The sequence below is a fragment of the Nesoenas mayeri genome (assembly GCF_963082525.1).
Source record: "Nesoenas mayeri genome assembly, chromosome: 3".
Taxonomy (NCBI): domain Eukaryota; kingdom Metazoa; phylum Chordata; class Aves; order Columbiformes; family Columbidae; genus Nesoenas; species Nesoenas mayeri.
The window spans coordinates 57,845,908-57,990,086 of NC_137544.1; the positions used below are offsets into that span (position 1 = coordinate 57,845,908).

The 144,179-nt window shown below is 39.4% G+C and overlaps 2 protein-coding genes across 4 annotated transcripts; one reads left to right on the forward strand and one right to left on the reverse strand.

The window, feature by feature from the left end:
* The first annotated feature begins 16,820 nt into the window (after positions 1-16,820).
* AKAP7 (A-kinase anchoring protein 7) lies at positions 16,821-106,576 on the forward strand. 3 transcript variants are annotated; one of them, XR_013922030.1, is made up of 9 exons: positions 16,821-17,083; positions 20,068-20,217; positions 21,267-21,412; positions 25,648-25,784; positions 30,961-31,121; positions 43,527-43,639; positions 54,867-55,011; positions 104,299-105,017; positions 105,261-105,364. XR_013922030.1 is itself a non-coding variant. In XM_080342977.1 (9 exons), the coding sequence occupies exons 1-9, from the start codon at positions 16,900-16,902 to the stop codon at positions 105,271-105,273; spliced, it is 1,248 nt and encodes a 415-aa protein (XP_080199103.1). In that variant the 5' UTR covers positions 16,821-16,899; the 3' UTR covers positions 105,274-105,403. The 3 variants fall into 3 exon arrangements, 2 of the variants coding, with proteins under 2 accessions (XP_080199103.1, XP_080199104.1); XM_080342977.1 differs by having other exon boundaries at positions 104,299-104,497; positions 105,261-105,403; XM_080342978.1 differs by lacking the exon at positions 104,299-105,017 and having other exon boundaries at positions 105,261-106,576.
* MSH5 (mutS homolog 5) lies at positions 48,089-50,524 on the reverse strand (the record flags this gene model as incomplete). Its single annotated transcript, XM_080342976.1, has 1 exon — positions 48,089-50,524. One exon carries the CDS (start codon positions 50,522-50,524, stop codon positions 48,089-48,091), a length of 2,436 nt encoding a protein of 811 aa, XP_080199102.1.
* Positions 106,577-144,179: the final 37,603 nt, after the last annotated feature.

The following is a 144,179-nucleotide window of genomic DNA, read 5'->3' on the forward strand; positions in this document are numbered from 1 at the left end:
GCTCCTGCAGGCTTCAGTCAGCCTCTTTTTGTAAGGTCTACTGGTAGTCTTCTGGCAAGCACAGCTCTGTTAAAAAGTGGTCCTAACTAATTCAAAAGGAGAAGAAATTTACAGGACACACCGAGTTCCTTTAATCTCACCATTCGCTGGCTCCCTTCCCTACCCATCACCATCACATTGTCTCTTTTCCTCCACCTCTTTGTGGTGAGCCGGAGGGCAAGTCACTGTAGGCGAGATCAGGAGAACAGGGAGAGTCCTTTGGCAGGGTCCGCGATCTTCATCTGGTCCTACTGTGCAAGCACTCAGCATACAGGGCACTGGTGGCCCCTCTCCTCCCCCTGCCACTCCATCAGTCTGCAGTCTCACTGTGCACAGCTGCCATGGGAAGCCACTGTCATATATGCAGAAAATATACCCACAGGCCCTGTAGAAGGACAGCAGCACTGAACTGTTTGCTTGTGTTCTGTAAGAAAGGCTGGAGCCAAGCAGTGGGGTGCGAAGAGCAAGACAGACAGGAGTAATGGGGTGCTGTGGAAGGACAGGGACGTGACTGCATGGAGAGAAAGGGTAACCAAATGCCTTCCTAAGAGTCTGGTAGCAGCACATGGAGACACATACAAACAGATCTGCATAGCTCACAAACTCTTACATTACAAATCCTCTTAAGTTCTCCTTCTTTGAGAGGAGAAAATACTATAGCTGGAGTTGCAGGAGAAAGTCATGTCTGTCCACTTCCTCAGGGCCCAGGCAGGGCACCCCACATGAAACACTTTTCACTTCAAAACTTTCACTTCACTCAGCATCACCTGTCCCATCTGCAGACTATTCCCTCTCTTCCTTTCCCTGTCTGACTTACTGCAGGACCCTATATTCAATCTCTGCTCTCTGTTAAAGCTTTAGCTTTAGGGAGAAGGCATTGGGGAGATTCTGATGCTGGTGAGAAGGTGCATTGTGATAATGAACTACTGGCTACTGTCTTCAGCTCTAACACTCATTTCACTATGGACAAGTTGTTGCTATCCTTATATAATAGATTCTCTCCACTAGTTACTCTGGTGGCTTGCCATTTTTTATGAACAGACTTCAAATAGAACAAAAAATGTCTTTCTTCTCTTCTAATGTGGATAAAATTATGTTTCCTCTTTGGTGCATTTTATTTTTTTTTACTGGGATCATAACTACTGAGAAGGCAGGAAAGTTAAGTCAGATGAGTTTTGTGGTCTGTGAATCTCTGGACTACTTCCATCAGAGTGTCTAGAGATGTTACCTGTTTCTCTCTTCTCCCCTTCCTGCTCCATCAGGGTTTTGGTTGGTTGGTTGGTTGGTTTGGTTTTGTTTTTTGTTTTTTACAGTCCACAACTGTCATGGGGAGCTGGCCTCACAAATAAAAAAGTATATCCAGGACCACCTGCATACAGTAATGACAGCACTGAACTGTATTCTCTACTTTGAAAAAGGTAAAGGTTCCGTACAGGGATGCATCTGTGGAAGGAAAACCAGTAACACCTTTTGAAGTTATTATCCTTATGGAAGCGTTTTTTATGTTGACTTGAAGCAATCTTGGAGAGGTTTCTGTAACTTGCATCTCTGTTGAATTTTGTACTAGGCGCAACATTTCCCAGCATTTCTGAGGAAATTTCTAGGCAAACTGAACTCTAAATTGGTTATATGTATGACACTGGCATACTCTAAGAAATCACATACATCTTTGGAGAAGTAGCAGCAATGCTCTTCACGCAACACGCACAAAACCTCTTATGATTTAAATGTGAACAGACTATGTATCTTTGCCATGTTAGCTCAATAATCCAAACTTCCCTCGGGCAAGTTGCCTGTGTGTCTAAATGGCACACATCTGTTCTTTTCCACCACTTGTTTACATGTTCTTCCTCTCCATGTGCCTCCACCATCCTCATTTTAAAGATATTCCTTAATGCTTTGTTTATTTCTCACATACATTTCATAACTGCATGCTGTAACAGTAGTATGTATTGAGTGCTGGGTTTATACAGTTTATGACCCAGTGTTTGTTTTTCAGTATGTTAGTATGTATTAAGAATAAGTCTGTGAAGTCATTCAAGGTTAAAATCAGGCTTTCTGGCTTCAGGCTGACTGGGCAGCATTGCAAAATACCACATTACAGGGGAATGTAACGAATGTATCTGCAATGATACCTACTATATACAAAGGACTTAGCACAGGAGGAAAAAAGTCTAATTAAAATTAGCAATTTAGTAGTGGCATTCAAAATAGTAATATATTTTTAATAGCATAATCAGAGGAAAAATGCACCTTGAATTAAGAAGATTTTTTAAATGATGACTTTATCTTTAGTTTTCCATTCTCAGGGGCTAAACAGCCTGATTTTGAGAATTGCTGAGCAAATATTTGTTCAGTAGTGCTGAAAAAATAATGCTGAATAGGTGGATTCTGTGAAGTCCACCATCTTTGCAACATTAATACAATGCTGTACAAATATTAGGACAAAGAAGATGCTCATTTTACCCTAAGGATGGAGTAAAACATTGCTGCTGTTTGAAAATTATTGCTAGAGCAGCTCAGTTCTGAGAAGTGGATTACAAACCTTTCTGCTTAACATTACTTTGTGTTTTCTCTGTACTATTTAAAGTGTTCCACAACTAATAAGCCAGATAAACTGAAGTGGGTTGTTTGTTCCTCTGCTGAAATGACAATCGGTGCTACCAAAACAAAGCTCTCGGCACAAGACTTGTTTACATGTTTTGTCTGCTTGCTTATCTTATTCTAGTGCTGATTAGTGCTGCCTCAGTGTCTTTTTCCAGAGTCTCTGATTGCCAGCCTGGAGTGGAGCCTGCAGTGTGGGTTTTTGTAAAAGGCTTAACAATAAAAGTAAAATTCACAGAGAAATATTGAGCACATCTGACATTTCATTCCTATAAAATGCACCCACAGATTAAAAATGCATAGTTCAGAAAGGAAACCAAGTATTTTCACGGTACAAACAGAAACCAAAAAAGTATTCCTGTGTATAAATGGATATTGCTGTAGGAAAAAAAAAGGTTTCTGATGATTAATCTGTTGGAATTACAAAATCTTAAAATTGGCAGAAGGTTGGTGTGGAATTAAAATTCAAAGCCTAAGGAACTCATTGAGATAATTATTCTGCTTCTTAGGCTTCTTTTTTTGTTTTCTCTTTGTAAAGTAACTTAGCAATGCACATCTCTCTCCTATTTGTGACAGCTATGAAGAAACAAAAATATATTTTTAGATGTGTATAAATACTATTGCATAATGTCATGTTGATCTCTGATCATTGCAAAAGCAATTATTTCCTTTGGACAAAACTGTCTGCTCATTAGCACTGAATGGTATTTATCAGTCTTTTTTCCTGTTTAGATAATTTGTTCAGTGTTGATATGTTTAAAAACATTCAATTGGTTGGAATAGTATCTGTGGCTTCCCATCAAAAGAGTGATGGCAGTAGCTGTGGGTCTAAATCTCAAAGCACCACTCTGTAGACTTCCTAAGTGATTAGCACAGAGTATTATCGCCCTCCACCATCTGGCTATCTAATATGGAAACGATATTAAAGGAATCAGAAGACCTATACAGGCTTCTACACTTTGAATATAACGTGCTTCACAGCAAAAATGTGGAAGCTGTGTTTAAAACAAGAAGAGATATGCTTAAACATAAAATTGTTATTTTTATTAGCAGAGAAGGTATACGTCTGCTCTCCCTCATTTTAATTCCTTGCAAGTGTATAAAGCCATACATATGTATACCGAGATAATACAGCTTAGCACATATACGCGGGCTGCATGTTTAGCATGCTAGGAGTGAAATCAGTTTAAATTAAGGATCTCATTCTGGTTTTGATGTCACTACAATTAGTTGATGTGTTGGATGGATTCTGAGACTTTGATTCATTTATGCTTTAAAGGTTTTGAAGTTAAATGCTTTGGATAAGGCGGAATTAAAGAATCATCAGAAATTTCTGTGCTAAAGCCTCACAATCCAATACATAAAAACTCTTGTAATTCAGTGTACTGTATATCTTTGTGTATAAAAATATCCCTTTATAAGGAAGAACAAAAGATACGCTTCTCCACTCCAGGAACATTACATGGAATAAAGAGCCTCTGAAAACCTCCAAAGCACAGAATGCAAGCTTGTGCTGCCAGACAAAAGTGAAAGCCTATCCTGTTTTCTCTCTCCCTGATGTAGTTGCTGTGTCAGATGAGGGCATCAGGGCAGATTTAAAAGTCAGAAGGAAGAAAAGAGAAGCAGTGTAGAGAGAAGTGTGGTGAATCCAGCCCTGCAAACACCTAGGTTTTCCCTGCACAAGCCTAGCTTTAGGCATTTCAATTTGTTTGTTTTGCAGAAGTGCAGATAAAGGTGGTAATTAAAAATGGGCTGTCAGATTGCACTCATTCATAGGTGTTCTGCTCCGGGGTATTGGGAGCCCTGTATCCGGTATAGAGGGAAGCAGAAAAAAGGGAGGTCTTTCCTCCTGTTCCCTTCAAGCTGTTTAGGAAGTTATTTCTTTACTTCTTTTTTTAATGGTTTTATTTTTACCTCATAATGAAAATCAGTTTCTTTGCATTGTCAGAGAATCCAGAGCTAGTGGGCTTTCAGCTGCACTTGCTAGAAAAGTTCAGTAGCCATTAATGAGGAAACAAAAATGTTTCACTGAGCAGCACAACCAAGAGTTTGGTTTGGTAAAGATTGGAGTCTTTTGGTCCAGAAACCTCCTTCCCCACTGCAGCTATCTCAGGTCCTCCTCTGTCTTCTGTGGTACCTGCCCTGGACAGAAGAGAATGTGAACTGCAGCGAGCCTGGAAAAAGGACAGTAGCAGAGCTGAGCTCAACTTTCCCTCTGATGAAGAATTAATTTCCTTTCTTTTCTGGACAACTGTGGGGTTTTTTTACAAAGCTTGTAAGATGCTAATTGTCTTTAGGATCACTATCCTCTTGCACATATGGCTGAAATTGGTCACTGACTTCAAAAGCTAAAAGGCAATGGCTGACAGCACAGTCACATGCACCTTAGGAAAGGAGGTTATCAATTTGCTTACAATGTGGCTTTTTATATTTTATGTTCTCAGCACTTTTGACCTCAGAACAGCCACAGTTCTCTGACCATTGGTAGTGTTGTCCAGGATGGCCAAGGATAAGTGAAAAACTAACAACCAATATCTCCATACCCAAATTTTCCACCTCTCTTTCATCTCCACCTATAATGAAATGAACACAAGATCTCTTCCCATTTGTACAAGCTGCTTTACACAGGGAGGCTGCAGATCCATGTAACGCTGCTTTTGGCAGCAAAGCCATCTCAAGTCAAGTCAAGTTGATGAGCTTTGTTCTATGGCTCCTGATCTGATCAAATCTGCATCGTGCTTTGCACCCGCATCGGTTGTGTGAACAGAGCCGTCTGTGGACCCTAGGGTAAGGCGGCTCACTAAAATCACTAGTACTAAAAATAACCCCAAATTAAATTTTTTTAAGACATTGTTAATCGATTTCTTTCCAACATTCTCATTCTTATCTCTTCCACTTTAGTGATGCTGGGGCAAATGTTTACAGCTGCAGTGGAAAAAAGAGCTAGGAGATGAGGCTTAAACTGGTTCTGCTACCAAAGGGGAATTGATTTTGAGTTACCCATAAAGTGTGAAATTCTGTCCTGACTGAAGATACTAGAAAGTTTGTCTTTTACTGCAGAGTGGATAGAATTTCATCTTGTGCAGCCACAGTGCAAGGGCAAGAATCCAGACCCTACCGACATCAGGAGTAAAATATCCCATGAATTCAACATCTTGGCACTGAATAAATCCAATAGTTGTGACTCTGCTAGGGTAGCAGTAAAACCTGAGAAACACTATCTGTGGGTAGAATCTCCTCTGCCATTACAAATTCCAAGCATAACTACGGAAAAAGAATTATTAAAGGACCAAAAGATAAAATTAAGATTGCTCCAGATTTAACTGTCGTGATCTTTTCAGAAATTAGGATACAAAAACCTTTTAATTCTATTATACTTACATTTACATTCATAGTTTAGGCAAATATTTTATGCAAGTATTTAAAATTTTCTGGTGCATTGTTGTTTTGTTTTTCCTTTTAATCAGTATCAATTAATACAGATTGTAACCCATTTTCTGTAAAATTTGCATTAACAGTGCAGACAGATATATGACCACCAGAAATGTAAACAGTTTGTCAGTATTAAAAACACAATTTTCAGATATGTAAGAAAAAAAACAGGTATTGGTAGGATATACAAGGAGAGAGAAAAAGAATTGTCAGCCTCTGCGCACAGTGTTCAGCCAGTTCATAGTGACCTTCCATGTGCTGGTTCATAATGTACAGGATCTGCTCATGAAGTCCTAATTCTGGCAAAAATTCCTTTTTCCTGAGTAAGGAGAGCAGAGCAGCCCTCACAGTGAACACTCAATTAACAAGTTTTTACATAAAACTGCACAAAACAGTTTTTGAGAAGGAAAAATACATTAAATACATTTTCCAAACAACTTATTTAGACATTTTGTCTTCTGGTTTATACTCAGATATTTCAACAAAGTCAAGGAACTGTAATAAGGTAACTCAGTTAAATGTATTTGTGCTCAACTTTTACTCACCATTGGGCACATACAGTCTGTGGCTGAAAGCACAAACACAACAGCAACAGTCTATTTTTGGCAGAAAGAGCCCTGATATTCCAAATGTTACCATCTCCTTTCTGTGTGTTAGTAGTCTTGTAGTAACTGTTTAGCAAGGAGCAGGAGCATTCACCCGCTCTTTGCCAGCAAGAGGAGAATCACACACACAAAAAATCTGTGTCCAGCACAATCACAGTAAGCATATACCCCTTTTCCCTGCAAAGGACTAACTAACGATTCCAGCGTCCTCATTGTAGAGAGGCAATATACACATTTCCTTCTTTATGGTGGAAATCGGGGCAAGACTATAAAAATGCCACTTCAAAAAAGCAGATTTTAATAAAATATAAAGAACTTTATCATTCCTTAGGTAATTCCTTCTGGCACAGATTTTATTACAGCTTTACATCCTGGATTTCCACCAACGTAGATGTCATCTTACGTAATTAAACTGGATCATTTTCAACAGTATAGTATACAATGAGTCACTTGGAAATCAACTGTAGGAAATATACTTGGAGGAAACTAAACTTTTCCATTAATAATACTTTAGAAGATTCAGGAATAGGTATTTGAAGGAAGATGTGTCTATTCTGACATACGATATACTGGAATTCTTATGGGTTCTTTTTGAAGTGATGTGCTAGTAATTGAAAATGAGATTTTAAAATAGAGGTTTACAAAGGGATATCAGCTCTTTTGTCAAGGCTTGAACTGGTTGTACCTATCACACAAGTAGTTTTCTTGTCCAGTTTTCATTAGACAGATTTTTTTGTCGCTGCGTTGTTTTCTTTTTTAATTTTGAAGTGGACAAGCTCCATCTGTGACAGATAGACCAGGATATATACAAGGGAGCCATAAGACAAGCGTTAAACAGCTTAGAAGATTGTCTTAATGCATTACTAGCCCAGCAGTTGGAAGGATTATTGCTGTTGTTGTTGTTTTGGATTTTTTCCTGGCAATATCATAGCAAATAACAGATTAAAGGAGAACAATCAAGTAGTTTTGCTGGTGCTAAAAGCGAAGTTTTTCCAAACAGAAGAGGGAGCATAGGAAGAAAAATTAATTCTACATCTTCACAGTACTAATGTAATGATGTGCACAGATATTTGAGCTGCTTCTGAATGAGTTAACATGGCACTGGAAGCAGAACAAATTCATTAGTGTGGTATTTTCTTTGGGCTGTTTACCCGGCTGAGAGGCACAATGTATCCATGCAGATGTACAGGCACGGTAACACAGCCATGCGGCGTCCAGCACCCACGACCGGTTGTTAAGATCTGGTCTGTGTTTCTCTTGAGCTATGCGGGCACAACTGACAGCTCCTGTTTAGAAATTACGTTATAATCCTTTCAGAGAAGGTCATCCACCTTCTCGGTATTAAAAGATAATTAGGACAAGCATCAACCATAAGGAATGAAAATCACGAAACCAAAGTTGTTTGCTAAAATACAAAAGATGTGGAGAAATTTAAAGATAGGTGACATTGTCAAAGCTGACATTCTAGAAAAATTACATTTCCAGAGACTAGGGGAACTAAATTGTATTTGTCAAGACCAAAAAAAGGATGTTTCAGCACTTAAGATGTAAGGTGAAGATCTGGACAAGGATTTCAGTAGTAAATATTATAAGGTACACAGACAAGACTCTATCTTAGATAAAAAAATTAACTTCTGCTTAACACATCTTACGACAGATTGAGAGAAAAGCTTTGAGAGGTTTGAGACAAACATAATTCTTCGGTGATGGGTACTGACTGGCAGGAACCTGAGGCTCCTGATGCCTGAAGGAATGCAAAGAAGGAGGATGAACTGTTTTTAATGATGTTGCACGTGGGCTGAAAGCCAGACATCCACAGGCAGACTGGCAGTCAAGGACAGGCTGAGATCTTAATTTTAAAAGAAGGAAACACATATGAAGGAGAGAAAGACCTGGGAGTGATTTTGATAAAGGTGGCAACTTGTGCTTTAGGTGAGAGAGTAAGAAGTGAAGGGTATACAGAAAAGGGTGAAGGAGTAAGACAAATCCTCCAAAGGCAATGCTGAAAAATGGGAGAATCATGAGCTAATGTTGTCATAAAAAGGCAAGTGTGGCAAGATTTCAGTGTGAGAAATCCGACCATATGATTTGAAAGATGTCAACTGGCCACTAAGAATAATGATGGAGTCTTGTTTCTGGGACTTGGGTCATTTGAGACTCGGGTGAAAACAGTTTCAGCTGTAAGGCAGAAAATGGACTGTAGAACATGCAATTTTACAATAATTTAGATGGCAAATGTAAACAGCAAATTGACTGAGCCTGGAGCTGAATGGGTAAGACATGTAACATCTAGAAAAGCAAGCACATATGGACTTCTTATCCAAGGGACAATGATCCCTGAGGTTGCCAGTTCTCATGGGAAGTTAGTGAGCTGATTCTAATCACTCTCACTTGCTCTGAAATCTCCCTAATTATCATTCTAATAACATGGATGTTACAAGTCAACTGTCATTAGTGGTACTTCCCATGAGTCTCTGGGGTCCTCCAAATGCAGTACATAATTGGCAACATCTGCTGTAGATCCATAGGTAGATGTGACAGAAGTGCAACTCAACATTTCCTTTGGCACTCAGTTTGCTTTTTTCCTTGTCCTTCTGCTACTTCTGCTCCTCTTCAATTAAGGAAACAGGTCCTGGACATATTACACCATTGCAGGAAAACATGACTTCTTTCACTGAATGCCCCTCAAGTGAGGGGCCTGTTGCTTTCCTAACTGTCCCAAAAGCATAAAGCAACCTTTTCCTGGGTATGACTTCACCCTTTTTTAAAGTCTCCATGCAGCTGACCTGTTTCAGCCAGCTCCACTGTGAGGAAGGCTGTTCTTGAGGTTATAGATACCATTGTGCCAACACACAGCAGAAAGACAACTACATGTCCCACAGTACTATTTGTCTGCTATTTTCGACTTGCCTATTTTTTGCAATGTTGATGCTTATCTGTTTTGCTTGAAAAAATGATGATGAAGTTTTTAGGACCCAGCACAAATTAGAATGAAAGAGAACAGTCACATCACAGTGCTGTTACACGGGAAGTTGTCACACCATTTGGTCAAAACTGAATGCAAGCATATCTGATACTGAAATATTTTGATCTGAGTGTGAATTATGTCTCAAAAAAATCCATTGATTTTCTGGCTGCTCACCAAAAATAGAGTTCTTGACAGACTGTATTTTATTGTATGCCTGAGCTCCTTACTTTCAGTGTTTCAAAATGTGTAAGCCACCTTTCGTGACTTTTAAGTTGCAGATTGATGTTCTTACATAGATGTAAGTCTGGCAAATTCTACTCTTAAAATGAAAATCACCCAGAAACTGATTAAAAATAAGACTTATTTCTTTCCTACACAGGTACAATTCTTGTGGTCAGACCAACTAGCTGTTTTGATCAGACAAAATGAACTACAGTTCTGCTGGAGCCCTGGGGAGAGGCTTTGCCCTAGCTTCTTCTCACTTTATACTAACTGTATAAAACAGCTGTTAGTTCAGTTTCACGGGTACATGGTAATGGGCACATGCCATGCTGGCTTATGGGGACAGACTGGATGCCTTACAAACTGACCCAAATCTGGTTCTTTCAGTACAGGTATTGAAAACACTGTTCGAACCTGGACTGAAAGTCAGATTTAGCCGTGGAAATGTAAATGGTTTCCTCCCTTTCAGTTACTGCAGCATATTTAGTGCTACTGTATGAGTGAATGTGAATGGATAGTTACTCAGCAAAAGCCTGCAGGATTGAATAAGAGGTCGACTATTAAAGACACAGCAATGTGTTAAGATGGAAAATTAAAATCTGTCTCTTTCCTCATTAGCCAGAATGTGTTCAGGTGTTTTTGTCTAGTTGTATTTCTTTCCTTTTTTGTGCTTTATCGTAATACTAGAACGTGGACACATGTTAAATCTTTCATTTAATGTAAGTTAAAATAATGCTTGTAAATAAGGGAGCTTTATATTGGTTTGTCCTTGTGACTTGATACATTAAAATCTTCAGCCTCAAGAAGAGGATCAGGAAAACTCCACTGTCAGCAAAGACATGGCAAATACCCTCAGAACATCACATACAGGCTGATCCAATAACTAAGAGATTTCAGTCACAGAAACTGGATGCCAGATCACATTGTTCCAGGTGTGAGTGGCAGCTAAAACAACATTAGAACTGAGATCTCTCATTTCTGTTTAGGTCAAGGACCCTTCAAACAATAAGTTACTGTTTCCCTGTATAGCTGGTAGGAAAGGTATTTTGAACATCATCTTTGTATTTGATACTCCTGGTTAAATACAAACAGGCATTTTAAGAGACTGCTGATGTGAAAGCAGGGGGTGAAATTTTTTGTGCAGTTAGGCTCAGCTACACCGGGGATAAATCAATTTCAAAATTCATGAGAAACATAAAACAACATGGCTTAATTATTTCTTCCTAGGTAGGCTCTAACTTGGCAGAGTCCCATAACCTACACTGCGTGAAGTTTTCTGAGCACTTGAGCTTTGCAGCATTTGCCATAGCCATTGTCAGGTTCTTCCGACTGCATGAGGGTTAGTATAACATTTGAGAAAGGCTGTTTTGACACAAGTGTTTCCAGTTAGAGAGTAGATGTTGAATTTAATTGTCTGGGCTCCAAGAGGCTTTGCCAGAGCCTGACATATTGGGACGGAACACAAAGATTTTTGCCTAATTCTAAAGGAGGCAATAACAAAATTCAGGCCTTGATCCATTTCACCTAACCTGAGCCTTCTAAATGACATGCCTAAGCATGACACGAGCCAACTTGTCCTGGACATCTCTCTTGTCCATGGTGAGGGAAGAACAAATCTCTAGAACAAATCTTATGTGAATCACAGTTTCCCTCTGAAGAAGCCTCTGTCTTTATGGACTGGTGAAGAGTCCTAGGGTGGGTGTATTCACATCTTAGGCTAAAGGAGAAACTGGATGAAGTTCTGGTAGTGCTTGTGAACTAATGTCTCAGTTGCTCTTAGGAAGAAAGGCAGGCATACATCAGAAATCTGCACAGAGGTGAGAGTGATTATCTGAATTTCAGGAAGGACTGTACTACATTCTGGCAATAAGATTAGATTTGTTTCTTTCTAATTGGACTTTGTGCTCTGCAAACGTGCATGAAAGATACTGCACCTATTCCACAAGCATCCTAACTTTAGTAATAGAAAAACTCCATAGATAAAAGAGGAAAAAAGATACAAGGTCACACACAAAGCCTGCAGAGCAGTGACAAACACATAGCATGTTTTGCAATACCTGGAGCCTGGGAAGGCAGGAAGCCAGAGTGGAAAAAGAAGCTTGTGGCTGAAGGAAGAGATAGATAGAAGGACAAGAGGGGAGAGGAGCATAAGCAACACAACAGATAGACAGCTGAGAATCAAGATTTTTCAGTTTAGACAGTAAATATGTATTTCCCCCACCCACATCTGGAATAATATGAATTTTGGATTCAGAACTGCATTCTTTATTTGCCTAAGACTCCCAGTAAAGTGTCTTTTGCTCAAGGAATGCAGGATCTAGTGTCTCAGCTGTATGACTTCTGCATGTAGTTGGCAATATTCACAGCATTCAAAATCAAACTGGTTTTTAATTGCAGGCAGTGTTGTCTACTTAAACAAAACACTTCTCCTCTACTTCTCCCTTGCACATACTTTTTTAAAAATCTCTGTTTCTTTTTAAAAATCTCTTTTTCAGTTGGAAAATAGGAACAGCTCCAGGGAGCTGGAGATTCTGGATCAAACTGAACTTGACCTCTGGAGTTAAAAAGTCCAGTGGGTTCCGTAAATTTCCTAAAAGAGAAAAATGCTTTTACTTCAGTGTACAGCCTCTCATGCTGCAGGTCTCTGAAGGTTCCCTATCAAACTGAATGGTGTCTTTACTTTGCAGACTGCTGTCCTTAATCATCTCCTGAATATGCAACCTTTTGCTCAAATACAAATTATATCTATCAAGAATAAGAGAAACAAGATTGCAGTAATCAAAATAATATTTTTTTTCTATTTTTTAGGTTTGTTGTATGTGTATAAATATTTAGTAAAAAGAAAGTTATCTATTCACATTACAAAATATGAAGTACTAGAAGCATTCCATAAAATTATTTGCATTCTAGTTACCTTATATTTTGGAAAGTGAAGCTATGTGTATCACATTGTTTGATGGAATTTGTGCTTCTGAGACAAAGGTAGGGAAATTAATAGCTTATTTTAACCTTATGGTGGAGCAACATAGGGAAGACTGGGTTTGTTTACTATAGAAAATAAAGTACCTCTGCTGCAGAACGAGGATTTACCTAGATGACTTCTAGTGGATTTTCTGAGCTGACAAGTGAAAGAAAAATTAAGTTAGGAAAAGATATTATACCATGCTGTTTCAAGTATTTCAGAGGAAATACTAAAACTAGCCAATGAGATACCATTTGCAGGGCAAATGGGCAAAGGAACTAGCTTTAATAATTCATTTTTTCAGGGAGCAAGGCCTGTAGGAGTTCAAGCTAGAGATCACACTCTAATAAAAACAACCAGTAAAGAATCCAAGTTAGTAAAAAATGTCATGGACTGTTATTACAGATGTGCATCCAGCGACTTTGCCAAAACTCATCTGTCCTATATGCAAGATTTTATATTTGTATTTGTTGAACTTCATGTAGCAAGCATCTGTTGTTCTGCTTCTCCAGCCTGTTGAGGTCCCCCTAAATGCCAGCTTGTGTGCAGGAGTGTGGGATGGGTCCCCAACAGTGCTGCTTGCTCAGGCACAGAGGGACAGTCTCTGCCATCATGCTGCCCTGCATCTGCTTTCCCATTGTCTACCGCTACCTCTGCCGGCACATCTCTTCTAGCTCTTCCAGCTCTTTTCCAGCTTAGGTCTGACGGGACTGCTTCTCCATCCTTCAGTAACCTACTTTAAAGTCCTCCCATCCTTCAGTAACCTACTTTAAAGTCCTCCTTATGAGGCTGGGAAGCCTGTTGGCAAGGACATTCATGCCCCACTTTTGTTAGATGAATCCTCTCTCTACCCAATAGTCACCATTAGTCAAAGAATGCTATCAGCATAGAAGCCTGGAAATGCCTGAAACAATATCCTGACATTAATAGCATTTGAGTGTCTATGCTGATCTTTAGCCAGTGTCCCTCATAACAGGTCACTATCCAGAGGGTACCAAGTGAAGAATTGCTGCTCTCAGTACCCTGTTAATTTTTCAGCTGATTCCTACTGTTCTGTTCCCTCCTCTTGCAATGTAAATGAACAGCCTGTAATTAACAGATCATGAAAATATTCATTTACTTTAATACTTTCCACATTAATCTTCATATTCATGTTAGATGTTAATCAAATGTAGTTTCTATTCATTAATACAATGGATAGCATCTTAATGTACTTCTTCCTTTTAAACCAAATATAGTAGAAACTCTAGCCTATTTGCTTTTTGATATTTGCATTAAATTACTTTATCCCAGGCACTCCTCTTCTCTCATTTTCCATTATCTCTAGTTCTGCAACTCACACTTCTCTTTGTTTCTATAGCAAATCTCTTACTACTACCAGATCATGGTCTATTCTTCTTCACTTGTCAGAAAACAAGTTCCTGTACCAGCAGTATCAGTAATGAAGCCTTGTTTCGTACCAGTTATGTCCTCCCTTCTCATCACAATAACCCAGGCTTCCCCTATAATCTCCATGCCTTCCCATTACAATACATTCAACTCACTCCCATATCCTACACAATATCCCAATGACCCCTTTCAATACTCAGGCCTGTAACACTTCCTATTCCTGCCCCTTTATTTCCTAGCCTCCCACAAGTGAGTCATGTCCCAAATACTTATAGCTCCCCCGTATCTCTTGCTTGACTAAGATAAGACATATGCATTGATAATATGTACCCTGACCTATCATGTAATGAGCTGACCAGTACTCATGGCCAACCACAGCTTCATGGAAAAACATAAGCACAGCATTGTTTCTTCTTTCCCTCATTTGGGAGCTAAATGAGACTCTTTTTTCTCCCAAACCACTAATTTCCAGGGAAGGTGTGGGAATATCCTACCTCTGAATCCTCTTAGTCTAAACTGAATTTGGTTGAAGTCAGACAGTGGATTAAGAGACAGTGAGGTGGGTGGGAGGTGAACAGGTGTGGGCAGTGAGGGTGTGTAAGCAAATACATTTCTAGAGCTGCCTGTGCTTTCTCTTTCTGCTAGCGTCACTCAGCTGTCATTACGTGATATTTTTTTCCTGAAAGGAACAACTGTACAGCTGAGAAGTTAATCAGAAACTCCCTTTAATAAAGGCAAGGCCACAGAAAATTGATAAAGTGTTGGCTTTCGCTCAAAACTCAGCAGTAGTGCAAAACAGTTTCTGCCAGGCACCAGGTCAGTGACTTCTATGAAACTTGTTTAGTATTGGGCAGGCAGAAAAATCACAACTTGTTACTTCAGCTTTCTAGTCCTCAACTGAACATTTCCCTCTGACACCACTTTTATGACTTGCAGGGACAATTAATGGCAACTGTTACCAGCTCCACCTAAGGTGCTTTTAATTTCTCACTTCCCATCATCCTGGAAATAGTATATTCGGGGACATCACAAACCCAAAGAATACATCTATGTATTAGTGCTAAGCTAGTAGGTATTGGTTAGATACAACTTTAGCTCCACTAAAACGGCATTGTGTTTTCAGTTGTTAAGAGGACTATGAAATGACAATTTATCTGATTTCATTGGACTCCCCTGTCCACTGTACAAATAGAAATGTTCTTTCTAGTGTTTGCTTGATGATGATTTCTGCAAAATACCTAATGAATTGATTTGGTGCAGTTTTGGATCCAAAGCTGTGTTTTAAATTAATATTTTTGAAAAGACGATACCAAAATATCTTCTCTGAGTACTTTATCTATAACTCTATGGAATCCAATTTTATGGAAGTATCTTGCTTGCCAATGCTAACAGGCTAGGAAGAGATGACCAATCATGTATTTAGTCTCCAAATGACAGCTGATATTTAGATGAAATGCGTATAGTAATAAAAACTGCCAGCAGCCTCACCTGAAAGCTTCTCTTGGATCTTTTGGACTTCTGTGTCAGCTCCAGCCTTTGGCCTCTGCAGGACTATGCTGATCAAGTGAAAATACTGTCTGAACACAAGGCAAACACAGCATGAAATGTGTTAAAACAGTGATAAAATATTTCCAAACAGACTTTATTTCCCTGAAAGGGAAGACACAGAGGAGCCACATAGAGAAAGTGGCCTCACTTTCACTCATCTTCAAGATTCTAATGTCCAGCAACCTTACAGCTTCCTCCCTATCACGACCATCCTATGTTATTTGGTTTTGCTACTCCTACTCTCTCTAAAAATGGAAGTAGGAGTATTTATATGCATATAAACAATCAGCTCCCTCAGATCTAGTCTATACACGCAGACCAGCCTCCAAAGCACCAGGCGACAGTTGGCTCAGCTTCTCCCTCAGAGTCCAGTGACAGATTTGGCTTCCAGGAAGCACCAAACCTTATTTAAGCAGGAAAAGAGCATCTCCCATGCCTTGCCTCAGAGGAGCAGCCTCTTCCGTACACCCCAGGCGCCGATTCCCAACAAGAGACTGTGTGGCCGCAGCAGAGGCCTCAAGCCGCAGTCAGAGGGGCTTGGGTCTGCATTACAGGGCACAAGGGCTGCATAAAGGAAGGAGTTTAGGGTCAGGCCATCCAGTCTCTCCCAGACTGCGGCTAAACGGAGGGAATAATTGCTCCGAGTTGCATACAGTTCTCCTGGCAGTTCTCCTAAGCTACAGCTGGTTATTTGGGGGATACACCCATAGTCACAGCCTTTCCGTGGGACAAGCGCTCGGGCGGCCACATTTCGGTAAAACGCTGAGTGAAAGCCACGCGTGCAGGTGCGGATCTCACGTTTCAGGGCACACTAGGTGGGCGCCTTCGCTGCGCCTTGCACATTTCGGCCAAAACCCCTCAAGCCCGGCCGCAAGCGAGCGGTCAGTGACGATGTGGAGGCGCAGCACTCCGGGTCGCGGTCTCCCCGCCCGCCCGCCTGCCTCCCGCCATGCCCCGCGCGGGCCGCTGGGCGCGGAGCACGCTGGGAGCTGTAGTCCCGCGGGCACACGGCCCCGCTCCCCCTCCGCCCCGCGCTCTCGCCGCCGTGTGCCCGGGGGGCACGGCGGCGGCGCTGGACGGTCCCCTCTCCGCGGTCTCCCGGCGGGCAGCCCTGCTCGCCCTCACCGGGCATGCAGCAGCTGCTCCGGCGGCTTCTCCCCGCGCTTTGCTCGGCGCGGTCGGCGGCGGCCCGCACCCTCCCCGCCCGGCGGGTTGTGCCCGCGCTGCCGCGCCTCATGGCGCTGCGGCCGGCGGCGGGAGCAGCCGGGAGTGTCGGGGAGCCCTCCCGCGCACCCGGCGCGACCCTGGAGCACGGTGAGGAGGCGGCGGGGCGGTGTTGCGCGGGAGGGGTGCGGGCAGGCGCTTCCGAGGCCCCGCAGCGTCCTGTGCGCGGACCGGGCGCCCCCCGCTGCCGAGGGGCAGCGCCCCGGTCGCGCTGTGCGGGGGCGCCGCTCCCCGGGGGCCGTTAAACGGTCAGGGCGCGCAGAGCGGCTGCAAACGCTCTGGCTTGTGAACACGTATTCGGCTGTTAAATGGAAAGAGATTTCACAGCAGGGCTTGGGGAGATCGGAGGGGGAAAGGATCCGACTTAATTGTGGGCTGTTGCTAAAAAGACTTGTAGTTTTATTTACCCTGCCTGCCTTGCTCTGTCCCCAAACTTCTTGTCTGTGTAAGCATCCGGCCTGACTGAATAATAAATTTACTACATATATATATGTATATATTTTACCAAAAATTCTGCTTTGTGTTTGTTTTGGTTTGGTTTTTTTTTGTTTCGTTTTTCAATAAGATTTTTTATTTTTCTGGCTATGTAAACAGGGGTGTCAGCACCAGTATTGTGCCAAAATGCCTGGAGCGTAAGACCATCATCTATTTCTACAGTAGTTTTCAGTAGAATTGTCTCCAAAGGCTTCCTTTGTCATTAAACATGTGAACACAAACATACTAAACATATCACGGAATCACAGAATGAATATAAACATATAAACAGGGAACACCTAATCTTACTGTGATCTCTGATGTGTAGGTGTCAAATAATACAAGATTATGTGAAACTAGAAGTATGAGAGAAGAAGACTGGGAAGATAATGTAATCAAATATGTTTTCTTGCTCCTTGTTTTTGTATTCTCTCATTTATGAGCTAGGTGTATCATGATGTTTTTTTCTCCTGGAACAGATGACTCAAATACTGGTGAATATCAGCAGCCACTTAATTACAGATATGGGAATAATGTAGATACCTGTTCGTATATGAAATTTGGGCTAATTTAATTAAGCATGCAATTAAGAAAAAACATGTTATCCTATAACAGCTTGTTGGTCAGGGAGTTCCTGTGGAAGCTGGTTTTGTTATATGTGTCTCAAACTATTAACATTCTGTCAAGAATTTTGAAAAATCTTGTTTTCAGGTTGTTTCAGTGGCTGGAACACAATTCTTGAGTTTTGTTGCTGATTTCTTTAATAAATATTTCACAAAAGGTGAGAGATGAACTTTTTTTTTGCTTGAGGCACAACCTGTAGAATTTAGGAGGAGTGCCTGTTCAGTGTGAGAAGGGACATTGGTAATGAATAGTTGTGCCTTTGCCTATGTCCATCTGCCATTGAGAGCAGACAGAATTTTTCGAAGTGGCATAAGTATGTTGCTTTTTGAGTGGACAGAGCAAAGGAAAAGCGTAATCTGCAATATAGATGCCTGAGATTTATATGAGTCCTTGTTCTGCAGCTGATGCTCCCTTAACAAATCCCTTTTGCTCCCAGCTGATTATGATTCTGCATTTCTGAATATTCTTGATAGCTTTTCTGCCCCAGACTGACCTACTTGTTTGTCAGTTTCATGGATTTCTGTCTTGGCCTGCGCTTGGAGATCTCTTTGAAAGAAGAATTGTTTTCTGTATGCTTGTGGATTACCAGCAACAGTCTATTTTGTGTGAGCTTTGATGTAAATGTTAATAATTTGAATATTGTTTTAACATTTGTTTGTTGTGCATAGTTAGTGTCTACAGGGAGAACAAGCAACAAAACTAAATACTTTGTTTCTTTTTAATAGCCTCGGGGATAAAGTTAGGTGTCAGACCACAACCACAGGGTGATTTATGCCTCCCTACTTTAGACTGGAGTGAATTAGCATTTAATAAGGTTGTTCTTTTACTTATCTTCCCTAACATAAAGCGATATATTTAAAAAATGTTCCACAGGGTAATAATAACCCAAATGGGCTCTGTAATATTGATTTTATACATGTAGTGTAGCTTTGCATGCCGCAGGAACATAATATGCACTTTTGCTGCCAAATTTTCCCCTTGGGCCAGTTTTGGACTATCTGCACTGGTCACAAGAGGAGCTTTGAAAGTGCGTTGTCTGTAGTAATGAGCTGTCCTGGGATAAACTGTAATTCTGACATAAGGCTTCTTCCACTACAGTAATCCCATTGTGGAGTTGTCCCAAAAAGAATATTGCTAGATGCCTGGTTATGTGCTCATATTTTTTTGCTGCTAGAGAAGATTTTCCTTTTTCATTTTTTAAGGTATAACTTCATGTGCCAATATTAGAGTTTACTGATACAGAAACATGAAGCAGACATAAGGCAATGACTCATGCTTAGTTAGTACTCTTGGGGAGAAAGACATTTTAAAAAACTTAGTGGAGATTATTCTGTCATTGTGGTATTACTCTGAGATGGAATTTCCATGTATATCTTTATACATGCGAGTTTTATATTGATCCTTTCTTTAACTTAAATTTTAAAAGTCAGCTTTTAGACTGGAAAGTTCAGACCATTGCTGTCTGTAACATGCTCTACTGTGTGGGAGATGCAGGAATAATCTTCTCAGTCAGCTGAGAGCTCTTTGTATCATGTGAAATGGTAGGATTCCCTTCCTGTTCCTTCATGCCTCATTTTCAGTGTGTTTACATTGGAATTCCTTTGCCAATGCTTGTCTGCACTGAATTTCATATGCCATTACTGTTATCTAAAGTGAACTTTATGTGATGTCTTTTTTGTTATACTCGGCTATAAGTATTCTCTTTTTTGCACATAATTGCATTTACTTAGAACCGAACAAGACCATAAGTTATTAAATATAGAAGGCTGAACTCCCTTTTTTGCTATTCCGCATAAAGCACTGAAGTATTTTTGCTGATATTTTGACAAAGAGCAGCATTCTTAAGAGAGTTATATGTCAATATTTATTTGCTCATAATTAGTGAAATGTATACTTGTGTATTGCTTGTGTATAATGTGTCTTAGCTGTTTATATCAAAAACTGAGGCTCAGCGTATTATTTTAAATATGTTACAGATGGGCTGGAAAATGTACAGCAAAATAAAATCTTTGAAGAGAATAAGAAAAAGACACAAGAGAAAGAAGAGCCATGTCCTGCAGATTCAGTAGACTCTCTGATGGCAGAAATGCCATTTGTCGACACAGATATTGAAGATGAATTTGTTAGTAAGTACATTAAATAGAAGTAGCCTGGAAGCATAGGCACATCACACAGTTCTTGGTCCTGCCTGTTTGCATGTACAAGTGAGTTGTGCACATGGAACAGCATTTCCCCATGAACAGGATCCAGTCCAGAGCTTCTCTTAATCGTATTCAATCTTGCAAGTACTTGAGCATGTTAAAAATGTACTGTTTTGTGATCCATTGCAGCAATGAGTCACAGAATAAAGACTACCCATATGTCAATTCACATTACTGTATATGAGCTTCTCGAGTGATGGCTTTTATGAGCTGTCTTCCAATATGTGTATTCCCAGCATGGGGCTAGCGGTGCACCTCTAACTGGACAGTGGATGTCTGCAGCCCAGGTCAGCTTACAGGTGTGTGTCAGGCTATGTGGTGGGAGAGCGTGTGCTAAAGGCTTGAGGAAATAAGCCGGGAGAAAAATAATTTATGGTGCAAAGGAAGAATTGAGGATACACGCTTTCTTTCACTGTTGCAAGGTATTTTTGGGAAAGGAGGAGGTAGAGAGTAGATCTGTCTTTGATGAAATTTTCTTCTAGGCTGGGTTTGGTCCTTGAACTATCAGTTGTCTAGTCCTAGTCTAATATGACCTTTTCCTTTAATAGTCATATGTATTATTGTATTTCAAAATGCAGCATGCCTGGAATTATTGAAACTTAATGCTGACCCTTTTCCTCTAAAGTCACATCCATGTTCAAGTGCAGACAATTTGCAGGCCTGTTAAACTGCAGTGTGAGTTGGCTAAATGACACACAGCAGTTTGGAACCTGTTTGTCTTTGTTAGCAGTTTATAAGCCTTACTTAGAGGTGTTTGCTTTTAGTTCAGGCATGGTGCTCCACTCGTATGACTGCATTAGTTCAGGGTGGAGTAGGATCCCAATCAGACAGTTCAGAGCATGAGCAGATTGGATGACTGGGGAGACATGCTCCAGTCAGTTGACTGAAGTCCAGCTCCTGGTTGCATGATATGAAGTGTATCTTTGTTTTGATTTGTCTATATGCTGAAAGTTGTTTTCTTTTTTTTTCTTCAGTGCATGCAACTTCTGAAATAAATATAAAAAAGAAAAGAAAGAGGACTACTGGAAAGGAAATTGAAGAAGGCAGTGAGACAAAGAAGAAGAAGAAAAGACAGTATCAGCCGAATTATTTCATTTCTCTTCCAATCACTAATCCAGAGGTAACATTCCTTTTGTACTAATTTAGTATAAACAGAATTACTTCAATATCTGCATGTGTTTGTAAGAAGCACAGTGTTTTATTTTGACAAAAAAATCAGGTATTTTTAAAGGAAAATTAGCAGCCTGTTCAAAGAGTAGCTTTATTTCCTGTAACGTTTTTGTGAGTAAAAGTGCTTATCTGGAAAAGACTAGAGGAAAACTTTTTCTCTTTTTATCCAGTTTTTTAGTCTTATGGATTTCACCCTGTTTTGACTGGAGCTGGCTTAAATTTCCCCTTTCTACTGTTCCGATATTGCTTGTTTTGTCATTCACTTACACAGGTGTCAAACTCATTTTCACTGGAGTCCACATCAGCCTCGCAGTTGCCTTCAAAGGGCCGAATGTAATTTTAGGACTGTATGAATGTAGGAGTAGTTACATACAGTCCTGAAATTAAATTTGGCCCTTTGAAGACAACCGCAAGGCTGATGTGGCCCCTGCTGAAAATGAGTTTGACACCCCGGATGTAGAATAAAGGAGACATTCCTATTTAATTTAATAAGAAAATCCCTAGCAATATTTTTAGCTCTCCTTATAGAAAGGAATTTAAATTTGGATCCTTTTCCTGTTTTAGCTTGGCAGCTTGCAGTTCAACATTTTCCAGTAAAATTGATCATCTTATTTAAATTTCAAACAATGTATCGTTTTAGTGAGATGTTGTTCAAATGGATTAGAGAAGTGCAGAGAGCTCTTTAAGAAAATGTATTTTCTTGTAGTTACCATGTGCTATCTTGTTTAGACAATGAATGAGGATTATTTCTTACATGCTGTGGGATGTCTCTTATATAGCTTTGAAAGCAGGTGCATTATGTTTAAAAAGTTAAACCAATTTGCAACCATTTCCAAATTTAGATTTATTTTTTAATACAAGGTTCTACCTCAGGTGAAATTTAACTTGTCCTGCATCTGTATTATCTGTTCTCTGAGAAAGTCAAAGATTTAGAGAATCCAAAATGAAAATAAACCAAAGTAGGTTTGAAAATTACAGTGCAGTCTTTGATATTTTTGAACATACTATATGAAGAAGAGATTGTAAAGGTTGGATAGGCTGACACAAATATTGTGGGAGATCTTTTGTGTCATCTTACTCTGAAATATCTTTTTTCCTGTCTATTCTGTGATTTAACAAGTGAAAGAATAATGTTTGGGTTATATAATCAGATAATCGAGACTTTCTGCTCATGGTTGTTATTGTGTTGAATGGCTGGTTGAATGGAAAAGTCTTAACTATGCATGCTTTTTCTATATGTCATGTATTTAGTCTTTTATTATTTCCAGAGGTAAAGGAACAACTATATTAAATCTCGGAGCATTTGGGAATTCCAGGATTTTGCTGGAAAGTTTTGTTTATACTTGCCTTAGATATGGAGTTGTTCTGATAGTAGAAAATAGATGTTGGAATTTTTACAGGCAACATTAGCCAAAATTTAGACTTAAGACACTTGGTTTCTTGATAACCAGAAGGAATCTGGTAATTAGTGGTAGTATGTCAGTACTGAGAGAACTTTCTTTTTTTAAGGATCTGATTTTATTCCAGTGGAGTGTTTTGGGCATTTATGCCGAGAACCATTTTGTAATAAGGAATATTTCTGGAACATTTAATGAACTGTTCATCTTGGAAATTAAACAGTTTCCTTGTTTTCATTTAAATTATATTTTGAATCTTCAGAAATAAAATGTGGTGTTCCCTTAATCTTGAATTTATATTAAACTTTGCATTATTACTTTTGCAAAAATAGTTAAATGGATGACTATCATTGTATTCCTTTCTGGTAATTTTTTTTTTAATGTTTCATCTGATATGTTATCACTTGGTAGGTTAGTCTTTCAGGGCCCTCTAGTCTTTATGATATTATAATTATAATTACTTTGGTAAATCTTTAAAGCTTATAGTCTTTATATTCACTTACTAGTATTATCCTTGCAATAAGCAAAACCAAGTTATTTTATTACTCTTCAGAATAACATGTTCAAAGTAATGGGAGAGGGGACCTCAAAATCAGCGTTTGAGGCCTTATTTTGGAACACTTTTAAAAATAATCTGAGGGGGAATTGTTGAGTATGATCTGCCTTCAGATATTTGTTTTAGTTAAGAAATCTCAAGTTAAATGACATGATAGCAGTCGTAATATAACATACAACTTTGTAAGGTAATGTAAATACCAGGTTAAATAGCAATTTAAGATTTTTATTTATGCAGTGGGTCATAACTAGTTATACTGAGATGTAGGAAGAGTCCTGGTTCACTTAATTAAAATTCAGCACACTCAACCATTAATTGCACCTGAGATTTATTGACGAAAACAGAACAAATCTGAAGTTATATTACGCGTTGTGATGGCACAGCTGTGCTACAGCTCTTGCTTTATGTTTTGATCATAAAGTTTCGGGAAAACATATTAGAGATAAAATCCTGAAATTCACAAAAATGTACCTGAAAACTTTTCTTCTTCTCTTGAAGAATGTAGAGTGTAGTGTAGAATGTTGTAACTTAGCAAGAGAGAGAGAACATGGTTAGTCTTCCTTTTTTTTTCTTTGCCAGCTTTCAGGTGCGAATTAAATTTAGAAGCAATAGTTGAAAATGGAATAAAATTGTAATTCATATGATAGGTGATCTCATTTTTGAGGTTGTTTTGGGTTTTTTTTGTTGTTTGTTGGTTTGTTTTTGTTTTTGGTGTTTTTTTTTTTTTTAACAGGGATAACTGCATTTATTTTAGTTTATAAACTTAAATAATTATGCAGTCAATACATTGTAATTACCAGAGATTGCATTTACCACTTTTTTGCTTAAATGTGGGTTAAATTTCTCCTACATCTGAGACAATAAAAGTGTTATTTATCCAATATAAAGTCAGTTCTGACATATGAAGGAAGTTGGTCTTATTACAACATGATTAATGATCAAAATGTTGGTGCAATTTTCTTCATATGTCTTACACTACCTAAGACAGTTATGGTTTTGTAGATGCCACATCGCCTTTTACTGGCAAATGGCTTTTACCTTCCTTTCTCCTCTTCATCCTCCCTGGAGTTGGTTCGTTTCAGTTACAACTTGGTTTTATTTAGATGGCATTAATAGATATCTGTGGCACATTGGATAAAACTCTTGCATGGCAAAATTCATCTTAAGAAATTCAGTCAGAAAACTACTGACCACTCCCATTAGACTGTGTTTTTTTTCAGGAAATGTGTGTGTTCCTTATGATTAACAGAGGTATCAAAATATATCAAAGCTTCTTTTTTAACCTAAGATCTGTTTGTGCTTATGTTATGAAAGTCAATATGTATAATATATTTGTGAAACATTCACCATTGGGTTTTGAATTAAAAAAAACTCAACAGTTTTCTACAAACTTTTATACATGCTTCTTTTAGACTCACACACCAAATCTGATTCATCTGTAATGCCTTTGCTTAACATGCTTTAAGAAATAATACGTTTTGTAAGATGGTCAAGGTTATTGGATTTATTTTCCACCTACATATTCAAGAACTGTTGCCCTTTATTTCTTAAATCACTACAATAGAGCTATCATTATGGCAAGCACAGTAAATATTTTGTATACAATTTATAAAGCATAAATAACCACACAAATAACTCTCAATGAAGAAAATGTAATTCAAGTAATTTTAAGGACTCATGAAGTTAGAACTGTATAGATGTTGTATGGAAATTTGTTAAAATATATTTGAAGAGAGTATATAATTTATATCTATCGATTGGACAGTACGGTCAGAACTGTAAAGTGGATATCTCTACAAATAATTTACTGAATATTCCTGTTTTGTACATGCCCAGCCCTGCAAAAATCTCTTTATTTTTCCAGACACTTGTCTGCACATAGCAGCATACAAGTGAGCAGAGTCCTTCAAGAAACCTTTTATTTGAGTTACTGGTAGTGTAAAACTGGATGATCTTAGTCTGTTCTAGAAATTTATCATACTTACGGAAGCAAACTCCTATCAAGATATGATGGGGAGTGTCCAGTGATTTATTAATTACTCCATTCATACCCACTTTGGGTTTACTCGGGTCAGTTAGCACAGCTTTGTCAGAGGATCAAACTTTCTTCTGCTAGAATGGTTTTTACATAAACGTTTGATTTCAGTTTGTGTGCTTTCTTGTTCACTTGCATGATGGGACACGGTAATTGTAATAGCTGACTGTTGTTTCTGTGTCTGTCTTTCTTCCCAGATTACTGGCAGTATTCAGGCTCTCCAAGATGCAATAATACAAAAGGATCAAAGGCTTTCCAAAGCAATGGTTCGCTCTGGCTCGTTGCATGTCACCATGTTAGTGATGCATTTATCGAATGAAGAAGACGTTAGTATGTAGGTATTTGATATTAAATTAAGTATACACAAGTATTTTTGCTGGAGTAGCTCATAAAAAGACTAGGAGGGTTGACTGATGCTTATTTTTTGTGATACACAGCCCTGAATTGCCAGGGTTACTGAACATGTAATTCATATTGTTGTTAAAATGCTAACCTTAATATTAGCCATTTTCATAACTTATGGTATGTCATGAGCTCTGAACAAAAGATACTTTTTTCCTTTGCATTTTTCTTACTGTGTGCTGAACTTGCATAAACAAATCTCATGTTTGCTAATGTAATTATTTTAAAACACTGTTTTCATATAGAGGACACTGAACAGATTAACAGGGGAACTTTCAAGATTTCATAGGTTAGCAAATGTTATAAGCCAAATCAGTAATTGTCACTGAAAGACTTTAATGAAATAAACCATAGCTCCAAGCTAATGTCTCATGCAGGTACAGGATTTTTTGATGTCCCTAAATGAATTTATTATACTCAAAATTCAAATACACTAAAAGAGAGGTGGCTATTAGGCCTTACAAATGTATATTTTTTATGTTGCTTCAGTGATATAGCTGATCTCCTTGATCGTAGAAAAGTTGTGGAAAGACATGTATTATACAGTGATGTCATGTGTTAGATGCAACTAGTTGCCTTATAAAAATGCAGTTCTTTGGTGTTTTTTACTGTTTGTTGCATGTTGTACTGCTGTCTGACAAGTGTACTTTAACATGCAAGTCCAATGGTAAATATGAAGATGTTCAGACTTTTAAGTCTATCTATACAGCTGTAATTTATCGATGTTCAGATTAATAATTTTTGTGTCTAGTTGTAATTTTGACTTGCAATGAAAGCATGCATTGTATTTTATAGTCCCGCATTACACAGACTTGACAGTTTTTATTTAGGTCTGGTGCACAATAGCCTGCATATGTGATGTCTCTATATTCGCATATTATAATTGCAGAATTGAGATTGCAAACACTTTGGTAACTGCAACAGAGTATTATCTAAAATGCTGATAAATAGCCTACTGGCATTATATGAATATCTGGGAACCTTCTATCCCTTATGTGTCCATTTTGTATTTCTAATGAATTAAAATTCATCAGATGGTTATAATTCTATGAAATAGAAGCGTCATGGTTTCGTCCCCCCCAGATGAGTTCTCTCATTGGTTTTCTCTGCAGTGTTAGCAGCCTTGTGGTCCATGTACTGAATTATCTAGATCAAATAATGAATAAGTGCAGTGAGACATTGGTTTGGGTATGGTAATACAGTTACAAAGTAATGTGTCTAATAAGTGTGTGTTAAGTTATTTTTTTCCCCCAGAAGCTTTGGTTGCTAAAGTGCAGATTGATCATAAGAAAGGGAAAATCCAAGGTAGAATTTAGGAACCGTTAGGTAGCCAAGGGCATACTTCTAATAAGGAGAAGTATTTTGGCTAAAAACATTTAACACCCCTAAAAATAATGAGATACCAGTATATCTAAATCAATTTCCTTGCTTTATTGTCACACTTCTTTCCCTGAATGCTATATCCTTGAGGCCTCTACGCTGTTGCCTCTCCTGTGAGGGTGCAAATTTGCCTGCATCCTTGTCTCCAATGATCTGATCTAAAGGGAGAGAAGCATAGCCAGGAGCAGAGAATAGAAGGGAAGGCAAAGGATAGTAGATCTGCTGGACTCCCTCTCTTCTCCATGTGCATTTTGTCTCCTGGAGTAGAGGCATACTATCTTCCTCCTGCCCTAGTTGATGAGCAAACTGTGCCAACACACGTCAGTTGGTGAAAACAACCACCAACTGTTCACTCAAGATTTTTTTTAAAAGGCTTTGAAGTTTAAACTTTTTTAAAAATGAAATTAATATTTTGAGACTCCTAAACTGTGTATCAAATACTCTCAAATTCATTCTCTTCTGCTACTCCTTGAGCTCCTTCTCAGCAATCTGACTGCCACTCAAGCACTGACGGAGTTCTTCTCTGCCTCTCCCAGCAGAACTCCCCAGTCCAGGCACCCAGGAGCTGGCCGCTAGTCAGCAGCAGCTTCCCCAGTGATTCACTCCTTCTCTGGCCAGATGCCTCCTACAGGTATCTAGCTCAGCTATCCTCAGGTATTCTAGATTGCATTTTCTATTTTATGGGATTTTTTTTTCATAACTGATGTTTTCGGTTTAATCTTTTGGGAGCACCTGGAGATTGAAAAGTTGAGATTTCTTTGCTTCACCAAGTTTCAATACCAGGTTAATGGAAGGAAACCAAGATCCAAGCTGGCAAAAGAACCTGTGTGTAATATAGGGTGAGAACAATCCCTCAAACAAAGTTCAGCTAGTCAACTGAGTGTCTCAGTGTTCACGGATCCTTAGGTTTGGATCCATTAAGTTACTTAGATATCTACAGTTTTTCTACTGTGTTTGCACAATAGTGCCTCTGTCTATACAGAAATGAAATGTGTTGAATGCTATTTGAAGTCAAAATGCGTGATAAGAATGTGCTAAACATAACATTCAATTCAGCACAAAGCCCTTTGTATGGTGTTTTAGTACATACAGCATTCACCCTGGAAATGGAAGATCTGTATTTGAGACTTCTCTAAGGGAATCCAGAGCTGTAGTTCCCATGCAAGTTTCCTAACTCATTGACTGTGGTCTAGCCTTCATGAATGCACTTTACACATCTTTTTCTAGGACTGTGTGAAATCAAGAATATTCGATTCTAAAAACCATAAAGAAATTAAGCAAGAAAGAGTCATGACAGTGCTTCCTTCTGGCAGAGGAGCTCTAGTCCATGCTAACTATGCATAGTCATGGGATCAGGTACTAGAAATCAGGATGCCTGCCTTTGCAGTAAACGCCTTCATTACCAGACTACAATGTCAAGGTCTTCTTGCTTGTTATCTGTCAAAGACTGTGAATCTTACCTTTTCATTACAAATACGAGAGCTGGAAGGAATCAGTTTGGCTTTTTTTTGCAAGGTTGCTTTTTCTAACAAGTAATCAAAATTTAAAAATCAGAAATTTCTAAAAAGAAAATATATCAATTTTAAGTGCTATTATATTTACATTACAACAGTATAGAAAAAAGGAGGCACTGCTTCTATAATCCTAGTTTGTATTCACTTAGAATATGCTGCTTAATTTTATTTTTTTTTTCCTTTTTCCACTTTGGAGCAAAACGCTTGTAAAGTTTTTGTTACCCCTGTGGGTTAGTTCCACTGAGTGTGACTACTATCTGGCATTGTAAATACTTTTTGGTATGGAATCATAAGAAAATACTACTGTTCTGTGTTTTGCTATTGACTTCAGTGGAAATGTTTGTCCTTATGCCTTATTCTTACAAAGCAATTGTTAGACATTATAAAGTGATTGATAGAATACAAAAATACAAAATATGCTAAAGTGAGATGACAACTGTTTCTAAATATTTTAGTGTTTTCAAGATTATATGTAAAAAAAAAAAGTAGAACTAAGTCTTCAGTGACTCAGTGCTAAACTGAAAACACACTGCTCTGTGTGAATTGACCTTTCATAGACTTCTTCAGGTAGAGTTGAGCTGGTAAGCGAGTTCTGCAGCACACCCTACAGCATGGAAATGGGAGTCTGTTCAGCTGGCGAACAGAGCTTTCCATGACTTGCTGTGTACCAGTTCTCAGATGCAAAAAATTCAGAGATGGGTTTTAGGTATGTGCATGATTCACTACTTGAAAGCCCACTGCAGTCTTTCACACAGTGTATTTGAAATATCTGTGCTTGATTTGGAACCATTTTCAGGTTCATGTCAGTAAATAAACTTACACATGATTACTTTCGAAGTAATCTGACAGGTATGATCAGTACTAGATGGTGGTTTTGAAAGGTCTTGAAGTATATCGCATAGGGAAGACACAGGAATAGACTTGCCCAATGGTGATAAAATGGTAGGTAAGTGGCAGAGACTATGCTCAAATGAAAATATCTTTGCCAAGGAACAAGTAATGGCATTTTTTTTAAAGTGGTTATATAGGAGCTAAAGTACTTGTAGGCTGTAGATTAAAGCTCTATTAAAAAAACACAGGAGGACTACATCCATCAAGGATATTTTGTCATATAATCAACAGTAACGTCTCTTAAGCTGGCCTAGGTTTCAATTAAATGTAGAGTTCTCATCAAGAGTCCATCTTGTTAAACACAATGGAAGCCTGGGTAGAGTTGTTTGTAATTGTACAGGCTTAAATAATATAATGTAGCCCACTTTAGAAATGATGTTGGCTTTTATCCAGCTAGGACACAAAAGCCAAAATAAACTCTTGAGCGTTTTTAAACAGTTACTGCCATCTAGTGTTTATAAAGTCAAAATCAGTTCAGTGAAAGTTTAAATTCCGTTTTCGTTGAATAGAATTAAAAACTGTGAGCATGTGAGAGATCTTCTAGAAGATACTAAGAAGGTTTATATACTTCTTGTTTAGCGCGTGAATCACTTCAAGTGCATGTCAAAACACATATTTAATGTAATTGTACATACACTTAATGTGGCTAATTAAAATTATTATTAAAAAGTTACCAGGCTTGTTCCTGTTTCTTAAGTTACATGTAGATCAGGTGTGTGTGCTACATATCTCTTAAAGAAAGTAAACATCAATTTAGGTAGTACTTCTAACAGTTCTCAATGAGCTTAATAGTAATTTCCATATAATTTCATCATTATATATATATATATATATATATATATAATGACACTAACCTCTGTTTATAACATTAAGTAACACACTGTAGTAACTTTGAATGAAGCAGAATCCCAGAGTTTTCGGTTGAGCTATCAGGAGATGAAAAAAGTTAATTAATTTAAGAATGGAAAGCCAGATTCTTCTGAGGAAGGATATTACTTAAATGGGATGCGCAGAGTAATAGAGACATTATCATCTTAATACCTGGTCACCTTGAGGACTGAGGTAAACTCTTTTGAGGAATTACACCTGCTGCTAGGTTTGCCTTATTATGTTTTACAGAAGGATATATGAACCAGTGTACATTTATAAAATGGTAGTAATAACACTGACTGCATTCATAGGAAGTTGTGTAAAAGTACCTGAGTAGATAATAAATTGATCCTAGTAACACTTTGTGAGATTTTTTGATACTGATTACATTACTATTAATCATTATATTAATATATTTGACTTTCACATAGATATGTTCTTTCCTCTTGACAGAGCGGTTGGTGCTCTTTCAGACAGCAAGGGTTTTGTAGAAGATCTCCTGAAAGGAAAAACTGTGGATTTGTCTTTTCAAGGAATTGATCACTTCAGAAATGAAGTTGGATTTGTGAAGCTGGCAAAAAATGATCATACAGCTATACTTACGGAAATAGCAGGTACAACTTGTCAATCTAGTTTTAAGTGCTTTCAATAGTTTTGACTACCTAGATGAGAATGGAGCACAAACGTAAGTTGGTGGTAATTTAGTCAACGTTACTTTACCTTTACAACTGTAAAGACTACATAACAAATTTCCCAGCATAGTTCAAAACTATAGTCCAAAACTATTATTCTATTACAGGTGGTACTATTCTCTGATATCTTTTTATTTAGTATATGTAACTGCAGGTTTGTAGATGGATCTAAAGACCCCATTCTGCCTTGTTTTGGTCCAAGTGCTGTCTGCTGTTTCTCAGCTGATACTTGCACCCCTTTCAATTTGTATATTCACACTGACTTAAAGAACTGTATCTTTGATGCATCTTACCTGACTTTCAAAGTTACATAGTTCTCTCCTTTGTGTTCATGCTCAGTAGAGCACTGAGAGACAGTGACGTTCTTTCCTATTGCACGGTCTGGGGAGTATTTAAGTTTCATGTTTCCTCTATGTTATATATACCAGTCTTAGATCTCAGTGAATTAACTTGTACCTTACCACTCCCACTTGTATAAGTGCATATATACACACACGCATATATATGTCTAGGTATAGATATGTACTTCATACATACGCTTCCATATATGTATAAAGTAAAACCTGGAGTTTCTTTGCACCCCTGGAGGATAAGGAGAATTCAAGAGAATGACATAACTCATCTGCCAGAATAACGGAGTTGGATTCTATGCTGCTTTAACCTGAAATACTTTTTGGAGCAGTTGTGGAACCAGTCTGTGGCTTGTTTGATGTTAATTGCCTTCTTTTAGCAATTAGGAAGTTACTGAAAGATGTGGCAGCTACATACTCCTCTGCATGTGCATCCACATGTTCACTTCAAAAGCAAAACTCTCAGTTCTGTCTTAACAGTGGAGCTAAGGCCACTGCCTTTGCCAGTCAGATAAAATGCATCCGAAGACATAGTTCAAGTCAGTAGGAATATATAAAAGGCGTATAAACATCTACTGGAAAACAGCAGGTAGAGTGGAGTTTTTTAATCTATGAGTCTATACTTAAACTATGTTGTTTACAGATCTTAAATAAAAATTCTCAGAGAACAGTACTGTCTGTAATTCCTTTGTGTCCTTTAAAACTATCCCGGCAATTCCAACTATGCCTTGGAAAGTCTCTTTTTAGAAAGAGTTTTTCAGTATTGATGAATTATCTTTTGTGCTCTGAGGAATGTGAGGTCACACCATTTTTTTTTATAGTGCAATAACCAGTATAGGACATTTTGCAGAGTAGCAAAGAGTGCTGCTGTCACGCTACCTCTTTGCAGTCCAGTACAGAGAAAAAAATGGAGAAAGTCTTTAGTAATACAGTGGTTTCTCTAGTAATTAATTAGATTGATTTCTGAAGCACATTTAGAAAATGTTTAGTATTTTTTAACTTACATTTTAAAGAAAACTTGAATGGAAGAGTGTGAGCTTTCCAGCTTACCACATTGCTTATGCCGTTATTGGGCAATACTTTACTATTTTAAGCAGCACTCAATAGAGCAGTATTTCTAATATTCAGTATGATAGAAATTGAACAGTTTTTACATTTCCAGAGGCGCTTGAGTTGTTAAATAATCAAATAATTATTTCAAAGGTTGAATCTACCAAGTATTCTTCAGCCCTTTGGATGATATGCTTCCTCATCCTTGTCTTTGAGTTTGTCTTTAGACTTCTTTTAAACATGACAGAATATTGTGTATGTATGCTGTTTTACAAACAGTGAGATAATTCATGAACTGTATTCCCTTTCTGTACCTCTTGTGAAAGGAGGTTAATGGCTCCTGTTAGTGACAATAACTTTTGATTTTGAGAAGATTATAGTTAAGAACTCCAACATAATCAAAATTGCTAGACTTGGAGAGCCAAGTATCTTTAACTACAGGAAAGGAAAGTTTCTTATCAGTGATTCTCTGTGCATCTTAGACTCGTGAACTGGATTTTGATCAGAATTAGACAAGTAAAGCTGAGATGACCTTTGTTTTTCAGTTCAACCGTCCTTCCTAGTGGACAAACTGATAGTACAGTCACATTTAGCAAACAAGAAAACCTATGTTTTTCTTGGAAAGCATAACTACTGATACTCACTGTGGAATATTCTTTGCTTATATTAGAACCACAGCTGTATATTTTTATTTTCACTTAACTACTGCTGTTTAGTAAAAATGTTTCTTATTTCAGGGCTTACTTTTGCCAACCCAAGACATCATTTATTCGCCTTAGGCCTGTTGTTCAGTCTCTACACTTTTACAGTGATTTTTGTTTCATCTGGATTTAGTTCTGAAACAGGGTAGGGAACTGAACATTACCAGAAGAAAATGGTAAAATGATTGAAAATGTTCAGTGGGTATGACTTCAGAATATGCCATCATAACATTGCTTAGTAACTGTCAAAACATAGTGTCTGAATTGCTGCTGATTTCAGAGTATTTTTTGTGCCTTCTTGGAATTGCTAATATTATTTCATAACAGGTAACCTGTAATTCATTAAAACATATTTGGTTCTTCTATTGATGTTTGTGCTAGAGAAAAATATTTTAGGTCTGTAATTATGCAACACTGAATATTACACAAGTGTGTTTCAAATGTTAGCTTAGTTACATATTAGATGAGTGGAAAAAACATGTGAGTAGGAAGAAAATCAATATAGCAAACAGTTTCTATGTATGTCTTCACTAGATTAAATTGCAAAGAAATTAATATAAGTAACCTGATAAAAATAGATAATTTGTTATTACACAGATGTCCTTCAGGGCAGTGCAATTTGGAATACCAAATAATCTAAAACAAAAGAATGCATGTGAACTCTTCAGAACGGACGAAGTAAACGAGAGAGTCATTAGGATTTTCTCTTCTCCCTCAAGCATATCACATGTATAATTCCTTTAATGTAAGAGTACACGTACAGAGTTAATTGCAACACAGTTTAGTTTGCATGCAGTTTTTACAAAACATTAGCAGACAGTCCTCTAAGGGCCAAACCTCCTACTGAAGGTGTTGCATTTTGTGGAAAAGACCATGTAGTACTTTCTGGGTTGTATTTCACACAATAAATATACTTTCTAATGTAAAGAACCGTATTAGCAGAAATGTGACATTTATTTTCTGTAAAACATCTTGTATATTAATTCAAAATAGTCTGTAAGTCAAATGCCTGGTACTCCTGCTCTGTGAATAGTAAATATCCTGAATACACAATTTTAGAGATAACTGAAAGAGAAAATATTGGAAACTCTTTTCTGCTGGGCTGCTGTTGTCAGGATCCGTGTGAAGATTCCTAACAGCTTTTTATATATACTGCAGTGAGGTTATATATGTTTGACAGAAGTTAATTGTCACTAGTTTATTCTGGCTCCTAGTACAGTTTGCCTGCGATATAACTTGTATGCAATTTAAAAACTGAAGCTGGTAGAAAGAAAAAAGATATCTACAGTATTGCCTCCAGGATGTTAATCGTTTTGTTGTTGTGCATGGAACAGTAAAGAGCTCACTTCTGTAGCTGTTTGATTTTTTGCAAGACCCAAGTTTAGCTTATTACAGGAATTACTGGTTTGCTACTTCAAGATTATGCTTGGTTCTGCTATGCTCTAAGGTGAATTTTGACTTCATGTGTTATTTTGTGTTCTACATGAATTTTGAAGGAGAAATACACAAGCAATAGAAAATATATGAAGTTAAACCAGCTTCTTGTAAGAGCCTATTTAGTTCCAAAAATTACATCAAAATTTGTTTGATACTAGTAACGTCTGAATGTGGTACAGCATTATAGTAATAGTGGTACAGCACAGTAAGTGTGTGTCTACTAATACCAATGTAAATATAAATTTGCCAGAGATGAGTTCAGGAAAAGCAGAGCTAAGATGGGTCTTCTGTTTGTTGGATTTCCTTGTTATTTCCCAACAATCCATTAAGAGACATTAGTAGCCTATAATTATCTACCAGGAATAGTGCTAAACTGTTATTACAGAAGTTTGAGGAGTAATTTAATCACTGTTTGTCCAAGTCTTTTTAGAAATCCTGAGCTAAAAGTGACTTAGACACTTAGAGTGATTTTTAAAAACCTCTTTCTTGTGCTTTGCTACACTACAGAATTTTTGAAGTACTAAGTGAATTTGGAAAAGGTAGTAAATTGTTTGGGTTCAATTTTCGTTTTGATAATCATATTGTAAATGCTGTTTGAAGTTGATAAGAGTGAATAAGTGAATCCTGTTATTTCCCACAGGATTTGCAGTTTTTGGTTTTATGGATGAACGGTGCACATTATGGTCTGACCATGGGGGGGAGCTTGTATTTCATGAATGAAAAAGCTACTCTTCTGTTTATGCAGATAATTATTTCATGTGCTTCTGGTCCTTTGTTTTCCTGAAGTGTTGATTTGTTGGGCTAAATATTTTAATACAGGTAGGAGTGCACTAGACAGACATGTAGTACACCTAAGCAGTTGTTTCCTTTAGTTTTATATAAATGGCATTTAGTCCAATCTCACTAAACTGATTTTCCTAACACTCTGTACTACACACAGAGAGAAATGGAAAGTGAGTCATACTGCCCATCTTCTTCTCTAGGTACATTACAGCTTTACTCGAGCATCATCTGGTACTGCCACCATAGCAAAGCAGTCTGGCCCCTCTTGTTGTGCTGAGTATTTGTGCAGCCACATGGTGACTTCTACTGTTGTGAAATTAAGTTTTTACCTTTGACAGCTAATTTTTAACCTACACAGTTTGCCAGTGCAGTTTACTGTAGAGCTATAGGACTGTCTGCACAGAAAACAGGAGCAGTAGCAGGCACAGGGCTGGAGCGGAACAGTCTGTTTTGGCAAGGATGGTGGTTTATGAGCTTCTTTAAAGATTATGAAACCACACATTTAACATCTATTTTAGGATGAGTTACATTGCCCTGACTTCAGAGAGCCTAGGGAAATAGTTTAATTCAGTTAATTTAGTTCCCTTTAGTTCCAGATGGCTGAAGCTAAGATAAATGAATTTTGCCTCGTGTCAGTTATTCTCAAGTCAATTCACATGATGGAAAAATTGAGAACTCAAAACTCTTGTAACATTAAAACAACTGACTTGTAAAAAGTGAACAAAAAGCCACTAGTCCAAATCCGTAACAGTTGCATTGAAAATGTTCTCCTGTGACATGTTAGATTTTCTTCTAGTCCATGCGCCATTAGTTATAGTTCCTACTAATGCTCCGAAGTTGACAGTGGCAATATTCTGCTGTCTCAAGAATATAATTATCTATGTCAGCAAATACATATATGCTGTATTGTTTGATGAATATAACCAGCAGAAAAAAACTCGAACAATTCTTTTGTTGGTTTCATTACAAGAGCCCAGACACCAACCTGCTGATGGCACTTAATGACGTGGACTGATTCCAATAGACATGAGCACTGTTCATGCCTTTTGATATTACAAAGTTTTCTGCATGCAACCTTTTCTAATTCAGCTCTGTGCTAACAGTTTTCTTTGTTTTAGGCCCCTTGACTATACAAATTCTGACAATAGGGACAGACATTTTAGTGAAAATGAACAGTCACTAGTATAGCCTAGTATAACACCAGTTAGTTTAGAGTTTGTGCTTTCAACAGGTAATACTTACAGTTTGCTCTAGAGCTCAACATTTTGTTAGTTGCATGTGAATATCCAATGCCATGCTATCGTGAAATCTTGTAGCTCACTTTTTTGTGTGTCACATGCCAAGTAGAAGCGACTGAAGCAGATACACAAGAGCAGTAGGCTGAGACAGGGGCCTGGGCCTGGCTTTGGAGTGCTGTATTGCCATGCTCCTCCTGCCCTTTGACTCTATTGCTCTTCATGCAGGATCTGAAATTTTTGGTGAACTGTGTGGAGAGAGTCAGAAAGAGTCTTTTCCATTTACTAAGAAAAATGCGATTTGACTGTATAATGGCATTTTAAGCAAGGTACAGAGAGGGCAGATACAAGGGGAAGAGTAATGGTTTAACAGAAAGGAAGCTGAGGTAGCAGGAGTAAGTAGAAGATCTGTTTTTAAGGCAAGGAGAAAGTAAATCTTTTGGGAGGATTAGGGCATTTACAGACCAGGTAATCTCTAATTTACTGTTGTGTAGTCAGGTAGAACTGGAAGCAAAGTTTTAAATTGTTGCAAGGAATTTATTCAATTAGCAGGGAGCTTGAAACATCTTCAGTTTGTCATGGCATTTTATCTCTGCACCTCGATGTTTATTGTGGTTTTTATTCTCACTGTAGTTTTACGTGAACTATATAAAACAAATTAACCATGTGCATGCCTGGCTCTGAATCTGCCATTTAATTTCTTCTTAATTGTTTATTATGAGAAGTTTTTGTTAACATCCATCTGTACAGAACATATTTGACGATGTGGTTAATGGCAACTGAGCACTGCTGTATTATTTAATGAAACTGGGCATGCTGATCATGATGTTGCTTGCCTCTGATCCTCTAAAACACACATTAATAACCTCCACATTTGTTCCTTAGCCCTAAAAATGCAAAGTTTGCTTCTTTGAAAGCAAAGACAGCAAATGCTTTTAGATTTTCATTTACATTCTTCTTCATATTTTGCTTCCAAACACTGAATAACAATAACTGATAAAGATCTCATTAAAATTAAGCATTAAGGTATGCTTTTTTTGTGGTTTGAAAGAAGGTATTCTCACCCACTTCTTTCTGAGATCGTAACAAACTTTTAGTAAATATTTGCATAGATTAAAACCAGTAAAAGAAGCAAGTTTCATCAAGAAGTCCTACCTAAGTTTCAGTCTAGTGCTTTGAGCCTTCACATTATCATTGTTTGTCTTATAAGGCTTACGTTATACATTAGCATCTGTGGACAAAGTGGAGATTGGTTTGTCCAGCTGCTTCTTGGATCCTACTTCATGAACGAGCCCATCTTTTTTCTATACACGTGTATCATGATGGAGAGAAACATAACAACCCACACATACTGCTGGTACATGTTTGAAATAACAATATAGCTCACTGGTATATGATGGTGGCGTGGTACAGTGGCAATTCCCCATAGAAAAGCCTAAGTAATATATAACCAGGTAGCAGTGGAAGAGCCATTGGGAAAATCACAATGTTAAGCTGACTATTAGCAGGGAAATGCTAGTACTGATGGGAAGAAAAAGATAGCCTCTTATGGAGAGATGAAAAGCAAGGCCTTTTCTTACATCCTGGAGATAAAAATCACCAGCACAGTGGTAGTGACTGAGCCTGATTTAGCCACCTTTTTATTTTTTCAACAGAGGTTGGGGATTGCTGAGGTGTTCAGGAGTCAGTGGTTTTTGTCAGGCAGCAGCCAGGGACGCTCCTCAGGCTGATACTGTCCTTCGTAATGGTCCGAACAGTAGGGTGGTAGAGAATTTGGTGCTTGATGCAGCCTTTGATTATATATTCCAAGCATAATGTGATATGTTAAATATTTTTTTTTAATTTGTGGTACTCACCTCTGGTGACGTGTAGTTGAGGTCATGATAAATATTAGCATCTGAAACAGATGGCTTTGAGTTCTTCATTGGCTTGGAAATTAGGCCTTGTAAGGCTTTACAAGTGCATTATTTTCAGTGCTGTTTGGAAAGGAAGGATGACCAGAAGACCATCTTTGTAAACCCCAAACTTGTGCTGATAGCCAACAGAATACTCGTACAAAAACCCTAACAACTTAAAAATTTAACATGAGTTAATGTGATAGTTATAATTGTAAGCTAACTGTGCATAGCTTTTCTTCAGCTCCAATTGTGAAGTAAAAGAAAATTTCAATTAAGAGACAGAACATTGTTTATAAATTCTGAAGCTTTTAATTAAGGGAACATGGTTTAGAGAAAAGCAGAAATTCATAGACTGGAAGAAAATGTACATCTGTAACAGTCATATCTAATGAAATCACAAAAAAAGATGGTGACTATTTGTACGAGGGAGTAAGGCTTAATGTGCAATTTCTCTGCTAATCATTCTGTATTGATCTAGTTGTTGAATTTTTGAGCCTTTCCAGTATATAGCAGTTCTGAGTAAGTTTCATATATCACATTTCAAGTCTAATTATGGGGAATCAGTTGTCTAATGGATTCAGCCACATCCAATATAAGAGAGGCCAATGTTATTCAGTAATTTTGACATTGCAAAAATAAGGTACAAAATGGTATTGCAGAGTACTTAAAATTGCATGAAAGATGGTCTGAAAGCTGTCCAAAAATTTGTTCCAGGAAGTAATGGCACTTGTAAAAATAGCCTTAACTTTTTTAGGGTATTGCTTTGAAGCTGCAAAGATTGGTCAACCTGAAACTGGCCAACATTTTTCAGCCACAAAAATGATCAGAGGATTGGAACAGCTCTCCTATGAGGAAAGGTGGAGAGAGCTGGGGTTGTTCAGCCTGGAGAAGAGAAGGCTCTGGGGAGACTTTGTTGCTGCCTTTCAATACTTAAAAGGGGCCTATAAGAAAGATGGAGACAGACATTGTAGCAGGACCTTTTGCAACAGGACAAGGGGTGGTAATGGTTTTAAACTATTAGAGGGGATATTCAGGATAGAATGACCAGAGAGGTGGTTGATGCCCCATCCCTGGAGACATTCAAGGCCAGGCTGGACAGGGCTCTGAGCAACCTGATCTAGTTGAAGATGTCCCTGCTCATTGCATGGGGGTTGGACTAGATGAGCTTTGAAGGTCCCTTCCAACCAAAACCATTCTATGATTCTAATGAGGGAAAACACAGATCTTGTTTGATTTTTCAGTCTAGCTATTAATGTTAATGTCTGGGGGAAAGATGGCAGATCCTCACCCATGGAGATTGTCTGTCATACCATCCTTGTCACTGGCCTCTAATTCCTTTCAGTTCAGGCAATCCCCATCATAACCTTTTAACCTTTGTATATTTGCTTAACCTTCAAATCCACTTTCATGCTGTCCCATAAGCCTGGAACTTTGTCTTGCCCACGGCATCCATGCTTCCATCCCAATTTCTTTTAAAATCTTTCTTGTGGGCACTTCTTTGAAGAGCTGCATGGATATTAATAGCATTACATTATCTTTTAATCTTCCTGTACTCTCAGGAAAACATTTCCCTTTGTTTATTTTTCCCCTCCATCTACTCAGATTTTGTTCTATTTTCATTATCTTTGAAGAAGGAAACATTGTGCCAATTATGTTTGTAACTCACCTTAACCAGTAAAATGTCACACTTAGTCCCTAAGTGTCAAATACTGCAAAACTGGGGCTATGTGTAGTACTAGCAAGTGTGGCCAATCTCTTGAGCCTGTGATATTTAATAATAGTCTATGCCATGACAAAGCTGTGTGAGAAGTCTGATCACCATGAGAACATGTGTGGACACACACACATACACATGAAAATCTATTGAATATAAAACTTTCATCACTCACTGAAGTTATGTTTTCTTTCCTCTGACCCATTTTTTTCATTATGTTTTTTCTGGATTAGAGTTACCAGGTATGAAAAAAGATGAATTTGGAAAGATAAATAGAAGCAGATATTGAACAAAGCTCTTTAGCACCAAATGAAGACACACAGGCCACACGGTTGCTGTTTAGCAGCCTAAAGTGTGTGGGACAGTGAGACACGCACATTTATAGTGCCACATGATCAGTCTACCGTGTTGAAAACACTGGGTTTAAAATCCTGTGATCAGATGCACCTTGGCAAACCGCTGGTCTGACACTAAGCTCTTACTGGAGATAGGGGGTGTGAGCACTGACGCAGGCACATTACAAGAAGAGCCAGAGGCCAAGTATTTAATTGGAAACAGCAAATTTATTTTAGTTACCTTGCTACCAGGGGTCTCCAAAGCAGCACCTAAGCATCCAGGCAGAGGTGACACAAGTAGGGATGCAGGCGCTGCAGAATTCAACCCTGGTAGAAGATCACTGGGCCTGCTGTGTTTGCCTGTATTTCAAGGCTCCAAGCAAGCACAGCCTTCTGCTCTTTCTCACAACAAAGCAGGAATCTCAGCCATAATGATAAGGTGTTTTAGAATTTCTCACAGGCCTATGTTATTTAACACAGAGGTTCTACTTGTCAAGCACACAAAGTCAGTCAAACAATTAGTGCGATGTATGTGTTTTCACTATACCCCAGCTGCAAGTCACTTGAGCATGTTTACATTTCTCCTCTTTGCCATTCTTCAAGAATTCCCATACAGGGGGACACCCTTTGAGGCACACATCTTCACCAGTACAGACCTTAATTGCAGAGTGGGAGACAAGGCACTGCTTGGCATAAGACATGTAGCCAGAAAGAATTTGAGCTTTTAGGGGAGAAAAAAGACTACAATCCACAAGACTGAGTCACAGTATCACAAGACAGCGTAAACCTGGTTTTGATAAGACTAATTTTTTTTGCTGGAACATCAAAAAGTCAAGGAGTCCCCAAACGATGCAGTTCAGAGAACCAAACAAAGGAACCAGAAAATGGCTTTGTTACAGATAATTTCAGTTTTAAATAAATGTAACATTTTATTACCTTACTAACATCAGAAAATAAGCAAGCCATTGGATGCATGGAAATACATGCACACTATGACTAAATGACTTAATTCGAACTTCCATATCTCAGTTTGAAGAAGTAGCAAACATCTATTTGTTGTCTTCTGTTTTGATATGTTAATCTGTTGTTCAGCAGCATTCGTGTGAAAAGCTGCACAACAGCTTACTGGAGATTCAGTGCAAATTTAGAAATGTTTCTTGCAGATACAATTTAAAATAATATAAGTAGGTAAGCTGTACTTGTGTACAGATACATAACCATAGATATATAGTAGACCTATAGATCTAGATATATAGATGTATAGATTTAGATACATAGGTAAGCATCTGCCATAGTAATATGACCCCTATTACCATTGTGTAAATGCCTCACAGGTTTTAATCCAGTTGTCCTTTCAGCATCTGCTGAGTTAGAATAATTAGCTGGGCTAATTCTTTTTCGTAAAATGCATCAGCATCATATAAGTGGGGAGTGAAAGCTGAAAGAGAATTTCAAGTGGGCCTATTTAAGAGATGACATTTGGGTCTTTGATTTCCTTGGCTTCTTTAAAAATCCCAGCTTTAGTTGCATAGACTGTGGAGCCTAAGGTTATAAATAATAGGCAGCAGAGAAAGAGAAGTGAATTTTGCTCACTAGGGCCAATATGGATAGTCTGAGCTTCTTCTAGAACTTGTCTGTTGACAAAATAACACATAAACTTATAAAATCTCTTCATAAGTGTGATTTCAGAGTAGCTCACTTAAGGTGTTCCTTAGTGTAATGCATTTTTTTCCAGGTGGGAGAATATACCACTGGATCTTTCTGGTACAGCTGAACTATCAAGCCAAAAAATATTAAAAATAAATGCAAATACATGGTTGTTGTTTGGATTGATTAAATTAATGCAATAGGACTGATTTATTTTTTTTTCCCCTATTTTGATTTTGGTTCAAGGGTAGTATGGTCAGTTAGACCTACACCTAGTGAAAAATTGCAAGTTGTATTTGCAAAGAAAAAGAAAAGATTTTGCAGTTTGCCTGTTTTTCAGTAATAGAAATATTCTACTTATTGGTATTATTGCCACAGTTTTTGTCAATTTTATCTAAATGGATTTTTTCAAAATTACAACAGAGATTTTTTATTTAAAGTATTTCAGCTGAAAGAAATATGGAACATAATTCAAAAGTTATACTGAAATTTATTTCCAATAAATGAAACATTACATTGGGCAGTTGAGTTGGGAAATACTAAACTAGGTCAGTGTAGTAGAGTTGCTTTGGCCTGGGTTGTAGACAGATAAAAGTGTACATTAACAACAGGAAACTGAAATGCAACAGTGAAGCTTGAAAAAAACAAACCAAAATCACCAGCATTCCTGATGTTTTCTCTAATTCTGCCATGTAAATCTAGTGCCAGAATTTACAGCTTTCAATTTCAGATTTCCTTTGGTCTGGGTGGGAGATTACCCAAATATGGATAATAGAACTCATTGCAGAATAGTGTTTTTGAAGAGACACAATTCTGTTATATACTCAGAGTTTTCCTGAAGTTTCCAGAACTCTTCCAGTGAGAGTAACTCCTGAACAGTTTTAATGTCAAGTTCCTATTTTGACAGCAAGAGCAGACAGCATGGACAGCTTTCTAATTGCTGGTATTTTAGTAAAGCAAATTTTGTGACCCATATTAACTGCAAATATAAGACTATTTTCACACTATTTTCACTATGTACCTTTGAAGTTACCTAGAAATCTCCCTGCTTTTTGGCATTCATCATCTCGTCTTTTCCATGTGGAGTTGCTGTGACTCATATTACAGTAGAAAGCTCATTTTTAAGCGTTCTATCATGTAATATCTTCGTACCTCTACATTGTTTCTCACCCCTTAGATACGATGAAGAAGATATTTCAAGAAAAGGGCATTTTGACAGGGGAAGAAAGAGCATTTAAACCACATTTGACCTTCATGAAGTTGTCAAAATCAACACAGCTACGTAAGCAGGTGAGCTCACATTTCACATAGCTCAGCAGCAACCTAGGAAGTTTAATTTGGAGATCAAAAAAGGAGTTGCTTCTGCTGTAGCATCATACTTTCTACTTTGTAAGTAGCTGAAGAGGTAAGACTTGAAAAGACTGATTTTTTAAAGAAATAATTAGTACATATACCATATAAACAGGAGACCTGTACTGTACTTTAAGTTACGATCCTTGATATTCTCAGTACAGTAATATCATGGTCTATTTTCTTTCGTGGAACTAGAAAAGACCACAGGATGAAAGTACTTGTCCAAAATCACAGAATTATTATTAGGATGTAGATTATATGCATGTAGTTTGTTTGGATAGTTTTGTTTTGTTACTGTATAGAAGAAAATAAGCAAGTAAACAGTGTTTATGTTTGGATTATGCATGATTATGCAGACTGTCAGTTCCCTCTATTGAATCTGCTTTGGTGAATTTCGGAGTAGTGATGAAACACATCTTCTGTATTCTCCCATGCTGTTGTGATAAACATACAGAAGCAATACTAGTATATCTAGCTTTTTATTTCATACTAATTTAGCAGTAATATTGTATTATTTAACATAAGGTGTACCTCCATAAATTTCTTTTGCTAACTTTGCATAGAATGTTTTATGTGATCCTTTAACATTGACCAGCAAAATAATTTTCAGAAGAAAAAAATATTTTAAATAAGAATTAAAGTACTTAATGTAAATATTTTAAGTTGATTTTTTCCTTAATAGTAGGCATTAAAGAAAAATACATTAAAAATTAATTAGAAATAACTCTAAAAACTGCCAAAAGTGTACATTTTAATTAAGTAGTATTGTGAAACCAGTTGGAAGAAGGCAGTGAGATCTGAGATACATCAAGAAACTTCAAGGGCACATATACATGCTCTGAAACAGAAACAAGGACTTGTCTGCAGGTTGTAGGTGGTATATTACAGCTGTTAAATTTGTAAGCTCACATAAGCTTTTGCTTGTATTAACAGTTGTTTTTTTAAACACTAATTTTAAAAATCCATAGCTGTTCTAGCATATCAACTGTTCAGTAATTTAACTATTTGTTTAAAACATCCAAGACAATCAGGGTGAGGTTTTGGCATTCAGGTTTTTGGTTGGTTTTTGGCTGTTTGTTTTGTTTACATTAATCTACCTTGCACGAACTGCTGCTAGCCAGGATGCATTACTTTCTGTGTTCTGATATTCACTGCTGCTGACAGAACCAGGTCAGTGTCATTCCAAATCATCTTCCTTAGTCCTCCATAATGCTGGATAATGCATGTGGTATTGTAAAGATACACTGTATAGAAAGAGATTATGTATTAAAAATCTGTAAATTATTTTAACAGGAATTTTTCTCTGTCAATCCACTGTCGGGCATAAGCATTGTTCTTTACTATAACTTTTTGTTTCATTATGTCCATGCATTTAGGGAGATAGCTTCATGCATTTACTGAAAACAATACATAGAAATATGAAACATAAAAGGAATAACTTTTGTAATACATTTTAATATAATGTTTAATCGCATTTTCAGATCGTACAGCAGTATGAGAAACAAGAAATAGGGAGTGGATGAAGATTACATGAGAATGCATTTAGAAAAGCAATACAACTGAAGTTGTCAAGTACAGTTCACAGCTAAAGCTTTATAACTATATTAATTTTTTTTAGGTCTCAGTTTTCTTATTTGAAGCAATATGCTGCTAAGCTGCTCCCCTCATAATGTTATGATGTCCCCACCAAAATTATCTTTTTGGGGAAAAAAACCAATATGCTGCTAAGCTGCTCCCCTCATAATGTCATGATGTCCCCACCAAAATTATCTTTTTGGGGAAAAAAAACCAATCTGTTTTTCAAACATTAATATAGCTACAGGCATCTTTGAAATGTGTATATTCTGAAAAGATTTTAACTTTCCTGAGTTGTTGCTGATATTTACATAGCAATGAGTTTGAGAATGCAAAATCAGTAAAGATCTCAAGAAATTAGCTTCCCACTTCAAAGGCACAGCATTAAGCTAAAAATAGCAAATGCAAAAAACTTGGAAACGGACATTAATAAAGGATAAAAATGTGAGATAAAATGGGTCATAAAAGAGCTATCTGAATTACTATACCCCCTTCGGCTTCTCAGGTTAAAGAACTTACTTACTCAGAAGTGGGAGTAACTCCTTCTTCATGCTTATTTGGATAATTCTGAGATCAAATGTGCAACTGAAAACTTCCCCAAATATGGAGGTACAGTGTGCCTCTCAGTGTCCTTGCGGAAGGAGGTAAAGGGATATAAGTTACTTGCACATGTTTAACTATTTCCACAATTGATTGTTGGCATGATAAGAATCTTGGGTTACTATCGTTATCTTCTATACAAAGAACCGAATGAAATAATGAAAGAAGCAACTGGCGTTTTGCACTTGAAGGTAACGTTTCTATTCCTGCTTCCCTCATGAGCCTCCTATGTTGCCACAGGTCAGTCACAATCCCCTTGTTTTTCATTCATCCAGACTGCTGATTATTTCAGGGCATGTTGTGAAGCACACTTAATAAATGCTGCGTGACATTTGGAGATCCTTCGATACCTAGTGCTGCCAGAACTGCAAATGCTGGGAAGTGGATTTCATGAGCAGAAGATGACTGACAGCTAAATTGCTCTGATTGCATCTGCTTAATTAGTAAGGGGCATATCCTTAGCCTAGACAGTGGTTGACAAGAAAAAAAGCCCAAAATATAGTTTATTAATATTTAATATATGACATTTTCTGTACAGTATATCTTTAGAATGCTCTATGTATAATTAGTAAAAGAGAATGTATCAATGAGAATAATCCATTTGTACTTTCAACACTTCCAAATGTTGTACAAGGCCTGATTCACTGTTGCTGGTCAACTTCAATGGTAACATCATCAAGATGCTGGATATTATTTTGCAGACAGTATTATTATGACTGCACTGGAAATAGCAGTAAAAATGCACGATTCAGTAATTCATTCTTGTATTTTTAATGTAAATTATGTTAAAACTTTTGACACTGTCCTAGTGTCATATAGAGATAACATAAGGTATTTATTTTGTAATAGTAATTCCTTCATCATAAAGGAGAAAATTCCACACTGAATCAAACCCAAAGCAGTGTCTCCAAATTCAGATCTTTTTGATGTGCACTCACATTGGTCTTTTTGATATCTTCAGCTAGACCTATCAGATAAGATACTTAAAGTGATAATTACTTTTTTCTCATGTAAATTTTCTCTCATTTTATATCACATTAATATTTTCGGCTTCTTGAAATCAAATATAGCTGAAGAGAGATCTAGTGTATCTGCTGATGTCTCTTTTTAGCCATACTGTAAGCAGTTACAGCAAGTTTTCACAGTCAGACAATAAGCTATCATCTGTCTTCTATGTTACTTAGATAAGGAATCTCAAGCACTTACCTTGTTGGAGAGGTTATTTATTACTTCTACCGTACTTGCATATCATGTCTTCTGTTTCTTTAATTTGTTAATGAATTTTTGTTGCATATGCATACATCAAATACCGTGTTCAGTGAAGATACTGTGTGACATGAGAAGTGAACGGGAATCCTCCCCTTCTGGTATTGCTCCTTTTAAGTTTTACTCAATACTCGAAAATAGAATATAAAATGTGAATTTCTGTCTTACATCCCTAGTATAGTTATATGTTTCCTAGATTTGTAATTTTATTTATACCCATATGGCATTGATACATAGTTGTACCATATAGAACCTTATGAGAAGAGAGTGATTCTCAGTAGAACCAAGGCATTTCCTCTCTTGATCAGTCCCCACTGATTCTGACCTCCAGCATTCTTTGTATAATAATTCCTGGGATCTCTGGCATTTTGGACAGAAATGCTGGTAGAAGACAAGCTGCAGAGCTCATTAAATCCCTCTGTATTTCAATTTATCGCCCTCTACATCAGCAGTTTGTATTGTGACAACTGTTACTTGTTGATTTGGGAGTCTGAGGCACATACTTACTTGGAATCTTTGATGCTGACCCTAAAATGGCTGAAACAATGACTTTGGCACAACATGAAACAATAAACACTTTGTTTTCACAGTCTTATGAAACCAGCAGAAATGTTTTGTGATTTTTCTACAGAATTTTTTTAATCTGAAGATCTAACAACAGGGGTAGAAAATGCGCAAACAGGGTGACCCAACAGCTGGAAGAGGTTCTTGAATTCTCTTATTTCAGTCTTACTGCTTTCATATCATACACCATATTGCAGAGATATGTAACTAAAGTATTTGTTTTAAACAAGAAGAGGAGGAAAGGACATACACTATAGACAGTTTGTTAAAAGCTAAATGTAGTGTGAGATGCTAGTCATAATGATCAGTTTTTAAATTACCGAAGTGTCCTACTGAACATGGTAGATGCGAGGTAATCTATGCCTTTATACATACCCCTTGTTACAGGACTGAGGCCGCCAAAGGCAGCACCTCTTTACGCATGAACTCTTCTAAGTCCACATGGGGATCATCAAGGTCCAGGCGAAGAAACTTTTCCACAACAGACCTGGATTTTTCCATCCGATCTCCTTTTGAAGGATGATCAATACGTTTGATAGCCTTTCCACTGCGAAGCAATTCTGACACTTCCACTCCTCTTTCAACAATTTTGGCTGGCATTCCTGCTAATGCAGCGATGTTGGCAGCATGACTAACAGTGGACATGCCCTGCTTGATCTGATAGAAAAATATCAACTCGTCTCCATCTTGGTGGGTCTCCATGGTCAGGTACTCCAGTAGAGGTGTTTCAGGCAGGAGTCCTAGCTGCATTAAACTGTGAAAATTAGTGGAGACAAAGACCTGTGGACACTGGGTTCCTTGACTGATCCAATACCTCAAGACAGCAGCCAGAAGGGACAGGCCATCCAGCGTGTTCGTTCCTTTACCAAACTCATCAATAAGTACCAAGGACCTCTCTGTGGCATTGTTTACTGCCTTGGCAACCTGGTTAAGATCAATCATGAAAGTAGAGAGCCCTACAGAAACAGATTCCCTACTGTGGATTCTTGTGTAAATCCCATCAATTACTCCAATCTCAGCCTCTGCTGCAGGGACATAACTGCCGATTAGAGCCATGAATACAATAAGACCTACTTGCTTTAAGTAGATGCTCTTTCCAGATGAGTTGGGCCCTGTGATGATCTTTATCCGTCTGGTAGCTTCACCACTGTTCACAGGATTGGCCACAAAAGTCTTTGCACATAGTTCCATGAGCGGATGTCTTCCATCCTTGATGTGGAAGCCATGGTGGTGAGTAAAGCGTGGCCGGCAGTAGGCATTCTCCCGGGCCATCACTGCCAAAGCCAGCAGCACATCTAGGTGTGCAGTATACTCAATCACACTGTTAAGCACTTCAGACTTCTCCAAGATCTTGGCCTGCAGCTGGTGCATAATAAGTGTTTCCTGGTCTCTGATCTCACAGTGCAAGTCGCCCAGCAGGCTGTCTAGCTCCTTAGTCCTAGCACTTCTGTAGTGCAGTTTATCCTCTGATAAGAACATGAAGTCCAAGCCTTCAATTTCAAAGTCACTCTTGTCCACCATAGTTGGTAGCCGTGGAATGGAGAGAAGGAACCCGATTAAAGGAATGTAGATCACACAACAGGAGGGAATGTGGTTGTCTAAGGTCTCCAGTTCTTTTCGTGCAACTTCTGTAAGGAAGTCTGACAGTCCCATCAGTTTTCGTTTCTTCTCATCAATGGTGGGATCCACATTGGGTCTAACAGTGAAGCGGTTCTCTGAGATGCTGCCTTCAAAGTCTACCACTTTGCTGATTAGAGTAGCAATGTAGTGCAGATCATCAGTGAAGACACGTGAAATAGTCTGAAAGAGTTCAATAGTGCTGGGCAGAGAACGACATGTGTCTCTAAGGCACACTGCACTGTACGCTGTCTTATAGAGTGCTTGCCAGTCACTAACTTTTGTGTTGGAAAGAGTCATTCTCTTCAGAATAAGAGGCACATTTTTAATATTCTTGAGGCAACCTTGAAGAGTGAGGACTGTTTCATGGTTCTGAGCCAGCAGGAAGAAGTGGATAACATCTAGCCTTTTGTTCAGCTCTGTCAGGTTTCGAGTAGGTCTTGTGAGCCAGAGCCTCAGCAGTTTTTCTCCCCATTTGCACCTGCAACGGTTTAAAATTCCATATAAACTGAATCCTTCTTTTAATCCACTGGACAGCTTGTACACAGAAGGATGGATATCACTTTTAAATATCTGCAGGACACAGTAAGTGTCTTGGTCCATACTCACAATATCTGTCAGCACAAACTTTTTAAATGCCAAAATAGGAACAGCAATAGTGCTTTCTTCAAGCTCAACTCCAACCCTTCTCCGGTCTAGGAACTTAAGGAGTCCCCCTAGGGCTCGTATCATGAGTGGGCTCTCAAAAGGGATGACTGAGGACAAGTAGAGAATTTTCTCTGTTGCAGTCATATGAGATGGGATAAATGGAAATTGCCTAGATAGGATACGTTGCTTGCTGACTTCTAGGCCAAAATCTATGTTAGGAAACAGAACAATTTCTGGTTTTCTGGTATTGTTGTCACCAGCAGTAGCTGTTAGGTTGGCCAAGAATTTGGCAATATTCTGGTCCTGTTTTGCACTGGTCACTATGCATTGAGGATTAATATCCCCAATCGCTCTATGCAGTAGCTTGAGGTCTTCGTTATCAGGTGTGTCAGGCATGAAGTAAACTGAGCAATCTTCTGTATCATAGTAAGTAATTGCAAGCTGCCCTGCATACCACAAAACAGACATGTGTGTCTCAGAGCCCCCTTGGTCCTCTTGTTCGGGCCCAAGCGGTGGTGGCAAGGCACAGCCCATGACTGATGTGGCACTCATTCTGTTGGAGAAAGATATTTTTATTCATCAAAAAAGTTCTGAGAAGTACCTGTAATTTATAACAGCAGGCTAACACTCATTCTTCCAACCCTGGGAAACTAAGATGCCACCAGGAGTTCAAGACAGACGTTACATGTTTAAGTGAAAAGATGGAGCCGGTAACTACAGCCGCCATCTTGTTTCCACACAAGGTATAACTGAGCTAACTACCAGCAATGTTGGAATAGTTTTACAGTTTTCCTTTGTATCCTTTATTTAAGTAAGCATATAGGTATGCCCAAATATCCGTCAGTACAGTAATGTACATACATATGTACATACACATGTACATACATGTACAAAATCACCCTCATGCAGAGGTGTGGGACACCCACGTACACTGACCACAGATCCTCACAACAATGCAGCCCCATAAACTGCTCATCGTTTCAGGGTCCTACCCCAGTATGTATGCAGCACCGTCACACAGTACCGATTTCTATACCAGTACATAACACACTGCTGCAGGGATCAACCCTACCAAACAGTTTCATCTACAGAGTCCACAGTCGCTGTCAGCTACCCACTTCCAACCCTCTCCCATTCTTCCCCCTTACTCACTCTCCTCACCACAGACGGGCAGCTCGTCCTGGCTGCCGCGTCTTCTTGCAGCCCCAAAATTGTATTTTGTCCCACTTTCCCCTCCGCCGCCAGGTGCTCCTTGCTCCCTGCGCTCAGGCCCCACCCCGCCGCCGGATCCTGTCAGGAGGGCGCTGCACTGTGGCGCCGCGGCCGCCATCCCGGCCCCGCCGCGCCGCCCTTCACCAGCCCCCCGGTGCCCCCGCAGCCGGGGCTCCCCGCCGCCCTCTCCCCGCAGCAAGTGCCTGCAGCTGTGCGGGGAATGGAACTTCAACCTTACTGACGCCTTCCCGGCGAAATGGGAGCTATCCTCTTCTCGGAGCTCAAGCTTCTCCCCCCGGCCCCTGTTCCGTGCCGAGCGGCGGCTTGCTACCTCCTTCCCCGGCTTCCTCGGAGAGCCGCGCCGAGAGGGAGGAGCCCCCCGAGCAGCCCAGCTCTCGGGCCGGCAAGGGATGCCAAGCATCTGCTCCCATGTGGCATCTTCATGACCTGCCCCTGCACTGCCTTTTGGTGCTCCAGCAGGACTCACAGCTCACCTCTTTCGCATATTGCGGCTTCTGCAGTTCACTTAATGAGCTACTTCGAGCAGCTGTAAATGAATCTTCATGTGCAGCCCTCGCCTTCAGAGAGCTGGACGTGTGATGATGGGAGCTGGGTGTTTTGGCTGTGGGGTCTGGCACATGGAAGCTGAAGCTGCTTGGGCAGGGTGTTGGGGCAGATGCTGCCTGCTGACAGCAGCCATGGGGACTCCAGCCACCTGGAGAGTTTAACTGCAGGCTGGGAGTGGCAGGCTGCACTTTCCCACCTGCATACAGAGGAGGCACAGAGACTTAACTGATGTGACAGGGCTCCCAAATGCTCCCTGCATGGTGCCCTGCCAGTCTTGCAAAAGCTGCACTTGCAGTGCCTCTCCAGGCCTACATTATACAGCCATGTCCCATTCATTCATAAGAATGATTCCTCAAGAGGCAGGTGTCTTCCTCTTTCCAAGCGCCAAACACTTCAAAATGGCCTCTGAAGAACTCTTGTTTCTCACTCTCTCCCAATTATATAATATCTTTATAATCAGCATCTGTAACTGTCCCATGTGGAAATAACTCCTCTCTTTCATCTCTACCGTTCCAGAACCTTTCAATTAAGAAATGAACCGTGACCTTCCCATGCACCTGTATTGTTTCATCTTTTCACATTTCAATACAAACAGCGCTCCAGGGATTGCTCCAAGTTACTAAAAATATCAGTTTTCCCATGGCTTCTTTTCCAAATATCTTTTAGTAGCACATCACAAGCATAACTCAAATCCTGAGCATTCAACATTTGATTCACACCTTACTGATCTGTTTTTGACAAGCAACATCCCAGCCTTTTGTAAATGCTATTTCTTTATTGGAGCATGAAGTGGTGATTTTGATATTTTCCTCGTTTTGTTCCATGAGTACTCAAGGCTTCACATTTTGACAAGTGTTCTCCTGGTTGAAAAGGACTTTTAAAATACTGATTGATGTCTAAATATATTTCAAAGAACTGTCAGCCAAAAAGCAAAGAATGATGTTTTAATTTCAAAATAACCTTAGTACATAAGGACTAATCGAGCTCTGGAATATCAAATTTTAAATAATGACAGTGAAACTGGAACAAATGAAGTCTCCCAAGGAGGTCACATACCTGAAATGAAAAGTGTCCACCACTAGATGTCATCGTTTCAGAGATTAAGGAAATGGAAAGACATTTCTGGCCTTCACTAAATTAGGCTTTAGAGAACCAAATGTGCAGGTACTTACTCAAGCAAAGTGCTTTTGAAATCAATAATTTTGTCCTTAAGTAAAAGCTCAGTAGACATACCAACACTGAGCTCATCTTGCATATGAGTAACTGTAAATGAAGCATCACAGGAAAAGCATGAGCATGGTGCTCAGATGAACGTATACAGTGTAAGCGTGTGAGGAAGGAAGCAGCCCCTGGCCCCTTTAGGGTGTCTGGTGAGGGATCTTTTCAGTGCAGAAGGGGATAATAAAAAAAGGAGGAAGTCCGAAACAACACTTAGAGAGACACAAACCTGACCAACATATGATAAGGGAGGCAGTAGCAAGAGGCTGATAAGGGCATGTGGAGTGTGGGGATGTTTATTTCAGTATGATTATCTGCTTGAGGACCTTGTCAAATGAGATGGTAAGGGAAAGGTGGAAGCCATAAACAAAATATACAGAGACACAAGCCTGTCAAATATAGCAGACAAAAACCAAGAAACAAACCTCATCAGTCACACTAATTGATGGGCTGTCAAGAAACCTCAGGCAAACTGGGACTTTGCAGCTGTTGGGGATGTAAAGCTGAGAGTCCAGGGTGTTGGGGCGGGGAAGACTGCGCAAATGGATGGGAGATGTGCAGTGGAAGGGGATGGGGAGGAACAGGGGAGGAGTGGACAGAATGGGGTGCAAAAGATGCCAGTTGTGTGTAAAACGGGGCTGGTGGGTGTACTTGTCTGACTGAGCTGGTGTACTGGGTGCTGGCTGTTGGGGGCAAATGTCTGGATCTTTCCCAAACTGTGTGTATATGAGGGCTGCAGGTGTTTACTACCAAAGCTCAAGCTGGACCAGTCAGCAATTGGGATGCCCATGGGGTGGTTGGGAGGGCCTGGGAGCTGGGCTGGGGTGCCAGCCAGACAGAGGGGCCATGACAGTGCTTGGAGAGTGCACAAATGTGTGTGTGTCTGTAAACCTGGAGAGGATGATGTGCACACCTGCAGCAGTCACCTTCTGTCTCTGCCAGGGACTGGTCTGCACTTGTGTCTCGTGTGAGCCCTGCATGCAGGTGCTGTTGAAGGCAGCAGCTTAGCTTGTCTGTGGCAGCCTGTCTAGCCACCATGTCCATGTCCTCTGAGCATGTGTGTGTGTCTCTGGGACGTGAAAGTAGCAGGTACATCCATCAGAGACCCTGGGTCCCCGGGCCACTGGGCTGGGCTGGAGCTGCTGGAGGCAGCGGTCACTGCTAACGTCCCTTAGCATATAGTAATGATTTTTAAAAAGCAAAGAGCATTATTTTGAGTTAGATTGAAGGAGAAAATATTAGATTTCTACAGAGATCATCTATTTTTATTGAAAATATAATGGAGTGAGAAATTCTAAACTCTTACAATAACTACTGAAATGAGGTTTTCTGAAAACAGCCTAGTAGGATATTTATGTTTCACTTCATATATGCAAAACAACATAATGATAATGATATTATAAATTACTATAAGTTTTTAGATTTGCTGAGGTAAAAAGCCTAGTGCTAGTTAAATAGAACAACATTTTACTGTTTGGTGATTCTAAAGGCCCAGAAAACTGCCCTTGACAAACATTTGAGATTCTTCCTTGTAGTAGCATGCCCAGTGATGACAGCAAGAATAATTTCCAGTTACATGTTCCATTAAGACTGTGGCGCACCATTGGAAGTTAAAGCAGTTGGAGCATTGTGTATGTCGATTTGTGTGCTACAGGACTGAAGAGGGAGGGATAGAAAGGAGGTGTCATGACACTTTTATTTCCTTGTTTAAGTTCTGCAGCAGATAGTGCTTGACTAAAACAGAATGGGCACATTATTGTTTTGTATTCTTTTTGCATCTTGAAGTAGTTTTCCATTCTAAGTATACCTGTGGTTAAAATTAAAGCTGTAGGAATTAAATATGAAAATTAGGTCTCCTAGTAGAATGCCTAATTGAATTTTATGTTGCTATTTAAAGGTGAAAAAAATTGACTCAAGCCTGTATGAAGATTTTAAAAGCCATTATTTTGGAGATGAAATCCTGCACCGCCTAGATCTTTGCTCCATGTTGAAAAAAAAGCAGCCAAATGGTTACTACTACTGTGAGTCCTCTATTGTTTTTGGTAAGTCTGTCTTAATTTTTCTGTTATTAATATATCAGTTTTGTTTGCAAATTATGTGCCTGAGAAGCCATTTTTTTCTGGAGTGTATGTTACATGATTCTGATAGCAACATCCATGGAGTCTGATGGAAGGCTGTCCTTCAATCCTGGCTCTCCAGGAACATCGTGCAGTGCTACAGTTCATGTTCAACTGTCCGTCTCCAGAACCCAGTTCCATTTCTCATTCTAAAATGAGTGTTTAAATCAGTGAGATTTTTCACTCTCCAGAGCTGCTCATCTCTCCGATGGCTCTTAAAAGAGCCTGTGTGACTAAGTTAGATTCGACGCAGTGAGTATAGATGAGTAAAGCTAAGCGAAATGTCTCTGGTTTGGCAGAGATGTGACCTTACTTGGACTGTACTCATACAGAGAGAATTTCAGTGGTACAACAGATTTCATAATATCTGTTCAGAATACCATCAAGACTTTAGACATTGCATGGACACCTTGCTTAGATCATTGCAATGCTAGAAATCACAGCTTCACATCCCTATGATTAATATTCTAGGCTTGTCTTCTCATTTCTGCCACAAGTCGTGTATGGCTGGAGCTTCAGGTGGTACACATGGATGGTCTATAGACTAAGAGACTATAGGATAATGGCTTGTACAATAAACCTCTCTGTGATGAGTAGTTCCCAGTAACTGATTGTGGATTTGGGGCTGCTATTGGTCATATTAAGAACATGAGTTAAAACACTGTAAGTGGAATAACTAGAGAATGTTGAGGTTTTTTTCTTAACTGCAGTCACCCCTTTTAATGCAGGAATGTACTGTGTGATGTGTTGGGAATATCTTTAAAAATACCATTCCTGCACCTGCAGATCTTTAAGAAATCAGATGGCATGGGAAGGTGGTCACGTAGCAATACATCAAAACACAAAGTTTTTTATAGTGATTGATTTTTCCACCTGTCCTAATTAGACTGATTCTTTATATATGTCATGTTAGAGGTGATTCTCAAAAGCCAGGTTTATAGCAGGGAACAGGTCATGGTCTTTGGAGGTCAGTCTATATTTTTTCGTCTTTGTACTGGTACAGCTTGCGTTTTATTGTTTGGGGATTATTTTTTTTTTCTGCAGTCATGTCAAAGGTTGAATGTGGTGGTATTGGAAGACGTGCGGCACTGAAATTCATACTAGAAGTTCATGTGTTGACTTAACTTTGTATTTTTTCTTTAGAAATAGAAATTTAGAAATAGAGCAAAATTCTATAGGGCATGTTGTTAATGAGCAGTAGCTCCTTCTCAACAAGAATATGGATGACAGTCTTAATAAATTTTAATAAAGTGAAGTCTTAACTTTCACCTACTTAAGGAAAAGAGAACATCTGTTCTTGTATGGATCCTCCAGTAATAGGAAAGAAACATGAAAAACCTTTTACAAGGAGCCTCAACAACAAAAGGCTGACTTAAAGACTACGATAAATTTGCTCTCATGTTCTCATATACCTTACAATATTTTCTGGATTTCTGGTAATAAGCAGAAATGTAAAAAAGAAAAGGCAAAAAAGTGACCGGAATACATTCCAGCAAGCAAATTTTTCTGCGGCTCTAATGTTTTCCACTCCAAAGCATTCTAGTCTTCGTAATGAAAATATTCGTGACTGAGGAATGATCATATCCTCGGAAAGAAAGAACAAAACATGCAACATCAGGGAAATCTTCCAAGACTGTTGCCATCCCAACTAGCTGAATAGAAACATCTTCACTGGAATCTTTCCTTGTGTGGACAGTTTTAAAAGAAATCTCCATCTTCATCCTTAAGTAATAAGGAATCTCAAAAAGAACGAAACTTATGTTTGATATAAAGATACATTCTTAGGGACTAAGAAATCTTGAAAAGATAAAAACTTCTGTTTCTTATGAAGATACATTGCTATGTACTAAGAAATCTCAAGAAGACAAAGACTTTATGGAGGTACCGTGTTCATCCCAAATTTCTGCAAAACCTTTAAAGCTATGATGAACATAAAACAAAAGGAAAACTTCTGATCCAGACACCTCTTATAGGTGAGCTAATTTTGATGGAAAGATCCAACTTTCAAAGGCTTATAATTGACAGGAATACGTGTGAATAATGCATTACACTCGTTATTTCCTAAGCACATAGTGTTTTTTTCTTAATAATGAAAACTATACTTGGTTAACAGGCAGGTTATACCTCATTATACTTGGTACTTCATCTGCAGTTTTTCGAATGCTTTTCAAGATCTGGATTGTTTTATTCTTAATGCTATAAAACCAGCATTATGTTGGAGACGAAGGGTGTTCATGGACAGTTATTACTGCTCCTAAATTCCTCTTGTTTGGACTAGTTTTACATGTATGCCACTATTAAGATTTAGTGCTGGCTCCAGAATTCTGTGTAGGGCCTTGGTGACTGCTTGGTTTTTACCTTGTCGGAACTTGTTTCCCTGTGTGACAGCATTACTGTTGGAAGTGCTCAGTGGTCTTGAGCACTCTTTTGAGGACTTATGATTAAATACTTATACAATACTTTAAACATGTCGGGCACTTTGAAAATGCTGATTGCTGTTGATGTTATTGTTTGCACTTAGGGCCGTCTTTATTTAGCTTAGGTAGACTGTTAGAGAATAAATCAAAAGCAGTGCAGGGGAAAAAAAGTGTAGGATGTCTGTTTAAACTAGTGGCAACCCTATTGCAAAATACAGACCAGTCAAAATTAAAGTGACTTATATTTATACATATCTATCTGTCCATCTAAATCTATTATCATATTTATTACCTCGTGTTATGCATGTCTCGTAGTTATATCTGTGTATATATCTGTATATCTAGTTTCTTCTGTACATGTTTGTACATTCAAATATTATTTATGTGCATACAAATGCTTAGAGAAAGAGAAATTTTAAGATAATTTAACGTGTAAAATTTTTCATTTGCTTGAAATTGAGGCTCCACTATTCACAAATATACTTCAGAATATTTTGGAATATGTATCTGATTAAGGATTTTAGTAAATAACTTGTTACAAGTAAAAGCTGTTTAGTAGTATATTTAGTATATATTGACAGTGTTTTTTCCCAAACATTTGTTTAATCTCTCTTCTTGAACTTGTCTTATTACTGACATCGCAGAATGCTAAAATGAGGCAGTCAGTCTTTCAGCTGTCTTTGGAATATGAGTCCCATTAAATGGTTTATAACAGCAGTCAATCAACTGCTGTTCAAAGAAAGAATCAGATGCTTGTTTGGCTTCAACTCAATCCTGCTATGACAATGCGTAAAGACTTCATGGCAAGTGTCATTTTCACAATCTGAACAGAATTCTCCTCTGAATTATTTTTACATGAGTACTACATCTGGCTTTCTCTAGCCATAGTATTTGATTTGATGTTCTTCACTGATACCACATTAAGAAAATGTAATATTGTTATCTCCACTTTTCTCAGTCCTTTATGAACATAGATGCATCTTGCCCAAATACATGCATTTCATTTTTTTTGTTTGGTACCTGTTAATATGTATTTATCTAAAGCCAAGAGGTGAAGGAAAATAGCTATATTGGAACAGTATTTAAATTACTTAATTTTTTTTATTTAAGAGAAGACAAAATTGTATTTTAATGAATTTTGAAAAACATATTTTAATATGTTTTAAAATGTGATTTCAATAGGATTTTTAGTAACTATAGGTAGCTAGGACTTTAAAATAAAGGAGGGAGTTAATGCAGTTCTCTTAATACATGAGAAATAGTGAAAACTGAAAATTGCCTAATGCAGACAAAACACTGTATCCAGCTCTAGTTCCTTCTGTGTACTCAAGCAGTTATCTTCTTTCTCTGAAGTGCACAGAAAATAGAAAACCGGTATTTACTTTTTGTTACCTAGAGTTTGGGTCAATCATGAGTGTTATGCATAATAATAAGATGAAAAAGTCTAGAAAGGGCTCAGAACTAATGCTAGAAACAGAAATCCATACACAACACAGGATTGCATGCTACTATGGCTGACAGGTTCAACAACACGTCAGCTTCACAGCTGTGCATTTTAAAAGCACGTTTGAAAATATGGGAAGCATAAAAGCACGATAAGAATAAAGGCCGAGTGCCCAGCAGGGAAACTGGCTGGGACACTGTGTTACAGAGCAGCATCCACTATGTTCAGCAGGGCCTGCAGACATCTGCACCAGAAGATTTCTCTGCATCTTCATGCCAGGCCCACAGGTTGTGTTCTCAGGAGTTAAAGTTTGACATGACAGTGATGATAATTTTGAAGCTTTACCCTCAAAGCAGAGTTCAGTTTATTCTTTAAAACAGACAAACCATCTAGCTAACAAAGTGTCCTCCTTCAGACCACCTGCCTCACGACAGCTGCTGTATGCCACCTCAAATCCCACAGAAGACCAGGGAATGCTGGAATGAGTTGAGCTTCTCAAGATATAGCCCTTCACCCGAACAACTGATCAGTTCCTCATCTCATGGTGAAAATGTTCAGTAGACCCTCTGGCCATCACGGAAGCATTATGTAAATCTTCTTATGTTAAATATGTCTTTAGCATTAAGTATTTCAAACATTTTCAGTATCCATTCATTAAGATTTTTGTAGACTTGTTTCAAACAATATGTTTTCTAATATAAAATGAGATTATATTCACATTATGAACAGAACACCTTACAAATAAAATTTATTCTTGCAGATTGCTGCTGTTAGGCTAGTTGAATCTTTTAAGTAACTTTTTAGTTACTTAAACTTTAATAGTCTTGATTTAGGATTTAGTGGGGCAGTTTATGCTTCTGTGTACACATACGCAGGTACGTCGCAAGAAGAGCCAGAGGCCATGAATGCATTGGAGAGAGCAAATTTTATTTTAGTTACCTATGTATTGGGTGATCTCCAAAGCAGCACATAAGCTCCCAGGCACAGGTGACAGAGGCGGGGACACAGGCGCTGGTCAGTTCAGCGCTGCTGGAAGATCACTGGGCCTGCTGAGCTCACCTGTATTTCAAGGCTTCAGGCAGGCGCAGCCTCCCACTCTTTCTCACAACAAAGCAGGAATCTCGGACATAGTGATAAAGTGGCTAAAGTTTCTCACAGGCCTATGTTATCTAACACAGAGGTTCTACTCATCAAGCACACAAGGTCAGTCAAACAATTAGTGTGATGTATGTGCTTTTTCTACAGACAGGTGCAAGTCACTTGAGCATATTTACATTTAACTAATCTCCTCACCAAATCTTCCGCTATATCCCCATACAGCTTCCACATTACATTTGACAATGTCAGCCAGGCAGTTGCTCAAAACCCATGTCTCAAACAAAGAACAAGATGCTTTTAGTGGTACCTTGTGTAAGAGCTCTCCAGACTGAAGATAGGTTTGTCAGCAATAGGTTTTGGGGATACCCATCAAGGAGAAGGAATCAGAAGAAAGAAGAATAGAAGAAAAGACTCGTCTGTACCTAAACCAGAAAATAAATATTATAATGTCACTTTATGAACTCAAAATGATGCTGAGAAGAAATAGAAGACTGAAAATAGAAGAACTGGAAACCACTTGGTAGTCAGATAGATGGTCAGATCCCTTGGTTTGCTGATTTTAAAAAATGCACTTATAGTGTCAAGCAAAAAATATAGTAATATTTCACGTTCATCATTAAGGAAGAAGAGGATTCATATGTAGTCTGCAGTATGAAGTTTGCCCAGTTTGTCTGAAATCTTTTTAAAGTAGCACAGGCTTAAATGAAAAGAAAGACTGCCCTTTGGCTCCTTTAGATACTCTTCTGCTTCTGTTGCATGCAGATGGTTTGACCCAAACGTGATTCATTTTATTCATACAGCAATTAAATATTTTCTCACAGTGGAAACAGCAATGATAACCAAATAAATGCCCTTTTGATTGTCCAGATCCTACATCTTCCAAAATAACTTTTATCACGTGTTCGTTTCTTTTCTTTTCCTTCTTACTCACGTGACAGTGAATCACTTCTTCTAAAATAATAATAATTCTTTGATTTTATCCGTTATCTGTCATTTGCCCTTCTTTCTTCTTTTTCTGTAATTTCAAAACACTCCTAAGTCTGTTTCTTTCGGTCCTTAATGCTTCTCTCCTTGCTAGTCTGTTTGCAGGCTAGCTTCTACCTTCTCCACTCTATTACGTTGTGAGTAATCACTCTTGAGTTTCTCATGTATCTATGGCACTCTTCCTAAATTCTAATTAATAATATGGCAGGCATACTGCTTTTGGATAAAAATGTCTTGGGCATCTTCCCACGGGCTATTTCTTCACATTGGAAATTAGTAATTAATTCACTGTTTGTGATGAGTTTGTCCACAGCTGCTGCAATTTTGTGCATGCAGTGTGCTAAATGACTCTTTGCCTACATAAAAAGCAACAGGTATTGTGTGCTAATCAGTAAAGTCTTTCTCTAAAGCACTGTTTCTTAGCAGGGTAATGTGGTGGAATATTGACTTAGAAAAACGATTCTTTCAAACATGGCAGAGAAACACACACATTTTAGTCACAAACATAGAAGCCGGACTCTTTATGGACAGGGAATAGAAAGTGGCAATCCAGTGTTTTTGTACCCGCGTCAAATATTTCCCATTCACTACTGAGAACAGTGGTGGTCCCCTAGTGATTCCTTTTCGCTGGTCTTACATTAAAATTTGATGGATATTCTCTAGTGACATATCTCATCTTGTATTGCTGTGTTGGGCAGTTTCTTTTGTATTTGGTAATTTTCTGCTACTGAAACATTGACCATTAGTATAGCATTTTTCATGAGGAGAGAGCATTTTTGTATTAATTTTGTAATACCAGTTATATCTTAGAAGCTATATTGAGAAATTCTATGTGTGGACAAGGAGGAGAACAAGCTGATTGAGAGGGAAATAACCAATGTAAATATGTTTTGAAAGTGGAAATTTTAGTTTCAGAATGGTATTTCATTGCTTTGAGGACAAATTCCAATGTCCCTGACTTTGAGCTTTAATGTTGGCAAACGTGTAACAAACTTTTCATTAGAAAGTGATAGGGAGTTTTGAAGACAGGAACATGGTGTTTAGTATTCAATCATGCGTCTCCTAATACTGAAAGTAAGTAAAACCTCATCATCATCTTCCTTGATTCTGTGATTCATGATTCTGTGATTATGTGGTATTTGCTTTATTGTACGGGATCATTTTTTGCAATTTTCTTTAAAAAATATCATAATGTAATTCTGTTCTAAAGGCTATTGTCCTTTTATTTTTCCACAAAACGGTATTTGAAGTAGTAATGCTGTTATGCTGTTCATGTCAGAGCTGTTATCAGTAGTTGAAAATAAGTGAAAATAATATTTTCCACCAATGACTTTCAAAAACATGTTTACACAATAGGATAAAACCAATAAATCTGACGGGAAAACACAAAAGCACAATTGATATCAGTAAGAATGTGATTCGTGACTGAAAATGTAGTTGAGTATGTAAAAAAGGCAGAATTCATTTTTCACAACATAACATAGTGCATTATGAAATACAATATAATAATGTCCAGCACCTTTTTTGTATCTTAAGTATTTGTGCTTTAAAGACGTTTTTCCTCAAGCAGACTCTGGCATCCAAACAACTAACTTATTCCTAAATTTAATATATTAAAAATACATTGAAAATATGTAAAACATTAATTTCAACATATGTTCCTTGCAAAAAGTAATCAGACCACCTAGATGAGGAGTAAATTGAATATGTAATAGTGTTTCACTGAACAGATCAGTAAAAGATAGTTACATTTTATTCTTAAAATTCTCCTAGCTAGGAGATTGCTTTCTTTGATATGTGTTTATTGTATAGTCTTAATATCAAACAGAAGGTATGTTTGATGTACCATAATTGAACTAAGCTCTTCTGCAGTTCCCATGAGGAGTGTTTTTCAGTAGTTCAAAGGACATCGAGTGAAAGGAAAACCAATTTCCCATTGTTCAAATGCCAACTGTTTTCCAATTGTTGATGGTTAGTGCAGACCCAAAGAGCTTATCCCTTGTGCTGCCTGGTTACACACAGAGAGTCTACTGAACTGCCAGCTAATCTCTGGGAGGTGTTCTGAAGTAAGACATGGTTGCTGGTCAAGTAGAGATCAATACTGCAGGAGAAATACAAACACAGACATAAAAATTGAGTTGTTGAGGAAAAGGGCTTTGTTTTGCTTAATACTGCAACTTAGATTTCTCTTTCAGAACAGTACTTGGCAATGAATAGAAACAGGTGATAATTTCATTTCCAGTAGTTCTCTACATAAAATGTTTTTTGCTATTTGTAAAAGTAGTTTCTTTTCAGTGGAAATCATTTCAAGATAAAATGTGGCAGATTTTAAGGAAGTATTGTTAATGTGGCACATCGTGTCATTTCTTCTTTCCTAGAAAGCAGCAATGTGCTGTTCTTATAGAAGCAGTAGAATGTAAAAACAAGATGACATCAACCACAAGCTAAACCACATCATTATTGTCTTAATAGTTGCCTGCCAAAATCCTTGAAGTTTTAATTTGTTCTTAAACACATCAGAAAGGGTCATCACAATACCTGCTGGATACATAATTTGCGATCTTCTGTTTTTCAAATGAAGGTCGAACATTTAAGATCTGAAGTAAGATTTGATGTCAGGAGGGAAATCTTAAGCACCTTTCTGTTTACAGGACACTTCCACAGGTCTGTTGGCTATGAATGGTTGGAGGCTGTCACTCATGAAGTACAGAGAACTTTCTGGGAAGATGCAGCATGCAATTCATAAACATGTTGCTTTATTGCATAGATTAAGAGTTTCTTAGTGAATTATGTCTGAGTCTGCCTGTGGGCCCTTATCTATCAGCCATCCAGATGTGGACAGTCACGCATTGGGCTTCATCCCCCTGCCCCACAGCTTGAAAATTTACCAGAGGACGTGGGTTAGAGTAGAACTGTTGTAGGAAGAATGGTGCCAGACGTTGCCATTTGCAGCCGATAATGGCTGAGCAATGCATAAGAAATAACTTTTTGATGCTGCCTTTTGTGCCGTGTGAACATTCCTCTGCTGTTCCATTGCAAAATTAAATGTGTTAACCACCATATCATAAACTATCTGATATTACTTAAATGGTTTAAGGTACCCCACTTGCTTGTGCTGAGGAACAGACCAGGAGGGCTTGGGATCAGGTGGAGATGATAATGCTTAATGAAGTTGGTCGTCCTGCTTCTGAAGTGTTGGCACAGTGCTGAGCTTGACTTCTTGAGTTGGCACCACAGACTCTGTTCACCTGGAGTTGGGTCAGCTACGCGTACGGGAAGAGTAAGCTCTTCTTGTCCTCTCTAGACTGTGTAGTTTTGAATTTGGGTAAATAGCTCAATTTCTGAAGTGCTGAGATGCTACAGCTGACTGTTTGGCATATACTTTTTAAAACCTCTGCTGTAACTTCGTGTTTTGCAAAGAGCAGATTTGTCTTAAAGAACTCTGAGTAACCATCCAGAGCCTACAGATTACAGCAGAAAGTAATTGCTGACTGAAGACTGTTTAAAAAACCTTTTACCTTTGAAATCACTTATTTAGGGAAACAGTGAAAATGCCACAATTGCATTTTAATACCTAGGCACTGTTGCTTAAGGTGTTTTGAATCAGAAACCCTATATACTGAACTTCATTGCTTTAATCAAGAGAACAAACAAAAGGCTTTCTTACACATAAAACTGTTCCTAATTAAATACACTTGGAAAGTAGGTCAAGCTGAACAGGAACAAAGCACTCTTATTCCAAAATAGGAGCATTCACATATGGAATTATTCAGAAACAGCTCTTAGTACTTTAAATTCTCAGCCAGTGTTAATCTGCCTTATCTTTCAAATGCAGGCAAGCCCTATAGCTTTCCTTCTCCATTCCTATCTATTGTATTGCAAGCAAAAAACACATTCAATGTTAAAAATTTACATCACATGATTAGGATGTTATATAGCCTTTGGCAGAAAAAGAGACTTGTTAGTTTGTCGTTAATATTAGAAATGTTATTTTCACATAAAAGCAAGTAAAAGCTATTGCTTTTATTAGCTATTGCTATTATTAGCTATTGCTTTTATTAGCTATTTTAATAGCTATTGCTATTATTTTACATGGCAAATATACCTGCTTATGGATGTACTCTTTTAGAAGCATATGTTGAATTCTTTGTGATCTTCATTATTGGTGTATTCCATTTTCTATACATGGTAATTTTCTTTCCTGACATATTATACAAGATACAGAGATGCTAATCTCCACATATCTCAATTACCTTCCAAAATCTGGGTTAGCTGTTACCTCAGTCGTTTATATCTTCCAGTTGTCTTGCAGTTATGTAGTTGTCTGGCTGTCTAGTCAGAACTTCTCATATATGCTTTTTCGTTTCAGAAATATACAGAACATCTGGTTTATTTTTCTTCAGAATTCATTGAGCTGGATTGATTTGAATGTACTTAGTAGTTATTCATATTCTTAGGGATAGCTTGGCTTAATTTTGAAGAGCACAAAACACATGAAGGCATACTGTTTCTCCAAATGGAGTTTAAAATATTATACTACAATTCTTTCTATATAGGCATAACAAATACATACTTCAAAGTAAACCTAAATCCATAATTTGAAATACAAATGTGTAAATCCTAATACCTTAGCTATTTTTAACTATTGTAAATAACTTCCTGATAAACAATCATCTGAATTTGACTGCTTCTCTGTATCATGGGGCTTTTTTTTTTCTTATATTACCAATTTTCATCATGATGCTGTAATTATCCAGGTTGCTTATGAAGAATAAGAGCTAAAAGGTTTCAAAAATTGATTTCCTTCTGATTATCTGCCCTTTCAATTTTAAACTCCCAATCACATTCAGTCTTTTTCTTCACTTCTTTCTCAGTTTGGGACTTTAGTGGTACAGGGCCAGTGGTGGTGAGGCTCGCACAATGAAATTCTACGGAAAATAGTATTATTTTGGGAGAATACTTCTCTGTAGTAGGGTAGATTTAAAGGTAACAATTATTCAGTAGAGTGCAATAGTCAAGTACAAAATATTTTTGAATATTTAAATACTTCTGAGTTTCTACTTAGCACCACTCTTGTCTAGACTCGAGTTGAGTTACAATGCTCAAATGCATGGAATTAGGTGCATATATTTAATAAGTATGTATTTTGTAATGGTAGCTATTCTGACTATTGCTTTTATATTTGAACATTGTTGTCTTTCTTGGTTTGTTTGATTGAACTGAGTGCTGCATGGAACAAGCCAGTGGGAAACACCCAACAAAGAACGGCGTCAGCACTTTTCTGTCTTCCTTTGGTTTTGACTTGGGATACAAAGCCCAATATCCTCTCTTGATGATACATGGGTAATTAAATCAGATTTCACTTTATTTTCAAGAGGAAATACATATTGCACAGATTGGGACTCTGAGCTTTTTTCTTTGCCCCACTTGGGGGAGTTCAAGGCCCTGAAGGCTGGAGAAGCGACCACCTGCAGCCTAGCATGATGAACCTGTGTCCTTCCAGGAGCTGCTTCAGCGTGGATAAGAATTCAGATCCCAGAGGGCCAAAGAATGAGTGCCCCCCATATCCCCCATCCCAAATCAGATTCTGTGATCCTGTGATTGTTTCTTGGAGTGTCTAGTCTTACAAAGGTCACAGGCACGATGTTAAAATGCCCACTGGACTCATAATCTTGTGGCCGATTAAGGAAAAGGAGTGTCCGGTTTCTGGATCCTAAGCAGATGGAGCCCAGGCCATTCAAACTGAGGCTGTTCTGAACGTGGATCCTTCTGCTGCTGAGCAATAGTAAAATATGTCAGTTTTAGTGAGTTTTTGAATGCCGACCCATCTCTCCTGTCTAAGTGTCTGTTTGGTTCTAGTCTTTTTTTGTTATTCATTAGAGACAAATCATCAGTTGATATACAGATGTGTATGTGTCTGTGTGTCTGCCTGTTTGTGTATATGCACATATATGTACATAGCATAACTCCTGGTATTTACTGTTAGGTGATGCAAAACATTCCCTTTAAGCAGCTCTTTTCTTGCTAGAAATCTTTTAATCAATTTAGCCACAGAAGTGGGTGGTGTTCACGTGGTGGAGGTTAAGAAAAATCACACCAGAAAACCATTGAATAAATGTGATTTTGGAAAGCCTTTGACAATGGGACTTGTGTGGTACCTTGACATATATTAAAGCCACTTCCTCCCAGTTGCACACTAGATTCCCTGTGATAGGCTTTGGGCTTTGAACTGAATGCAGCCCTGATGTTCATTTTCTCATGTATTGTTAGTACATGATTCATTGAAATTTTCCTTTTATTTGGAAACAGTTCAGAGAATCTCATACACTGACATGTTTATGAATGTCCATTTAAGGGGGCATCTTTCTTGATTGTTGCATGTTGTTACTGTCTTTCATATGTGAGCTTATTTTTCAAGCTATGCTATCTTTGCATTCTTACATAAAAACTTAATTAGCACTTAAATAAAAACTTCAGTTTAACATTGTAATGAAAGTACATAGATAAATCCCCTTTTATCTGTAAGTATAAAACAACAATTTAAAAACCAAAGCAGATGCTGAAGGTGTAATCAGTGATTTCTCCTGTCTCCAAAACATATTTATCATTGCTAAGGATGAAAACAAATGTCTTTTTTCCCTTCTCTAGGAGGGAAACACAGTTGTAGTTTGTACAGTACACAGAAATTTTGTGGAAGTAAATAGAATCCAAAGCAAACAAAGGAAACCATTTTACTTTTAAAGCCTGATTATACACGAGTACGTTTTGTAAAGAAACATTTTTGAATACATTGAGGAAGGAGAAATGATTTTTTATTTCACTTAGTAGATATTGTATCCTCGTTCTGACAGCAAATGCAGAATCACATTCCTTTTTTTTTTTTTGACCTTTATAAATATCACTGTGTCCTTAGAATAAAGAAATATGCAGGAATGCCCACTCACTTACTTATGTTGTAGCTGGTTAATATAGGCATCTCAGTCATAGCTCCTAATTCTTGAATTCCTTTATAAAATTAAAAATATTTTATCTCAAAATGATATCAATTTTGTACAAATAGGTGTTCACATATGAAACTAAAATTTCAGAACACACTTTCCTCATAGTTATAAACCTTAAAAACTGATATTGAAGGACAATAAGCAAGTTTCTACATGAAGATCTTCTAGGTGTCATGCTAGCTGGCTTTTTTTGAGAACTCGGCAGTAAATCACTCCTAGCTGTCAGCACACTTTTGACTCCATATATTTCTAGGAGGACTTTCAGATTATGCACTTTTGGTATTACCAACTTTATCTTAAGTAGATATAATTTCTACATCTTTTGATAGAAAATCCTAATGCACAAGCTTTGCTTCACTTGTTCTTAGTTTACTTTTTACTTCTTCAAGCTATATATAACATTCAGATTAATTATTGTCAATACTCTTATAGATAATCACTTACAAAATAACTTACTGAGTTATTTGAAAATGCGTGTATTTTAGTTTTAAATCTGTAAGTACATTCTGTTGATGTTTGGGTCTATTAGGTAAGTAGTATAATTAAGTTTACATTATTTTAATGAACTCTAATATTTTACCTCATCTTTATTGGAGACTGATGGAAAACTGGCAAAAACATTCATTTAAATCAATTTTAAAATTAGGAAACTGTAGCAAAAGAATGGCTGAGTTCCAGCATAAGTTTCCATTAACTTTGGGTCAAGACATGACTTTTGCTTTACTTAGATTTTTCTGAGAAAAATGTATGAAGGGAATAACAAGAATATGTGTATGACTAACCAAAAGGAGGTTAGTTCACAGTCATCTCAGAAAGCAAAAGCTGGCTGGCATTCCCAGTTCTCCTTTCCTTTCCATTTAGAATGAGTTTTCTGCTTTGGTCTCAAGAAAACCTTGGAGCAGAATACCATAAGAAATGAGTCAGTGTTACTGCCTGTCCTGATCTTTTAGCAGAGACTATCTGGCGCTTCTCTTCTTGATGATGGATCTGACAGATTCTCACACAGGCAGCGTGGCGGTTTAATGCCTATTAGTTAAAATTAAACCAACAGTTATCCAACTTTCAGTCCTTTGGCAGTGCATTTATGATGTGTTGGTAGACCATATGCTAAGGGGTCACCTGCAAGTGATAAATGCAGATTATTCGGTACACTTGCTGCAAGATACATTAATAATGAATGTATTTTTGTGCTGTTTGTGAGAAAGAATATTCCAAATTCCATGCTGTTTCCCCATTCCTTTTCGTAGTGTAAATTAAAACAGCAATTTAAAAAAAATTGTAAAAGGAAAGGATTGTTAAAATTCCAGTCAATAAGTGATTACTAGACTAAATGTTTACAATATTCTAGAATATGTGGGTGTATTCAAATCTAGAGAGTCCTTTTTTGGAAAGCTTTGAGGTGAAATGTGTTATTTGAAAGGAAGGGGAGTCAAGGGTTAAGCCTTTTCTTTCGGAATATTTTATTTTCTTTATAATCTGAACAAACAGATTGTTTAAGGTGTGTACCTTGGTTAGCTATACACTTTACTAAAGCAAATCACAGCGCACTGGCGGATTTCAGTGAACCATATTAAGGTGCAGCACTCTCGCAAGTGCTATCAGCTGGCAACATCAAAAACTTATTAATTGTGGGGGTTTTTAATTTAAGTTTTACCTGGATTCCTTTGCTGACTTTATTCTACTTTCATTTTTTTCCTCTCATGAATCATGAAAAGCTTTTGATGCAATCTTAAAAACATAGCTGTAATGCACAGTAACTAGCATTGGTCCCTTCATTTCTGTTCTCTAATGCTAAGTATTTATTTGCAAAACAAAAATACCACATTTTCACTGGCATACTACAATAATATGGCAAAAGACTGAAAAAATGACATAAAACGCTGCGGTTTTGTTCTCACCAGAAAGTCCGAAGAAACAACCTATTACTACTGATTTCAAGAACTTGAAAGAGCATAGGACATCTGTCTATTCAACATCTATTTTTTCTTCAGGCTGTAAAAATACATATTAAAGGAGCCTTTTGCTGTTGTACTGTCAAGTACCTCTTGAGTAATTAAGATTTTTACAGAAAGGACTACCTTAAATCTCAACTCTGCCCTGAGTTGCAGTCTTACCAGCAGCTGTAACAAGCAGGAGAAAAGGAACTTTGTAACATTCGCAGAAAGTTAACAAATCTGGGCTCTGGAGCTCCAAATGGAGGAGATTGGGGAAAAGTTGCAACAGGAGGAGTGTTGCAACAGGATTGGAAAGGGGACTGTAATCAGAGGGCCTCCCTGTGCAACCTTATGCCAGCTGGATTTTGGGTGCATTCAGTGAGCCTATTTATATACATGTTCCAAATCCCAGAAGAATTCTAGTGTAGAATGATAATGAAGAGCAATAAATCAGCAACAAAATACTGACTGGGGGCAGCAGCATTAGCAGATCTGACTCATAGAGCTGCGATACAGCGCCAGTGCATTTCACCAACTTTCTTGACAAACTTTGAAGGGAAAGAATATCAGTAGTCACCATTTAAAGTTTTTTTATTATTATTTTTTAAGTTTATTCAATTTGCTAGTGGAAAATTCCTTTCGATTTTTTTTTTTAAGAAGAATTGTTCTTCTAGGTTGTGCACAACATTCAATGTTCCAGAAAGTAAGTTTTAGCATAATGTATTTGGTAATATATATATACATACATTGCAAAAAAAAAATCTCACTGTGCCATGTTTTTATTCCATTTTATTTTAAATGTAAAAAAATGTCATGTTTGAATAGAGAACAAGGGAAGGAAGTACAAGAACAGAACCCTAACTTCTTTTTCTTGGTAGCCACATTTTCTTGTTCATCAAAGCAAGCATTTAAAAATTCTAAATGTAATCAGGGCAGTAAAGAAAATATTCAAAACAAAATTTGGCCAAAAAATGGAAGTAGTCTTAAAAAAAGGTAAACAGTGTAGTGATAATTTGCTGGAAATTAAGGTTTATCAATTTAGAAGTCAGAACAGTCATTAGAGCCTTGCCACTGATTTTCTTACTCTTGTTTAATTTCTGTATGTCAGAAAAAAAAATTCTCGTTATTTTACTATAATTAAAGTTGAGACTAGGGGAAAGTTTTTATGTTCTCCTTAAGACTTTTTCGGAATCCGTGCAGTCAGGTTGACTCTCAGTAAACCATCACTGGACAATGGTTGCTGTCTCTAGCTACTTGCTGGTTGTTAGAATCATTGAGATACTGACAGGCTATGAACAGGACTCTTTTCAAGCCTCATTATCCTCAAATGTCCAATTAAACTTAGAAATTTTAGGAGAAAAAAGTACATAAGTACCAACATTTTTGCCCTGACTTAAATCACACTGGTTTTTCCCATGTGGCATTCAATATTTTTTACTAAGCTAAGAGATTAAATTTCTTGCTGTGATTTTGGAGGGTTTTTTCCTCACAATAGCTAGCATATCCTTCAGTTTCTGGTTACCCTCCACCCCTTTTTTTACATTTGTTAATCTTTATTTTCCACAATAGTAGGAACACTTTAAATAAAAGATTTCCTATTTTAAAAGTTATCCTGCCACTTCTTAGTTATTATTTAATGATACAGCATTATCAAGATCCAGACGTAATTGTCTCAGCACCCTAGTGCAGCCAGTAGGAATATTGAATTAAATGAAAGCTTGGTAGGCCTCAGAGGCTCAGGCCTGTAAGGTGAGCCTTGGGATGACCCTAAAGTGTGAGGGGGACCTTGCCCCAGCTTTTCACGCTGTCATTGTCCTGGGGCTTATCTACAAAGGTGACATTTGTGTTAAGGGGGACGTTTGTGTGCTGGCATCCTCTACAAAGTCCATCTTGTACACCTGCTCTCAGGCAAAGTCACTGCAGGAATAGATGGGATACCTGGGGACATACACACCACAGACAGACATGTCCACTCTGCAAAGTGGGGTGCCATGAGTGCTCACAGGGCTTGAATGTATGTGGAGCTTTTGCCCAGAGGTGCTCTGTGGCTTATTCTAAATGTGTCTCTGAATGCATTCCCGAGGGTAAACAATCTGGGCAGTTGGCAGATTTGGTCTTGAACCTTGCCCTAAGGTTGCACTTAAAATAGAAGGCAGGCGTATCTGTGGCTGGTGTCCCAGCCTTTGCGTTCAGCAAATGGAACTCACAGAGACAGTGATTTACAGTGCATAGGAGCAGGATTCTCTCTCTAGAAGGCAGTGTTGTAAAACACATATTAGTGGTGAGACTTTCCTGGAAGTATTTTAATGTGGTTTAAAAAATTTAGCTAAAATAGGAACTTCTATTTTAGAATGCACATGCCAACTCAGCATCATTTTTTTCTTTACAGTACATGTTTCTAGGAATATTCTTAAGTCATTGAAGAAAAAGAAAATAAAATACTTTAAGATTAATTTAAGCTTTTTCTCCAAAAAAAAGGGAAGAGTTTTCAGAAGGATGCAATGGAGAATTTGATAGAATTACACATTGCATTAAAAACCAAGTATCAGAAAAAAATTGGAGCATAGTCTGCACTGTCAAACACAGTAGGAAAATGTTCGCATTTTGGGAAGTCCAAGAGATGATTCATTTATCCCTGTTTTTTCTTCTAGATGGAGATTGTAATTCTGAATTGGTAGGTGCTCCCAAACCAACACTTACAGTGACACACTGTTGTTCTGCACTCTGTGTGTGTGTATATGTGGTTTTATACAAAGGCTTGGGAAAAGCTTAGGTTCTGTGCAGAAGTATTTGAAGTCGAAATGCAGATCAGCTTTTCTTCCTCACCCACATTTTACATAATTTTCACCACAAGCATCATCGAGTAAAAAACCTCACCAGGTTCCTTGTGGATCAGCTAAGCAGTATTCAGGAGCACTAAGAAAGCTGAAATTGCCTCTGTGTCTTTATCTGCGCTGAAGAGAGGCACTTTCCAAGATTCAAAACTGTATTTTCTGCTTGGTGGATGCCAATAGTTCTGTCTGCTGGTTTTGCACTAGTTTGTCTTGGCTAGTCTGGGCATCCATCTTTAATAAAGGATGACACCTTGCCATCCCTTACCTGGAAAAATTCCACTCTTCAGATTCAGTCGCGGGGTACCCTCCAGCTTCCCTGCCTCCCAACAAAGTACTTACCAGTGTCTCTTGGAGTTTGTTCATTTTTAATAATACTTTGGCTGTTTAGGCCTCATATGGCTAGACTTAGTATAATTATATATCCAGTCATACTTATGATCCTGAAATAGCTGAAAACTTTGCTGCTGTGCTATAACTTCTGTCGAAATGTACTTTGTGTATCTCAACAAAATTTCAAGAGATGTCCAAACAGAACAAACTACAGGCCTTGAGCTAGCAAAGCACTGAAAATGTGGTCAGAAACGCCTTTTTCACAGAATATATGCCCAAATACTTAAGATGGACCATATCCAGCTGGGGAGGTTTCAGTTGACTTCATGATCACCACCTTCATCTTGCAAGTTAGAGCACATACACTGATCTGGCAGTGTTACAAGTCCAGGGCCCTCCTTGAATCCTGTTTCTTCTCTGTGTCCACATTTGTGCTTATGTGTTTTGTTAGTTTTGGCTAAAAGATGGCTTGTAGATGGATGAAAGAGGTCTGTCACTGTTTGTGATTATTCCAGAATTGCTTAATAGACTATTGTCAGCCTGACATCCATGGATTGCCAGGACTGCTTAGAAAGCCATCAGGGAGAACTATGGTTATTGCATGTTTTAACAGAAGGATGTTTGGGTTTAAGTACAAGAGGACTTTGTGCTTTACTGCTTTACTGCTTTGTAAAACAAGCTTGTCAAAACATGACACCACCAGGACTTTTGTATTAATTTAGGTACTACGTAGATGTGTTGTATCTATACAGAGGGAGATTATGCCTAAGTAAAACTCAAAATTTTATCATAGAATACCAGGTTGGAAGGGACCACAAGGATCATCTGGTCCAACCTTTCTTTGCAAAAGTACAGTCTAGACAAGACGGCCCAGCACTCTGTCCAGCTGAATCTTAAAAGTGTCCAGTGCTGGAGAACCTACCACTTCCCTGGGGAGATTATTCCAGTGGCTGGTTGTTCACGTTGTGAAAAATTTCCCTCTGTGATCGATCAGAATCTCCTAGGAATAACTTGCACCCATCGCCCCTTATCTTTTCCATGTGATTCCTTGTAAAAAGGGAGTCTTCATCTTCTTTGTAGCCATCCTTTAAATACTGGAACATGGTGATAAGGTCTCTGATGTATTACTTGAACATTTCTGATTTTTTTTTAACTTTTCCTCAAGGAAAATATTTGTTTTCTTGCCTAAAATGTTGCCTGTGTTCTTATTTTGATCCTGAGCAGAATGGAAGATATGCTCACTCTTAGAAATAATCTCTCTATGCTTTGATGACTGGCTTCACTTATACCCTGTAGTATTCATGTTTAATTCAGTTTTGTTGTAGAATGTGGGTCATGTTCTTTTCTTTTTGCTCTTGGTTAGGCTGAAAGCATCTCCTCAAGTGAGGCAACTGCACAGCTGAAATGAATTTCTATGAATACAGAACTTAACTATTACAGCTATTTTGAAAACTTGTATACCATCCTGATTTTTTGTTTCTGCTACTGGAAAGTAATACTTCTTAAAACAGTAGATGACTTAATTATTGTTAATAACAGAGTAGTGGTGGAAAATAATTTTAAAAAATTACACCCTGGCAACCTTATTTCAATGCATTTTAGTTTTGGAATAGTACTTAGCTTAAAAACAATTCTGTTTTTGTAAGGAACAATGCCTTACAAATATATTAAATATATTACACTTGTTCTTCTCAGGTAAGCTGATTTATCTCTATAAGAAATAAGAAATCTTCATAGGATTCTCCAGTCTGAGATTCTTGCATCTAGGAAAACAAACATATAATTTCATGAATTAAATAGTAGTTTGAATATAAAGCACTAGACATTTTTGTGGAGAATTTCTGCCACTGATTAAATTATTGGTTTTCTGCAAAGTATGTCATACTAACTAGAACACTTACAAAGTGCAGGTTAATAGTAGCAGAATTAATACCTTCATTTTGTGGTAAAAGGATTATTTTTTCAACTGCAAATATTAGTTTTTAGAATATAGACAAGGACATAAAAGAGTCATCTAAACCTTATCATTTATTTTATTGGTGTGATAAGGAAGACAAGGGCATGCTTTATCCATCCTTCATATTAATATTAAATGTTGAGAACCACTGCTGTCACAGGCTCTCTGTTATCTTCAATGGGTGCTTGAAATGTATCAGCAACTGCAGGTATTACCAGAGAAGGTTTGCAAGATCAGGTAGTTTAACGGAGACTATTTGTGGATTTGGTTTCTTCTGATTTTTTTTTTACATTCTGAATGTAACTTGCTTTCAAAAGCTGTGACTGCAGCCATGAAAGGCTGCTTTTCCAGTGCACACAGATGATCTTTCAGTGAAACATGGTGGTTTTCCTGGATCTCCTGAACAGGAAATTGTGTGCAGAATTTCTAGACTGTCGTCCCATAATTTCTGTGTATACCTGCGTTCCTTCATTATTAACCTAATGATAGAAGGCTTGTGGGATCATGCTTTGTGCATGTCTATATGTGTGTTATCTGTCCATTACAACAATAATTTATAAAATTTTTGACAAATTTCTGATGAACACATGTAGAAGTCTTAGAATATTAAGTATCTACATGTTAGCAGAAATATACATCCAGATGGATTAAATCTATCCAGAGATATACTTCATTATTACCCACAATGAAGGAAAAATTGTAGTATGACTTCAGCTTCTAAAAGCCATGGGGCATCCAGGGACTGTTGTCATTATGAATGGCTTTCCATGGGTCGGTCTTCAATATGAGTTCATTGGACACCAAGGAGCTACTTCTCAGCTCAGGTACATTCTTTGTTGTGTAACAGAACAGTTTGTGATGGCAGCTATTTGCAGTGAAAGCTGGGATATTAACAATATAATTACCCTGCAAGGATGTTTTGATAGCTAACAGCATGTGAGCAACCCAGTCGGGTTTGTATAATTCCTTTAAAATTCAGTGAACACAAGAACACTTAACATTTATGTCTTTACATTTGGTTTTATTTACATACTTTGGATGAATAGACTCAGTTTGCCAAAGCTGCACAGGCTGTGCTTATTTACTGTCCTGTCTCACTATATGTGTGCCAAACTTCCACTCTTAGGTGGTTTATTACATAGAATCACAGAATCATAGAATGGTTTTGGTTGGAAGGGACCTTCAAAGCTCATCTAGTCCAACTCCCTTGCAACGATCAGGGACATCTGCAACTAGATCAGGTTGCTCAGAGCCCCGTCCAGCCTGGCCTTGAGTATCTCCAGAGATGGGGCATCAACCACCTCTCTGAGCAACCTGTGCCAGTGTTTCACCAACCTCATTGTAAGAGGTTTCTTCCTCATATCTAGCCTGAATCTCATGGCTGTCAGTTTAAAACCATTACCCCTTGATCTATCACAACAGGCTGTGCTAAAAAGTCTGTCCCCGTCTTTCTTATAGGCCCCTTTTAAGTACTGAAAGGCTGCAATAAGTTCTCCCCGGAGCCTTCTCTTTTCCAGGCTGAACAGCCCCAAGTCTCTCTGCCTGTCCTCATAGGAGATGTGTGTTCCACCCCTCTGATAATTTTTGAAAAAAAAATGACTGTTTTGAGTAACATTGGGACTAGCACTAATCCCTATAGGACTGCCTTTGGTTTTTTTTTAATTTTTAATCACTAACTTACTCTTTACTAATGTTGCATCTGGTTAGTTTTTTACCTTAAAAAAGCTTAAATTTATTATGTCCAACAGGTGACCTTCATCAACCACACGTGTAATACATATCCTGTTAAGAAGGAGGGCTAGTAACCTAGGGTAAAGCTGGGTCACCAGCTCTATTTCAACTGAAGTTGTTAGTGAATCCCCACCAAACTGAGAGCAACGACCCCAGTTTGTTTGTCAGCATCTCTTGCTGGGGCTGCTACTCTTCCAGCAGCTCAACCACCTTCTTTCCTTGCTTAGTCTTGTAATCTCATTTTTGCTTCTGGAGGGATGAGGGAGAGCCCATTTATTAAGTATAAGTACTTTATATATATATATATATATATATATATCATGTATACTTAACCGTATTTTCTCCCCTCCCTCAGCACACTTGTGTGGAGGAGAGCTGCGGCGGCAGAGGGCACACAGCCACGCTCCCACTCTTTAACCGGCCAGTGCCTTATTTAAGGTGGCCAAAAGCTGCCTCTTTTTTTGAGTGCCCATCCCTCCTGTAACAGAAGGAAGAGAAGGGGAAGACGGGGCAGCTGTCTCGGAGACAACCGCCCAGCAGGGAGACAGCGCAGGCTGCGAGCGGGGCCGGGGCTGCCGCAGTGGAGCGGAGCGGCGGGCGGGGCCGGGCGGGGCGGGGCGGGGCGGGGCCGGGGCCGGGCGGGGCGGGGCCGGGGGGCGGGGCCTGGCGCTCACTCCCGCTCTGCCGCTCGCTCCCACAGCAGAATAAGCAATTTCTTCACGAACGGCAGCCCGATCTGCAGCTTTCGCTTGAGGTGTGCACGCAGAGAGGAGGAGGAGGAGGAAGATAAGGCAGTAGATGCCATGGGCCAGCTCTGCTGCTTTCCCTTCTCCAGAGGGGAGGACAAGATCAGTAAGTGGCAGAGCTGCGGGCTGCCGCCGCCGCGGGGAGCGCAGAGCTGCGGGCGGGCAGGGCTTGGGGTGCTCTTGCCTTTGGGAACGTTCACCGATTGCTTTCTAGAGAAAGGACGGGAATAGCTGGAGACAGATTAAACAATATTCCCATTAGGTAGATTAAGATATCCCTGTAAGAGAGAGAAAGTCATTATGTCTGATTTTCTTTCTGAGCATTCTAGCAGTCCATTTCTCTGTGCAAATGTAGCCAAAGTGAGAATTCTAATTTTCCTTTTTAGCAAGCGTGGTTTAGAGTAAGACGTGAAAAGGGATTAAAAGCAAGTGCGATTTTAACTATTGCAATTTACAGTGTGAGATAAGAAGGTTCTGATGTTGATAGCATATGCATGTTGATGGTAATGCTCATTAGCAACAGATAGAAAGAATGGACATTTTGTTGATGGCAATGTTGACAGATGGTGAAGGAAATCATCAACGCACTTTTCATCTAGGTGTTGTTTGGATGTGTAGTTTTAAGCTGACCGAGTGAGGGAATAGTTGCACTCTATGCATTAATCTGGTAGCATCTCTAGAGTGACTATCAAGTGCATCTGTCTGGTTCTGCTTTTAGTTGTAAATGTAAGTTGAATTAGAGGAAGCAGTTCTGATTGCCTCCTCCTTTGGTGCACTGAGTCAAGCTAGCTAGTTTGACTGGAATGTTGTTTCTGTTAAATTATGTGCTGAAAATGATGTTTGTCCTAAGTTGGTTACACAATAAAATATTTACTCTTGGCTTTTTGCTCAGTGAAATATTTTCAACCTCTCTTGTAGAGGATAGAGCCACATTTCTGTCACATTGTGTCTTAAATCAGTTTTAACTAAATTCACATAATTCATTAGCTGTGGGCTAGAAAATCCATTTTTCTGATCTGTTTTCTGTTTCATTCTTTTTACTCAGGAAGCTGTCTAGGCATAATAAAATCAGAGTTTATACCATCAATTTAAAAAAAAAAAGTGTACATCGGTAGTGTAAGAAACCTAGAAGACAGCCTCAAGAAAATTAGTTGGCTGTTTTAAAACGTTTTACCTTTACAGGTCATGGTATGAGGGTAAATGTTGCCTGGGGAAAATGCCTAGGGATATTTTATATTTCAAAACTTTTTTTATTGCTTATCCAGTACAGTAGCTAGTGCATCTCACTTCTAATATCCAGAATAGATGGAGAGAGACAGCAAATACAAATTGTTTTTAAGATTGTTCTGTTGACACAGAGCAAAGATACAGAAATGCAATAGATTCTTCTGCATCCTGCTTCTTTTGGTCCCCTCACTTCACTGCTTTTTGACTTTTCTTCTGGCATTACCTGTCATGCACTGGCTGTCTTCATACGTGCTCCTGAGAGTGAATGGAACATGTAGTGAATATAAAATTTTGCATAGCATGACCTGGAACTGCTGGTAGTTGAACAGATCATTCAGGAGATGTCATTGTGTGCAAAGTCACAAAGGCTTTTGAAAGAGGTGGGCTTTTGGCAGGTAGCAACTGAAAGGTGTGGCACAAACACCCGAGGATGAGGGAGGGACAAAAAGCACAGTTATAGGACAGTGGGAATCTGAAGCAAGGAGATCTGGCTATGGATGAGGTAAGAGGGCGGTGTCTGAAATGGGGAGAAAAAAATAGATGCTGCAGTTTTATCAGTGTTTGTGGAGGAGTGAGATAGGCTGAGACATCTTAAAAAGGGAAAGAGAGAGGAAGTATGTGACAAGGATGGTGGGATGGTGGGCTCTTCCCTCGGCCCTGCACGATCTGGAGAAAGAAGCAGAGAAGGGGCTTTGCTTTCAGTGGTCCCCTGGCCTCCTCCCTCCTTCCCTCTCTGCTGCTGCCCCTGGTTCTCCTTCGGGGCGGTGGGAGAAGCGCTGCTGTACGTGGCTGCCGTGCCACAGCTAGACACACTGTTCAAAGCTGGGCACAGGGAACAGGCAGAAAAGAGGGACTTTCACATCTATTTTTCATCTTCCTATTGTATTATCGTGATGGCCTTTAAACTAATTGTGTTAGGAAATTAACCTGGGCTTTTATTGCCCCTAAATTGTCCTGGTTAGCAAACATGCAGGTGCAAATCACGATCATGTGAAACAAAAAAGCACATTAAATAAAGGCAAGCATTTGCAGTAAATAGCAACTCACCATGCTACTTGACTTGCTTCTGTCACAGTGAAGATGAAAATGTCCAGACTTCTTTATGGTCTTCCTTTAAGTTTTCTTTCAGCTGAGGTGCCTCAAGTTAACACAGCTGACAAATGCCAGTTGTTGAAGTGCTGGGAGTTCATTACTCAGTAAGGAAATGTTTCCATTTCATATATTGTGTAGTTCCAAAAGATTTTGTAAATTATACTATCTCGTATTGTTACTTAGTACATATTTATGTTGAGTGAGGTGAAAGCTCACCACTTTCGTGGCATGCTTTTTAAAATTTTAGTTTAGATCTATTCCACATCAAGTTTGAATTGAATTTAGCTTCAACAGGTTGCCTAATCTGCACGGTTTAAAAAAAAAAAAAAAAAGATTTAACCTTGGGATTTAAGAGATGCCTATGACTGAAATGCACTGAAGTACTGACAAGTGGAAGCTGAGTAATTTTATTCAGTTTGAAGAGCCACTTGCTTACATCTTGTGTTCACACACCGTATGTATTTCACATCTCTCTGTATTCTCTTCAAATACAGGTATAACCTTGAAAAACGTTTAGCCAAGTTTTATGGTTATGGTAAGATCACAGGAGTGGTTGTTCTGGACCAGATTTGAGATCCCTTTCCCCAGCACTGTAGGTACAGGGTGCCTAATAAAACCCTTAGAAAGGGGCACACATAAGAAGGCGTTTCCTCAAAATATAGCTCCAATGCTGCAACAGTTCAAGGCTTGTGGACTTTGTGAAGCAGGGTAGCACCCTTGGTAATTAAAAGTCTTTAATATTTTTTTCTTCCAATAATTTTTCCTGTCACCTCTTGAATCCACATAAACTTTTAGTATCTGTACGGTCTTCTGGCAAGGAGCTTTACAGCTTAAATACATATTTTCTGAAGAACCTTATTAGCCATGCCAAAAAAAGACAATTCAATTTATTGAGTACTACCTAAATAAATGTTTCTCTACCACATTTGATAGAAATCAATTCCCAGAATGTACTCTGGGGAGCAAAGATCTAGGGTGTTCTACAAAAGAGGGAAGGAAGGAAAGAAGTATCTGTCCTCACCACAGGTTGTGAGACAGAGATATAAGTAAAGCATGAGTAGAAGCTGTTATAACTTAGGCATTTAGGATCTTCACATCCTGTTCTTTGAGTTGTCTCTGTGAACAATCATGTAACCACTCTAAGGCTGAGGAGCTTTCTGCAGGGATGCAGACACCTAAATCAGCATCTCCAAATGCTGCCTTTGTGTATATTCATCTATAAATCCTTCGTTTAGTCCTTTACCAGACAACGTTTTAAAAATAATTGGTGGCTTACCTAGTTTTTTCTTTGCTTTTAGGTACGTAAAATGTGACCATATTAATATTATTATCATCATGGTCTTGTGCAAGAGATCCCTCAGGTTCCTAAAAATTTGAAGGAATTTATCCTTGTGAATGTAAATAACTGGCTTAGGGCTTACTTAAATTTTGGTAAAATTTATGTAAAATTTTGGTAAAATTTATGAAGAGTTTTTTTCTAAATTAAAAGCACAGGATGTTTCAAAAAGATGGATCCAATGTGAAGTCAACTGCAACTTGAAATTTGGTCCATCTTTTTGAAACGCCCTGTATTAGGGTGGAAATTGTGGGGTTTTAAAATAAACACAAAATGAAAACCCCCAGTTTATTTCTTCCCCCATTCAACCACGTTAAATTCCAGTGAAATATGTGGGGGTTTCAAAATTTGACTTGCTAAGTTTAAGGAGGGTCTTGTGAAAGAGTATGTTCCAAAAAAGAGTATATTCTGAAAGAGAGTATATTCCAAAAAAAACCCTAGTATACAGTCTAACAATTCTTCATATTTCTGAGATCATGAAGGAGTTCCTTGTATGATAACCCTGGAGTTAGACCTGGTATTGATTTGCTGATGTCAATGCTAAATAAGTGCTTTTTCATTTTGGCAATAATATCAAATTATTTTAACTGCTTTTTGAAATTATCTTGTTTGAAGCTTATTTCTGGTCTGAAGTTGTTTGTTTGTTTTACTATGATAGTGGGGCACTTTTTAATGTGGCGTAAAAGAAAGCATTTTGCAAGATAAGAATCATTACAATTCATTTTAGCTGTATATGTGTTAGTCCATTTGCTTCCTGGTTCCAGATAGGAAACCAAGGATTTCAGTCTTTATTATACTGGCTCTTGAATATTGAATGCATACAAAATTATTGGGTCAGACAACTACTGTTGTGAAATAAGGCTGGTCATATCAAAGTAGATCCTGGAATTTGTTTGATTCATAACTTGAGAGGGCAGAGCACACCCATGTGAGCATTCTCGTATGTTTTCATTTAATGAAATTAAGCACTTAAATTGTTATTTGATAGCTGTTATACACTATTACTTATGGTACATGTTGAATATAATATATGCAGGTAGTTGTGGAAATAAGTAAATGAACCCAGGGCCTGAAGCTACATACTCTGTGCCCAGGAACTGGTCAAGCTCCAACACATGGCCAGGCCAGTGACATTCCATTTGGATCTTGCTCATTTGGGCCTGACCAAAAATTGCCCAACTGTATCAAACTAGGGATTGTGTTTTGAGGGTAAAAAAAAGTTCAATGAAGGAAATGCAACTATTTTATTTAGGTCTGAAACTGATTTTGAAAATCCTGAAAGTTACATTTGCAAATCAATGACTTGGTTGAATTTGCAGTTTGTTATCATTAATTATTTTGCATCTGTACTGTAGCCACATAAAAGATGCATTGTCTGGCCTTCTGTCATGAGAGACAGTACAGGTTTGCCTACCACAAATAGTAAGTCAATCCCTGTTGTTAAACAGCTCTTGTACATTTGCCAGGCTAACTAGTTTCTGAACAGCCTCCTGTCCTGCAGGTCGTGTGTCCTTTTCACTTCTGTTTTGTGAGGTTTTAACTCTTAGTTGCTCAAAATGTTACTTGCTCCGGTACTATTAAGACACTATCCTTTTCCCTTCTTCTTACCTGAATGTGAAAACACACACTCATCAGCTAAGCTTGGTGAGCCCTATATAGGCTCCATTCTGCAGTGCTTATATTCTTTCCTTGCCAATCTCCTTATTAAATGTCCTTTCTTCACTCCTGCATTCACTCATATACACAAGATAGACACAGACAAAGAGGTGCATGATGTGGATGAAAAAAACAGTTTGAAGGAAAGGTGCATTCCCCAAAAATGATATTTTGAGTAACAACTAGGTGTTGTTTGCCTTTTTCTCTCGTAGAACTTCATAGTGCCCATGATTAAGTTGCTAATGTTACTTCCATTCTCTGTTGGAAGAAAAGAAAGAAAACTTAGTGGTCCCAACCAAAACTAAATGTTCAATATGTACCATGTCAAAGTTGAAAGGTACACAAGTCTTTCCACTCCTGTAACCATTGTTAGGTTTAAGGACCAAGGCAATAAGCCTAATAAAGGCCTGATCACAATCAAGACTGTCATTAGTGTTTGTGAATCATGGGTATCTCCACTTGTGTGTCCATTCTTGGGACTGACACTGGCTGTTGAAAATAATCCCTCAGTGATGAGACTAGACTGCTAGGATTATGCACACCAGTGAAGACAAATAGAAAGCATAAATTTAATTAAAATCTGGGAGAGAAAGTAGGGGGCTTAGATTAACTGTTAATTTCAACTTCATTGCAAGGTATCAAGGTAGGGATGATAGAAGAACAGGTTTTTAAATAGGAGGAAGGAGATTTTAAAAGGCCTGCAGCAGTGGATGCCTATTTGTGGCCTCAAAAATGGAGAAATGTAGTCCTCTTGAAGATAATAAAAATAATGATAGCTGTGAAATTGAAGAGTTTTTGAATTGATGTTAGATGCATCCATATGTCTTAGGAACTCATTAGAGAAATTTAAAAGTCTCTATGTCTCTATTTTTTTAATTAATAAGTGCTTTCAGCAAATAGTCCTGCATGGTACGAATGCATATTGCCAAATTTGCTCCAGTGAGTGATTTATAGTTATTTCAGGTGGCATTTGACTTTTAATTGAAAAGCGAAAATCAATTTTTTTCTCTCTTTATGTTTAATACAAATATATCTAAGTCCACATTTAAATTGTATCAGCATGTATGGCCTGTGGAAAGAAATTAAATTAGCTTATTGAATTTAATTTTTGTACGAGTTTTTATTTGGCTATAAGGAATTTTCAAGCATAGAATTGTATAATTTTTAAAATGAGGCTATGTTTTACCCTTTCACAAGTATGCAGCAGACTGTCTTGCTCTATAATCTGTCAGACTGCAGATGTTAGGCTTCCTTTCACCTTCCTGACAGGATGTTTTGTGTATAATAAATTGCAACTAGAAATTCTGGAGATGAATCAAGTCAAATGTGATTGCCTTGCTATTAAGTTATGTTACTGATGGGGTAAAAAGCAGCAGTGTTTATTCTATAATTTATTTAGAAGTAGGACAGAACTGCTTTTTTACTGAAAGGAAGCGTGAGCAAAGACAGGGAGTTCTTTGGTTCATAATAAAAAAATTGTCAAGCTGAATTTGTAACTGTTCTATAACAAAATAGCGAAAACTGTGAATTTGATTAAAAGTCTAATCTTTCTGTAGCATGCTTTTATAGAAGACTTATGTGGGGCTGAAGGCTTTGTTAGGAGGTACTTTGGACCACAGTGATTTATAACTGCAGTACACCGAGAAATTTGAGCAAAACTGTCAACCAAGCCTGTTTGTATTAAAGGATTTGAAGTCCCATGAGAAGTCAGGAAGAGATTTCATTTCAGTTCTGTTGTAGCAAGCAGAAGATCAGAACTAGCTAATTAGTATAGGTAACTAGTTTAATGATGGGATAGATACCAGCACTACTTGGCTGCACTAAGAGAAGATAAGAAAGAAAAAGAGTAATAAAAAAATTCAGAAGACCCTGATGGGACACCTGAGCAGGTGGGTAGGACTAGCTTATCTCCAGAAGTCCCTTGCAACCCCAACCATTCTGTGCTTCTGTGAGATGAGGTTGCTAAAATTGACTCCGTGTTGATGGAGTTGGAATTTTAATAAACTTGATTATCATTTTTCAAAAAGTATGTTGGCAGAGAACCAACCTCTAGTGATTTCTGACTCTGTAGCAAGATGAGAACTGCCCAGGTCCCCAAGTACTGTCTGCTGTTACTGCAATGTATTGTTTGTTTTCTGTCTTCCACTGATGCCACCAGGAGCTGATTGCAGAAAATGTCTGCGCCGATGGTTAAGACCCTTTTAAAACTTCCCTCCTGGATAATTTTGTGGGCAATTTGTTCCTGTCGTACCTAGACTGTCTGTTGGCTTAAATATTCAAGGGTAAATAGCTTAATGTCCATCTTATCGTCAGCATAATTGCCAAACCATCACTTTGTGTAGGTGGAAAAAATAAGGAGCTTTTTAACTGTGAGATGACACATAATATTTTGCAGAAGTATTTGCATAGTTTCCTCCTATACTGAAATTGCATTTATTTTCCATATTGAGGTCAAGTGCATGATCCTGTACTCACATGCTACTGTTACTTTACTGTCAGTACCTCTGCAACTGTATTAGGTCCCAAACAAATGACTGGCAGAAGGGGCATAAGATAACTCTTGACTTTTGTTTGCACCTTTGCTATGTTCATAGTCCTCTTTATCCCCTGCATGGGTTCTGGGTGACATTTGGCATGCCTGCCTCCCTGGTAAGACTATCAAGGTGAAAACTGCCAGAGTTTTGGTAACCATACCTGTACTTTGTAGTGGGTTGCTACAAGCCTCCTTCTTTTGTAGTGAGTTCTAGCAAGAAATACATGATCATACACAGTATTAATTAACCTCACTTGTTACAGAAGAATGTTGATAGAAACAAAGTTAATATGCTGGCAGTTGTTAAGATAAGCAAACCAATAATGGCTCTACGTCCATAAAAAATATCCTGTTCTAGGTTCAAAAGTGCCAACAGATGTTGATGGTGCCATGTGGTCATTGCTGCCACCATCCCCAGTCATACACTACGCACTGGTGATGTACACTGTGTGTGCTGATCCATAGCAGAGCAGGTTATGTGAGCACTCCCTTAAGGCAAAATCACCCCAATGAGGTTAAACACTTCTCCATCGTTGGCTGACTAACCTGGCTAATTTTGCTTGAAATGAATTAAGAAATCCTCCAAAACCATGGGGCAGATAATGGTAAGCATCACCCAGCCACAATGACTTCCTCCACTGCATGATTTGATCTAGTAAAGAATATCTGTTGCTTCAGAAATACACAGGCTTAGTCTTGCAAAATGCTGAGCAGTCTTGATACCTCGTGAACATGTGCACAGGTGGTGATGCTGGATCCTGCTGCTGGCAGAGGATGCTGGGGTGGCAAGGAGCTGAAGCTTTTCTTGCACATGGGAAGGATTAATGGTGTGACGGGAGGGGACATGAACCAGAACGGGTTGGTTATGGTGCCTTTCTCAAGAGACTTTATTAGTAACATTTATATTGAGATAAATTAAAACTGTACTACTCCCTTGGCATAATGAAAGGGATTTTACTGTGTCTGAAGTAATAAGCTCTGTTTCTGTGCAGATTGATCCACTGATACTTGTGGATCAAATAGTACATCATGTAGACATCAGATGGGTCAGTGTTCTGTTAAGTTCAATATTCTCAGCACAGTGAAATTGTGTCTCTTTACCTTTCCCAGACTCAGATGGAGAGAACAAGGAGGACTTGCCTGGTTGTAGTCCAGCACTTTTCAGAAACTGCAGCAAGATTAGTTGGAAGGGTGAATCTCTGAGAAGCGTGTGGACTAGGCATCTCCCTTTTGCCATCCCTCCCAGTTGTTTGCCTCACATGGCTGCTGTCCCACAAGATAAAGTGCTGTACTGCTCATTGGGTGGCTAATTTCCAAGGTCCTGTAGCGCTTACCATGCTTATATTTCACAAGAGGCTTATCTTCATATTTGTATGCTTCCCTATCCTCTTCTGACCTGCAAAACCATAATTCTCTAAGAATTCCAGAAATAAGCTTATTGACAAAGAAGTGATAGTTAGTTAATGCTAGTCTGGAAATGTTAAGAGTCATGGAAGAAAATGAAACAACCAATGCAAGTTTATACCTCATTTCTGCTGTGAAGGGCATTATATGAGCCATTTGTGAATTTTTAGGTAAAATAATCTATTTAATGACACCAGAGCAGATTCTTCGCTGTTTAGTCACGTTAGTACTGCAGTGGATAACTCTGCTGTGGGATTTTTCGTTGAGCAAAGATGAGAGACAACATTAAAATTGTTTTGTTTACAGCTGAAGGCTTCTTTGCAGATTATGGGACCTGAGCCTGTGATCCCAGCGAGCCCTTGCAAAGGTCACCACTGCTGGAACTAGTCAGCACACTTGTCAGGCAACAGAGGCTGCTGGTCCAGGGGTTGTGAAAAATGCAGTGTTAGTTATACATATGTTTAATACATATGTTTCATATATAATATACAATATATATGTATATGTATACATTTATATTCTATACAATATACACACACGATATGTAACATACAATATATATGTATATATACACATATATATTCTATACAATATACATACATGATGTATACAATATATATGTATAATATATAATTAAACACAGTAAGAGATTATGATCAGTACCACACAGTATTGCTGCTATTATGTGTATAGCCAAGGAAAGGGAAAGGAAAGGGAAAGGGAAGGGAAGGGAAGGGAAGGTCCTCTGTCAAGGAGAGGGACATTCCTTACAATATTTATTTTACTGCATGTTGATGCAATGAATTATTTCCATCATTTGTTTTCTTGCTTTTACTCTCTATTTTAAAATTTATGGCCAAGTAACTTTTCAGTATGCTTTGTTACAAGGTCAGGCAGTCCATGTGGAGAAGTAATGCACTGGAAACCTGCTTGTGTGGAGATGTTTCTAACCGTGACATTAGCCAGACGTTTTATTCATTGTTTCCGGAAGGTATTTCATTCAAAGAACTGCATGAATAAAAGAGCAGATTCAACAGGAAAAGTAGTGTTTTCTTGATCTACTTACTAAGCACACTGATGCTACTTCAATTAAATTGATTGGCAAATGTTTGGGGAGACAGGAACTTTCAGTAGATGCAGAACTGAGCCCCATATTTCCTCGATTACATAGATACAGTTTAAATTCCATCGGCCATAGGTCATTTCCTTGCCCTGTTTGGTGGGGGAAAGCCCAAGAATGTATCCAAAACTCTTTGTGTGGCAGTCTAGGAAAAAGGAAGCTTTACAAAGCTTTGGAATCTGAGTGAGTTTTGCTGTAACAGTGTTCAAATAGCCCTGGGCATTTCTGTGGGCTACCAGCTGCAGTGGCGGATTACAGTGAAAATTGCATTTAGTGTTCCAAACTGTGCTCCTTCTTGGTTCAAAAAGCCAAATAGTAGTACAGTCTGAAGAGTGGTGAATACCATTTCTCATGGGGCCAAACCTTTCCAATGCGATTAGGGTTGGTATTTTTTTGTAATTCTGCAGCATAAAGTTAGAACAAAAACTTGAATAGAAATGAATAACTCTTTTAAAATATGCTGTAATGGGTAATAACTTTTGTAAAGCGGAAAAAATTGATGGTTAACTATTGTCTATCAATTTTCAATATAACATAAATAAGAATACGTGTTGCTTTTCCCCACAAATTTCTTTCTGTATAATATAATTGATACTTTTCTGGTAGTGATAAAATCTCAGAAAAATTTCCGAAGTACATTAAATGGGAATTTTAATAGTTGTTATGTCAATTTAAAATAATAACTTAAACGATGATTTACCATTTAGGTAATGCAGTGCTTGGAAGCTGTCTAAAAGGACACTTCAGTTGGAATATTCTATTAAAAGCAAGCTAGCAGTGTTGCAGGATTTTTGCTAAACATGCAAGTAAAACTATGAAAGTGAGACAGATTATCTAAGGCATGAATCAAGCAGTAGTGAAAATGTCAAGTGAAACCCTTAGCAGCAGTAGGCAAGGATAGTGCTGATTTATACCAACCCAGGACCCGACCTGCCAAGTGTCATGGCTGTGACAGTCCCCTGGCACTCCCTGGAGTCAAGGGCTGCAGTGAGACAGATGAGAATATCAGCTAGCCCATGTAAAAACAGCCTGTCTATAAATACTATCAGAGAGATTGGTTCGGATGGCAAGCCAACAAAATTGCCAACTCCATCTGGAATCTTCTTTGTGAGTACGTAGATAGCAAGGGAAGGAGCCCATGTAAAATACCATTCTTGCAGCCCTGGGCATTAAAAATCAGGCTGGTAGTCTGCTCCCATGGACCTTGCAAGAGATTTCCAACATGATTTCTTAAAATGAGAGTGAGCCTGGAAGTAAAATAAGATCACTTTAAAATTTTCTGCATTTCCACTAGTTTGCTTAAGCAGTATGTCTGCTGGTATCTCATATCCTTTGGGGCTTGAAAAGGAGAATAAAGGGCAAAAGATGAAGTAAACATGCAGAAAAATGTCTTGGGTGAACTAAAGAGAACACCTTCACTGGTTGTCCTTACACAGATCTTCCACTTAAGAGGAAGTGTTGTATTAGATTTCTTATACTTTTCTAAGTATGCAGGTTAAGCGTTATTGCTCATTAGTGGAAAATGTTTTGTATTCAGACCATATACACCTAGATATGAGATATTCTGTCTTTTAAGCTGTTAAGATGATTTAAAGATTATCTTAGTAGCACCATTGCCACAGCAGAAGGAAGACTGGGTTCTCAGAGGAACTCTGCTTGCTTTACCCTAGCAATAATAAGGCAAAACCTGCAGCATTATGTTTTTATTGATTTCCAAAGGGTAAATTACAGGCTGTTGTTATCAGATAATATTAGAAGCTGCCCTGTATCTGTGCTGAACAACATCCAAATACCTTATTCCATATAATGGAAATCCCCTTAGTACTGTTCTCATATTCACTATTATATACTCCTTTCTCGGTTGACAGAGTTTTATGTATACTCTGGCACTGTGCCTCTCCACTCACTGTACAAATTGTGCCACCTGTGACTCACCAAACAGTAGAAGAAGGAGCAGTGTGGTTTGCTCGAGTGCTCTAAGACCTGCCCTGAAAAGTAGAAAGCATCACAAAGTCTAAATATTTAGGGTTAGCAATTCTAGCTTTCCATTTCCTTACTTCTGGGGATTAAATCAGCACTGAAGCAGTAGGATTTCATTGTAATAGAAGAGGAAATGGGAATTGTGCTCCCACAGCTTCACTGGAGTCCTGAGCCAAATCCTGGCCTCTGGCACATGCTTTGCTCCAGCTACTTCTGCGTTACTCTGAAGCTGTTTCTTATTTTATATATTCTGTTTTCATTTGTGCTGGGCTGCTGTGGACTTAAGTCAAAACCTCTCCCAGCAGAAATCCACAGAAGTAACTGTTTCATGAACGTGGAATTTATCCCAACGTACTTCTTACCTTTACTGTCTACAGACGCGCCCCGGCTCTGCAGCCCACCTGAGTGTCGCAGACTCCTGTGCGCTGCACGAAGGGGGTGTCTGGGTGCACCCAGGATTGCCGTGCCCGTGCTCACGAATTGCCACTGTGGATCCTGCTGTAATTCTGGCCCTGGCAAAAGGGCATCTTGTGCAGCAGCTCCTGGGCGCTGGTTAGGAGTGAGCACCAACCCGAGACCAGTCCCAGCTGGCAGTTTGGGTGCAGCTGCACTGTTTGAGAAGCCGGCAGAGCCGGACAGGGTGGGCCCGAGCTGCTCTGTGCTACTTGGCCACATAGCCAAGGAGTGAGTGCTGGCATCGTGGAGCTCACCTGTGTAAACATAGCCAGGTACCTCTGAATGGAACACTGGGTTTCAGAGATACTTTTCATGTTACTGTGAGGACGGGCATTGTATCTAATGTCAACATAGAACCTAGGTTGAATTTTCCTTCCCTGCTCAAAAGTGATGCGTAAGCAAATCCATATTACAGCCAAAGAAGAAGTGTGACATGCTAAATATGAAATACTGTTCTCTGTTACTATATATAAACACCTACCCCAATTTAGGTCCTTGTTTGCTTCAACTTATTGTATTGCTGTATGACAAGTCCTACTGTAACCTAATCCCTGTGAGTTTAGAGTGGAACCACTCACAGTGCAGAAATTGTAACATATGGAAAAAGCATCTATCTATTACAGAAATAGAATAGCCACACTTGGGAGGGGCAAAGTGTTATACAGTCAAAATGCAGTAATTGTCTGCTTCTTCCTAACCTGATGTTTTGAATGTGCTTTTTTTTTTTTTCTCTTATACTGTCTTATTTGTGATGCTTAATGCTAGCTAATTGAGTGCTTTGTTTTCTAATGGAGAGTGGTATTCCTGGAAGCAGGCAGGCATGTTTTAACCTTTATGCCAGAAACCATTAAAATGTTAAAATGAAAAATTATAAAAATGGTCTGCACAGCCTCTCTAAAAGATACCATATGATTAAGAAAGAGAAAATAAGGTATTTTATTTTGTTTCATTAAAGGCCTCTAGCAAGCAAAATCTGGACAAATAACTCTCAAATTTGACATTTCTGTACTGACCAGGAATGATGAGGAGGCTGTACTCAGTCCTTTTGAAAACGGGTGGAAAACAGGTTTCGTCTATGGAAAAGATTCACTCTGGGAAGGCGAGAATACCCCAAACCCTATAGCTTTTTCTCCTCTGGCAAGGTCATGTGGCACCAGACCTACCACCTTTTAGCAGAATTGGCACGCATGCAGCGCCAGCCAAATCTGCACTGGAAAGGTCAGGGTAACTTTTGTCCTAGAAGCTCCAGAGGCACAATTGTGGAACAGAAGAGGAAGAAGTTTGGAGGAAGGGTTACGTTTTCAGAAGAAGATAATGCTCCAAATGCAAAGTAGGTGCCCAGGCTGCACTTCTAGAAAATGCCTGTGGAGCTCCACCCTGGGGAAAGCCCATGTGCTCCAAAAGTAGGAACTAGCTAGTTTTGGCAAAAAAATCTACAAAGACAGAAGGCAGGAGGAGGAACTGGTTAATATGATTAAGCAACTGTTAAGATAGCACAGAATTACTTCTGTTGCATCATGCAAAATAAGAACAAGAGAGAACATTTTGTATATATTTCTGGGAAAGCTTCCTGTCAGTGACAGATGCTGGACTGCAGAGGGTCTCTACGTTTTGCAATGTTATGACCAAGATTTTCAAATGAATGCAGACAAACAAAGAAAACAAGGCAAACAAAGGTCCTTGGTCCAGTGAGAGGTTGTCCTTTAGATGACACTGGTCTGTTATTATTTGTGGAATTATTATAAGCAGAGTGAAAAAACAAGATATCTTGGGAAGTTTTGTCATAAGGCATACTGGCACCTTTTTCAGCAGCTAATTATTGCTGGTTTAGTAACATTTCATACCTAATAATTTTTGCTGTTCCTAAAGTTTGAGTGATTCCATAAGCTTGAACTGTATAATCAACAGAAGAGACTGAGATTTAGAGGAATTTGGGGTATAGAATCACAAAATCACAAAATGTTAGGGATTGGAAGGGACCTCAAAAGATCATCTAGTCCAATCCCCCTGCTGGAGCAGGAACACCTAGATGTGTTTACACAGGAATGTGTCCAGGCAGGTTTTGAATGTCTCCAGAGAAGGAGACTCCACAAGCCTCTGTCACCCTCACTGAGAAGAAGTTTCTTCTCATATTTAAGTGGAACCTCCTGTGTTCCAGTTTGAACCCATTACCCCTTGTCCTACCACTGGTTGTCACCGAGAAGAGCCTGGCTCCATCCTTGTGACACCCTTTATATATTTGTAAACGTTAATAAGGTCACCCCTCAGTCTCCTCCAAACTAAAGAGACCCAGCTCCCTCAGCCTTCTCTCATAACGGAGATGCTCCACTCCCTTGGTCATCTTTGTTGCCCTATGCCGGACCCTCTCCAGCAGTTCCCTGTCCTTCTTGAACTGAGGGGCCCAGAACTAGACACAATATTCCAGATGTGGTCTCACCAGGGCAGAGTAGAGGGGAAGGAGGACCTCTCTCGACCTACTAACCACCCCCCTTCTAGTACACCCCAGGATGCCATTGGCCTTCCTGGCCACAAGGACACAGTGCTGGCTCATGGTCATCCTGCTGTCCACCAGGATCCCCAGGTCCCTTTCCCCTGCGCTGCTCTCTAACAAGTCATTCCCCAATTTATACTGGAACCCGGGGTTGTTCCTACCCAGATGCAATTCTCTACACTTGCCCTGGTTATATTTCATTAAATTTTTCCCCACCCAACTCTCCAGCCTGTCCAGGTCCCGCTGGATGGCAGCACAGCCTTCTGGCATGTCAGCCACTCCTCCCAGCTTAGTGTCATCAGCAAACTTGCTGATAGTACACTCTATTCCCTCATCCAAATCATTGATGAATATACTGAATAATACTGGCCCCAGTACTGACCCCTGAGGCACTCCACTAGATACTGGCCTCCAACCAGCCTGTGCCCAATTGACCACGACTCTCTGGCTTCTTTCCTTCAGCCAGTTCACAGTCCACCTCACTACCCGATCGTCCAGACCGCACTCCCTCAGTTTAGCTGTCAGGATGCTGTGGGGGACTCTGTCAAATGATTTACTCAAGTCAAGATAGACCACATCCACTGCTCTGCCATCATCTGTGCACCTCGTTATGTCCTCATAAAAGGCTATGAGGTTGGTCAAGCATGACTTCCCCTTGGTGAAGCCATGTTGACTGCCCCTAGTGGCCCTCTTACCCTTGATATGCCCTGAGATGGCACCAAGGATATGTTCTTCCATCAGTTTCCCAGGGATGGAGGTGAGGCTGAGCGGTCTATAGTTACCCAGGTCCTCCTTCTTGCCCTTTTTGAAGACTGGAGTGACATTTGCTTTCCTCCAGTCCTCAGGCACCTCTCCCGTTTCCCAAGACTTGGCAAAGATGATGGAGAAGGATTGTGTATGCGATAGACCTTAGCATGGAGAAAGGGATAGGAAATTGTTCTACGCCTATACGTATCCTATACCACTGGAGAAAGGGCTAGGAAGTTATCCTATACCTATCCTACACCATTATGGAAAACGGAAGTCACAAAGGTTTAAAATTTAGATACCCTCCATTGATAAAAAATCCTTGGGCACTGTACCAGTGGTAGATTTGGCACTATCAAACTTTTATAATAGTTGGTGCTTTTAGACTTGCAATTCTGATGTTAGCATACATAGCTGATCTTTTGTCAGCCTCCTGGCTGTGCCTGTAACTCTCATGAACTTTAGGAATTGCTGTATAGGGAAAACTCAGCTCTTATTAGATATCATCTCTGGACGCCAATTCCCAAAAATGTCAAAACCCACCATTAACTTTCTTTTCTGCTGATGACTTAATCCCTCTGAATATCTGCCAGTCTCAGGTGAAGTTCATGTGGGCACCTGCTGTGTTTCCTGTGAGTTAAAATCCTCAGGCATGGATAATTTGTTTGCTCTTGCTAGAGAACTTTTATGTTTTTGCTAAGAGGTGAAATATCTTATGGCATGGTCTATTATTGTGTTACTCATTCTGTTTCACATCATAGCAATGATTTTTTAAATGGCATTTTATTCAATTTTCTACCTTAGTACAAAGCACAAGGATTGAACAAAAACATATTAACTATCAGGAATGTTTTCTGCAGCACTTAGTGTGGCTGAGGAGTATAAGCAAATGAGTAACATTTTTGCTATCTTAAAAATCCATTACCATCCAGTAGTAGCCTAATGCAATCAGGAAGCTTTTTCTTTCTTCCTTCCTTCCTCTCTTCTCTCAGCCTCCCTCTTAAGTTTCACATACAACATTGTTAATAGAATGTGAGAGATTTTTCCAGCATAAAATTAAGAGTTTATTCTTGTAGTTCTACAAAATATAACTTGTAATTAGGTGAGTTTTAGTGATTTGAATGCCCTCCTAAAGTCTGGGGTTACCTTTCTCATGTTAAAATGAGATTTGCTGTAGCGTTTGCATGTTTTGCAACACTGTCGATCCTCTGATTTAAAGAAATAAATGTTACTTTCTGTTGATCCCACCTGTGTGCCCTATTCACATGTTGTGAGTGCTCTCTATTATAATTAGACTGAAACATCTGGGAGAAGGGCCAAGTCTAATAAGGACAGAGGGCTTGGTACAACGCAACCCGGATCATGGAGGCATTGCCTGTAATGCCCACTTCAGCATAAGTGAATAATAATACTAACTCCATTTTAAATGAAGTGCCTAATTTTGCTTTGAAAGATGAATTTCATTCCCTTGGTCCTTCTTTTGCCATAATCTCTATAGAACATGTAAAATCAGAAGATACTATGGGATTAGACTTTGGATAAAAATACATTACGTGGTTAAGATGTGTCCAAATACAAGCTCCTATGTCAGCAGTGGAATATCTGGTTTGACGTGGTGCTGCACCCGGGCTGTGAGAACAGGCTAATTCTCAAATGCTCTGTGTTACTGCTTCTGATTCGCTGCATAATAACAGCACATAACCCTCTGATGTATAGTTATACCTGCATTTGCAGAATTAAAACCACATTGCATTATGCCACGCAACTGTCGTATGCATTTACCCATCTCAGGAAATCTCAAAATCATTAATGATATGATTTGCTCTAGAGGACAAACATTGCCCATCTCTTTCCTTCTCCTCATCCTTAATGAACTTCTCTTGGCCCCTGTAGCCAAACATAGAAGGAGAAGAACATAAAGCGAAAGGGAACTACAGAATCAGATGCATTGCTGTTTAGCTGGAGTGAAGAAGAAATACCTGCTTTTGATTTCTCAGTTGGTTCTGAATGTAGTGAACAGAAATGCAAGAACTGGATTTGACATGAATATCCAACCTTTATTCTTTTACTCTGAGTTAGAGAAAGACTGAGGAAAATATTAAAGTAAGAGAGAATAAAGAAACTGTTTAGCGTGATAGAAATAAAGGACCAGAAGACCAGCTGGTGCAAATAAGCAGTTCTTCATTCATGTTAATGGGACAAAGTTAGAATTATTACGACACTGAAGAGGAAGGGATGGAATTGTGAATACTGTGTCGGCAGAGATAAAATTTCCAAATGGAAGAAGGAGTGGAAAGAGAAGAGAATCATCAACTTCAAGGCATGGTAATGAGCAATCCATTATGGTACAGAGCATAAGCTGGTAAAAGTTGTGAGGACTAGTTCAGTTTTTGGCGTAGCAGATGTGTTTTTCTGGATTTCTTTCGTTGAAGTGCAGCTAGAATAGGTTTTGACTCACTGAGTTTGAGGAAGTAGAAATTTGGAGGAAGAGAGAGAGGGAGTTATTATTTTGCTATAGTGAAGTATAGTGAAGCTGTAGGGAATTACTGTAATGAAAGAAGTGTTGCTATTATGTAGGGAAATGTTGGTTATGTGCTTAAGGAGTTTTGTTTCACAAAGAAAATGCTTTTACAACTATTTAATATTTAGCATAGGAAGGATATGAAAGTAAGGCCCACTGGTTTAAACAAATAATCAGGATTCACTTATTCTTGATTTCTAATCATGAGGCAGACTCAAGAATAATGCTAATTTTGATTACTAGGTGTTTGTTCATCAACTTAAGAATGTGCTCTGTTCATAAAGAAAGTAGGATGAAAACAAAAATGAGTGTTGTCCTCTAATTTTCTTATTCTTTGGGTTGTTTTTTTTTCTTGTCCTAGATTATAAAGTCTGCAAATTTTATGTGAAGGATGGATTGTGTTAAATTTTGTTTTATGATGTGTCAATGTTTCAGTTTTTTTCATCCCCAGATTTCATTAAGTGATCTCTCTCTACATTACAGCAACAATTTTTAACTTCCTGTGAATTAAATTAAGTGAACTGTAATCATACCTTCAGCATTCTTAACTCTTTAGCTACAGCTATTCTGATTTCATATAGCTAAGGTGACCAAAAACCTTATGACACAGAGCAATTTATTATGATGCAACAGGAGTCTGAATTTGCTTATCTTACTGGGATATTTTTCTTTAGACATCAAGATTCACTGTTCTTGCAATTGAGTATACTGGAGCTTTTAGAGAGAGATTAAAGCTGAGAAAGAGCTTGTCCTAAAGAAGATCCTGAGCAGTAGTTTTATGGGTTCCAAGCCAGAGCATTTAAAGAGGGATCTTTATGAACTCAAATTTCCAAGTATAAAAAACCCTTAATATTTATAAATCTTTCATAAACCTGTATGTGGTAGAGCAGTGAACATTTCTACAGCTACATCTCACAAAATCAGATTGAAAACGTACATCAAATTCTTGCTTCGAAAACACATTTGAAGTGGAGGTTATGTAGAAAATAAAAGGGTGGAAAGAAAGAATAAAGCTAAATACATTACTTAAAGCAAAATATATAATATATAGAGAGGGTTAAGATAGAAAATGCCATGATAAGTACTTAATGATTTTTTTTTAATGACATTCAAATCAGCTTATGGGTGTTACGTTAGTTTTCCCAAAACTATTAGTGAAAATGGTCAGATTCTGTGGGCTTGATCCATGAAATGAAAGATAGCAGCAATACTACTCTTATGTTCAAAAATACATAACCTCATGGTTTGCCCAAGAAGCTGAAGTGGGTTCAGTTCCTTCATGTGAGATCCTGGGGGAGAAGGATGAGACCGTTTATTTTGACAACCTTAGAATGTACTTACACTACCAATTCAAACCTAAGTAAGATGCTCCTACCAAAAAGAGGTGACTCTAACCTTCTTCTGTTAGATTTAGGCTCAAATAAAATATGATTACAGAGATGCTGAAAACACCTTGCAAATGACATTTTCCATAAAAAATGTTCCTTATTACAGCTTTTTACAGACACTTGGACATCCATGTCAATTATGCTTCTATCTTAATCTTTTTGGACAAGATTTCATCTTTGTTCTGCAGTTCAAGCAGTATGCAGATGTGTAACTCATGTTACTGTTACTGCAACTGAAATAATTAAATAAAAATGCATGTGGATTAAAATTTGACTCTTCTCTCCATAATTTACAAAGATATTCAAAATTACTTTCTCCAAGGAAAGACACTTAGTATGTGGGAGACTATTTGATAGCATGAGTTTGTATGGAGTCTTTCTCTGAGCTCCAAAGGAGCAGCAACACAGGATCAACTTGTTAAGATTCACTTAATTTATATTTGTTTAACATATGTCTTAGTCCAAAAAGGTTGCTTTTTTTAGTTTACTTGACAGTAACATGAAGGAGTCTCAGCCAAAACAGTGTTTTATTTGAACCTGTATAGTAGCAGATGAATCCTAAAGAAATGAAATTGAAATCCACAGAGAATATAAGGATAGGAAAAAGTAAGGAGAGGGGAATGTGTATTGAATTACTTCCCTCATCACACTTGTGATTAAATGTTCAATTTTTTTGCAGTTGGTTGGTCCATAAGCAGGAACTTTTAGGATTTGGCAACATGTTTGGACTTTGACAATTAAAAACTCTGTATATCCTACTCTGGATAGCTGCAGCACATCTTGGACCTATGCCTCACTCAGCTTAATGACCCAGCAGGGCAATTTTCTGCCTTCAAGACCATCCAGCTCAGTGCGTTACATTCTCAGTACTATTTCTGGAGGGTCATTGACAGTGAGGGACAGCTGAGTCTGTCCTCTTCCAGAATTCAGCTTTTCCCTAGGAAACAGGGAAGCCCGGGCTCTCTCTCGGGCCCTGAGAACAGCGGGAGGCTCCCCCTTGGCTGCGTCCCGAGGAAGGAGGAACTTGCCAATCCTGGTGGCTCCTGTTTACCATCTCATTGAGCTGCTCGCTGTGGTTGGTGAAAGGGGGGGAATAATTCTGCCTAGATGTTTTGGTTCTCCAATTGTCAGCATGCCCAGTGGATGTTCGTGTGCTTATGGAAAACCACTTTTGTAACTTGGGCTGTTTTCTCTACTTGATTATTGGTGAGAAGGCTGAGTAAAACTCACTGGTTTTTGAGCCATCTTTTCTTTCTTTCAGCTATGATGATATCTTTGTTTCCTGCTACACTAGACTTCTTATAAATTCAGTAAATTTAAGCATTAAAGTACATTAATGGAGACAGGAAATTTCTCTCTTAGTAGGTCTCTTTAATAGTAAAATAAACCCAAGATACTTAGCAGACCTCCTGGTATGATGGGCATGAGTTCTTAGTTACCTTGTTTGTTTGTGTGTTTTGAAGACTCGTGCCTGAGGAGTCGCATCCTTCAGTTCTTGTAGAGGAAGCACATGTTTAGCAGAGCACATCCTGTCTGTCCACGTGCAGTTAGAGGTGGTCAGAAATTTTAGATCACTGGGCTTCAAAGGGTTTTATCCGAAGCAAACCAAACTTTTGCCATGTTTGCCAAGCCTCCAACTCCAAGGGCGTTGACACTGACACTGGTGAGAGCACCATTTTCCCTGAATAGCTGCAACACACTTAATTTCCTCTTTACTAGAAATGCCTATTTTTCTTGGTGTTTTTCCTCCATGGGGGGAGGGGAGATAATCAAATTAAAAAAAAAATCTTTCCAGCAGACTAGAACCACATGTGTTCAGCACAAATGGCAGATCCGTATTGCCTTGTTAGACAGTCCTTTATTTACAAAGCAATATATGTAAAACTGGAAAAGTTTGTTGTATTTCCAAGAGGAAAACTAAGCTACATACGCTGCTTAACATCAGATTGGAACATCCAGCAACACAAATGTCACCACCGTCATGTCATAATGATATAATAATTTCACCCTTCCTTTCGGTGCCTTATTTGTGCCAATTTCTTAAGTGACCACTCAAGAGACATTTCATGGTAGTCCTTCCTAATTAACAAGGAAGTGTTCAGAGTTGTGACTTTCCTGTCTGTGCTTATTGTGTTGATTAGATATGGGCACATGCTCGTGTTTGTGTTCATCACTTCAAAAACATGATCTTGAATGTGCTGGCTCAATAACAGTCTGTTGCAAGGGTGGAAAGCATACGGTCTGGTGCCTGGTTATAGCTTGTTATTCAGTTTATTATGGACTGTGGACTCACTGTCTTTGCAGTGCTAAGGGGGATGGTATTCCTCTAATGCTGTAGTTCTTTTAATCTGTATGGCCTACCAAATATATCTGCAAATGCTTAGTAAAGAAAATGTTCGACACATTGGTCTGATGCGTAGGACATTGCAGTTCAGTATGTAGGTGTGGTAACCTCATCCAATTCCCACAGAAGACAATGAGATTTAATTTGATTTTTAATTAGATTCTGTAGACACGAAAGTCTAGTGTAGCAAAAAATAGATGTTCCACAGGCTGCAGGCGGGCATGGGTTAATAGTCAGCTGTCATATAGTGAGGGATTATTGTGAGGTGGAGCTACCAAGGAGTCACTATAGAAAGGGAGTCTTGGGATGAAAGCTTTCCATGTACACAGCAGTACTTTTCTAAGTAGAAAAATGAAGTTTTCCAGGAAGGAATTTGTTAACATTTAGTTTTTGAAAGACTAAGTCCCTTGTATATTTTTTTCTTTCTAGAGTTTCTAAAAACAATATTACAAAACTGATGAACCAAAAGGTAGATGGGGGAATGTCTGTTACCACAGCCCTACCCAGGTTGCAGACTGTAACTTCTGCTGCCAGAGTATGGACTTCCCAGCTGGTCTTAGTCACCTATTCAAAATACCAAGGGTCTCCTTTATAATTTGCACCATGTTGGTATCATTTTATTGTGAAAGATTGTTGGAAGGAAAAACAAAACCCAGTATGTTGGGGCCATGAGACAAGGATTGCAGAATGTTGTCTTGGAGAGTAGCTGGTAAAAGTTTGTATAACTGGCTTTTTCTGTAAAAGGGATCCAGTGTTGGTTCTTTCAATTAAATCTCTCACCAAAAAAAATAGACCAGCAGTATAAACAGGAGAGTGATTCAAGTAACTCTCCTGCCTCTCTCCAAATCTGAGATACTGACATGGACTTTAAAACAGGCTGTTGACACAGGACCATGAAAATGCTGTACCAGGTCTACTCTGTCTGATTTACTCCAATGCAGTATTTCAGAAATCCAGATCACAGTCTTTAAAGTGTAAGGGATTTAGACTTGGAGAGTAAACCTAGTCCAACAGAGAGATATAGCAGTGAATTTGACTCCAAACTTGGATTTGGTTGCAGGGATCTGGTTCATGTCCATAACTGCTGGCAGCACACTATAGGATCATAAAGCCCTTTTCGAATAATTCTGTGCAGTTGATAGTTCCCTTTTGTAAAAAATGGTGGTCATTTCAGGACAATAGCTATGCTTCAGTTTCAGTAATATAAAGCACTGCTTAGCCTGGATGCATTGAGATGTATTTGTAGAGTATGAATTTGTTTTCATCTTCAAAAAAATATAGAGAATTCTGGAATAAACAAAATGAAAGTGTTTTTTTCATTTTTATTCTGAGCTACACGCAAGAGAAGGTAGTGGAAGCTTTTTGTTTACAGGCACAGAAATAAAGTAGTGGCACAGTCCATACTGAGAAGCACAGCATAGATACATATACAGTGCACCTGGTATATCTGTTCCCTTTTCAGAACAGAGTTTACAAACAAAGCAATTCTGAACTTGTAAACCTCTCTTTTAAATCAGAAACATTTATTATCTGCAATGACTTTTTACTGATATTCTGGTAATTCCCAAAACATAAGACAGTCTGCACAAAGAAGCATTTGCCTGCTGCGAAATAATTGTATATATCTAAGAATCAGGCAAGCAGCAGATGCAGCATGTAGAGTGAGATATAAACAGGACATATATGTGTGTTAAATATTCAAGTAAATAGAGATAATCAATACTTGTTATAATTACACGACCTATTTCTTTTTGTCAACAGTCATGAATAGGCATGATGCAGTGGTGTACAACTGCCTTGCCAATGAACCTCAGCATTGCACAGGCACTCACACAACTGCCATTTAGGGGGTCTGCGAATTATAAGCAGAGCGTGAGTGAATCCTATAGCCCCCTGTGCCAGTCGGCCAAGGTGTCCGGATGGATAAATCCAAGGGTGCTCTTCATATGGGGCTGTGCACGCATCAGTCACATCCCCTCTATGTCTGTCCAGTGGGAACGCAGAGTTAGCTTAGGAGGCACTATAGACTCCACTCCAGGCTTGGTGAGCCATGAGTGTCTCAAAATATTAAGAACAAAAAAAATAACCAAAGAAGTGCAAAGCATTCTTCTGTAGCTATATAAACTGTACTTTTAAAAGGCTCATTTTAAGTAGCCTGACTTTTTTCATGCTTGAGAAATTAGTAACACAGTGAACTATCTACTGAATTTGAACTTTTAAATGCAATAGTAGATATATAGATTTTGTACATATGTATGTAAATGAGAACTGTTTTGCAGAAAATATGAGATGAGCTCTGTCCTTTTTTAGATTGTAAAAATAATACATAAGGTACTACATGTAAAATTACATTCAGAGTAAATACAGTCACTGTTCTTTTGTAGTATCTGGAGGCCTCTGTGACCGATTAGTCATATTCTGCATATTAAGTACTGCAGGGTCAAGTGTCAGAGTGGTTTAGCACCATATTTCCCATTGATTTTCTTCGGACCTGCATGGATAGATCATTAGAGCTGTGTGAGTAACTATTTCTGAAAAATAAGAAACTCTCCAACTGGAAACCACAGTGTTTGGTTGGTTGGTTGGTTGGTTTTTTTTAACTGAATAAATAGACTGGAACAACCGAAAGATTTTGTTGAGCATCTTTAATAAAAGCAAAGGAAATTTGGAATCAAAGGGCAGCATTCAAAAGAGCATATAGGATGAATTCATAAAAGCTGGGAGGAGATGCTGCTCATATATATCTTAGCTCTTCTGAGAGATAAGAGCCTGAATTAAGTCTCTCCTCCAAGCAAGTTAAAGGATAGGCTTAATCCCAAGTTTTGGAGATAGTGAAGGAAAGCAGTAGGCCAGAGAACCTGGAGTATGTAGCATTTTGAGTGGTCTTGGGAATAGTGCTTGTGCCTCCCTCAGACACATGTGTTAACCTAAAATGCTTCTTCTTGTAGATGCTAAACCCATTTTTAACATTTTCTTTTTTTTTTTTCTTTTTTTCTTTTTTTTTTAATTTTGTTTTAGTCAAACCTATTCCCATAGCTGTGTTTTAAAATATTTTTGGAGTATTTTTCAAAACTTTTTTCCAAAATGTAATGAAATGCTTCACCAAGGTCTAGTCTGATGACTCTTCAGCTGGAGCGCACAGTTCTCCCTTCCCCACAGTAACAGTGCGGTGGAGGCCCAGAACTGGAAGAGTTTGGTCTGTCTTGCTGTTCCAGAGTGGGATGCTCATGTTAACAGCTACTAAAGGCACTGCTCTGAAAATGAAGGCTTTTGTTTACCTCTCCCCCTTGAATCCCTCTATGAATTATGTTTTATCCATGAAATCACTCCCAGGTTGTGCAATCCAATAGGAAGACTAAGAAAAGTCTTTTAGAACTATAATCTGTATGTGCTAGTAAACTTGAATAAATTTACATTTATGAAAAAGAGCAAATTTAGATAATTGAACAGTGCAGAGCTTTGTGCTGAGAGCATACAATAGTATCTTTTTCACCAGATGTATGTGACTAAGCAGCTCCTTATTACTGGTTGCAGAATGCTAACTCCAGAAAAGGACATTAAAAGTATGGGCTTTAAATATAGATGGAGGGAAACAGTTATTTACCTAGTGCAATAAATTACAAAGTGGCAGATGATAAGGCCAGTGGAAATTGAACAATAAAATGTGCTTTTCCTGGATTTCTTCATAAGAGGAGGATGCTGTAGTAGGCTATATAGTGTATTAAGAAAATGATTAATGGAAAAGTACAATTTCAGAACACATGTAATAATGTATGAGAATCCTCACTAAGTATACAGTTATTTCATCATATGTGATTGTTCCTGTGAACCCTCAACAAAGCAGGCAGATGCCAGCTTCTTGCTTTTATCAGCAGGTCTCTAAGAATAGACTGCTGGAACTTGCATTCCTTCGATGTCAGAACTTTAAGTTAGAAGACAGAAGAGAGACGAGGAGGGTTTTTCCAAGTTTTATGCTTTGTTTAGAAAAAAAATTTAGTCAGTTTTTCCATAAGAAGCTCTTGAAATACAAATACTGAATAAATAGGTAGAAATTTTACGTTTCTTAAGCAAATCCACAAGATTGGCAGCTGAATTTAAGAATGCTGCTAAAAATGTAAATTAATTGTGTGCCATGTTCTTCATCTTTGCCCAGATGTCACAGGTGATTGTTGGCCAGAAAAAACTAAAATCGCACACTTGCTTTTCTAAGCTGAGTGGGTGCTCATGGCGTTAGCAGTGAAATATTTTTGGTCTGCTATCCTGTGCACATCTTCATGAAACACTTTTGATTCAGAGCTTGAGGAGGGGGAAATTGCTTTTTACAATCAGGAAGAGGCAGCTAACAACTGAAAATCCAGCTCAGGCAGAGGGTCCTGATACAATTACGGCTACTGTCTTTCCGCGGCAATGAATTCCTTCTCTTGTCTGTTGTGGCGCATAGGTGAAAAACATGCAGCAGAGCCCGACGATGCGGAACTGGTGAGCCTCAGCAAAAGGCTGGTGGAGAACGCGGTGCTGAAGGCTGTGCAGCAATATTTAGAAGAAACGCAGAACAAAACCAGACAGACTGATGGAAGCCCCGTTAAAACTGAAGAAGGAGCAAGCGGCAGTAAGAATGAGAGTGACAATGATAACAGCAAGTGAGCGCTGTGCAAAAAGCCCGGGAGCAAATATTCCGCCAAGAATAACCACAAAAACATGTCCCAGCTCCCCGCTGAAATTTGCTAAGTGGTGCTGGGTGACAAGCACTCTGCTTTGTGAGTCTCTTATCAAAAGTTTGTTCTGAAGTGAAGGACACTGTCTACCAGTTTAATAAGTGCTTGCACTGCTGAAAACCTGATGAATACTGGGAGGGATGGACGGTGGAAAAAAGACAAGAATGGTGGAGCAGGTGGCTCCAGTCTTCACTGGCTCTTGGTACCAAGAGTCCCTTCCTTGCTTTTGAAGAGAAACGTAACCCTTTGCATTTGCCTTTCGGATTGTGGCGAGTGGCCGTGGAAGAGGCCTTGCTGTGCGTGGGAGCGATGCCCTGGGCCCGAGGGCTGGCCGTGCCGCGGGCCGCTCGCTCCCCGCGGGACCACGTGCTGTGTCCCGGTCAACAGCCGTCAGCCCCAGGCTAAAATTACCACTGCAGACATTCATCGCAGATGCTATTACACTGTATGTAACACGGCAGGAGTTTCTCGTAAATGTGACGCTGTACTGTTCTTTACTTTTTGGTAGCATTTGTTGATGTAAATTATATTTTTTTGACAAAGTACCTCTTTATAGAAAATCAATATGGGCAAAAGGCTGAGAACTTAATACTGTCTGAACCAGATATGATCTCTTTTTCTCCATACATTATTGATTCTAAATGACATTTGTTGTTATAAAATGTATTATATTGTTCTTTTTCTCTAGGAAAGAACCATGAAGCAGACTTAGTAAAGGAAGCTTTGTACAGAGAAACACAGGCCCTGTTATCCAGACTGAATCAGATAAAGGAGCTGTTATCCAGTCCCGAGATCCGCATGAAAATTAGCAAAGAATTGTTTGAAGACAGGCACAACTCTAACAGCAAATGGCAAAGTTGTATTGACTCTGGATCTCCCAGTGCATGACTGTAAATTGCCATGATGTAAAATTGCATCGAGTTATTTAAAGACAACAACGATTTCTTCAAGAAATTTTCCTTTCGGTTTCTTTTTTACTGAAAATATGAATGGTCGTAAATGGCTGATGAGGAATCATGCTGAAATACTTGCACAGAAGGACTGTATTTCATAGGGATGAAGTAGAGCTACTCCTCAGCACTGCATTGAAACATGCTTGAATGTGCAGGTGTATGTCATGATTCCAAAGTGGAAAAACACTGGTTTCAAATAAATCTGAGCAAACACTGTGCCCTTCCTTCATCATTGCAAATAATTCAGATTTTTTTCATAGATTCCTTCCCTAGCAATGATATACAAATATTAAAATATGGATGCTTTTAAATACTTTAAAATGTATATTTGAAAAAAAAACCAGAACAAAAACAAAACCTCTTTTAATTATCCACCTTTTGGATATGTACTGGCATTTTGGGTTAAAACTGTCTGGTTTTTGTTTTTTTTTTAAACAGCACTTGAATACTTGTATAGATGCTGACATGTTTCTGCTGATGTTTACACTAACGCAAGAATGTTTTTAGATTTCAGAATGAAATTCAGGCTCCACTGATCTCAATGGCAGACTTTTATTTGCTTTAATGGAGTCAGGATGCTGCAATTAAGGTTTTTCTTGAAAATAATAATATTCCTTGGGATAAAAATTGCCTTTTTACTTTTGTAGAACAGTATTTTTGTCTTTTGTTTTTGGTGTTTCCTCCATCTCTACCTTCTGCTGCCTGAGGTGGGGTGTCGGTTTGCTCTCACTGTTCCCTCCACACACCTGCAAGATTCACTGAAGCTTTTGATGTACAACAATGCAAGAATAGGTCCAATATTTGCATTTTTTATAAACATTGTTTAAAATTGCCTCTGATCATAAAAGCTATATAATATATGTTGTGACTGAAATCAGAATTGTGCTGTTAGAACAGCTGTGTGCATATTCTTCATTGGTTTCAAGCACTGGTCATTTATCTCATGTGTCCGAGCTTGGTTGTTTTTTTTTTTTTCTCATTTGATATATAACAGTATATTCTGAAATATCTCATACATGCCATGTTCACAATAAAGTATTTTTCCTTTGCACTCTATGTATGTTTTCACCTGTCTCCAAATGGAATTTAATAAAATTACATACTTGCAAGTAACTGGATTGACAGAAACATTGCTTGTATGAATCATGACAATAAGTTGACTACAGGTGTTGTGCCAAGATACTGATCTAGAGCTTGGGTGCTGAAATGATGTAAGGAAATTAATGCAGATAAGTAAGTCCCAAGTTGTTATCATTTTGAATGGCAAAACTGAAACTTTACGGATTAATTTGTATTCTGGGCAGCACGAGTTTAGAAGGAAATACTTGTACAACTTCCTAGAGCTCCATATCTTCAACATCAAAAGTGGAGTTTGACTTTAATAGAAGTCTCAAATTTCCTATAGAATAATGGTAATTAAAAAAATCTTAATCTGCAATCAGCCCGGAAGATGAAACCACCGAACTTGTGACAAGTGGATCTGTACATTCCCGCACAGTGACTCTCTGAGCCCACCTTCTTCCCTTACTCTGTAGGCTGAGAAAAGAAGCTGCTTTCCTCCTTCTGAGGAATTTCATTGTCATATCAAACATTACTGAGTACTAGTTCATTCGGAGATAGCTGTTCATATGGTATCAGGCAATTTAAATCCAACTTGCAGATGACAACACAAAACCAGACAGTTGGCTATGAAAACAGGAAAACAATTTATTGTATTCTATTCTAGCTGAATCTCAGGTTGTCATCTCCCTTTCCTCCATGCAAGCCATTACCATGAGTAAGTACCTTTTTATATTTTTCAGCTTGTAACAGTCATTGTTCTCAAGTTCGAGTAAAACTGTTTAAATTAATCACTGAATTTATCTCCAGACTCTTTGATAGGTGGCCTGGTTATTAGAGACTCTGCTCATTCACAGTTCTTATGGATGGCATCAAGAGCAGCAGCTTTGAGAAAATGAAGTGTATGGAATGTAATGGCATGAACAGAGGCAGCCAGTGTCATTTGAAATGCCCCAGAGTGGGCCAGGCAAATATGACACAAACCCTACAGGAGATGTGTTCTTCTAGATCCAGAACTGTAAGCTAGAGGACACCCCAGAGCCTCTAAAAAGACACTGGATACCTGTGCTCGAGCAACTGAAACTTGTCTTGGAATTTCAGACGTTTTGACCTGTGACAGTCAACAGGGCTTTTGTTTCTCAACCATTCACCTTCTTTTAAAATGCCAACTGGAGACTTTATTTCTGGCTTTGACTAGACACCACTATTAATTTACTTAAAATTGAAAACAAAATATGGTAAAAAAGAAAACAAACCCTGCATCTGGATTCATTCTCTTACGGCAACGCTTCTTCTTACTTTCTCTTTTTTTTTCCCCCACCGGTAGTGAAGCCTGTCTGTCAAATTAAACCATAAATCTCTTGTATGAAGCTGTGGGAGGAGCACTGAAGAATGCAAGTGCATAGAGACTGAACCTGACATGAACAGGTGTGAAGCTCAGAGCCACACACACCAGAACAAATATGTCACCTTCCTCACACTCATAAACCATTTTCAGATATCATTTCTGTTTTTTATTTAAGCATTTCTTTGGGGTTATGTGTTGAGGTAGTGATGCACAGGTTATTCCAGGAAAGTGTTGGCATTTCAAAACAGATGGTGCAAGTTTGTCTGTGTTTTGTTTTGAGTTCCACTTTGTAGCTTGCTCATACTCAGGAGTATTTCCACACTGCTGACTATAGAGATGTCTGTGACAGGTTTAAAAGCAGTAGCTCAGCTTCCAGGACCAGGCTGGCTGCAAAACTTTTGGCTGCTGTGACCCACTGACAGACTGTCCCTGACATCCGTGCTTGGTCTAGGTGAGGGGACAAAAGTTGCAGAAGCCGTACATTCGATACCTGAGCAGCCTTTGCCAAAATTGCCTGCACTGTTGAGCTGTGCATCAGAGAAGCTGAGAGAGTGACCAGAGAGATCAGTAAATTCATGTGAGTTCTGACCAAGAGGCAGCAATTCTCTGGTGTAGGAAGAGAGACTATTGTGGAAACCAATGTCTCCAAGCGTGGGTGAGTGTGGCATAAAGATGCTTGGTCTGGTACTTGGAGAGTAATGCAGCAGATTGCCTCAGTGCATCAAGATCTTTGTGAATGGGAATCTGAACAGTGTTTCTGTGTTGACTGAGGGTGATATAAATCTAAAAAGGGTTGAAGCTTGAGGTCAGACTCAGACACTGTATCCAGACACACAGATATTGGGACCCACACTGGATAATGCCCTGTATCTACTAATGGTCCTACTGAAGTAAATAAGATGTTTTGAGTGGTAAAATGCGACTTAATGGTAAGGTTAGACAATCTGGAAGTTAGAATTCAAGAGATTTCATGTTCTGTATTTATGGAAGTTTCTGATTATAACTGTGCACACTTTTGCATAAGCTATTTTAGCTTAAAGGCCATACGAGTGCGTCATGGATCAAAGGGTGTCAGCCATGCTTCATTCTGGTGACAAGAATGATGCTGTTTCATTTTCATGTCAGTCTAGACATGACTCATATATTCTTGCTAGAATTCTGATTTTATAGAAGCCTTGAGGGATATCCTACACACTTATGTAGTCAGCAAGCAGGAAAAATAGAAGAGCAAAGCCACTGTGCTCCATAGAGCTTGTAAGTTGAAGTTTAGTAAAAACACACATTTCCTTTTTAAATTCAGTTATGTCTGAGAATATGCTTGTGAAGTGAAGTGTAAACTGAAACTTCTTCACTGCAGATGAAATACAACCTGCAGAACCAGCTGCAGCCCCATGGAGCCAGGAGGGAATCCAGTTGCTTCAGGTGGAGCCCAGTAGCCCGAGGGTTGCTGCACTCTGCTTCGAGTCGTGGACTTTGTTTTGCACAATCTTTTTCAGAGCAGTTTTTTATCTGTGAATGCCCTCTGTCTCTGTTCAAGTGATAATGGCATGTTATCTTGTCCTGAGAAAATGAGGGACTGAATGGATGCTGTAGCTTTCAGGTGTTTTGATCCCTTTGGAGGAAGTAGGAGGTTGTCAGTGAAATCCCAAAGAGGTTGACGTCTTTGCAGAAACACCTCTGGTCTCATTCGAACTGCCAGAGGTCAGAGGAGGGCCCGTGTGGCTGTTTGCAGAAGTCTTCATCTAGAGATGACACCTGTCTGGTCCTGAGGCTGCGGAGATGGCCCAAAACCACCGGAGAAAAGCCATTCCCAAGGGCTGCACCCTCCCAGAACTGAGATGGTAAGTGGTTCAGCTGTGTGGTTAGTGGGCAGTTAGATAAAGTATTGTTTTAGCTTTATGCAAATTGTTCTAACTTGTGGTCATATAATAACTTAATTTAAAACCTTGTAGAGTTTTGATTCTTCCATAAGTTTTCACAATAGTTATAAGGGGGAATCTCTGATAAAGGTGCATTTGCTTTCAAAGAGCTCATTAGTGCTATACCATAATGTTCTATAGAAATGTTTTGCACTTTTTATTTCAGTTAAGTGAAATCATTATGTTGGCTTGGTTTCAGAAGCAAGGAGTCACACCATTCTTGTGGGAAAGGAAACTTGTTTGAACCCTGGAAACAGGAGCATGTTCACACTGATGTGTTTTACTGTGCTGTTCCTTTGATCAATACAGTTTCTGTATAAGTAAGTCCTTAGCGTGCACTCATCTTCTCATTTGTATTCTCCTCATGTTAAGTCTTTCTAATGAGAACATTTGTACTGAATGAAAATCAGTCCTGAGAGACGGCTGGGCTGAGAAAGAAAATGCACTCCTAGTGGAGCAATAATTAGAACAGTACATAGGAAAACAAAGAGTGATATGCTTGCCATTCCCAGCATAGTGAAAAAGGCACTCGGGCATTGATAAGCAAATACTTCTGCAGCGAGAGGCTGGAGTTTGGCTGCGTTCTGGTCTCTGCTCCCACTGCTATTTATGTGGTTTGTTTAGTGACTCTTGGACACAAAATGCATTAGCAGACACTGGGACGTGGAACTGTTTCTTGCTAGGGACTCTCCTCATTGTTGGAAAATCCCCCTTTTGCTCTTGGTGATTAAGGATTAAACTAATCAAAAATGCAGAACTAGGGTAGTTAAAAGGAGTTGATTAAGAAGCGACAAATTAGAATTTCAGCAGAAGCTCATTTGAAATAAAAGGAGTTTTTATTTGAAGTACGAAAGGCAGAGATGTTTTGAGGTCAGGATTGACTCTAGAGATTCTGGTGCGGGTTTTTTAGCAAAATTACAATTTAAATTAGAAGTCATGGAAAACATTGTGCTTTCAGAATCTTTACTATTTTTAATTCTTTTTTTTTTTTTTTTTCCTAGCCACACAGAGAACTTCAGGCACTGAAGCAGTCATAAGAGAAGAAGAAGAAAACATGTTGATATGATTTCACTTCAGTCATAACTCACACAACCAAAATAGAAAAACAAAGCCAAAAAGAATCACCAGCAGCTACTGATAAAGTTCAAACGTAGCTGCCACTATAAGAAAGATGTAATAAGTCAAAATGTTTAGAAGAATAAAGGATGACATAAAGCAAAATGATTGCCTTCTCTAGTGAGTCAAATGTTGCACACCTGTGTTTGTCACTCAGCTGCGCTGTGTAGGCAACTGTCCCATTTCCCAGCCACGTTTTCCAATCAAATACACCTGTGAGGGAGAGACAAACGAGTGTGGGGCTGGGAAATATTGCTCTGGCAGAGCACTGAAGTGAAGGGCTACAAGAAATATTGCAGGATAGAGTTGATGTCAAGGGAAGGTCAAGATGAAGCTCGAGGAGATGGAGCAGGAAGAAGCAAAGAACCCTAGCATGTGTTTGAAACTACTTTTACTAGTACACTTTATCATCATGTAGGTCTACTGAGCTGCTGTGTCCAGAAATCGAAGTGAACCAAGTAGTGAAATACTCGAGTACACAGAGAGCTATAGGAATTCATTGCAAATCTTAAATTCTGGGGTACGGATGCTGCCAGCCAGTGGAGCAGAGTGGGGAACAAACCTGTCCCCTCCAGAACCAAAGAGATGAGTGAGCGCTTGCAAACGGCTGAGCGCGATGGCTGCAGCTTCAAGCTGCTGGCTGAGTTACTTTCTGCCTGTGAAGTACAGGAAATTGGGATACGAATCACAGGTAAGAGGAAATGAAATGTCTATTCTTTGTATAGATAATGTAAGAAAACTTATTTAGTTTAATTATATATATATATATATATATATATATATATATATATAAATCCCCTGCAAGACCAGGCACAATCACCAAGCAAATAGGAGAACTAGATAAACTGAAAGCCGCTTTGCCATTATGCCCTAAAATGAGACGCATCACTGCACCGGGGTGGATACTCTTGTTTATAGAACAATTGCTAACAAAGACAATGTGTAGAGAACTACTAAACCAATATCCTAAACTAATAATACTGCAAGGGTAAGAAAACCATTTCAAAAGTGAACATGCAAAAAGGAAAAGCGGATTAATTTTTTAGTGAATCCAGATATTCCTAACTTCAGCCTTCTGGGCAAAAGCTTCAAGTGCAGGACTGGTCTCTAGAACGTATAGCTCTGTTACACTTAAACCATAAAAAAAATCTCTAGTGTGTTCATCAAGGAAACGTAACTGAAACTGCTTTTTAGTATTAGATGTAGCAGACATACAGAAATAGATTAATCAAACTAACATTTATTGTAAATTACCTGGCATTTTTGTTATATATGCATTCCACAATTTTTTGTCTAGACACAGTAATAATTCTTCTAGAAATACAGGAAAGGCACTGGAATACAGAGGATGCCCACTTAATTTGTACTTTAAAAGAAGATTATAAAAAAGGAAATGAAGTTATGCACTTTTTTTAGAGACTGGAAATTAACTTAGTCAGTAGGGTACCAGATACTTCTTGCATTTTCGGTATATGAGGATTTATTACTTTAAAAATATCACAAATTAAACACATAGACATCATTGGACTTAGTGAGTCACACAAAAGTTATGCACGGAGAAACCACAGATCAATTTGTGTTGTTTTGGCGTGTTGCTATCCTGTAACTTCAGGCTATTGGCAGACAACTTTAATCTGTGGTAGCTGCAGGGGTGCTTCTTCATAATTACTTGTTAAACTTCTGGGTTTTTTACTAGTGTAGTATTTCTGGACCATCAATGTGAATAAATAATTCATAGACATTAATAATTTACACTAGAAAGTCTGATGGAGTAACAGAGGCTGGAGGCCATGGGATCAAAGGGAAGAAGGATCTTCTCTCTAGTGAATGAAGTCGCTACAGCCAAGAAGAGACACTAAAAGACCATGTATGGGGGTCTTGTGTCTTTGTGGAGAAGAACTATGTGCTCTACCAAGCTGGATGAACAACTAGCCCACCAGCATGGCAAAATTTGGGCTGGGAAGGTGAACGCAAGTGAGTTTTAGCTCAAAAGATTTTATGTCCTCTCTTTCATGTCAGTTTCTTTGTGAATCCTTAACTAGACACAAAGAGACTCTGCAAAGAGGACATGCACAACTCAAAAGCATAAAGTGATCATTTATTACACAACACACACTATAAAAAAAAGAGATTTTTACAAACTCCTAAGGTAAGCGTGAGCATGCTCCTCACCCCAAAGTCTCTCTGCCAGCCAGGTGGACATTGGACAGGAGAGAGGTCCATCTCTGCAGTCCCCTGAACTGGAGCCTCCCCAGTGCTGCGCTGCCACCTGCCACCCCTCCACCAATGCTGGTCCGCTGTCTGTATGACCCAGGCATTCCCAACATGGCAATTTTGCATTGCTGGCCTCTTCCCGCACTGTCTCACAGCTCTTGCTCAGCAGCCCGAATCAGAGTTGCACAGGGGGCCCGTGTCAGAGCAGGACTTTGGCTCTGGGGTAGGGGAGCAGCTGACTCCTGCATGGAGGGACACTCACCACAGGGCCTGGCCCAGCTTTGGGGTGAGCCAGATGAGAAGTCATCATAACAGAAAAAAAGCTAAGAGATGGTTTCTATGTGTCCTGTACCAGGCAGGAGAGCCAAGTCCTGGCTGGGCATCTGCGTTGTTCCTCCCTGGAGGAGGGGGCGCTGAGGAAGGCCGGCCATGCCTCAGTGTATGTTCAGGCAGGAGCCCAGGCAGGGACAGTGCCGGTGTGTGGGTCACATCATCCTCCACTTCCCTGCCTGCACCACATCACCCCATAGCCACAGCACAGCCAGCCACCTAGCCCAGTCCTCCGTTGCCATGTGAGTTGTTCCCCACACCAGCAGATATTTCCATCCAAATACTACATTAGTTTAGGCATGAGTGCATTACTGTTACTATTAATATTCCAGGATCAAACTGGTCCTTGCAAGAATTAGAAAAAGGAAGTTTCAGAAGTGTCAGCTAGCATTTGTTAATCATTATGCTTGATAGAAATCCCATAGCACTTGGCTCTGCCAAAATGTTTGGTGTTTCCTTACCCTCTCTCCTTTTCTCACTCTTGATAAATCCAAAGAGAAGATTGCTTTAGCCATGGTTGGCCCCAGAGGGTTAGTCACACAGGCACAGCAGGCGTATGGCCAAAATCAAATAGAAACCTAGGGAAATAGACACTGAACACCAGATAAAAATCTCCATATTGCACATAGTCATTTCCTGTCTCTAGTTTGCCTGGGGTCATCATGCAGTGCTCATCTGGTGGGGGCTATGCCACATGGAAATGCTCATGTTTGGCTGTTTTGTGTAATTCATCCTTCACTATCCACGTTATTTAGATTTGTAGGTCTGTATATGACCAGTTTAAAAATAAAGGAGCCCAACAGAGACCCCACAGCCTGGTTTGAACATGTTGCAGCAGCTGAGTTACACTCCACCAATATTAGAGAAACTTCATACCCAACCAACACCTACTCTGGAAATCATAAAAATAAATCAGGAAGCTTTCGAAAGAAACCATTTCTTAAACTAGAGAGAGAAAAGCTTACCAATGGGTTAGCAGCTCTCCAGACATTTTATTAATTGTGTGAGCAGGCATGCTGGGTTATGCACAAAGCACAGGCCAAAGCCTGGTGGCTACAGCTGAGACTCCTGCGTGGTCACACGTGGGCCAGGGCTCACGTAATCACTTGTGTTCCCTCCACTTTCTACTGCAGTTGCAGAAGCCCATGTCATGTAAGTTACCTGTGTGACAAGAAGGGCAACAGAGAAGTGTGCTCTTCTCTGTATGACAGAGGAGGGCAACAAGACTGGTGAAGGGACTTGAGCACAAGACCTATGGGGAGAGGCTGAGGGAGCTGGGGTTGTTTAGTCTGGAGAAGAGGAGGCTTAGAGGTGACCTCATCACTCTCTATAACTACCTGAAGGGAAGTTATAGCCAGGTGGGGATTGGTCTCTTCTCCCAGGCAGTCAGCAATAGGACAAGGGGGCATGGGCTTAAACTCTGCCAGGGGAAATTTAGGCTGGATATTAGAAAGAAATTCTTTACAGAGAGAGTTATCAGGCATTGGAACAGCCTGCCCAGGGAGGTGGTGGACTCGCCGTCCCTAGAGGTTTTTAAACTGAGATTGGACATGGCACTTAGTGCCATGATCTAGTAAATGGACTAGAGTTGGACCAAGGGTTGGACTTGATGATCTCTGAGGTCTTTTCCAACCCAGTCGATTCTGTGATTCTGTGATTCTTACATGTGAGAACCATAAGGTGCTTTACCAGAGAGAAGAAGAAGTGCAGAGTGGCAACACAGCCAGAAGCTAAAAAAACCTGGGCTAGGGGACACCAAAGTTAAAGAAACTGATTTCAAGTTAAAGTAACCTTCAGGAGTGTCTTTCATCATCCAGATTTCCATATTGAGAGGACAGATGCAGAAGCAGAATCCCAAGCCTGAACCAGTAAGTATTTATTAGGCAGTTATTTATAGACTGGGCTACTGGAATGATGTGTAAAGTAGCCCTATTTTTAATCAGACTACTTTAGAGTGTGTTTAAAAACTGAAAATGCCATTGCTACCCAACTGATGTAAATTCACCTAAGAGTCTACAGGGAAAACACAGCAGGGGTGGGACATTTGCGTTAACAGAAATGAAAGAAAACTTAGGCCAAGAGTGAATATTTTAAAACTCTTGTTCTGAGCCTCTGTGATAAACACAGTTAAATAATGGCAAAGTAAACCTGTGGGCATATTTACAAATTCGTTCCACAAGTCACATTAATGCTTTTTATGAGCTCAAAAATCAACATGCATTAAATTATGCGATAATAATCAATCCAGTTTTTACAATAAACAAAATGTTAGAGAAACTCAACATTTTCTGTCTTTTTTTTTCAACTGTTGCCCTTCCTACATCATTTCAGAGCCAAATGAGAATAATAAATCTATCCCCTGTTTTAATAGGTATTACACATATCAAACTGTAGTTCACATGAATAAACACGTTATTTCAAACCAGAATTTTTCCTGATCTGCTTTACTCATGTGAATGTAAGAACTGATTTAGAGCAGAGATCAGGTGTGTAGGAACAGCCGGCAGTGGCTGCTTGAACAGGGGCAGCCGAGTGTTTCTCTCCCTGGCAGATCCTCCCAGTTTCCAGCAACCAGCCCGTCAGGGATTTTGTGAGTGGCAGCTTGTGTCTGGAACTGGAGGCTTTGATTACCAGCCTGATTACCAAAAACGAATATGATTTCTGAAGAGCAGAGACATAAGAATACAATAGTAAAAGACAGTTATAGTCTTAAGTGAATTAATGAGCTAGAGAGCAACTCAGTTCTATTTAACAAGAAAGAATTGAGTATTATTTGGTACAGTCCCAGCTCTCACAGAAGTAGAGGTGGGCTGCAAAATGCTGAATGGTGTGGGTTCCTCATATGTCCCACTAACTGTTGTCTATGAGTCCATGCCCATAGTGTGCACAGGGAATGGCAAAGCACATACTACACCACGGTTCCTTAGCACCCTGTAGCAAGCTTTGCCCAAAGCACTTAAATACTGAGATTGACAGCTATGCTTTTATTGCCATGCCAAATCAGAAACGTTTGGCTGTTGTGGTAAGGAGGGTGTTCCCAGCAGCGAGTTGGGGGACAGCTCCGTTTTTCAGATGGGGCACTGCAAATCTTCCCCACCTGGGAGGCCCAGAGGTTGTGGCCACCAGCCATGGAGCAGCCATGCAGTTTTGCCTGGCATGGACGTGGTGCCATTAGCAAGATCTCCTTCTCACAGGTAAACAATGTGGGTAATTTACACCCTCCTAGGGCAATTGCAACACGTTAGGCAAAATGGCTAAGGTATGATAGATTGGTGGCTGCAGGAAATGATGACATATTTTGAAAGAAAATGGTCTTTACTGTGCTATTAAGTCAGGAGAAATGTTGACTGAATAATAATTACAATTGAAATGACAATTTTGTTTTTCCACTTGGTTTGGGGGTGAAATAGCATTGCCACAGCTAGTGGAAGAGTCTGGTTCTTCTTAGATCACCAAACCTGCTAAATGGAGAGAAAGTATTATTCATATTCTTTTATGCTATGTTCCTTTCCTATTCTTTTCAGTATACTGGGTTGCAATAAAGGGCATCCAAGGAAGCTGGCAGGACACAAAACAAACAGAAGGTTTGTCATGCAGTGGATAATCAACCTATGGAATCTATTGCAGAAGGATCTTGTTAGTGGAAAATCTTTACATGGCTCAAGGGGGCGAATGGATGAGTACTTGAAAGTGAAATCCCCTGTGAATTGATATGGAAACCATATCCACTTCAGGAAAGCCACAACTGTAAAGCAATTTTGGTATTTTAAAATATGATTTTTTAAAAGTTTTTTAATTCATCTAGTCTGTAAAAGCTGTGAACTTTTTAACCTTTATTCCCTGGACTTTGGAAAGTTGCTGTCATATATCTTTGATCGTATGCAGGAAAAATATTGTTAGCAAGCTGCAATCAGATTACGAACAAAAATATAACCATAGACTTCATAAACTCAAGACAGCCTATGGGAGGTGATAAGATGTGCAGATCACTCTTTAACAGCCCAAGGAGATTTTCATGTTTCAGCAGTATCTTTCCCACCACAGGCACAGGGAATTGTCCTCCTTTGTCCCTCGCCCCTTAGTTCAATGCAGAGCTCCTTACCAACACAAACAACCTACTTGCTATTTCCCTTTTATTTGGAAGCGTGGATTCTTATCATATGGGAACCATTCTGTATTTCAGTATGTTTGTCCTTGTTGGTCATTATTACACCTCTCTAGCTCTATGAACGGGCCCTCTGCGCTGATGTGACTAGAGCTGAAGACGCTGTTGTCATTCCAGAGGCATAGACAGTCTGGCATGATGATGTTTTCTTTTATATTCCCTAATTCTTTCCTAGTAATTACTAACATGCCATTTAGCTTTTTGATCACTGCCCTGAATTAAGCTGAAATTTTCAGAGAAATAATCACAGTGATTGCAAGATCTTTTTCCTGGGTAGTAATAGCTAATACAGAGACCACTATTGTGGATGTGTAGTTAAGATAGATTTGTATTGCCTTTTTTTTTAATCAGTATTGAATTTCTTGAGACATTGCATTATTTACTGATATTCTCATAAAATCTTTTTACAGGTCTTGATGGACTTAGCTCTGACTACTGTGAATAATTCAATATCATAAGTAAAAAGTGTCTCGTAATTCTTCACGTTCTTTTCATGGTGATTTAGAAACATTTATGGAGTCCTACAGTTATTCCATTTCCTATTACTGTGCTAATTTTATACTCATAATTGCTTAGTTTCTTTAATGCACTTTAAGGAGAGACATTGTTAAAATGATTTTGTGATTAGCTCATCTTTAGTTGTATGTTTGTTGATATCTTCAAATAACTCTAACAGATTTTACTCTGAAAACCATGTTGAATCATTCCCTTCATAACATATTTATCTATTTTTTAATATTTTTTCTGTTAATCTGCTCAGTATATAAGGCAGATTTGTCTTCCTGTAATTCTCCACATTTCCCTAAGGGTCTTATTAAATATTGATGCCATGTTTACCATTTTCAAGGTAATCTTTAGCAACAGGGTACAGTCTGATCATTTCAAACCATCCTAGGACTGAGTCAAGCAGAAATTACTCATGGTCCGGTTGCCACAGTTTACCATGTCTGTGTTGCTGCATTGCTGTGGGAAATGTCAGAGGAAAACCAGTGCCACACTACAGGCTTAGCACCTCATCCACCTTTCATTTGTATCAGTAGCTTTCAACTTCAGGACTTTTTGGATTTGGCTCTACAAAAAGTAGTTAGAACAGGCACCTGTTGCCAGTGGCCTTAATTGAGCGTACAGTGCATTTCCAGTGGAAAGATTTTAGTGGCCCTTGTGTCAAAATATGCTGTGAAAACTGGGCTGGATCCTTTGTAATAAGAAGTTTTACAAAACCAGTGTGGATTAGTTAGTTTTGCTATATAGGAAGCTCAAATAATTGATGTGCAACTACCTACTTCTCAGTTCAATAGTAACTAGAAGAACATTGGACCATACATGGGCTCACAACCAAAAAGAAAGAGAGTATTTCTTCTCTTTCAGATGAATAGTTTGGCTAATGAGAGCTCCCAAGCAAGGAGGGCCCATGCTCACCTCAGGGGGCAAAATGGAGATACTGGTGGAGGTTAAATTGCGTGGACCTCCCCTTTCATCCTTCTGCCAAGACTCCCCCCAGGTGAACCTGGGGCACAAATTCAGACAGCAGTTCATTGTAGGAAGTAGAAGACGGGAGATCTTCCAAGCATTTACAATTGCTTTGGTCTAGATTAGTTTCCTGTTGACTGTATTTAGATTTGGGCAATTCGAGAGATAGGAAATAATGGTGAGAGAGAGAGAGACAGAATTTAATAAAAAGAGAAACATCACATGCTGAAGTTAGTAATGTTTCATATAAGAATTTATTTTTGCCCTTCAAAAAGAAAGCTGCTTTCAATTTTCTGTCATGCTAAAGCCATTTCACACCATCTGGACTTCTGTTCCAGTTTTCAGGCAGGAAATATTTTCATTTCTGTGTAAGCTTCATATCTTAGTTGCAGTGACCTCTAAAACTCAGTTACAATAATAATATTGCATAAGTAAGACTAAATATTGAGCATCAAATACTAGATGGATTTTCTCATCAAAGATTCCACTTCTGTAACGTGCAAGTTGTCACATCCTCACAAGGAGCCCGTCTTTCCCATCTGCTAGTGCCAGAGACAGAACCAGAGTTCATCCCGTGGCTTGATCCTGAACCTGCTAAGTGTAATGGCAATGCTGCCTGCTACCGTCTGCTATTTGGGCACTATGGAAACTGAACTTGAAAGACTGGAAGTCCTGTCAGTCTTCAGAGGGATGTGTACTTCCAAGATTACCTTTTCCACAATGACAGAAAAGCAGATCTATCCAGACAAAAATTTTCTTGTATATTTAGGCATAGTCCACTGTACATCTCCTCATTTGCAAGACTACAAACATTTGAACTTTGGTTCATGGAGTTCCACAGGGGTCAATATTAGGTCAAATCCTGTTCATCGGTGACCTGGATGAAGAGATTGAGTGCACCCTCAGCAAGTTTGCTGATGATACCAAACTGGGAGGAAGGGCTGACACACCAGAAGGCTGTGCTGCCATTCAGCGAGACCTGGACAGGCTGGAGGACTGGGCAGAGAAGAACCTGATGAAGTTTAACAAGGGCAAGTATAGGGTCATGCACCAGGGGAGGAATAACCCCAGGCACCAGTACAGGTTAGGTGCAGACCTGCTGGAAAGCACCACTGCAGAGAAGGTTTTGCGTGTTCTGGTCAACAGCGGGTTGACCATAAGTCAACATTATGCCGTTGTGTCCCAGAAGGCAAACAGTATCTTGGGGTGCATTAGGAAAAGTGTGACCAGCAGGTCGAGGGAGGTTTTCCTTCCCCTCTGCTCTGCTCTGGTGAGGTCGAATCTGGAGTACTGCATCCAGTTCTGGGCTCCACAGTTTAAGAAGGACAAGGAATTACTGGAGGGAGTCCAGCAGTGGGCTGTGAAGATGATGAGGGGCCTAGGGCACCTTTCTTATGAGGAGAGACTGAGAGAGCTGGGTCTGTTCAGCCTGGAGAGGAGAAGGCTGAGAGTGGATCTCATCAATGTTTATAAATATCTCAAGGGTGTGTGTCAAGAGGACGGGACTAGACCCCTTACAGTGGTGCCCAACGATAGAATGAGGGGCAACAGGTATAGACTGAAGCACAAGAGGTTCCATCTGAATATGAGGAGAAACTTCTTTACTTTGAGGGTGCCAGAGCACTGGAACAGGCTGCCCAGAGAGGTTGTGGAGTCTTCTTCTTTGGAGACATTCAAAACCCACCTGGACACCTTCCTGTGCCATCTGCTCTGGGTGAACCTGCTTTAGCAAGTGGTTTGGACTGATGATCTCCAGAGGTCCCTTCCAACCCTAATGATTCTGTGATTCTGTGATATGTCATGTTAATATTTAAAGTAAATTTAAAACAAATGCAACAGTCTCCAGGTATCACAACTGCCATTGACGAGTGGTCCTGCAAAATCCACTTAGAGATAACAGCAGGTGTGTAGATAAGCAAGTAAAAAAGAACCTGAGCCTTGTGACTGGATTAACACAAAGTTTTCCTTATGATTACTGAGGTTTCCAGTTTCTATTTAGGCTGTAAATACTTTGTGAACAGTTTAACACAACTATGAAGTGGTTCCAGTCCCAGCAGCATTTGTGAAACAGAGGACAAAACATGAAAAACCAAAAAATAGCAAGTCTTAAAAATTCCATAAAGTTTGTTTGACATCCGTTATTATTTTGAAATAGAAATCTGAAATGGAAAACTTCCTTTTAGGAAAACCTGCCCAGACCTTTTTTTTCTTAGAATGATCTCTTTCCCCTTGGAGAAATGCTAAGAACACCGAGAAATGATCATAGGTTCTCCATAGGTTTTTCCAGCTGGGAATCTTTGTTCAGTTAAAATATTCTTCATCTCTTAAGCGGGATCTGATACCACTTCTTTTCATGCTGCATGAGTCCTCTTCTGACCTTGTAAATCGAATTTTATGTGTACACTTGTCTACAGTTCTCATTTGCCATGCCAGAGGCAATTTAATTGTTCAATACTTTCGTTAGTCCTCTATTGATTGGTTCCTTTTCCTCCCTGCTGTGCAGAGAAAGGTACATTTCCTTTTACTATTTGCTATCTAATAAAACTTCCTTACTGTTTCTTTGGCATTTTGATTATGTCTGTTGCTAATCTTGCCTAGTGGTACTTAAAGCAACTTTTTAATTTAACATTTTATTTAAAGCAACGTTTTAAGCAATTTTACCTGGCCCTGAAAGTTCTTTTACCCTGAACCTGTAGTAAATCACTACTCCTCCCTGACTCCCTCCCAGCATCTATTAAACCAAATACTGGGCTGGAAAGTGGGAGGCTTCCCTCACCTGGCTGAAGACATTAGTGAACTAATACCCTAGTGTGCCCTCTAAGGCAGGGGTGTCAATTTTGTTTTTGCGGGGGGCCACATCAGCCTCACAGTTGCCTTCAAAGGGCCGAATGTAATCTTAGGACTGTACAAATGTAGGAGTAGTTACGAGTGGCAATGCTACTCAGGAGGTTCCATTTAAATATGAGAAGAAACTTCTTCACGGTGAGGGTAACAGAGCACTGGAACAGGCTCGGAGGGGTTGTGGAGTCTCCTTCTCTGGAAACATTCAAAACCTGCCTGGATGCCTTCCTGTGTAACCTCATCTAGGTGTTCCTGCTCCAGCAGGGGGATTGGACTAGATGATCTTTCGAGGTTGCTTCCAATTCCTTACATTCCGTGACTCTGTCATTCTGTGATTCTGAGTTCGACACCCCTACTCTAAGGATACTCTCTAGTGTGTGCTGGGAAGTTCAGCACCCAGCGTCATTAGCTGGGACACTGGGGCCTCTAGGGTCTCAGAGAAGCATCTGAGATTGCCATGCAACCTCATTGGAGCCAGATGAGAGAGCAGCCATGGGAAAACCCTGACCTGCCTTCTTCCAGCCAAGGGGTGTTACACAAGATCACTAGAATAAAATAAAAGACAGTCTTTTATACAGACCCAAGCTTCCTTTCATGGCATAAAGCCACAGCAAGCACTCCCATTCAGGTATGTCAATTTCTCCAGCTGGTGCCTCCTCCCTGTTTCTAGAACAATTTTGCAAACCCCTGGGAAAAGGGCTTCTCCAGCTCAGTGAAAAATGTCCACATCTTCGGAGAGCATGTCTCAGTGGGATGCCTCTGCCTTGTGTTTTGTGTTTCAGAGAGTAGGACTTTCTGTTTGCAGTTTTCAAATTAAAAATCTCATTCACTTCAACGTTTTTTTTTCTGAGATTGATTTTATTCTGTTTTGTTTTTTTTTGTTTTGTTTTGTTTTGTTTTAGTTGGGTTTTGAGCTTTTGAAACAGCTTTGAAAAGTAAAAGTCTAGGAGAATGTGTTGTTGAGGTGCTCACTGCCACAGGGGAAAAATGGAAAACCTCTTTCACCTTTTTTATTTACTGTGAACCCTAATAAATTAATATTATGTCTTTCAGACACATTATTTTTGAATTGTTCATGCTTGGAGTTAAGAGGCCTTAGGAGAGTTACTGGAGCAGTGACCAAATATGAGGCAGGAGCTGAACATAATCCCAAAGTCCACGTAGCTACTGAGGGAACCAACCTGACCCCTTAGAGCAGCTGATCCCCTAAAGCCTGGACATTTCAGACACATGTCCCCTTCCCTCCCCATGCTCTCTCTGGTGTTAGTGGGAAGAGATAGAGGTCTGTGGAGGTGGTGTGGCCTCAGAAACCTCTCTCAGGTGTTCCCACCAGGGGAGCTGCTTTCCCTCAGGGGAGGAGGCAGTGCCTGCAGCCACCCCACTGCTGGCTGAGTGACCCAGGAAGGGCCTCACCAGGACAGACAGGCTGGGCCTGATGTTGAAAGAAGGAGAACAGTGGGAAAAGAGAGCGATTTATTCTGCAAAACCACCTTAAAAGAGCTAAAGATACACACATTTGTTTCAGTACGCAAAGTATGCCCCATTTAGAGGCTCACCACCAAGTACTGCAGATGAGGATGAGCTGGTACCTACGGGATGTTGCCGACAAGTCCTGCAGCTGGTGCTGCTGCCAGACACAGCCAGGCTCCACTCTGAGACAGACACACATTTTCAAGGACACCATTGTGGGGTCAGCGGTTACTGGTGGTTGCCTCAGTCGGATACGACAGATGTATCACAAGACAGCAGGCAGCTGCAGTATGTCCTGTACGGTAACTGCCAGCAAATAAAACGGCTGCAGCACTTTGACAACCTCGTGGTTTTCAGGATGTTTTACAGATTTATTAATTTACTGGTTTTAATGAGTTACTGAGACCCATGATTCTCATAGTGACCTTAAATGTCTCTCAGGCAAGAAGCAAGACTGGGACTCACACCATATGCTTGGAGGGGTGTATTAAGATTTACGGACAGAGGACAGTTGAGCTTGCTAGTAAGGAAAAACTGCTAAACCACCACTGTGTTTTCTCATGTCCCCCGACCTGCACAGAAGAGGACTAAAAGTCTTTGGAAGTGGCAAGATGCCACTTCATCAGTGCTGAATTCTTCTGCTAAAATGGCTCAGCTTCAGCCAGATGTTATTTAAGAAAAAATGTGAATAAGCATTGACATTGATTTATGATATGAAAGATCAGAACCGGAAATTCGAATTGTTGTTACAAACCTTTTTTATTAGAAAAGTAATAAAGCAGACATGAAAAAGCCCTGGTGGTAAAGTTCTCTACTGCAAACGCTTTTCCTGATGCTAATGGAAAATGTCAGCTGAGTTTCTACCGTAGTCTAGCAGAGAAATTCTCCTGCTGAAGTGCCAGGTTCCAGCATGGAAATCCAAAGTGTCACGTGGCTATATTGCTGAGGGTTTAACAACAATATGGAAACTGTTGATCTGTTTCTTATTTCAGGCTCTTGCCCATGCTTCCTAGTGGTTTGCATTTGTCCATGAGGTTTGTTCCCAGGAATTTCTTCTCTTTCCTCTGTGCCCTCCTGCCCGTGGTGGCTCAGGGTGAGGCAGGTGGGCAGAGCTAAACCAAAGAACCCAAATCATCACCTTTTCGGAGGCAGCACTGAAAGGCAGCTTGGAAAATATCTCTTTTCTAACAGACTGAAACAACAGTGAAAACATGATGCTGCAGTCACTGCACCCAAGCAGTGGCTTTGTAGGAGCGCTGAACTGACAGGGACAGATAGTGGATACCTATAAAGGGCATTTACTGAAGTCATTTCCAGTACCTTGTAGCAAATATAAAACATGCTGCAAAAGCTCAAAACCAGCAAGTAAAGCATCCTGAGGAGGAGAGCAGGGGATTGTAAGCATTGTTCATGTTTCGGGTTCATTCTTGCAGGGAATACATTAAATGAAACTCCAGGACAATCACAGAAAACGGACCATGCCCAAAAGAAAGATGAGAACCAAGCCCAAAACTGCTGTTGAGTCCTGGTACGCTGACATGCAAGGCTTTTCCAGACAAAACCGGTGCAATTCTCCATGGGCATTTGTTACTGATGGGGGTACCAGGACGTCCATGTACTGCATTTGGTTCTGTAGTCCCTGAGAAAGGGTTTTTTTAATCTGTTTAATCTGGTTTTTTATTGTTTATCTGAAGTAAAGTGCAGCTCACTGAAGTACCCACCTGCAGATACCTCAAAGTACTTCCATTTCAGCCACCACCTGGCTAAAGCATCTGAGCTGAAAGACAGCAGATCAGATCTTAGGACACTCCCCAAAAAGCAGAAGGGTGACTTGCCTGTGCCCAGTGGTGTGATGGCCTGCCAGACGGTTCTACCTTCCTGCCCCATACAGCCCCACTTGTTTCACATGATCAACGCCTGTCGTGGGTCCCAGACATGTTTCTTACAAATGCATCCAGCTTTCTCTGGAAAACATCAAGAGACGGCAAATCCTTAATTTCTGTAAGCAACTTGTCCCACTATCTGGTAAGAATGTGATCCTAGTTGCTAATTGAATTCCTCTGGATTTATTTTCCAGGAAAGTTTTTAATTTTTTTTTTTTTTTTTCTGATAAACTAAAGAAGTTCTTTGTATCTTTTATTTTCCACCTAGAAACATACACACATTCTGCAATCAGGCCACTGTTCATCACCCGATAACTGAAGTGAACTGAACAAATCCTATCAGCAGTGATTCTCCATTTTTGTTTTCCATCATTTTTCCTAAAATTTGTGGATGGCTGCTACATACAAATATGGAATTGTTAACACCAACAGTTTTTTTTAAAAACTATTGACAGTATATTATCACTCTTCTGCTTCTTCTGGAACTTCTGTACTGTTAATGAGGAAAAGCCTTCTCAGCAAACACTTAGAAGGTGGGAATAGATTGGTTATTTCTACTGAACTTAATTTGTTCCATGAATTTGCTTAACCTCCTTAGGAGTTACTAGTGGCATCCTAATAGGCTATAGGTAGTTTAATCTGTTTTCAAATATAGAACAAAAGCTGTAGTGAACGTGCAGGGTTTTGTAATTATTCATAGAAATTAAATGGTTGATTAATTGTCAATGGGATTCACAAGTATGTGCAACCTATTTCGTTAATATGTTCATCAGTTTTTGGTATTAGCCAGAAATTTCAAAAGCAGCCAGAGACCTCAAAATCACTAATTTTATTGAACACCATCGGTGGGTTTGTGTCATTTGAGCAACTGAGCCAGTGCATGGGAAACGAAGCAGAAGCGATGCTGCTGCAGCTAAGGGAACCTAAGGGCTGTCAGCACAGTGTGTTCAGAAGAGAGAAAAACTCACTTACAGCCACATTCCTCTGGGAGATGAGGTTTACGCTGCTGACCTGCAGGCAGCATCCCTTGCCAGCCAAGTGGTCCAGCTGGAACTGCTGAGCCAAATACTGGCCCTTGTGGGTTCCAGTCATATGGCTGGTTTGCGACAATTAAGTATGGCACAGTGACACTGAATACACCAAATGTCAATGAGACAGTCTATGGGGAGAGGCCAGGTAGAAATGGCATGAGAAACATTTGTTAGTGAGAACAGCAAGAAAAACATTTGTTAGTGAGAACTGTCTGCTGTTTTTTAGCTGCAGGAAAAACACTCTGTGAGACCTCATAGCCAGCAGCACTGTCTGAGATGATATCCATGGCTATTGATGTGGTGGTTGCTATGGGAAGTATGTTTTGAGAACAGCATAAAAGAAGGAGGGGGGATGTAGAAATCCCATTAGGTGGAACGGTGAGCTGGTTGCACGCAGAGGAAGGCAAAGTCACCAAACCAGAGGGTGCAGTGCAGCCTGGCTGTGGTTGGTGGTGTTCAGGTGGCTCAAGAAAAAGACATGGAAAATCCTATGAGGAAAAAATTGGAGCATTATGAAACTAAACTCGAATGTGTGAGTTAAAAGTTCCCCCAAAGGATGCACTTCAGGATGTATCACTGGCCCTACCAGGTATGTCAGTGTCAAAGCTGAGGGTGCTGCCCCATGGGAGGCATTACAGCTTCTCTGGCTTGGCAATGGAACCTTTTCCTCAGGAGACAACCTCCCTGGATGGCCCCAGCCAGACCATTACAGTAGCCATCTTGTATGAATAACATCTGTTTGCAAACCAAACCAAACCAAACCAAACCAAACCAACCCAAACCAAACCAAACCAAACCAAACACCAGCCAACCAAAAAACCACACACACACACAACACCCAAACAAATAAAACAAAACAAAACCCCCAAACCAACCAACCAAAACAAACAAACAAATGAACACAAAAAACCTCAACCCGAACAAACAAACAAACAAAACAGCAGAGAGAGAAAGGAAGGAAAGAAAATTGGCAGGAAAGATGGAAGGAAGAAAGTTTGAAAGGAAGGAAGGAAGGAAGGGAAAGAAAGGACAGAAGGAATGAAAAAAGAATAGTTTAAAAAAATACCCCAAACAAACAAAAAACCAAACAACAAAACACAACCAAAAACCAACAAGCAGAGCTAATTTCTAAAACCATGACTTTAATAAGTTTGTAATACATTTTTATTTAGTAAATGAATCTCATATAATCAATTTTCTTTTTAAACAAAAAATACTTTTAAAATAGTAGGATTATTTTATAACTGATGTATCCCATCCATAAGAGCACACGGAGCAGTGTGTACTTAGACGCACAGCCCACTGACAGAATTCCAGCTTACCTAACATGAGGCAGCTCCAGTCTGGACACCATGCAAACAAGTTTGGTTTTGTGTCCCATTTTTTCAGTCACAGTTTTGCAGCTTCTAGGCTGGAGGTGGCTTGTGGTCTAGAAATCTGAAACATGAACATAAAATAAGTGTGCAGATTTGTCCATTAACACAAACCTTCAGTATGTTCTCAGTTTTGATTCAGTCAGTTATCTAGACTGAAATTGGGTTTTTGGGGCTTTAATGGCAAAGATCTAATGCAGAATGTGTTATTGCATCCTTCATTAATTCAGCCTATTTCTTTGATAATACTAGGAATCTGGACCCAATGTGAGGACTGATAAAATGAAGAGATCCTGTTGGCAGTAAAAGTTGATTAGGCTTTAAACAATTTCATTGATATATTTTAAGATCATATTTAACAACATCAAAGGAAAGACAGAACTTTGAATAAGCATATCTGTTAGACTAAAGCATTGCTTCAAGCATCAGAAAGAAAATATTGCAAGCATGATAATTTTCAGGAACATTATGCAAACGGCTTCCTCTGGATTCTACCTTCACCCCCCACCCTGATCTGTTTTATGTATTAGAAAAGCTATGGAAGGCTTGCCTGATATTTACGCAATTGTACAGTTGAATAGTAAATGCAAAGTAGTATCAAGACTGTATATTCAGGAAGGGAAGGCTTTTTCAGTTGTTACAGGTATCATGTAATCAGCAGTCAGATTTTTGTAGTCCTTCGTTAACATGGTTTCTATCCTGAACATGAAACCACATTTTGCTGGGAGTGCTTCCAGCCCTTTCTGTGAGCAGGTGACACCACAGGCACAGAAAATGCTCAGAACATCCTAGGAGCAGTCCTATTATTAGAAACCTCTTCCCATGCCATTCATTCTCCCAGACATGTAGCTTTTACACCTCTGAAAGATGTGCAAGGTTCAAAACCTGGAGAATAGATGTGCCAGAGCCTCATACATCCAGGAAGCAGAGCAGAGATGCTTGCTCTCTTGGCAAGTGGAGATGAAGTGCCAGGAACAGGAGCAAAGACCCACATCCAGCATCTCTGTTAGACACCAAGAGTGTGGGAAAAAGAGATGTAGTTGCTGTTTTTCCACTTGACCTCTGATGGTTCATTAGTCTACTCCAAGAGCATGATTAGATCAGTTGGGCTAGTTTTCTAAAGTGCTCCAGATGACTGAATCAGCCAAGGATCAGTCAGATTATTTCTGCTTTACTGCCATCATTACGGTGCCATAAACATATCAGTTAAAAGAATTTGCTCTGACACGATTCCTGCTGTTACTATTTCAATGGCTCCTATTGTAAAGAAAACCACCTTAGTGGTAGCCCTGAGGGGGCTGTGGCAGCTGAGTGTGGTGGGATGTCCCAGCTCAGGTGCCAGGGAATATCTGTCCTTGTCCTGGGCAGAGCGCACGTCGCTGGGTGTGATGTAGAGGAAGGGGTGCTGTGGGGACAAGGTTCCATGTTTGGGTGGCAAACTGTTTGTTTACACAAGTGAAAAAATTCATCTGAGCTTGCTCTTGGGACCCTGCAGGCTCCTGAGGAGTTTGGGGGCATTGCCCAGCACCTTGGGCTTTTCTTCCCCCAACCCAGTTAGATCAGTTCCTTTGACCATACTGAAGCCTGCTGCCATGGCTCCTTCCCAGCTCTTTTTTCCTGTTGCAAAGATGCAGTCATACAATAACCATGGTGTTCACTGGGTTTTCGGGATTTAACTGTGAAGACTATTTGGTCTTCAAATCTTGTATTTTGCAGGAAAAAAGAAATGATGCCTTTAGACTGAATAAATCTCAACTGTATTTCCTGAATGCAATAATAAGATCAATGCTGTGGGACAGCAGTGCTAGCATAAAATAATTATATATTCTGAAATCCTTATCTAAATAATTGTGGATGAGTAAACAGCTTGCTTTTCCAGAACTGGACAGCATTTCCAAATACTACTTTCCAAACACTTGTAGTTAAGCAGCATATCTGTTCTCTGACCTCAGGATTATGAGATACGAGAGCTTTCCCATCAGTCATAACACCTCAGGAATGTTTTGTGTGGGTTAGCTATGATTATGATAATTTGCAAAACTAAATGCTGGGTGGAACTCATGTTCTGAATATACCATTTATTTGCATCAAATACATACCTCTCTTAAAGCACTCTAGGAGTTTTCACATGGAGCCTGCAGAGTGGGTGGATCTTTATTCCTGGTGCCTGAAAACTGTGGAATTCACAAAGCAATACTCCGATGATGTCATTATCAGCATTATATGGCTGACCCCCAAAACAAAAATCGTGTAAAGAGATCTCTTATAAACGGGTGGCTGCTGTAACCAGGGTAGGTCTGAGCTTGCTGCCCCTGGCTAACTCCAGCTGATGCCTTGCCAGTTCATTGATTCAGCACAAGAAAGCGCTGCTTCACAGCTCTCTCCATCCAGCTTGAAATCATAGCTGCTCGCACATCTTGGCTACAGGGGTCACGTTTATGACTTAAAGAAGAATCCTGCCTATCATATTGCCCTTCCCTGCAAAGCTTCCTCTCTCTTTGCTCATTCTCCTTGTGCTCAGAATCAGCCTGCCTGGTTTTCAACTATTTCTACTACCTTTTTCAGCCCACTATGCCAACACAATGCTGGAGCATGAACCCATGGATACACCTCCCAGAACAGACACGGCTGGTCGCGTTACCCCTGTTACTCCACACACCTCAGGCAGACCTGGGACTTTCAGCTGGGCTGTGCAAACCCCTCAAACCGCTGCACCCCTTCATCCTCCTGCACAGCTTGTAGTGGTACCAGGGAAGCCCTTGTTAGAGTACTTGCTTTTTTTTGCAAGCATCAGGTGTGACCAGGACCACCAGCAGCTGCTCAACACTTGCAGTACTATTAATGCTGGGTGGTATAACCTTTCTTGCTCGTTAACAGCGGAAGCCTCTGAGGGAGAAGGGCATGTACTGAGTATGAGTTGGGAATACATGCTGGGAATATCGATGCATGTTGGAGGAGCAGCAGGAGTAGCAAGGGAGAAATCACGACTGCAACTGAGATAGATAAGGTATCTTCTGACCTATGGAACGAACGTGATAATGACAGGATAAAATCCAGATGTCAAAACAACAAAATAATAGATACCAGACTGGCAAATGTGAAATGCAAAAGAATGTTGTGTAGAGCCCTCCCTATGGGGTGATTTGACTTCCACTCTCTTCTCCCCTAAACTTAAGGGGGCGGAATGACCCTGCTGAAAGAGAGTTAACAAAAGTCTTTCCTTCACAAGCTGCAGGATTCCATGGCACTTATGGTCTAGGAAAGTGATCATTTAAAAAAAATAAATCCCTATTTCATACACATTCAGATCTTTTACTCACTTTCAGAAGAGGGGCAGGAACATCTATAGGCAGGCACCTTGCATGTCTCCAGCTTTGTTAATAGGTTGATTTCTACTGTGATCATGCTCTAGAGTCTGAGCCAGGGCTGAAGTCCATGTTCACCAGATTACTCCTGCCTTTGTCATGCCCTAAAGGGAAAAAGATATGGCTCAAGTCACCTTGAAAATCAGATCCAAAAGCCATTTTAAAAACAGTCATTTTATACTGGAGTTATCAATAAAGAGAATTATCATTTGTCAAGACACATCTACAGCTTTCAGAGGGCTTTTTGCTCAAGGATGTCTGCTACAGTCTTACATTTCCTCACATTTTCAGTGTTTTCCCTCACCACCAAGGTGGCTGCAGACAGCTGTGAATGAAGAGGAGGAGGGAGGGCGAGAGCAGTGCCTGAGGGAGACACCATAGCTAGAAAGCTTTGTCCCCTGGCTGAGGACAAGAGACATAACTGTAAACTCTGGCAAAAAGAGACAGAGGTGGCCTCTGTGGTGTGGCCTCTTCCCAAAGGGAAAGGCAGGGCTGCCCAGCCCACCCTGTGAGGACACAGCCCCAGCAGAGCCACCTCACACAGCGCTCGGGGGACAGGCTGCTTGTGAAGTGGGCTACATCCCTAATTAGAGGCTGTTGAGGAATGCAAACCTACAGAGTCTAATCACTGCTAATTTGTTGCATCAATCATTTAAAATCAAAGGGCAAAAGGGAAAAAAAAATACAACTTTAATTTCTGCAAGTAGGAAAGTATGGAATTCAGCTGGAGGTGTTTTCTAGAAACAGAAAGACAACAGGACAAGAACCTGTGATTTTTTTTTTTTTTTTTTTTTTGGTCCTTGCCTAGATTGCCACATGTTACAGCTTTTATATGTGCTGTGTTGGAAGGAGAGCACAGCAAACATTCTGAATAGAAAAATACGGACTGCGGGTTCTAACCCTTCACTGCAAGAGTCAAGTGATCTGCTCACAAATAAACATTCAAGATGCAACCATAAAATTGCTCTCTGCATGCAGAGACCATCCCAATGTCAGAGGACAGGGAGTGTTTTCTGAAGGAGTGACTTCAGCTTGCCTTGTGTGAGCACTCTTCAGGGGCGCGTGGTTTTTCAAACACAACCCCTGCACTTCAGAAGGCAGAGGGAGCTTCAGGTTTCCCCTGGTGCTAACGGGAAGCAGGATACAGAGCAAAGCACAGGTGGGGTTTCTCTTCTCTCGTTTGCCACTGTAAATATTAAAGAGCACCCATTTACTCCAGACATGCCGCACTGCTGAAGTGGGAGCAGGTGGTAGGAGCTGTTGCCTTTTTTATCTCTTGCCTCCTCTCCTTTGGAAGCATAAAATTTCACCCTCTTTCGAAGACACATCTTGGAGCTTTTGTAGGTGACACCAACCCTTCCCTTCCCTCATACCGTGTCACTGCGATTTCACAGCAAGCAACTGAGAAAAAAGTGTGTTAGTGGCTCTCAGTTCATAGGCATGCTCTGCTGTGCTGCAGGAGCAATGGCATAAAAGGGCTAATTACAGACAGGAAGCCTGCTGAGTTACAAATGCTGAACATAAGACTAATTTCTTGTGCCTTTCCCTCACTCTTCCATGCTGCAGTGCCTGTCTAGTTCATCTCAGCAGTGCCAAACACAGATTTTTGTGAGGAACATATGGGATGGGGGCAAGGGTCTTCCTCTGCCCAAACCCTGAGGTGAAGGTTTCCCTTCTGTGAAGCACTTCCCCTTTGTTTGCTCAGGTCTGGCCACTTGGCTTGACAAATTGCCTTTTGGCTAAATAACACATTTTAAATACAACATGCCCAAATCTGCAGATGAAGGGTATCCTTAGCTCTCACTAGACCTTCCCACATAGAAACTAATTTGAATTTCAATCAGGGTAGAAAATGTAGTGTATATGCAGCAAAGCTACTGAAGGCAGGCTGAGAAAACATAAATGAGCTTCATTTTTGTTGCTTTTAAGTTGCTTCTGTACAATCTCTTCAGTTCTTATTTACTGTAATCAACATCCATCCAATAGCAATTTGTAGGTAATTGTGCACTACAGTTTGATCAACATTCACAGAAAAACTGCATGTTTCTGAAACCTGAGGTAAAACTCTGCAAATGCCAGAACTCCGGCTAGAAGATGAAAAGGTCTCAGGCCATGATGCTCATTGTTCTGCTCAGAAAAAGGTACAGAGAAAGTAAAAATGGACACAAGTGCTTCCAAGCAGCTATTTACATCAAGATTATTCCAAAAAAAGTTTAAAATAGCTTCAGTTCTTCCGCCCCTGTGGGCTGTCTGAAGCTAAGTTGCATGGTTTCGGCATCTCCCACATATAACTAAGAGATTTTGGAGAGATTTCTATCATGTCCCTTCCTCAGCTTGCCCTCTCTCAGCCTCTAGGCAGGTGATGGACAAACCTATTCTGCTGTGAGAGCAGGTGTGGTGTGAGGAAGGGGAATAGGGGAGATGGGTGCGTGTTTGGGTATCCCAAGGAACCGAAGCAACATAAGAATTTCAACCAATTTGTTCAGCTGCAGATGCTGTGGAAGGTGTCTCTCTTGGCACTACTGTTTCTGTCCACCTTGCTTTCACTTCTCATGCAGCCTCCTTCTTGCAAAGCCAGGTTTTATTGCAGGAAGGATAACAGAGGTGGAAAATGCCTGGTGTTGAATCCTCCACTGCTTCAAGATGGCCATTTTAAGTGCTGATCTAGCTTTTACTTCTGGTGTTACCAGGTGAGAGCGGCATTAGTTTGAGCTCTGCCAGGTTGAGATCAATAAAGTCACCTACGTCCTTATGCATGTGGCTTCTCTCTGATCATACTTGAATAGCTGCTAACCTTGATTCACCTACTCTCTTGGCACAGCACTTTTTAAACTGATATGGTCCTTCCCTGAAACAGGACCAGTGTATTTACGTTTTTAAAACCTTATGTAAATTTATAGGGCTACCTCAGTGGTGAGCAATAATAAGCATATCAAAGGTCAGAGCAACTGCCAGACTCTGTGTGGCTGTGGGCGATAAGCCTGGTATGAAAAAACTGTTGGAGTTATACACAGATAACATGATCCTCTCAGGCAAATCCAGTGAGATGCTATCCTGGGAAGAAAATGGAGCAGCCAGCATGAAACAGCAATTTATAGGGGCTGAACAGCATGTGCACATCTCAGGCAGTGGCTGCAATTCAAGAAGGGCATTTTCCCTGAAGCACTTATTGCTGCTGAAAACTTTAGGGAACTGAACTGGTTTAATATCTTGGGACAGGCTGTGATCTAATTGTTCTCTGTCTCCATGTAAAAGGTACTTAATTTCTGTGTATAGTCTTTATCCTGGGTACAGGCCTTCCCTTGGATTTATAAGATGATCAGTGAGAGCACTTTTTGTGGTAAGCCTGAAGCGTGACTGACTTGATTTTGAATAACCTCTTCTTATCAGACAGCTCAGCTATTACCTCTGCCCTGGGCCAACAACCAGGTCTTTTTGCTTTGCAGCCAATAATGTTTTAAAGCTTCTTTAACACTGAAAATGCCTAGATCCTTGCACAAACAAGTCAACAAAGCTAGTTTGTGAGAAGTCAAACTCTTCATGGAGGTCTAAACACTCTGCAGCTGGGAGACACATGTGAAAGCTGCTTTGGAATAGCTAAACCCACTTAAATCCACTAAAAAGCCTCACAATTTAATTTGTATGTGGTCAGTGACTGCCCTGTCTCTCCCAAGTAACAGTGGGCTTAGTAGGCTGGTGAAAATGAGGGCCACATTTTTGCCAACTTAATCCCATTGTCTTTTCCAGACGGGCTGTGTGAAAAGGGCAGTGCTGCTGAGACGCCTTGGTAGGAAGTTGACAGGGAAAATTTGAAGCAAGCAAAGTACAAAGAGACCCCCAAAAGACCAACATGGGCCAGGTAACCTCTGTCCGAAGAGATGAACTGCTGAGCAAGACGCCAAGGATCAGACGCAGCCCGGCGCCTCCCAGCACAGGACACGAGGGTGAGTGGGCTGCAGTGTGATGGGGCTGGTGGGTGGCACAGTGTGATGGAGGGAGAGTGTTTCTGGGCTGAGGTCAACATGGACAAGAGGAGAAGGCAGCAGGTCAAGCACCGAAGAGCAGAGCTTGCTTACAAGCTGGTTTGGGGCAGAAAAAGCTAGACAAAGCACCTCCAGCAATCACTCCTCCTCATTAAAGGACTGATGATGGCAGAGATGTCACTTGTCATCTCTCTGTCTTACAAGACAGAGCAGAAACATTGGTTTTTCCTTGCAGATTCAGGGTCCTGCCTGTCACTGGATGCAGATGATCTGTATTGAAACAGATGGCGGCTCTGGAAATTGCCAAGGGCTTGTCTGTCGGGGTTAGAAAATGCACATCTTCCCGCAGCCACATCGAAATCCTGGGGTTGGTTAAACAGGCATGACTGTCTGCTTTCAAATATGGGCCAGTGCCATGTGTAATGGCAGCTGTGTGTTCCCAAAACATTTCCATGCAATTAGGTTGCAGGGAGACAAAGAGCCAGCCCGACTCGCTTCTCCCTTGCTCTGCTCCAGCCTCAGGGACCTGCTTGCTGTGTGCTGACATCAGCCTCAGCACAGATATTGCCTGGGAGGTTTTCAGCATTTTCTAGTGAAGCTTGCTGCCTAACTCCTGGAGCAGGGAAGGCATCCCCATCCCTGTCCCTCCCCCCTGCCTTTTCCTGCTGGCTTCCTCAGAAAATCAATCAGAGTTACTGAGCATGTGTGGGCTTTTTTTTTTCTTCTTAGCTATTAAAAACATAATCATAGTAGGTTATTCTGGGATCCATTCACAGAGAAAAAGTAAGACAAATAAGACATTGTTTCAGTCTGGAAAACACTAATAAGGAAAGCTCAGTGACACAGTCTGTATTCAGAAAAATCTGTGGATTTTAAAAGCTGTTTTCACAAGATCAAAATGTAACAAGTTGTCTTTTTGAGAAGCAAGACTAACCTGCCTTGACCTATCCGGTACGTGTCAGAAAGTATTTTCTGCTTTTATCCAAGGACATCAAAGCGCTGTTGTGCTCTGTACAGTACACCGTATTCCCTTCGGTCTCTTCAGTGCCCTTTGTCCCCCCACATTGCAAGTCCTGCCGCTCCAAGTAGCTGTGAGCTGACGTGCAGAGCTGCCTGCTGAACGTGCGCCCTGCTGGTGATTTGCACAGCAAAAACGCTGTTTGTTTTTTGCGGGGTGAGCTCTTCTGCTCAGGCCAGCTGGGAGCAGCTCCCTCCCCTCTTGCTTGAGCAGTCCAGGCTTCTGGGAGAGCAGCTGGCTGCAAGAGGGTGGTGGAGAAGGAATACAGGCTGGGAGCTAGAGGTGACAAAGATTGTCACCAGCTGGTGGCCCTCAGTGAGCTGAAAGCAGCTAAAGGGAAAGAGAAGCAAAACTGATGAGTATCAATGGTCTCAAAAGCTGAGATAATTGCAGGTGCTGAAGCTTTAGATGTGATCAGCTTAGATGCTTGGTGTTTCCTTTCCCACTGTAAGAGGCAATAATACAAACCTTTTACTTTCTAGTCACTTCTGTATTTTCAAATAGTCGTAAAAGATCATTCAAGAGCTTTTTCTTTTAACAGGATTAGAATTAACCAGGGATAAAATACATTACTTTTTTGGTCTCTATTTCTTGCCCACTTCTTTTTTCAGATAAGCATAGAAGGGTCTTCTATAAATGATTGCAATGGAGTTATTATAATGCTGGAGTACATTCATCCACACAGCTTAAAGTGCAGGTTGCTGTGGAGAAAAGATTCAGCAGTGGAGGTGTTAAATTTCTTTCAATAAAGTAGATCAATGATTATTAATCCTCCAGCTGTTCAGAAAAGCTGTCAGAACATACAGTTTTAGCAGAAGAAAGCAAAGGAAGTGTGTGCTTACAGGTGTATATGGTATGTTGTTCCTTCGGATTCTCCAGGCATGAAATCATCTTGTCTAATGAAGGGGCAATTACAAAAAAAAAAACCAGTCTTTATAATTTTCCTCCCACCTTCAGATTCCACTGAAATTCAAGGTGAATTTCTGAAGTTTTTCCACTGTCTTCAAAGGAATCAGCATTATCTCCAGCGGGGTCGTGGTGGTGATGAATTCTGTGCAGCGGCGTCTGGGAGGCTGCATGTTTAACTGCCTCGTGAGTGGTAATAACACTGCCACTGCAGATACCATTTGTGAAATATATTACCACAGTACTATGAAAAAAGTACTCTTAGGCTTTGCAAATTGATACACTTGAGCTTTCAGCTGCGAAGGGAAGGGATCAATTTACACTTCAAAAACCAAACCGTGCCCTTAGACATATTTGCCAAGCTCCTTCAGAAGTTAATAAGGACCATGAAATTAAAGAAGATACAATTTAGCTTAACTGAGCCTTTCTAACTACACTATTTAGACATCTAATCACTTTTACTGTGTCTATTTTACATCTCCCACAACCCAGTTTTTCAAATGAGTTTCTGAATGTTCAAGCTGAGGCATCTTAAGGAGAGGAGGTGGTCTGGGGGCTTTTCGAACAGAAGCCTCTTAAAATAATAGATACCAACAGATTAAACAATCTTCAAATCTTCAGATTCTTCAGAGACTGGGAAGAGCATTTACCTATCCAAACCGTCATCTATTTTTCCAGCTAAGCTACTTCATTCAGTAAAAAGATCAACTCTATCTACAAACCTTGTCTCCTCAATATGCGTAAGCGTAAATTACTTCTTTTTATGATATGACTGTTCTCTAAAATGTTCCTGATAGAAAGTCACCAATTCTGTGCGGAGTGAAATTTTCTCTATCTTACTGCTTCTTTCTTTGTAAAACAATATTTTGACTGAAAGCAACAAACTCTTCATGGTTATCAGACTGGAAAGATTTTAAACAGAAATACAAATCTAAAATAAGGTGGATATTTTAATTAATCTTCTCATATCAGTAAAAAGCACAGTGGAAATTGATGACTGAAGTATTTATTTTTTTATTTGAAACCTTTCAATACAATGAAGGGATTTAGGGTGGGTGTCAGGTATTTCTAAACTCCTAGAATTGTGTGGCAGGTTGTGTCCAGCTGTGAAACAGGGAGAATGGTTCTCTCTGCTACAGAAACTTAATTCCAGTGAAGGATTTTCTAAAGCAGTATCAGGTCTCACCTTATTAAAACCAGTTATGGATACTTCTGTAATCAATCTGTCTCAGAACAATTACATTGACTTATATTGGCATACTAAATAGACTAAGGTCAGTTTAGCTTTGTCTACACTGACTAATCAGAAAAGTCCACAGTAAATCCATTTCATGACGTGATATAAACTGACAGTGCAGAAAGATGCCAAAGCAGAATCACAGCATTAACTTTCTTCGTCCTGCCTTGCTCTGGAATAAAGGTGTGTGGGACTTTAACATATGCGTGATGGAGGCTTCTGTAATGTTTGGAGGGATTAGAGTGAAGCAAAAACAAGAGCAGGAGCTCAATTCCCATTATCTTCTAAACAAATCTGACCAGAAAAAAAACATTTTTTAAAAAGAAACTTTTGCTGTTGCTTTCTTTTTGACATTTTTTTATAGTGATGGTGATGATAACACATCACTCACTCCTCTCCTTCCTCTCTGCCCTTCTCTGCAACCCTTTGGGAGTTTGAGAAGCTGCTGCTGCCACAAACCTTGCAATGAAGAGGATGCAGAATGACTCTGAGAGCCTTTGATGTGGCATGGGAAAAAGCGGGAAGAAACAAGCATGGCATACATTCAAAGGTATAGTTGGAACTATATAAGTAGTTCTGTACTGTAACTATACTATAATTATGAAGCACTTTTACAGTGCTTGGATGCTTGAGCAATCTTCCTGGCTGACACTGAGTGCTGCTGGCTGCACCTTCCCATTAGTGTTTTCTGGGAGATGAGCTGTCATTGCTGCCTTTTGGCTTCTCTTTCCCATTTACAAGCAAGGACCACTGCTGTGACCCTTTGTCTATATCCTCTCACAGTGCAGCCATCCCTGCTGAGAAACTGTGTGATGCTGAGGATCACGGTAAGATTTTGAGTATAGCCCTGATGGGCTTCGCCATGCACCACTTTGAAGCCTAGGACAGATGAATGTGACAGTAACAATGAGGTTAGAGTTTTAAGGGGGATATTAGTGATGTCAGAATAGAGAAATAACCATTTTTCAGCTTCTCTATTTCTAAACAAACTCCAGTCATTTGATGTACTCCAGGGCAGCCAAAAAATGTGCAATGAAGAAAGAAATGAGATTTCTGGATATTAAACTTATATATATATATATATATATAAGTTGAATACTTTAATACCAGGAAAATAACATGAGAGGAAATGTTTTTTCTTTAGTTTTTAGGCAAGCCAGAGATTCATTCATCTTGTTGAAAGTGAGTGAGAAATGCCATCAAATTGACATTCTATTCTAAAGTGAGTAGGTCTGCAAAAGTTTTAGGTGGGAAAAATACTTCTGAAAATACTTCTCATATATAAAAAGATACCTGATCATTGATTATCTGAGTTTCAGAAGCAATAGGACCCATACTAGGTCTTGGCTTCACAGGGCTTGTTCCTACAAAGCCATTGTGTCTACCAGTGCAGCTTGCCAGCTCAGCCCATGATCATGGAATAAACTTGCAGTGATTTTCCTTAAAGTCAATAAAAATGTTCAGCTCTATAAAGACCCCAGGGCTAAAGGTACACCTATATTCTAAAAGGAGAACAGTAAGGACAGATGGAATTTATAAAATACATAACACAACCTTTGACACATAACAGCAAAGCACTTCAGGAATCTACCGTGAACCTGGTGTAGCTTCATGCTACTAGACTGTAACCAAGCTGTGAACTGTCCTTAGTAGCACAGAAGGAGTTTTGGTGGTTTTTTGGTGGGGGGAGGGGTCAGAATAAGTGAAAGAAGCCTAGTCAGTTCACATCTATTGCTTAATTAGACCCAGTAAAGCTGTTTCTTTCCCCGCTAAGAAAAGAATTGTCCAGCAAATCCAAATACTAAGACCAATGATTTGCTACTGTCTTGCCAAAATGCTAATTTATGTATACTCGGTCTACTGTAATAGTACCCAGTATTGGGTACAGTGGAGAGCCATAAAACATATACACATTAAAAAATGTCAACTAGAGCTTATTCTCTTTGAGGAAAATACAGTATGGGCTACCTCTTTTTAGAAAGCTATATGAAGCTTTCCTTTTAATGATGTTGCTAATTGACAACTCCTTTCTGGATATGGAAACACTGTCATCTTTCAGTGTTTACATCAGTTTCTATAACAATAGAGACCATAACGATGTCTCCTTAGAGATATTTTATCTATTTTTATCTGCTATCTACTTATTGTCTTGAGCTACTGGTTTATAGAGCAATTTGAGGTATAAGGAGTTCCTGGAGCAGTGTAACTTAGATTGGGTTGTTCAGAGCCTTGTGCAGTGTAGTTTGAGTATCTCCAAGGATGGGGAGTCCACGATGCTTCTCCACAACAGGTGAATTGATGATCTGAATCTAAAGAGGACTATGTAAAATTTTGTGGTTTTATTTTTCATTTGCCCTCAGCTGTGCCCTGCCTATTCCCATGGCTGTGTCGGTGTGACATGCAGCATTACATTAATGTGTTTTACCTTTCCTCCGTGGTCCTGTAGCCCAGGGCTTGGACAAGCCACCATGTAATGTTGACACCCTGGGGCACCTTCACTGTTCTCTGTCCTTCTCCTCCATCTGATGGTACATACGTGCCATCGGATGCAGCAGTGCTGAGGCGCTCAGCAGCAGCTGGGAGCAGCTGGGCACACAGACCTGCCCTGGTCCCTTTCTTCCCCATGTTCCTGTGCTAAATAGAGCCCTTTCAGCTAGAAGATTCAGTGCAAAAGGAGGCTGACACTGAGACCGAACTGTGAAGTTTTGTTCCGAGGCTATGAGAGACATGACTTTGTTTTTAATTTCTTAATATCAGAATTTATTTCTCAGCATTGCTGGACCACAGGCTGCAGATCTGTCCATTGCATTTTTGACCCTGTGGTCCAATGTGCTCCAGCTAGGAGGAATAGCTCATTCTCAGAAACAACAATATGTATTGCTGACAATATTTGACAGCTATAGGAAGTAAACCTATTGTTTCTGCAGAATATTTGCTTCTTCAATAAAGCGGCAACAGATACAAGAAATCCCAGTGTGATTTAATAATCCCATGGTTCAGAAACACCACCTGGATCCTGTGATTAAAATACTGATGAGCCCAGTGAATTAATGCAGTGATGGTACAGCATTGCCTTCCAGCATTTAACTCGACTGCTGTGTCTGGTGTATTCACAGTGGGCTAATCCCGAGACTTACAGATGAAGCTGAATTCCCTGGAGCAGTGTATGCATGATTTTTTTTTCAAACAAGAGATGCTGAATGTGATGAAAACAACCAACTGTACCTATAGACAGGGGAGACACACAGTGCTTTTATTTGCTCTTCAGGTGTGAGCAGCATGCAGCCACCATGGCCAGTGGGGTCCTTGTTAAACAATATCCCTCGTGATGCATTATGAATGCAACAGTGGGAGAAGCTTTATTACATGCAAAACTTGAATCCACAGCAGCCTGAAGCCTGTGTTGGTGTGTTTGGTACCATAAAGCTGGCTTCCTGGGGGAGAGCTGGACCTCTTCCAAGAAAGGCTTCAATAACACAGGAAATGGAAGCAAAGATAAGAAATAAAACAGTAGTGAGAGAAGACTGTAGAAGAAGGATAATCAGATAGTGTAAATTCTTCTGGCACCACGGATGTTAATGGCTCATTGGGACCTTTTCTTCCTACAGACTGGGCTAGAATAGAATATTTATTGCTTTACAGTAAGTTCTTGTTTACTGCTGGCTAGATTCAATCTCAGAGCTGAATTATAATGTGGAAGTGAAGTCAGAAGTTTTCTAGAAAAGAAACACATTTTTTCCATAGGCTCCAATTCTGTACGCTCAGCCATAAACTATTCAATTTTTAAGGCACAGACCAGAGCAAAGAAGAAAAAAAGGATAGAAGATGTCCTTGTTTACCATCAACACAATCTTACATGCAGTGAGGAAAATGAGCTTACATCTTACATAGGATGCAGATTGTTCAAGGAAAAAAAAGTCCTCAAGATTATCATTACTTTGTCCTCCCTTCTTCCCTTCTCCCACCCCCAAAAAGTTCAGAAAAATCACTGAAATTTCTGGTGCTTGTGTCCCCACGTGCTGTTACAAATAACCCATTACTTTAAAAGCTCCAGTGACTAGTGCTATAACTTTAGGAGCAGACCTGCAAAACTGGCGTTGTGTCACACACATCAGATGGTTCAAAATGCATTGGTCTCTGTGCCTGGCAGCACGTGACAGACATCAAAACCAGGATGCTGTTTGTGTGTTTACAAGGCGTCCTTTCTGTTTGCCTTTTTGACACCTGAAGGAGTGAGCAGGACCTGGAATTCAGAACAAGGGACCCAGGGCATGGCCTTTGTGATGCCTCAGATTGCCCATCTTTATAAACAGCTAGGTAAAATATTGCTATTTCAAGGTAGTATTGCAAGAACCAATGCACATGAAGTATTTGTACATTTCTGGATGTAGAGTGCCATTGAGAACATATTTCTTGATAGTATTCATAGTCAGTGCTCATCCCTTTTTCTGATGACAGGCCTCTGCATAATGGAAATGGTCCCAAAACATCCTTGATAGCAGAGCATATCCCACAGTGCACTGCCCAACTTGCTGGTCCAGGCATATTCTATAATCCTGAGAAATAACATGCCATTCGATTTGCTGTTTTTGTTTCCTCTCTCCTGAATTTTCAGTTGGCTCAGGGCACTTCAAGGTTATCCAGAGTCATACAAACAAGAAGTTTTGCTTTGCATCAGGAACCTCTGAGGCTCAACTTTCAAGAAAACATATGGATAAGCCAATAAAAAAAAATGGAAAGTAAAGACTTTAGAAAGGTCAACAAGCTGCTTTTATGCAGATAGGAGTAGAATTTTAACCACAATTATTTTTTCCCCATGAATTATTAATGTGTGCCGTAAAAATGCTGTAAGCAGAGGACAAATAGGGCACTCTTAAAGAATTTCAGAGTTTGATATTTTCATCTGGAAACTAGAAAAAAGCTCTGCCTTCAATGATACAGCTATTAAAATAAGGCCAGCCTTAAGAGCTGTGAAACAGTGTTTTACTCTCTTACGATTCAAAAGCCCAAAGAGACTGAAACATGTCTGCTCTTTGTGTACTAGAAGCAAAGTTTGTCCTTTTACCATCACAACCAAGAATTTAAGACAAGTACTCAGGAAAGTAATCAGACAAACTGTTTTGTTATATGAATGTTTTTTTTTTCCCAAAACTACTTTTCTAAGATGCTGAAAGAACACAGCTCTGCCAGACATCAACATTTTTCTTTTTACAAATTTAACTCCTGTAATAAATAATTCTCAAGAATTAAAAATGAAACCTTTCCTGGAAAGTTGTTTCAAGGCATGTTTTCTGAACCTCAAAATCAACAGCAGTGGTCTTGCTTTGCCTTGTTGTTTTCTAATAGACTGAGTGACACAGCCATTAGCTTTGTCTTGGTACAGAAATTGTTTTAAAGAGGTCACATCCAGAGGACTTCAGTGTTTTGTAATGTTTCCAGGTTTGCTTGACTGTAGGGCAAAACAGAAATAACTCCAACACTGATCTGGAGTAATTAATGAGGGAACTGGTCCTTGCTCAGATGATGAAGGATTCTGGCTCCCAAAAGTAATATGGGGAACCTTCTCCCAGGCAGCCCTGCCCGAGAGCAATCTGGCTTCCCAAGGATGCAGGTTTCCTAGCTCCCAGTTAGAAGAAACCTAAACCCAGCCTGAGCAACACACTGAGGAATAGCAAGAAAGGATGAGAACAAAAACCTTGGCTAATACTGCCAGCTCCTTTACTCCTGTAAACTCTAGTTTATATAAATGCCAGCAATGAGTTTTGTTGTTGAGGTTATTGATTTTCCAGCACTAATCAGTACTCTGCCCTTAAGCCCATCCAGGCAGAGAATTACACTCGAGAAAAGAGAGAAAAGATGGGCTGTAATTGAAGGCAGCTGCCATCATCACCCTTCAGGTGCTGCAGACTTGAGCAAACATCCTTGT

Bases quoted from the DNA above. Each gene is read 5' to 3' on its own strand.
- AKAP7 (XM_080342977.1), top strand. From the start codon at position 16,900: ATGCAGCAGCTGCTCCGGCGGCTTCTCCCCGCGCTTTGCTCGGCGCGG. The intron at 25,785-30,960 runs GTAGGTATTTGA...TCCTCTTGACAG, and splicing joins AATGAAGAAGACGTTAGTAT to AGCGGTTGGTGCTCTTTCAG. The intron at 55,012-104,298 runs GTAAGTCTGTCT...TGTGGCGCATAG, and splicing joins TGAGTCCTCTATTGTTTTTG to GTGAAAAACATGCAGCAGAG.